The following is a 143,420-nucleotide window of genomic DNA, read 5'->3' as shown; positions in this document are numbered from 1 at the left end:
ATGGTGTCGTCCGACAGCCGATAACACGCACGGCGGGATGGGGGACAGCTGTTAGAACAGCGTCCCCCTTTTCACTTTGTTTCCGACGGCGGCCGCTGCGTATCACTGATAGCTGGGTCTGAGGGTGTTTTTACGGGGTCCTGTGTTCCCTTTCATATTGCTCATAATAGTACATCAAGCTTTACAACACCACCATCGTTTTTGTATACTACTACGTCCGTCATGATTTCCACTATCAATCTTGACGGAACTTGCAACCGGCCTACTTTCGAAATAAATACGAAATATTTTTCGGGGGACTGCCACTCTGAAAATTGGCCCTATGTTTGCGTGTCTGTACCCAAAAACAATCTGGCTGCAAAATTAAATTTCAACCCGTGCGCGTTGATGAATTCGCCGCCTCCGTATATATATATATATATATATATATATATAGGGTTCAAAGCTGGTCGACCACTCTGGACATGTCGTAGACACTCGAGTCACGACCCGGGGGTTAAAAAGAAGGTCCCCTTCACCCCGATTAGTTCGAATGGCGCTGGCTACCACCCCCAAGCACAGGAAACAAATCTACCTAACATAAATACCCCAGAAAGTGAATGGGAAAATCGCCCCGCCGGTAGCGTAGTGGTTATCGCACCAGACCGGTATTCTGGAGGTCGTGGGTTCGGATCCCACCTGGCGGGCATTTTTTCTTCACTTTCTTTCTTTCTTTCCAAATTCTTAATCTGTTTCAATGATCTACCACATCCTCCCCTTTGCTTTCCGAGGTTTTCTCGACTGCCAACCCTTATTTCTATATATATATATATATATATATATATATATATATATATATATATATATATATATCAAGGACTGGCCGCTGTTCCTACGGTCTGGCCGCGTTCGTTGGGAAACCTCCGTGATCGGCATGGCGTTGGCTTCCCTCCAGGTACCCGTTGCCGCCGTTGCGGCGGCGACGTGCTTGCCGGGAAAAGGGCAGAGGGCGCGCCGAAGCTTTAGCTACACCACGCTCGTTTTGTCGGCGCCGCTCTCTCGTCCGTCCGTCCATCCTTCTCCCCTTCCACGACAAGACAAGAAAATTGCGCTCATTCATCTCTTATCAAAGGCTGGCCAAGTAAAGCTGACCCCCTTTTTATCGCAGAGTCGCAACGATCCAATGGGAAAATCGTAAGGGACTATATTCGCCACCCAAGTCCTTCCTAAATTAGAGGGGTAACGGGTAGCGGAAGGCCTCTCCCGAAAAAAGACAATTACGTGTCACTCGCTCTTCACGTTAATAATTCCCGAATCGAAGAATTTTTTTTAACACGAAAGTGTTTTATTCCGGGATTCACGAAGATTTCACTTACGTCATATCTGTCACGGAAGTGACGCCAGTACAACGAAGCAAGCGGCCTGTAAAGGGTGCACCCCTGCACACAGCGTCTGCTTGCGGGTAAGCAACCTTTAGTAAAGCACTGCACGGGCCCGGGCCGGGTCGGGCCGGGTAAGGGATTGTTTGATTGGGCCCGGTCCGGGCTCGGGCCCTTCAGCTTCAGACCCGGGCCGGGCTCGGGCCTTAGTCAGGCCCGCACCAGGCCCGGGTCTCATACCTGTGGGAAATGGCACGTGTATGCTAATGCTTGGCTTTATTGGTTTGTATCTTTGCTCGAACACAAAACTTCAAGACACGATGATGATGATGATGATGATTGCTATTGGTTTCCCCTATGAAGCGGGGTGATGACTTGTCATCTTACCAAAAAGGACTAATATAACCATGTTTTACACTCTTGGTTTAATACTAGCGCTGCTTAGGGCAGGCACTAAAGCTTATTAGGCACTAAATACTTTTTTTTTTCCTGTTACAGGTGGTAACTGTCCTAGGCAATATTCCCCTCTCTGCTTTTTGTCCACCAGCATTCTAATCTTCTTTTCGTCCCCTCGACAGCCTTGAAGTTAACTTCCTCTCTGATACCCTTAAATCCTAGGGCTTCTGGAAGCCCAATATTCCCTTCATGTAGATTTGGATGGATACCCTCACATTCTAACAATATGTGCCGCATAGTTTCTGTTTCTTTACCGCAGACCACGCATACCCCATCATTTTGTGAATACTTCCCCACAAAACTCTTAGTTCGCAGGCAACCTGCTCTAGCCTCAAAAAGCAAAGCACTGCCCTGGGAACGAATTCTAAGACTGAGAAGACAGACTGAGAGAGGAGGCGCCGCGCCACCACCGCGCCCGTCTCCGTCGGTGAGCCAGGGTGCCGCAACGGCGTCGAACGGCGAACGCGTGATATCCATGGAGGAAGAAAAATTTTAGGAGGGAGCATAAAGTCCGGCGACCACTTTGGCAAGCCAGTCTCCTCTGATGCCGCATTCTCCTCTCATCGGGCTCCTCCCGCGCAATGCATCATGGAAGATGCACCTCTTTCAGGCCCGCGGTAGGATTTATAGAGGCTCCGGCTGGCTGCCGGTCTCAACTACTCAGCCTGGCGTAATCCCACCAGGAGCAGTTACAGTGCGTTTTTTTCCCTCTCTCGTTGCATTGTGGAATAAACGAAGTTTGCAGGAGATTTCTGCTGTTGTTACTCAGCTATCCCAGCTTTTCAGAAATTAATGTGAACTCAACTATAAATGTCCACCGTTTTTCTACTTTATGTGGGTGTTGTATGTTGTAGTCATTCTTTTAAATACAATAAGGACATTGCGTGGTTAGCACTGCGTGCATGAGACACCAACCTATACCTCCGCTTATAATATTGCCCTGCAAGTATTTCGCAAAAGTGTTACGGGCGTAATTAACCGAAGGTATACATAGTACCACTGAACATCGTGACGTTGTTTCAAGTTCTCACAGCACTCTCCAAAAAATATCTTGTGTGCTGCTGGTATCTTCACAATAAATGGGGATTGGACAGTGCCTCGTTTATGATCAAGGCATAATTGGCTCAAACGGGCCGGGCCGGGCCGTGCCCAAACCTTTCGGTCCCGGGCTGAGTATGGGCCGTATTTGAAAACACCGGGCCGGGCTCGGGCGGGCCTGAGCACGGCGCTTTCGGGCCGGGCCGGGCCCGGGCCGGAAAAAATCGACCCGTGCAGTGCTCTAACCTTCAGTACTAAAGAGTACGTTATACTTAGGGTTGGTCGTTTTCGGGTATTATATTTTAACACGAAAGTGTTTTATACCGGAATACACCAAGATTTCGCTGACGTCATATCCGTTACAGAAATGACGCCAGCACACCTTTGCCGAAGCTACCCGCCAGCAGAACGTCGCTCGCCAAGCACACCCACACGACAGCCACCCACCCGCAAATCATGCTCAGATGCAGATTTCGCTGTACATTTCACTTTCGTGTTTTACCGATTCCTAGGGCAGAGGAATCAACCACAGTTATTTTTCGTGTCTCCGTCGACTACGGCCACCAAAGAGTCCTGTCGAGGCTACATTAACAACTTCACTCGAAATTAAATGACGTCTGTTCGGCCGTCTGTCCCTCGAAACAGTAAACCGTCGCTATAACGAAACCTCTCTTTATTCAAGTGTTTCGTGGTCCCGACTGCAGTCCATATGAAAGCAAATCGTACCCGCTTTTAATGAAATATCACTTATAACGAAGGAGGTCTCTGTCTTGAGGAAGTCGTTATAAGGCGGGCTGGCTCTCTGCGCCTTTCGGATATATTTTGCAGTGAAGCAGTCAGAGATGGGAGCCTTATAAAAGTTCTGTCTTTATCTTCTCTCCAACGGGATGTGTTTGTAATAGCTAGGGTTCCGCATTTTCCGGTTCAAACAAGGAAAGAAACGGTGAAAGTGTGCCGAATTTTTTTTCTTCAAATTCTATTTTAACCGGAAAAAGTTTCTTGGATCGCCGGGTGCACAGGACAGGTGGGTGCACAGGTGCACAGGTGGGTGCAGCGGTATACATTAGCACTGTGCCGTGCACAGCATGCGCACTTTGTGAGCTCTGCATACCGCGGAGGGCTGAGAAGCTAGCATCAGTACGATTTATTTTGCATGATTCTTGTAGTTTCTACCGTACTACTAACTCTACTGCTGATACCATGAACGAGTCCATTAGCTGCAGATACCAGAACTGGCCCATTCAGTCAATGGACTGTGACGTTGGCAACTACCAGCATTTCTTTATTTTCTGTTACCCTCCCTCCCCAACCCTTTCTTCCATAGTGACCTGGGGCCCGTCATTTCCATTAAAGGTTCTCTACCCTAGTCTGACGCTCGTCAAGATATCAGGTAAAGAAAGGTCCACAGAAGATTACGCACGCGAATCTCAAGATTTCGCAGCGGCCACTTGCAAGGATGAAGGGAAAGACAACCATGCAACGTTTACGTATGTTATGCATACATTGCGAACATACATAATTTGCATGCATATGTAAATGTTTATGAATGTGTCTGCAAGAGGACCATGCAACGTTTACGTATGCGTATTAAGGGATCATCACTTTATTAATTGTGACGCGTGCGGTTGCTATATGCACTATTTCACTCACTTGTCGTTTTGTGTGTTTGTTTCTTCATTCTTATTCCAAATTGACAGTATTCAAGCCATCATTGATTCCTGTCATTTTACAGCATTTTGTTTTAACATAAACGTTAAAACCAGAATATGTATTGGCGAAAAAACAAAGTGTTTTGTCTGCATGCATATTGACCGTTAAAAACGTGAAATTTCTGTTTGAGATAAAAACAGAGAAATAGAAAAAATAAAACAAAAAAAAAAGCTCTGATTTCTAGATATAGATACCCTAGTGTGGCTTGGTCGGTAGCTGCTCTTTTTGTCATGCATAGAACCGAGGTTCAGCCCTCACGTAATTCTTTTTCGATAATATAAATTGAGGGCCGGACGGACGGACCCGGATATTACCGCATGAGGCCACGAGCAAAATTAAAGAAACTACACCAGGCATACAGTATAGCGAAAGTCTCGTGACGTCTTTCAGCTCTACGGTGCGCCGCAACCCTTCGGCAGCTGGGTAATAAAAGTGCGAAACTGCCGGTCGTAAAACCAGCCTCCAAAGAGCAGCTGCGGCGGCGGTGGCATGAATACAAAAGCAGCATCCTATTGCGCAGGGCCAGATATTACTAGAAGCACCAAGAGAAGTGCGCCGGATAAAGGCAACGTATTCACTTATTCTCAAGCCCGGGCAAGAGCCCAAATTCGCAGAGAAAAAAGGCGGAATTTTTAAAAAGTAAAAACGCCCAGCGGGGTAAACCCCCGCGGAGCTCGGCTGAATGCGCGTAAGAGAGCAGCCGACGAAGACATGAGCGGCGCAGGGCGTAAATACTGCTCTGCCGGAGCGTGTGTATGTTTTCACAAGGTGGCGGCATTATTGTTATTATTGCTGTCGGCTGAAAGCTCTCTGCTGGCACCGTCAAGTTTGCGTTGCCCGGAAAGAGAGGTGTCGACGCCGTGTGTGGCTGCATGGGCCGCGTGTATAGCGCAGGGCTCAACTACCCCCCTGTCCCTGAATTTGCCTCGCGCACAAACTCCGCAAGCCAGCTGAAACATTTGTGTAGAAACCTCGTTAAGGAGAAACGTCACCGCGCACATGACGATTTCAAATATTAAAGCGGAGAGTTGGGCGAGTTGGTTAAGGACTAATGTACTCATACTTCTATAGCGAACTTTAACACTGGACGAAGAAGGGGAAGACAAAACACACGCATTTTCCTTGTTCGTTTCCTTCTTCCTTTCGTCTTTTCCTTCACCCGCCGCAGTGGCTCAGTGGCTAAGGCGTTGTGCTGCTGAGCACGAGGACGCGGTTTCGATTCCCGGCTGCGGCGGCCGCTTTTCTGATGGAGGCGAAAAACAAAAACGCCCGTGTGTACGAGATTTCGGCGCACGTTAAAGATCCCCAGGAGGTCAAAATTGATCCGGAGCCCTCCATTACGGCGCGCCTCATCGCCTGAGTAGCGTCGGCGCGTTAAACCCTACAATCAATCAATCAATCAATCAATCAATCAATCAATCAATCAATCAATCAATCAATCAATCAATCAATCAATCAATCAATCAATCAATCAATCAATCAATCAATAAATAAATAAATAAATAAATAAATAAATAAATCAATCAATCGTCTTTTCCTTCTTCGTCCAGTGTTAAAGTTCGCTAGTAGTATGAGTTCATTATTTCATTTTAATGTGGGAAAAGTTCTTGTCTGTCTGTCTGTCTGTCTGTCTGTCTGTCTGTCTGTCTGTCTGTCTGTCTGTCTGTCTGTCTGTCTGTCTGTCTGTCTGCCTGTCTGTCTGTCTGTTGGTCGGTCTGTCTGTCTGTTGGTCGGTCGGTCGGTTCTAGATATTCGCAGCTGTCATCATTTTCTGAGCCGTCGGGGAGCAGAAACGGATGTGGGTCCGGACAGAGTTCGCGGACTGCCCGGGCCAGATCTCGGGCTCTGTTCCTGTTGAATGCAGTCATCTGACCGCTGATGATGAAAATGATGACCGCGTTCACTTGCCCGACGGTCGCGATAGGTCCGCCCATTGCTTGGAGAGAGATTCTTTGGCCGCGGTTAGGAGCAGGAGACTCGGTATCGTGCTAGCACTGTGCCGTGCATGCAAGATCATGCGCTTGTCATTTTGTCGCTTTGTGTGAAATTAGCCCCCATACGTGAAATTCGAGATCAAGCATTCCGCATGCGTTTTCTCTCTCTTGAAAGCGCTCAGGCAGCGGTTAGAAACACTAAAGGCAACAGGACCGATTTTAAAGGGGGGAAAACGCCGCGGAAACGCGCCGCTCTCCGCGCATGTCTTTGGCCCTTTAAATGGACCATGAATACCAAATACAAGTTTGTCTTATTCGAAAGATCGGGTATTTTATGGTGCCCGCAGTGCTTGTCCGGCAGCAAACGATGTTTTAGCCACGCTGTTGTATGGTGCCAAATTCAAACATCCACATTTCCCATCCCTGCCCTCCTATCACTCTACTACCCCGAGTTGCACTCTAACCGATGCCCTCTTTGCCATAAATACGCAGACCTATCACATGTGATTTGGTCCTGTGAAGAAAAACCCCTCCAAACTCTTAAAAAGCACCCCATTTTATTACAAATTACGAACGAGGAGCAGTGGGTGGTCGCGCTGCTCAGCACAGACCCTATGACCCAGGTCTCACTAGCCCATGTGGCCAAAGACGCCGCAGAGATCTACATGAATCCTGCCGCCGCCGGAAGGACACTAAAGTCGACCTGAAAACGGTCCCACCCGTGGCAACAATAAAGTTTAATCTGATCTGATCTGATAACTGAAAGCTAAAACTTCAAATCTCCCGCCAAATCGGGTGTTTCATGACGTCAGCGATGGCGTATACAGGGCAGGCATTTGTAACGAATGTTAAGCATGTGGACTAGGGCTGCAGCTTTGTTGCTTCGTTCGCTGTCCGCTCTCTAGATGGCGCCACAATACCACTCAGCGGCTCAGGGGACCTTAGCTCAGGCCCGCTGTCCGCAAACGCTTTGTTCTTGACCGGATTTGCACCTGGCTTATTTTTGTTACGGTTGATTATAATGGTTTCGTGAAACACTGGGTATTCTCGACAAACAGGGCAACGTAAGACACTGTCGCTTATGCCAGTTGGCCAGTGTCGTGTGAGGCAACACCAAAGCGTCTGACGGCTGTGCAGCTTAACAAGCGTAGTGCGCCCAGTACCAGCAGCAATGCGTATCGGTACTTCTATGCTTACGTGCAAGTTTGTAACTTGCATTGTTTACCCCCACACCCTTACTGCTATAAAAGCATATTAATTAAATTTAAGCGTAAATAGCTCGTTCTGCAAATTAATAAGCCCTGCCCAACGGCTTTTCCCGGCCTCAGCTAATCGGACAGCTGCTATGATACGTCATAAGATCTAATGAGAGAAATGAGGTAGTGACTCACATGTCCATTATTTTTTAATCATATATATATAGAGAGAAAATAACTTTAATGGAGACCAGCGATGTTAGCCGAGCCGTCGGGCTGGCTTGCTACGCTAAATGAGAGAAGAAAAACAAAAAAAAAGAAAAAGAAGACGTGAAGACGAAAAGATGTCATTTGATACGGCCAAAATTTTCAATCACAAAACTTTGTCCAGTTCTGTGCTCCGAAGAAACTCCAAAAGAGCTTTGATTGCACATGCAGCCTGACTGGGACCCGACCATGGACCCAAACAGCCCTCAGCTCAAGTCCTGCATCAAGCTGCCTGCACAAAGATAATATGAGTTATCTTATAGCTTATTTCAGTGAAGTTTGCGTTAAAAGTGGGGTCAGTGTTATTCTGAAGCGGCAATCCTTCGACTGAATCAAACTTGCACCTTGTTTTCAGGCCAAACACGTGTACGGAGAGCGATGCGTATCCTCACACGTTTTTGCTTCCTGGAAACCGGCCCGGCAGCGGTCAAGGACACCCATGAAGGCTACAGGACTGGTTGCGGAGAGGGAAAAAATCTTGGGCCATCTCCACTAACGTGAAACTTGGGCAAGGGTGACGCAGCAGTGTATAAGTGTATTCAAAGATTGTAATTCTCTCTTTCGCCACACGGCGTACGGTGATTCGGCGCCGGAGAAGCGCCGATAGGAGGAGCAATAGCGCACTTGCTGCAGTGGTGGCGTCCTGTCTTGCGTTGAACCGGATTTAAGCAATTAGAAGAGAGACAGATTGGCCGTAAGTTGTCTTCGTGTCACACGCCGCAGCAGGGAAAGAAGTGTGCTTTACAGGGAAAAAAACCTGTCGTTTGAAATCAATTTTGAGACGAAATTTAACCATTTTTTTGTTATTAGCCCAATTAAATCCTTATTATTTCTGCGTTATAAATTAGTTTAAATCGTGTTAGCTTATCTTGAATCGATTTTGTCCATTATACACTTGTTCTTTTTACCATTGGTTGACAACTTGTTTTACCATTACGACATGAGACGACGACGACACGAGACGCCGATAGTCCGAGCCCCTAAGGTGCTTCGCCCCTAAAATGCGGGCAGAAACGCGTCGCTCTCCGTAGATGTGTATGCCCTTTACTCGGGCTATCCCGGCGGCGGGCCAGCCATGGGTCAGTTCGGTACTATCGCTGTTATGAACACACCTGAAGAATTGGTATACGCTTATTTATTCCTCTTGTCAGCGGAATGGCTATAGTTAACTTCAGAAATAAGTAGACTCTCGTTAAACTGAACTTCAAGGTACCGAAAAAATTAATTCTGTTTAACAGGAGTTCCGTTTACTGAGACAGATGTGTGAAAGTGCAAATTTATGTGCGCACACACTCTTAATACCATTGCATGAAACTCCAAGCACTAGAAGGTGAACGCAGCTGATAGTTTTTCAGAAAGCAAGAAAACTACAAGAGGTTTAGGCACAGTTTTCACGAAGTTGATTTGGCAACAATGAGTCGCTGTGCACTACAAAATGCATCAATTATTTTTGTTTGAGTCCTTGCAACTGCATCTTCACGGAGGCTAGAGGCCTCAACTTCGCGAGTTCTTACGAGCCACCGAATTTATAAGACGGCAACGCGGTAATGAAGCGCGAATAGCACCACAATGGCATGGACGAGTCGGCAGGAGCTGAGCTCTGTAACCTCGGCGTCTTGAATCGAGACCGAACGACTTTGGAACAAGAGCTGCGATGTTGCATTCGTTGCGCTAACACGGCTGACTACAAACGAGACATGGCTTACGAGGACAACGACGCTTAAAAAAAAACATGATGGAAGAAAAAAAACAAAACAAAAACGAAACAGCCGGAACCGTAAAAGGATGATTCTTATGCCAATGGGTTTCACAAGATTTTCATTTCTGGTTGCGTTTATACGGTGACGCGGAAATTTTAGTTCCGATTACCGAGAGTTTTTTTACGTTGTATGAACACAAAGCCAACCAACTTACAGGCTACTGTTCCGTTTAAGCGGCAATTCCGTTTAAGCGATTTCCGTTAATTGCGATTCTACTAGTCCATTTTACAAGCTACGGGCAGCACATGTGGATGCTACACGGTGCTCAGCCAATTCCCCCATTGAGCACGTCTAACCCAGCGTGACATTCTGCTGAGTCCAGCTGCAGACGAGCGACAATAAGCTTCTCGGCTTCGGCCCTGCTGTGCGCACATTTCGAAGTGAACTGCAGAACGCAGCGAAGGGCCACCTCGGTCACGCGATCATGACAACCAGAGGGGGGCAGAGTATTAAGAGCGTGAGCAGATAACAGGGCCTCCAGTCGACTCGAGTGTAAGATTGCAGAAGCGGCTGAGAGGCCGAGGGTTGGCAGTGTACTCGCGAGTGTGCCGTTTGTTCCACTAAAAAAGTTTTCGCTGCGGAAACACTGCGTGTAAAAATCAACCAAGCTCACGTCGATCAACACGGTAGGCTCGCAGGCCCCTGTCTTCTGCCGTTTCACGATGAACAAGGCGGTGATAGATGAAAGCTTCGCTATTTAATAGCTCACCACGCTGTGGAAAAATCTGTCTTCCTCGCCAGGTGGTGACGGCACAACGCATCTGCCTCTGTGCATAATTTGGATGCAGTGAGCCCTCCAGTACTTGCCCTTATTGTGCACCATATTTTGGCAGAGGAAACTCACTGACAGAAAGCAGATGGCATGCGGTACGGAGTATCTTGGCAGAGGGTACATAGTATGCTCTTTTTCTATAGCGCTTCTTGTATGCAATCGTTGTAATTTATTTATTTATTTCACAGTAACCTGAAGTGCCCTATGGGGGAAAATATTACGTAGGGTGAAAAGTACATTGGTCAAACGCAGTACACCGTATTAATGTAAATAATACACGAAAACAAAATGGTGAAAGAAATGAAGCTCACACTAACGCGTAAGACTTGAAGGTAGCGAAGCTGTACGCAACAGTCACGACCATCACGAAGGTTTAAGTCAACGATTGCAGCCGATTTGCTTCTTCTTCGCTGCCGCAACGACCTTTGCTCCATCATTGCTGCTATAAGTGCAAGCTTCATTTTTTTGGAAGGGATAATCATTGGACATTACCTTAGAGGGGCGCATGCTATGACGTGTCTTTCTCGTTCCGAGCAAGTGTTGCCCCGATTACGGCGGACGCTGAAGTTTTTTTTTTTTTTTTTTTTTTTTTTTTTGTACTGGCGAATCTTGGCCAATCTTGGCCAATCTCCCTACGTGGGCATGCTTGGCTTGACAAACGTGCTCCAGGGACGCTGGGGGGTCAACGCGAGGCACGTACACACGAGCGCTCGGCATTTTCTTGTTTTTTTTTTTTAGCTGCTGAGCGATCACCGCAATCTTGGCCAACCTACCTGCGTTAGTATGCTCGCCAAGCCAAGAATACCCACTTACGCATATTGGCTAATAGGCCCCCAAATTTAAAACTCCCGCGTTCGCCATATCGTGGCAACACTTGCTCGGAACGAGAAAGGCACGTCATAGCGTATTAGAATCAAACGGCTTACTCACTCGGCCGCAACTGTGATGAGAGGAATCACGCCACCTTCTCGTGCCAGAACACGTGATGGCGTACACGTTACGCCTGCGGCGCCTAGTTTAAGTGTGCGCGTTCCGTTCGTTCGTTCGTGGAAGAAGACCACCTCCTCGCGTCGGCCACGGTTGCAGCTGATTTGCTTCTTCTTCCATGCTGCAACGACCTTTACTGCATCTTTGTTGCAATAACGGCGAAAAAAACGGCAGCGTACCTGCTCCTTTCGTTGCAAATGTCGACGAAAAACGATAGTCGTGTGGATCCGCTGCCAAGTAAATGCCTGCCTTATCTTTTCCGCTCACCTCTCATGCTGTTCCTATAACGTCTCGTTCCTTCCAAGATAAAACGCTAGAGGTTTACTCAAGTTAACTCAAATTTACCGCGTTCTACGGCTACAAGTCGCGGGCCTCGATGCCAGCGCTACCGTAGGGTGGAGACACGCGTGAACCGAGGCACCCGACTACAACATCTATAGAACCACGTTGCCCTACTCCACGAGCGTTTCAAGCACAACGTGGAACCTGTCTAGTAGAACCTTTCGTTGCTGTTGACGTCTGATTTCTTAAATGCCGCTAGAAGGTGGCGCGGGCAACAGCAGGCAGCGGTTTTCTGCCGTTGATGTAGTATTTCATTTTCTATCACGAAAACCAAGCATCCGTGGATTTTTTAATGAAGGAACACTGCCAATATCTCTTATGTATTGATTTGCTGCCTTATATTTGCGTAATTTTTTGTTCTTGTTCAACAATGTTGACAATAATGAACATTGATACCGGACTTAAATGTTTAGATTTGGCTAAGAGTATATAAAACTATTGTGCAGCTTCCGTTTCACTTCGGCCGGGTGGCTGAATCGAGTCACAGACAGACAGACAGACAGACAGACAGACAGACAAGCAAATCGGCTACTATTGTGGCCGACTTAAACTATCGTGAAGGTTGCGTACAGCTTCGCTGCCTTCAAGTCTTACGCATTAGTAGGATCTTCCAGAATTTTGCAACGAATTGAGAGCACCTTGCCCAGAATCGCATCTATTTCACTGATTCTGCCGCCGACCCAACTGTTGCCAACAATCAATGAATTAAATGAATAATTTGTTAGAAGAGTAATCTCCGAAGAAGATTTGGCAATAAATCTCAGAATTCTCAAATAATGGGGGGTGTAATTTTTTATATTGTAATTCTGCAATATTTATCTCATTACTGTATCAAACGCTCGGCCTAGGCATATAGCGAAACGTTCCCCACACTCACTATGCCGGGGTGTGATTCCCTCCAGTAATGGGTTTATTTCCTCCAAACATGCTCGGTACGCTGTCAAAACCCGAAGAAACCCGTCAAAATGACCTGTATTTAACGCTTTGGTTTTGAAATTCCCGACATGTGGAGGTTAAAAAAAAAAGCGTAACACGAAAAAATTAGTGCCCTTCCACTCTGTGAAGAAGGATGACCTGCAAAGCAAGCTGGATGGAGTGCACGAAACAAAACACGTTTGTTGTACTTGCGACGGAGCATACTTCCTAGCCAATTAGCTGAATGAACATCTGAAGGACCCCAGCATTGTTCTTGCAAACATGGAGCGGCCTGTGTCCCTCCCGCTTCATAAGCATCTTACTGTTTGTGTAACGCACAAACCTAATCCACTCTACCATTAAGGACTCCGGACAGGTCCCGTTGGGCCATTTAACTTCCTCGTTTAAACCAGCACAACGGACATCTATCAGTACGGGCATGAAACCTATATCTGCTCGCGCACGCCCCTCCTCGCTCCCACTATTCTCCAATACAAACCTGCGCACGCATAAACCGGCAACCGCTCATGCGCGCGTGCTTAGAATTGACAGATGTGGTCGAAAATATACCCTGAAAGCCCTCTGAAGAAGTGATATTGGCTCACGCCGGCGTTCCAAGTGGGCAAGTTGCTGTTCATGCGGGAGGGATTCGCCGCTACTCGACGAGCTGAACTTCAAGCGGTAACGGCGGCGCCAGCAGCTTTCCGTTGTTTTTGCGCCAGTTCGAGTTTGTGCTCGGGCCAACGCTTCATTCTTGCTCTTCTTCCTCCAAACGAACGGCATCCATCCGTCCAATTACGATTTAAAACCTGGGAGCCCTTGAGATCTATTCTCCTGAACAAACACGTGGCTTTCCGTTTCCTTTCCCCCTTGTAGGCATCTTACTGCCTGCGTAAGATGTCTGTGTAACACATCAACCAACACCCGAACCACTCTATTAAGGAGGACAGCTGACTAAGCGCATTGAGCATTGTAATTTCGACATCTATATCTCCCACGAGCACAACCGGCATTTCATCGGTAGCGGCATGATGCCTAGCTGCGCGTGCACGCCTCCCTTTTTCAACCCGCACAGCGTGCACTCATAGACCGGCAACCACCGGTGATGGCGCATACTTAGTCGTGAAATACACCAGCGAAAATGTCGTTCGGAAGGCCTCCCAAGCTAAAAATGAAATGTGGGCTCACATCGGAATTCCAAGTGGGCAACGTTCCCTTCAACCAGGAGGGATTCGCAGCTTTTTGGCGAAGTGGAATTTGAGCGGACACAGCGATAGCAGGTTTCGGTCGCTTTAGGAGGCAGCCTTTTGGCAGGCGTTGACTGGGCTTCGCTGGAGCGGCGTCTGTTTATGTCCGCGTAACCGAGTGAGCGAACGCAGCAGCGACTAAAGAAATAGTACAGAGAGGAGCGTCTAGCGAAGGGTGAGATGGAATACGACACGTGCGGCTACGGCGCCATGTCTTTCACTGCCTTTCTCTCGCACATGTCTTATGCGTCGCCACCAAGGAGCGCCCTGCCCCTGACACCTTCCGCAGACGCTATTCCATTATCCGCTAATCCAAACTACGTGACATTTGGGCGGGAGGTTCAAACAAGATTGACAACAACATGCTCGCTGCTCCCTTGGGCGGGGCTAATCCGAACCACGTGACATTTGCGCGGGAGTTTCAAACACTATTTGCAACATGCTCGCCGAAGGCAGCGGCGCAGAGTAGCAGCAGAGTAGCGCACGCAGCCGTGCGTTTGCTGATCACATGCAGCAGAAATACGCCGTGACCAAAAATACTGCAGCTCGCGCTGCGCACAAATTTCTTATTAGGGAGTGTTGTAATCGTCAGTGCATTTTTTACGCCCATCGGTGCTTCTGTTTATTTTTCGCAATCATCTGATAACCGCACTACCGCCGTTAGCTGCCGACTGCGCAACTTGCCAAAGGGGCATCGGTGGAGGCGAGGGGGAAAATAGTTGTGAAAAGGGGCCGGCGGTGGTGAGGAGGAGCCCCGGAGCCGCATCGAGTAAATTGATGACACCGGAATGAAAACGGGGGGGGGGGGGGGGGTAAGGGGGGCGGTTAGACATATACTGCTTTGCAGTAAAACAAGTGTACTCGCACTTACAATAAAAACACGTTAAAATAAACCATTGCATTGCCAAGTGGCAGATCACTGCAAAAACTGGAAGGACGAGGTCAACACTAGTCTAAGGAGCAGGGACAAAGATATGGCTGACTCGCAACACAATTTCATGATTTTTTAATCCACCTACAACAACACCGTGTGTAGTCTGAAACAAGGATAGATCCGTTATGAGCTACGAACATCATCTATGTTCGTGTGCTCATTGGTGCTCGTGCAGCAATGGCAACCAGGATATATCATACACTTCAAAGCATATCCACAAACATGCCCTCACTGCAGCGAACACCCAACACTGTACCACACCACATGGGCTTACCAAAACACACCAAAAGTCCCCATTATTCGCACCCCCACCCTCGATCAGTGGGAGACCGCGCTGTGCATTTCGGACCCTGAGCACCAGCGACAGTTGGTGGACCGGGCGCGCAGCACCGCAGCCGCCGCAGGGGCCCTGAACTGAGGGCTTCTCCCGCTTCCAAGCGCAAATCTCTTTCACTTGAATAAATGTTTCACCACCACCACCATACCGCAGATACGGCAGTGTGAAAGGTTTATACGAGCTACTCTTAGCACTGAAGCCTCAAAAAAAGGACGCGATAGCAAAAGAGATAGCTTCGTTAGCACATTAAACATGATAGCGGTATCAGCAATCTTTTGGCTTCTCACGAAAGTGGAGAAGGGTTAACCAGAGGAGTCGTTCTGCTCAATACTGGGTGCCGACAGCAGAAGAGGTCGCTGTATTTTTAAGCTCGCACGAACCGTTACAAGCTAGCGTAAGTGCCGCTTCGGAAAACGCTGCCTTCACGCGCTGACCGTTTCCCACAAAGAGCCCTTCCCACTAGAGAAACACGCGCCCTTCGCGCTCGGGCCTCTTTCCTCCGGAATGGCTATTCCGGTGGAGAATTTGTTTCCGCAAGCGGTTTCTACGAGATTGCAAACGTTTTTTTGAATAGTTCGAATAGAGACGTAGTTTAACGCACACAGAATGCAATGCGTGCCTTATGGCATCAGCTCGCACCTTAAGGGGCGCTTTCGATGCCATGGTGCATGGTGTTTGCGCGGAAGTAACGATACAACGAACACGCCGGGCTCAGGTGGATACGGAAGATGTGCTCAGTCGAAGGTTCGACGAAAGTTCGTCTCGTCAGGCACGACAATGGGGAAAGGATTTCACGGACACTGACCAATTCTGAAAATGTATTCGATGTTTTGGAACCGCGTACAGGTTCCTTGTTCACTGAGTCAGACAAGAAAACATCGACACTTGAGTAGCCAGCACGTGCCGTAACGAGCGGGGCGTACATGGCTGGCATTCCGTCCGGTTCATCGTGGCTGGCGTGGATTGAATGGTAAGTGATTCTAAAAGTCACCGAGATACAACGTAATTGCTTGCATCGAGTATTTTTTTTTCTTGTCATTATTATCCTTCTTTAAAGAACTCAATTGGGTGGATCAGAAAGCTAGAGCCACAGTATCATTTAAGGACTAGTATGCGCGTAAGGTTTGAACGCTTATCTCGACTTTTTAATGTGTTCTCAAGCAGAAAGGAGCTGACAAGTGTGATGCCGCGGAACATGAATTGTACGCCGCATGGGGACTGCGAATCGACGCTGCCGCTTTTAAAGCACGCGATGAACACAGAGCTTCAAACAACCTTCTTGAACGGCGGCAAACCCAGGAAGAAGTTCTCAGGTAACATGCATTGTTTCCTCCACAAGCTATCTACTAGCAGTCCACGAGGACGCATTAATAACTCCCATTTCATTAGCCTCCCGCTGAGGGCAACGCCTCCAATGTAAAGGGAGAAAAGAAACGGAAGTGTTGGGGGTATATGACTTGTTGTGGAACGTGTGCGGGCTGCAAGCAGCTCACCGATGGTGGTGATGACGATGATGGAGTAGAGGAGTGCGCCCGTGAAGGACCACTGCAGCTGCGCGTCCTCCTTTCCGTCGTAGCCTTCCTTGCGCACCGCCTGCACGAGCGTCACCTCGAAGCGCCGCAGCCTGGCCACGGCCTCTCCGGTCCAGTTGGCCTGGTCCAGCAGCGGCGCCTCGGCCGTCAGCTGCCACAGCGCGTCGGCCAGGCTGGAGCGCCAGCGCATCATCTCGAGCCGCTTGTTGCGCTCGTTGGCGGCCTCCAGGTACTCGAAGAGGAAGGCGCCCATGACGCAGTAGCCCACCACCAGGCTGCAGAGGCCGAAGTGAGACATGAGCGACGTGGTGCCCGCGCGGCAGTAGTAGCGGCACTTGGAGCACCGCGACGACGACCGCCGGGGCTCGCGCATCCTGCAGGCCGGACGCGCCGCCGCCGCCGCGCCGTGCTGCTCGGACGGCGACCACGACAGCCTGCGCTCGACGCTGACCAGCTGGCACGCCGATCACCTGCCGCCCGACCTCGCGAGCCGCTCATGGTGGAGACCGCGGACGCCGCACCATGCGATTCGCTCAGTGGCAGCACACTCGGACAGACGCCGGCCCGGAACGACGCTGAGGATGACGGTGTGGTCGACTGACCGGCCTCTCATAGTCATGCGGGAGAGACTGGCATGATCACACGCGCACGCACGCGTACACACACACACACATACACGCAGGCACCTCGAGAGCTCCTAGACCCTGACAGCCGCCGATGCACACTTGCTGTTTTTGTTCGGAGCCTGTCTTTGCTTTTCCGAACTGAAGATCTGAAGAGCCGCCCCGTCGTTGTTTTGATTGCGTGGGAATATGGCAGCCAGATGTGGTGAGGCAACCGAACACTTACGCTTTCGACGTCCGCTGGGGCGTTTCATCTGTTTTGCAATAGGCTCACTTCTTGAGCAAACTGGACTTCGTGGGCGTCGTCAAAAAGCTGCTGAAGACGGCTGTTCATGGCACGCTTTGAAGCCACGTGGGACACGGTGCCGACACCTTTCGCTAGCGAGCCCGAAAACCACAGCAATGACCGTTGGACCCTCCTGCTCTAGGTGCGGTCAATTACAACTATCGGCGGGGAAATACTGTAAAGGTTGCAATGCCTCCGTGTTGAGCAATGGTGCTACGAACAGCGTGCTTGCGCTTTCCACAGGCATCGGAAGAACACGATGAAGTTGGTCCTCCACAAGCACGGCTACATCCTGCTTGAAGCCACTGCACGTAAGGGCTTCTCCCGCTTGTGGCTTCCACGTGCCCGTAGCGTATTCGATCCGCGCTGGCACAGACTGCGTAGGTGAAAGAAATCGCTTTCGGTCGAGACCACTTCCGCGTTGCCGAAGCCGCCACCACGTGCAATCGCTCTTCTCAACCGACGCACGTGAGACCTAGCAGCGGTTGACCACGTCAATGTTGCAGGAGGGTGGGTCTCCAGAGGCCCGGAAGAGGAAGCAGAATCCCTTGCTCGGTAGAGTAGCACCGGTATCAGCGGGGGAGCGGGATCTGCACGGCCGGCGCGGCCACACTGCCCTCTAGCTCGGGGATGCAGCCTCTGGCGACGAGGCCCCTTCACCGGCGGCGCAGGCTTTCTCTTCCGCCGCCGCTGTTGTTGTGGGGCTCCGGCACAGCGTCTGCCCGCGGCGCTGCTTCGGAGAGAAAGAAAGCGGCGGCCTCCAAAAATAAGACCGTCGGAGCTGCCGTCTCCGCCACCCGTAGAAAACGGCAGCCGCGGGCAATGTTATAGCCGCTTGGAGAAGAGCGCCGGCGGCGGAGGACTCCTCCCGCCGGTCTAAGGGTTCGTCGTCTCTCGCGTGATGTCACACCACGGCGTTGCTGCACCCATCGCATCCGAGCCACCGACGAGCATCGGGAGGGCCAACTGCGCCTCTTTTTTTTCTTCTTCTTCTTTTTTGCTTCTTTCAATACCTGAAGGGAGCTCGCTACCCATTCGGAATGAGTGGAAAAAAGAAACTACTAGAAGAGGCCATAGAAGACAGAACGGCGTCAGACCTCGTAGACTGTCTGAGAACAGAAGGAGAGAGAGAGGAGTCTTCTTGCGTCACGGTCGGCTTGAACCGCTGCACCCACCCCCGCTTTCCTTGTACACGTCGGGTCACTGACGTGAGACCGCCCCCACGGTTGCACTTTCTCCCCCCTCCGTTTTCGACTCGGTTTAAACTCGGCCAGAGCCCCTTTCTTTCCTCTTTCGGCTGCTCCTTTTGACAGCCCGATGAACAAAGTAGTACCTCTGTCGAACTTGCGCTGTCTTGCGGAGAAGCGCTCCTTTCGCCCCCGTTCTTTCCCTCTCTCCACTTGGCATTTGGTGCGGCTGGAGAAACGGAAGGCATCATCAACGCGCGTCCCAAGCTTACGTCGACGTCGCATTCGTGGGTCGCCGCCACCACGTGTTCATTCTTGCGTCCTTCGTTGACGCGGATGAAATATTTTTACATAGTTTTGACCTGCGCGCTCGCTTGATTGATGAGCTCCGTGCGAACTGAAAATTCCGCAAAGCTGTGCGTCTGGCTCTTTGCTAATGCGGGAGGCGCTCTTCAGTATGAGCAATGATAAACGATACTTGATGACGATTAGAAAGCAGCCCCACAATCCTCTATAAAAGATTTCGGGACAACTATTTAAAAAAAAAAAGATTTATTTGTCATCTTGTTTGCCAGTGTTTCTGTCGAGATATTGCATAACAAGGGGTCCCGAAGAACAGTAACCTGCAAATGAGTCCGATTTGCTGTTACGCAAAGCAGCAGCAACGGTAAGGTCAGGCGGCGCAGAATCAAAGTTTATGAATGCCAGTGGTGGTCCGGATCAGGTCTGAAATAGAGCGAGCAACAAGAAATAACTCCCGGAATTTCGAAGCACTCTCGAAATTTCGAAGTAATAACTCGGAATATCGAAATTTCGAAAGCCTAGTGTAGTACACTTGGTTTCGATGAATCCTGGTTGTGAGTTTCATTTGTCAGTGACGTGAAGTAGAGAGGGCTCAATATACGCGACAGTTTAACCGACCATCGGAAGCGGCCAGGTCGTGTGCGGATGGAGGGCCGTTTATAAAGATGTGTAGGCGAGGAATATGAAAGTTAGGTTTGTAATGTAGGCGTCATAAGGCGATTATGTGCCCCTTTGCCAGTAAAAGGAGACCAGTGCATAAAATAGCGTTACTGGCGCTGACGTGTCCAACGTATATAAAGATAAAGCGGTTGCATGGCTGCATCTTGTGCTTATTATTTAGAACCAACTAATAAGCTATCGGAGACGGCTCCAAGTCACTTATGAATATTATACAAGCGCTTGGAGTAGAATTAGAAACACAGTGAGTGAGTGAGTGAGTGAGTGAGTGTGAGAGGATTGAGTGCGAGAGTGAGTGAGTGAGTGAGTGAGTGAGTGAGTGAGTGAGTGAGTGAGTGAGTGAGTGAGTGAGTGAGTGAGTGCGCGTGTGCGTGTCAGAGAGAGAGCGAGAGAGAGAGCGAACGAAAGAGAGCGAGCGAGCGAGCGAGCGAGAGAGGGAGAGAGAGAGAGAGAGAGAGAGAGAGAGAGGGAGAGAGAGAGAGAGAGAGAGAGAGAGAGAGAGAGAGAGAGAGAGAGAGAGAGAGAGAGAGAGAGAGAGAGAGAGAGAGAGAGAGAGAGAGAGAGAGAGAGAGAGAGAGAGAGAGAGAGAGAGATTGGTTCGGCTTTGCTTTATGCAGTTTAGTTTAGTTGGCGGCTTCATACTCAAGGATGAATTATTCACTGTGCGTGATCTAATGACAGCGTTAGCGTCCGTTAACCTGCCTCCTTCGCCAGGTGTAGATGGGGATACGTACACAGCCTTGCGACATCTCGGTAGTATACGCCCTCCGGAAACTCCTTACCTTCTACAAGTAGTGGCAGACAGGCCGCGTGGAAGCAAGCTGGGAGATTGCTCGCCTGTAGTAGCGTTCCTCAAACACAGAAAACCTCCAACGGACATCAACTCTCACCGCCATATTGCCCTACTAAGCTGCATAGGAAAGGTAATGGAGAAAGTTGTGCTGCAGCGACTCGTCTGGGATCTTGAGGACCGAGAAGTGTATCCCCCAGAGATCTCGGGGTTCGGAGAAGGCAGAAGTAGCATCGACACTGTCATTGCTTTTGTGAGGAGCATTCATCGGCAAAAGGCTGCAAAAAATATCATGGTAGCTCTCTTCCTTTACATCAAGGCGGCTTTTGATAGCATTACTCATGAAGCTATTCGAAGGGAAATTGCGTTTGTAGGGCTACGAGGGTGGATGCACACTTGGCTCTGTGACTATTTACAGAATCGGCACGTCTATATGATTCAAAAGTACCTCAGTACCGGCGAGTTGCTAATTTCGCCCGAAAAGTGTGCCGCAGTTGATTTTACCAAGCGGGATGTATCCCGCTACCCTCTGGTCGTAAATGACATAGAAATACCGTACGCACAACCATATATTTATTGGAGCGACTTTAGATCGATCTCTATGTTGGGCCCCCAAATTCGTCGCCTCAGAGGACGCCTGCACTCAATAATGCCCATTTTCTGGATATTGACAGGGAAAACACGGGGCTGCTCAGTGCCTTCACTATTGCGACTTTATGAGGAACTTTTTCTTGGTCTTCTGCGGTATGCTGCAGCCTCCCAGCTCTGACTGGTTTGCCCAAGACGAACTTCAGAGTACTAGATACTGCACAGGCTCAAATTCTGCACATCTGCCCGGGCCTTCCAAGGTGTACATCTACGAATGGCGCACTCTGCGAAGCAAGGTGCATGACAGCCAAGACACCCCAAGCTCAAGAGTGCCTCCGCACCAGCCTCCGTCACGTACCTTCCCTCTACCTTCTACGGTTTCATCTCCGTGGGTATAAAACACCAAGGCGCCAAGAATACACTTATACCCTGCATTATACCCTCCCCAGGTTTCACGTTAGTGGAGGTGGCCAAGGAGTTTTTTTCCTAGACCCATCTCTCGGTGCAGCTTGCAACGGCCGGCAGCGCAAACTCGTCGGAGGGAGTGCAAGCTTGTTTCGGTTCGCCACTCGAGGCACGAGTGCACGAGCATTACAGGGATAAGATCACGCCACAGATCCCGCCACAAACGCTGCCAGAGAGAGAGAGAGAGAGAGAGAAACCTTTATTCTGTTGTTCCCTACTTCTTCGTCAGCTGGCACGGTAGCCTTCTCCATGTGTGCACGGCTTGAAAGATTCGTCGTCATCGTCTTGGGCGCGGCGGAACCGTGGCGCGCCGGTTGCCGCGAGGCACGCTCTCGCGTGCGCTCGGGGTTTTCCATCTACGCCAGGCGGATTTATGCCGGCCTAAACAGCTCTGCTGTTAGAAATAGAAAATGTAATCCTCATTTGCACCTTGTAAGTTGTCACTAGTGGGACAATTTACGACAGGTCTCCCCAATCCGTTTCTTTGTGGATGCTTCACATGCGTACACAAAATCGCGAGGTGAAGCACGCTTGTCAGGGCTGCAGTTATATAACGCGATGGAAGGTTGCGTCCGGAAGAACCCCACCTTTTCGCTTGAACAGGACGAAAAACGTGAATAAAAATGTAAAAAAAACGGCGTGAAAATACCAACAGAATAATGTAAACTGAAACGGGCGCACTATCTGAATAACAGTTGAGTAAAATAGCTCCAGGACATAGCTCCAGGACGCCGGCAGCACCAAGAACTAAGTCTAAGAAATCGAAATAATTATTATCTAGAACTTAGAAAACATGGCAAGGAAAATAAGTGTAAATAAAATAAATAGTTATAAGAGGTGTAAGAAAGTGTGGGTTTGTGCGCCAGTTAATTGCAACCTCCCCCCCCCCCCCTAATTGCTGGGGGAAAGTGAGTGGATGAGGGAGTAAAACGCGTACTGGAGACGAAGAAAACGAAAAGAAAGAGAACGGAGGTTGGTCTCTTATCAGTCGAGAAAGCCACTAACTTCCGCTGGGGCTCAGGTCGGTGTGACCTGGTGTATTAGACCTGCAGACCTCGAGCTGGTCAGTTTACGCTGTCACTGACCCGGGTGGGACCGACTCGGGCGCTGGGTGGCAGGGGCGTTCCCACACGGGTTGTAATCTAGTGCAAGCAGCCTGGCAAGAAAGGTGGTTCAACGGAAGAGATGTGGGCGTATTGAGTGGGGATGTTGAAGTACGTGTGTGTTTGAAAATGGCGCCAAAGGCGGACATCGGGGGAGTTGAGAGACGGGTAAGGTGTGGGATCGTGTAGGCTGCTTCGGTAGTGGTAGAGAGCTTCATTGCAGCTAGAAGGAACGGGCTTGGCGAGGGGGAGTACACGACCGAGTCGTCCACCATCGACGGGAATTCCCGAAAAATGGAGTCATGGGCAGCGGCGCAAGCCGCCTCGTTTCCTGGGATGGAGGCTCGTCCCGGGGTCCATACGATGAGAAAAAAACTTCAGTTGAGCAGAGCGGGCAGCCCAACAGCGAGTTTGTCTTGCTTGCTACTCCAGGGGGGAAGCACGTGGGCGCATGCGCGAACACACGCGCGCTCGCATTCAAACAAAAGCAGGAATGCACATACCGCGCACAGTGGAGAAGTGGCGCAGCCATAAATGTTTTTCGGGGGATTATTATACGCAACCGGCACAAAAGAAAATAAATTAAGAAAGAAAGACTGCGCCCAAAGACAGTATGTTCATCATTTTTATGCCTTACTGAAGCCTGAGAGTCACTTGTTTCCTTCATTGTAATATGCACACGGTACTCGGAGGACTATATTCCTTAAAAAAAACATTTTTCTAATAAAAAAACGCCTCAGCGAAAAGGGCGTAAACGTCGAACACTCGTGAATAATCACCGAAATTCAAAAATAGGGGCAAAAGTTTGGAATTCAACACGGAAATGTCGTGCGCTTAAACAGAGCGCTATGAAAATATTATCGGGGCAATTCATACAACATATTCGCCATGTTATATATGCCAAACTTCGACTCGATATTGCAAGAAGCCATTATATTGAAGCATTACTGGAGTAGTCGTTTTAAAACACATGCGCTGCCTCCGCTCTAAAGAACCGTATCTTATACCTAGATGCGCCACAAGGTATACGAGTAAGGAACTCAAATTTATTGTGTACCTCATGCCTCCAATCAACTTCCTCCAAACTACCTCTCTTTTATAACTAATTATAAACTAAGGAAAGCATTCGGGCATGTTATTGTATAAGTGATTTCAGCATTATGGGCTTGTTTACCTCATTGTCTGTCCAGTAAAGAGCATTCTGTTTGTTTGCGAGTTGTCTACAAATTTCTTTTAAATTAGTTTTCTTTATTTAGCATGTTTGTCCGCGCTGACAGGCACTGCCGTTCAAGCCCTATGAGGCTTTGGTAGGCCTAACCTCTGTACAGTTACTCTTTCTGTAGAAAATAAAGTATTATTATTAGTATTACTGTGAGCTCCTTTACAAGCTGAGCATTACGTAAAACGGTTCGTTTACCTCCGAATCCCAATGCGCACAAAAATAAGAAAAAGAGCCTCTCTGCTCGAGTTCAGGCTACACGTTTAGCCGAAGTCACTGGTGGTCGACGGAAAGATGTGAAAGGAGTAGGTTTTAGCACAGGAACAATTTCGTCAACAAACCGACCCTCTTCTCATTTCTTTTCGTACGTCCCAATGTATAAACGCGTTGTGTAATTAACATGGGCTAAAATAAAAGTCCGAGAGGAGGGGGGTATTATGGCATCGTAACACCTCCCATGTCTACGCCACTGCCCGGGAGTATAAGTACGCTCAATATTAACGAATTTTAGACCAAGCGGCCGCCGCGAAATCACCTTCATGGACAGCCGATGAAGTGAGGGCGCACAGTACATGTTCGATGTCCGCACAAACTCTGCGAATCTGACAGAGGGGGGAAAGCACACGGCGCGTCTTGCACATGTTGTCGTTCGTGGAAGCGACGCCGTGAGGCGTATGCTGCTAATGGATGCCTCATCACAACTGCACAAATGTGATGGCGTTAGGCCCGTTCGCACGGGCCTTGAGAATCCTTTCAGCTTGTTGTCTGTTTGCATTGCCAGTCTCGAAAATTGCGGAACCAATGGAGTTGATCCTCCTTCACTGTTCAAGCCACTTACTATCCCGTCATTCCTCAATCTTAGAATTCCAAATAAATGAGAAGGCGTGGGGGCTGTCTAAAAATTTCCTGGGGCTTTTGAAAATCCTCCTTTTGCTACTTAGGTGTGACTAAAGAACCTAAATTACACCCGGAGCCAATCTTGGAGTTTACTGTGTACGTATAGCAGTGTACGTATAGCAGTGCAGAGTGTACGTGTAGCCGTTTAGAAAGACGCGGGGGCGCCTTCAGTTGGAGCTTCCCGAAAGCTCGCTGCAGAGGGGGTGCATTGGATGTGGCGTAGAGGACTGGTGTGTACGTCATTCTGTTTCACTAGAGAGTTACATCAGATCGTAGAAGAAGTAATCCCATACCGTCTAGTTGCCTAAAACCCAGGGAAGTGCGCCGCATATAGACAAAAAAATTCAGGGAACCATGCATTCGCCCGCAAGACTTGAATGGCGAAGCCGTTGTAGGTGACGGATTGAAAGGCAGAAAGTTGAGTTTTAGTATCGCTTTGGTGTCGTGGTTAACGTCGGCGGCACGGCATTTCAATTAACTTATGTTGAGCAAGGCCAGAGGGAGCTCGTCGTTTTTTTTTTTTTTTTTTTTTTTGGTCGACGTTTTTGTACGCCACTCTGCAAGAGCGTCCGTCTCTAGCGGATGCTTTGCACGCCCAGCCTCGACACTCAACAGCAGCTTCGACATTCAAATCGCGGCTCTTCTACGGTACAGAGGGCATGCACACGACGACCTGAGGACGAACGAATGAGGGGCGTACGCTATGACGTGTCTTTCTCGGTCTGTGTTGCCACGATACGGCGAACGCTGCAGTATTTTTGTGGCCAGTGTTAACCAATCTGCCTAAGTGGGTATGCTTGGCTTGACGAACGTGCACTCGAGGCACGCGACGAACGCTGGAGATTTTTTTTTTTTTTGACGAACGCTGGGGGGAGGGGGGGGGGCAATATTGACCAATCTCCTGAAGAGTGGTATGCGTAGCTTGACGAACGTGCGTTCGAAGCACGCGTACACGAGCGCTCGGCCCTTTTCTTTGTATTTGTAACTGCGGAAACCATGCACAAACGATTTTCTCAACAGCTTTGCCATTAAAAAAAAATTGCCGCATAGCCAAAGCTGCTATGCTTTGCTTTGCTTCGCTTGCCAGCTGCCAACATATCGAAACGGATGGAGGAAAAATAATCACGCCTTTCTTGTCTCCCAGTTCCCTTACGGCGGCTTTAGCAGCCTATTATTTCTTTAAGGGTCATTAAGGGTAACAGAGTGGATCCCCTAGAGTAGAGAAGGCAAGCGCTGCAGCGGGCGGCAGAAAGTTAGATGGGCAGATGAGATCGAGAAGTTTGCGGGGATAAATTGGTCACAGTTAGCACAGGACCGAGTTAATTGGAGAATAATGGAGAGGCATTTGTCCTGCAGTGGGGCGTAGACAGGCTGGTAATGATGATGATGATTTCTAAATAATTTTAATTTGTAGACTAGGTTTTATAAATTTACCTAATTATTCCGGCATCTGAAAAGCAACCATACGGCCATCGGTAGAATTCATGCATATTTATCGTTCTGGTTACATGGATAACATAACAAAACTAATATGAAAAATTCATAAGTTAAGTGTTTATTAGAATTTTATTATGATGTTATTATAATTTGGCCCGGTCTGTGCCGTAAACTTTGCCGCTGAGTGCGAGGAAGCGCGGCTGGGTCGTGCAACAAGGACGAGTAACAACGGGCGGTGGATGCGATGTTAGAAAGACTGAATTGTTGAATGTAGCAATTAATCGAATCAAAGACCACATTACATTTTATTGCGTTGGCTTACGATATGGTTCGACTGCCGTAGTGTTTTGAGTCTGAGGTGTTTGGTATTCGAGTGTGCATCTGGATTGTGGCTGTCGAGGTTATCTCCGAGAATTTCGTCCATTTGAAAAAGTTTGCTTCTGATTGATTCTGATTGATTGTAGGGTTTAACGCGCCGACGCAACGCAGGCGATGAGGCGCGCCGTAGTGGAGGGCTCCGGATTAATTTAGACCACCTGGGGATCTTTAACGTGCGCCGAAATCACTTCTGATTGATTCTGTTTTCCGTAGCGAACCACTGACGTGGAGTATAGCTCCCCTTAAGGGGCGTAGCCCGGGGAAGAGGGGGGGGGGGGGGGGGGGGGGTTCAGTGTCATAACACCCCTCGAAATTTTGCATGCAGAAAAATGACTACTAAATAACTAAATTACTAGCAAATGTTTGGGCATCCGGCGCAGTATCCCTTTCTTTTTATTTTTGTTATATTTTCCCAGTGGTATATCCCACAGCCCGAAATTCATTCCTGGCTACGCCAAGGGTCCCCCTAGGCCGTAGCAATTGCTTAGTCGAGAAATGCCTACAATTTATTGTTTGCTGATTACTTAGCTTTCAGCAGCTTTTATTCTGAGGGGGGCATTAAACAGAAAAAGGAAAGATTTTATTTGAACTTTGATGACTGTTTTTTGTAGTTATCACATTACTAAGGTTGCACAGCAGTTGTGGCAACCTCCTAACAGCGGTTATCAGTTGGAGGGAACGCAAAAACGGCGTCAACTTCTCTCCCGAGGTTTAGAAAGTCTGGCGGTACTAAACATTATCTTCCGGTCTTAGTGATCCTATAAACATTTGTGCAGATATCGATGCCAAATCTGTAGGCGTAGCAGGGTTGCAAAGCCCCAGAAATGGGCCGGTACAGTGCGTAGTTATTCCTAAATTTGTGAAAATTTCAGCTGCTTTAGTCACTGCCTAGTTAAATTTAGCTACGGCATGTTATATTTGCCGGAGGGGCCATGTAGTCCTCGATTGTTTCTTCTTTCTTGCAAGCTGCAACGTAATCCCATCTATTCGTACACTAAAATAAATAAATAAATAAATAAATAAATAAATAAATAAATAAATAAATAAATAAATAAATAAATAAATAAATAAATAAATAAATAAATAAATAAATAAATAAATAAATAAATAAATAAATAAATAAATAAAATTCAGGCGAAACATACTGTGAACGCTGTCAGAGTAATAATTCATATGGGGAACGGAGGACCCATGTAGCTGTGTTCTCTGAACGCACAAGAAACTACGCCTCTCACCCAGTGGCTGCCACAACAGGGAAATAACGGCCTTATCAACGAAAGAGTGAGGCATCGCCCCTTATGACCTGCAAGCTCTGACGGTCCACGGAAAGTACGAAAATTGTCCCCTGAAAACAAATGTTCCTGTTTCAATTGCCACGGGATATCCAATCACGCCTCCAAGCCCCCTGCCGTGCATGAACCGGTTGCTATAAAGGATGCACGCAGTCAGCAAAGTGTTTTTGACGTCGTGTGAACGGCAGGAACTATATGCTTATAATGATAATGCAAAGGCACAAAAAGAAAGTACACCGCCTGTGGGGTGCTAATTTGTAGCGTATGGGTTCTCATCCCATCGCGGAAATGCTTCTCATCCTATGCGCCCCGTAGTGTTTTATTTACGAAGCAGCTATAGAGTAGGATTCCTTGACTGAGGAGTCCCTCTACTGGCGAGCGGCCATAACACCTTCTGCTCTGCACAATAAAAGTTTTAAATCATCAAGCCATGCCTCATGCAGGTTCCCTCATATATTTTGTCAACACGCCTATTCATGCTTCTCTCTGTATGTCTATCTCTTACAGCATGGTATCGAACGAAAAGATTAATATTTTTACAGAAGCGGGTCAGTGATTGGGGTGATTTGAGACAGTTCATTCATTTGAATGTAGACAAAAACAAAGCAAATGAATGGTCAGGATTGTTCGTGAGGTTTGCCCGTGGAGGAAAGAAAGCTGCATGGGAATGTGTCACAAAATGGAAACATTTCCGAGTAATAACGTAGCTGCGGAGGTGCTACAAAGAAGCAATTGCTAGTTTAGCGTTTGTTATTTCTCTATTAGGGTACTTTTGCCGCTTGAGGTTAGAAATTGTAGGAATCACGTGTTGTGCCCCACGGACGTGGGTTCGATTCCCCGCCGCGCCGGCTCCTTTCCTGATGGAGGCGAAACGCCAAAACGCCCGTGTCTTCGAGATTTCGGCGCACGTTAAAGATCCCCAGGTGGTCAAAACTAAGCCGGATCCTTCCACTACGGCGCGTAAAACCCCACAATCAATCAATCAATCAATCAATCAATCAATCAATCAATCAATCAATCAATCAATCAATTTTTAGTGTGCGTTTTTATTACGTACTTTTCAATATCGCGCGCTTGAAACCTCGAAGGTACGTAGCGACAAGTGGTGTGGAGCGATGAAAGCAATAAGTGCCTTCTTCTCAAAATCCTGCTCTACTTTAATGATTTCGCATTATTTTACGATTTTAAATTAAATGATTATATAATTTTGCCAGTATGCTGCTAATAACAATGTCAAACTTTTGACAATCATGTTGCGACTTCGAAGCGTAATCGAATTCAAGCCAAGCCGTGCAGTTGACTCCATGGCGGCAAAAATGTCTCTCTTTGACCCGAGAATTTACTGTGCTTTCTGATGGGCATATGCGTTTCCAAAAGAGCATCCAGCTAGATTACAAGGATGAGTCAGGATCAGAGCGGTGCGGGCGATGTGGAATACGCGTTTGTTGCGAAACTTGACAACGCGAAGGACCTCTCCCAACTTCTCCGAGCAATCAGCATTAAAGAAGTGCGTCGTGCCGTGAGCTCTTACGTTGTGCTGCATGTTCCCCTCGCAACGTCCATCTTACTGTGCTCAGACTTTCTTCTTTAACATTCACGATCTCTCATTCTCATGAACAGGTGGCCACTGTGGAAATCAACGACATCGGCATCCGAGTGATCGCTCAAGAGGGAAAGTGCGTTCAGGCGATCGCCTTCGTCCAGCGTGAACTGTTCGAAAGCTACACGCTCAAAGAGCCGTCTCTTTCGTTCGACATAAGCCTTTCCATCTGGCTGGTGAGAGTGCTTAGCTACTTTGTCCCTCCTTGCGGTCTCTGGTCGCACAGGCGAAAATCGTTTCGCCGCGCAGTGTTCAAAAGTTGAGCTTGGCGCACATGGCATTGTGCCCTTGCGTAAGCTTTTCTTTTATTTTCTTTCTGACGTTCTTTGCATGTTATTTCAATGTTGGTACATTCCTGGCCCATTGTTCCGGGCCCTTGATTGTCCAGTCACTATTTTGTTTTTAGACCAGCTTAGCGTGCGAATTGTTTACAAACAATTGTTTTAGCCTTGTGCTGCCTCATTTAGCCCAGTGTCCTACAAGGTTCGCAAACTTGTGAGGTACAACTGTTAAATAATGTGGAAGTGTCATTCATTTTATGGGCCTTGATCATTTGCTTTGTTAAATTTAGATATTTGTTCTGTTCTTTCTTTTTTGTGCAGGAATGCCTTACAATGTTTGGCTCCACTGGGGGGCCCGTCTCAACGCGTCTTTGCTATGCAGGTCATGGGAACCCCTTGGTGATGTTGTGAGTTGGCCTTGTCAATCTAAAACTCATAATCTGTAGTTCTGAGCAAGTCACGAATAAAAATTTTGCACCGTGCTAGGGAAACTGTTAAAACTAAGGAGTATACACTATTATTCGGCCTACATATCTTAAGAGTAACAATGTTCCGAAGGTTGCAATTTTACATGCACAATTGCTGCAGTACTATTCAAGGAGCGTCCTCCCGCGAAAATTCTTGAAAAGTGTCAAGTATTAGGTGAGTTGTCGTTCATTAAAAAGGGCTACCAATAAGGCATGGCGTTTCTTCCCTTTGTGCCTCCAAAGCACTGTGGAAGTTATGAGCTTACCGGCCCGGAGCGAGACCACCTAGGGAATCTGGACAAGGCCTTTGTTGCTTTTAGATGCACACAACCTTTTCTAGCAGCCGACGCGCACGCTCCACCCAATACTGGCTGCGTGCCGGCCTTGTTAGCGTTGGCACGTCAGTTTTAGGATAGGGGAAACAAGCATTTGAAGGAATATGGAAGCCTCAAACACAACATGCTCGCTCATGACAATAATTGATTTCCATCAATGACTAGTGCATTTCTTGCATGCGGCACTGTTGCAATGAACAGGTTCCTCTGAGGCCAGGTCGCGCAGAAAAGGCTTAGCATTAGTGCAGGGTTTTGGTCACCGCTTTACGAAGCCATGCCGACGACGATCCCCAGTGCAATTTTTCACTGAACTATCATCTCCTTTCACGGATTTGTAAACTGATTTTCAGAAATGGTCCTGCTCTGGCAGGCAGGGATAAGCTTTAGCTCGTGTGGTGTATACCGATTCGTGCACGCTCCTTGCCCACTGAGCAGGGGGATGCTTGCCGCAGTCGCGCATCTAGTGGCATTTCCGCCTGCAGAGACGCTCTGTGTTTTTTAGCAGTGTTATTCGTATCTTGTAAACGACGCGCTGAATCTACGAACTCAGCTAAGCTTGTGTGAGGGATAGTGATGATCAATATTCGTCCCTACAAAGATACGCCGTGCCAGAGTGTTGCTCGCATAGACGGCTGCCCGAACCGTTGAAACCACTGGCGGCTTCCCCCAGAGCTGACAACGCTGATTGGCTGCAGCATTTGAGGGAACCTGCCAATAGTGGCGCCGTAGTCTTCAGCCCTGGGTGTGTCAGAGTCTACATCACATGTGTAGAGCTATGCTTATGTCCTTAAATGGCAATGAGAATTCACATGTAAACAAGGGAAGAAAGAACGATCTTGTTTGTTGGGCCCCGCTTTATGTATGGATGTAATATTTGGTATATGTTGTTGTGAACACATAATCTAGCAATTGAGCACTAATTCTGGTTATTTTAAACTGTTTGGATGGCCAGGTTACCACTGTGGCTGTAGGTTGATGGCCTTTTTCAGTAACGGCCGTAGTGACAATTCATAAGACATTTATGCATATATTATGAGCTATGTTTCCAGTTGTCTAACTTCTTTTGGGGCAGGGAGTTCTATTCCCGTAGGCGAGTGGAAAACTTCAAAACTTCGCTTCACGGCTGCAGCCAGCGCCCTGTCATTGGTGCGCGTCGTCCAGGCGATGTCCGCGGCCGCGTCAGGGCACCCACCATATGCGTGCCGCGTTTTTACGTACAGAAACCACTTATTACACTTATAATGAACTTCGGCTATAACGAACACATTTGGCATGACGGTGGAGTTCGTTATAAGTGGGCTTGACTGTAGTGATACTAAAACATCTCTTCCAGCTTGCAGTGAGATGTTTTGTCATTTTCATTGTGACTTTAAAGTATTTAAATGTTTCTTTTTTGTGCCATGTCACGCAAAAGAAAAGATAACGAACAGCTTGTTCCTGATTATAATGGTTCTATGCTTGCAGCCTGGAAGAAGCTGGTGTTGTGACTGACTGCAAGATACGAACCTTGGAGTCTGAAGGGGTCATGAACTTTGACTTGTCAAAAGATAGCGTGATAAATGTTGTCATATTGAAAAGTGAAAGCATCAAGGAAGTATGGTCAGAACTTGACACTTCTAGCGACAACCTAGAGGTGTTCATATCTCCAGATGACCCTTACTTCAGGCTGAGCACATTTGGAGGGGCAGGCACTGTGGAGGTGAGTCCTGGGAAAACACCTTTAAGTCTTCCATTTTGTTGCCTTCATTTTATGTTTGCTTCTTTTGTGTCATAAATGCTTGGAAAGCAAGTGGTAGGTTCCGTGCTTTTCATTTTACCACAAATGATTGTGAATCATTGCCCTCTTATGCCATTTTGTGTTTTTTTTTTTTTGACAGCGAAAACAGATTGACGTCAATTTCGTCAACAACATAGATGGGATTTCTTCTTGGCAAAAAACTTCATGCTAGAAAAAATTAAGAGCTTTTGCTTGTAGCAATTTATGTAACACTCATTTTTTCTATTATTCAGGTGTCATACTCAAAGGAGTCTGACCTAATGGACTCGTTTCAGTGCAAGAAGGAACAGAGGAACTCGTGAGTTCTCATTTTAGTTTCATCTGTTTATTGTAGTACGTTTCAGACTACGTTTCAGACTTAAGGCATCGAATGAGGAAACAGGCCCAAGCCATATGGACTCGTATGAACGAAATAACAAAGAACAATAAGAAAAAGCAGCAAATGATGGTTCATTTTTGTGCAGTTTGTGAGAATTACAGCCAGCCCTTATACACTCAAGGATCACCTATGTCAGAAACAACTGTAAGGATGGCAGTGCCGACGGGCTTCCTCCCTTTCCTTGGGCATTTTGTTCCTTCTCTCCATTGGCAAAAGGGATGGTCGCTACCGGTAGAGGTGTTGTGTTCCCTGAGCAACGTCAGGGGAACGCCTTTCTTCTTTCCTGACTGCCAAAATAGCGGAGGGGGTCAGTGTTCAAAGCCCCAAGGTAGTTAGCGCACTGTTTTAAGGGTAGGACCGGCTGAGGGAGACAAGCCAGCAACGGAATGCGCAAAATTCGTCAAGTTTGTCCAGAGCTGCGGCCGAGAGGGGTCACACCAAGACTTGCTCCTGTGGCGGTTTCTGGTTGCCTGAACCCTACGCATTTTTCTCCAACCGTGCGGCGGTTCGGACCGGTTTGACCCCCAGGCCCCTATCAGGGATAGTACCACGATACCCTTGTGCGCTGCAGCGCGCTTTAGTTGTAACCAAGTTAGCCTTTGGCTTGTTTGCGCTTCATTGTCTGCTGTAGGTACCTGTACATTCTCGTGAATAGACTTTTTTCATCATCTGCCTACCTCGTCCCGCCATCGGGCACGTCACACCCCTGTACGATGACACCACCTTACCCCGACAATGAACGGAACTTTACTACAACATAAACCTTAGCCTGTCAGCACTGTCGTAAGAGCCAGCAGCCTATGGAGCTTACGACAGAGTGCTTATTAGGCTAGTGCTGATGTCTAAATTTCAATATAAAGTTTTTTCAAATATGTTGTTAAAAAATTAACTTTTTTTTTTTACAAGGGAGGATGGTACATGTTGTTCCCTTGCAAAGTTGTGTGGCATCCAAAAGCAAGGCTGAGTGCCCAACTTGGTGTTATAATAAATGAAGTTTCCTAATGTGCACACAACATAATGTGAGCAACAGTGGTCATTTGAAATTTTGAGCCGCTTAAATTTGGTGTGATTTCGCTAAAATTGAAGGAATGGTTCCATATAATGCAGTTTCACAAGAGGTAGTGCGTCTGACGGTTTTCGGGAAATTAAGCAACTCTGTGATTGAAAAAAGATGCTGTCTCTATGTTAAGAAAATGGTAGCCAGCTGAGCTATTCCTAACTAATCAGAACCTTAAAATGTTGCTTGTTGCTTGTAGAAGACAGGGAGAAATAATGTATGATCCCGTAAAATGTAGCAATTGATTATGCTTGAGGCAGCGCTGCAGATATACTGTATAAACTCCTGCACGGGCCGCAGTTTTCTCTTTTTCAAAATTCCGGCGGTTATTTGGGTGGGTGATTCCCGTGCACAAAAAATTTTTCTCCTGTTTAAAAATGAGTCAGATTGTGGTTGCTTGCACGGCATATCACTGTTGGTGTCTTCAGAGCTGGAGGCCGACTGCTCCGTTGCACTTGCAAGGGCGGTGCACACACAACAGCGAACCAGTCAACATCACGTACGCTGTGACACTGCCTCAAAAGGGGGAGAGAGAACTCGTGGCGTGGCAGGGAAGGCATGATGCCTTTATCTAGGGAGTTTACACGCTACCTAATGGGATTGCCTGTGCCGGTTCAACGCGGCTGTGTATGCGGGCATTTTGAAAAGGACAACTACGTGGACAACTTTCAGGGGTGAAGCCCCTTTTGGGTTGGGGCTGTGGGACAGCGTCTCCTGTCGTCATTGCCGTGGTTCACCTCATGTTGTCACGGTACTAAAACACCGAGAAACTTGTTTATGCCTTGCACTAGAACATAACGCACGCTAAAAAAACACCGGGACATTCGTTTATGTCTCGCGTTAGAGAGCTTCGTGCTTCAAAGACAAGCGAATTTCACAGCAAAGCTGTATACCTGCACTGCATCTCCATTGGGAAAAATGCCAAGGTGTCAAGAATACACTTATACACTGCATGCTTCGCCCCTCACCAGGTTTCACATCAGTGGAGATGGCCAGGGATTTTTTTTTTTTTTTTTTTTTTCAAAATATTTACCCTGGAAAAAGGGGAATGCAGCCCATACACGGGTGCAGTCCTTACTTCAGATTACATGGTTATACAAAAATCATTTTTGACTCCAACGCTTTCTTATAGTTGAATTGCAGGGCCCGCAGCAGTTCAAAACCTGATAAAAAAGCTTCGCAGTCACTGCATGCTTAGACTGCACAGTCAACGAGACTTCTTTCTGAGAGGTCATAGCCACAAACCACGCTGAAAGAAGCCTGTAGTTTCCATCTGGCACCTAGATCGAATATTTTATGATAGGAGCCACAGCACTTTCTCAAAGTCCTTTCAGCTCAAAATTCTTCAGAAGAATCCCCCCCTCACCCCAGTAGACATACTCTGGACACCGGCCCACGCGGGACAGGAAGGGAACGAAACCGCACACTCTCAGGCTCGAGATCTTACCTTCCGAGCTGGAGTGGCGCCCGACCCATCCCACGGGGCAAGGTCATCCAGAGACAGTCTCCTTAACTATACCGATATTACGGAACATTACCGCCTCTGCCGCCGAAAGCTAGCACCCCCGCACCCGGAACTCACAACAGCCCAAGAGCAAGACTGGAGGCTCATACAAACAAACACATACCCACACCCAACCCGCCTGCACCTAATCCACCCAACACAAGTCCCATCCCCGACCTGCACCCTCTGCACAGCCCCAGCCACCCTACCCCACATTCTGTGGGCCTGCCCCCAAAACCCCTATCCCCGAATCACCACAGCTGAGCAGTGGAGAGAAGCACTGGCATCCCACGACAGGGAGGTACAGACCTCCCTGATCGCAAGGGCCGCCTCGGTCGTCGTTGGGCTGATAACAACGACCACCAACTTCTCACGCTAAAGACAAGCTCAGTTTAATAAAGTTTTGTCTCTCTCTCTCTTCAGCTTTGCAAATCGAAGTACCTGCTCAAGGTATCAGGGTCTGCGACAGTATTTGCAAACATGGATGCTGTGGAATCACTCGCCTCCTTATAACTTGCTTCTTTCTCTTTACATGTCACGAGCTGTGTTTAAATTGCCTATTGTGTTCGATGAGTTTCGGGGTGTCAAGATTACCATGTTGTCATAACATAATGTGTACTCACAATAGGTTCGTCTGGCTCCCATTCGTGCCAAATTAACCTCAAACACTTCCACATTTTCGCCTGACCTGTGAGCATTGTTGATTTCTTGCACATGCTCTGCATTTGCATTGTCACTGCACACTATCAGTGTTCACCGTTGCTACAGGTGTTGAAAACTGCACCTGTACAAGGAACCGAGCACAGTGGCAGCAGAAACTGTGAGCCATTGTAATTCGTAAATGCGACAAGTAATCAAGAGACAAATGGGGAGAGAAATCAGTACACGTACCCCTATGGGAGCTAAATTGAACTGGCGGTCTGAAGCCTAAGAGTCAAGAAAACAAATGCACTTACTTTATTGCATGCATGAATGAACTTTGTTTGTAAAGAATGGCTTAGGTCACGGGAAACGTTCCACATAATACCTGTTGTTTCAGGTTAACTATGATGATATTACCATATATGTACTAGTTCTCAGGCCAACCAATGATGGCAGCCTCCAGGTGCGCTTGATATTGCCACTGGCACTGGTTACCCCATGTCAAGCAGACACATTGCCACATGATTAGATGCTGTTGTGCCAGTGCTTCTGACATTGTCTCAGTCTCCAATTTGCTTCAACCCACTGCGTTTGCACAACTACACGCAAGATAGTTTGGTTCAGCTCCCAGTCTCAAAGGCTGCATTTCTGAAAGAAGAAGAGAAATGCAAAAGGGCCGATGTGTGAGAGGTTTTTCTGTGTGTACAGGAGACTGCAGGAGGTCTAAATTTATTCCTATCACTCTTCGCAACATTTTTCCATATAAGTTCATGCTTGACTTTGGTTCATTAAACCCAAATTTTTGTGCTCGACAGTTTAAGCAGTCATTCGTGTTTTCTAGTGTTGCCTGTCATATGACAGCATCCGTGGAGAATCATCTGCTGTCTGTGAATTGTAAGGAATTATAGTCATTAGCCGCAACACGAAACATGTCTTGGCAGGGAATTGGCTAAGCAGTTTGAAATAGTTCATTTATACCAAGAATGACCTACCACCAAAGTATGGCTATGCAATGGCATTGTCATCGGCGCGAGAGCAGTGGGCAGTAGACTCGATTGCTATTGTCTGCGAATCACCCATACCACGCGTGTTAAAGTATCGTGACATTCTGAAAGCATTTGTGGAATCACTCCTCTAGCTCTGAAAATCACTGCAGTCGCTGTCGTTAATTTCTTTCCGTAACCAGGTACCGACTTGTGCTGATCAAACAGTGCATCAAGGCCCTCAACCTGTCCAGCAAGGTGGCCATCCGAACGGACGAACTGGGACTGATCTGCTTCCAGTTTCTCTTACGGACCGACGACGGCACGGCCACTTTTGTAGAGTACTACGTGAGTGCGCCTTGTCTAGCCGTACTCTTGCATAACGTGTGACCCTTCGTGGCACATGACTTCTGCAATAATAACCAGCATGAAGGAAAGAAGAGCTTAGGAGAGCGCCCGCAGTCACCGGCGCATTAGGAGAAGTGTAGCAGAAGTCGCATGGTTTTTTCATGCTCATTGGGGGTCACGCTCATCAGGTGTCCTAGCAATGGCGCCGAAGGCTGGCCAACTGAGGCCCTAGGTCGCTGCGCAGCCCAGCCAGTAGCCAATGGTCGGCAGGAGGAGATGAAGCAGACAAGAGTAAAGCAAGCAATGGCGGACAAGGTAGTGTGTGCCTGCTAAACAACCACAAAGGGGCGACCTCCAAAAATGGCTTTTCTGGCTCCAGTAGAGGTGACGGTAGGGCCTCGCCTAAGCTTTTTTCCTCCATGACATCCACAGACATGTGGGCCCTTGCAATGTGGGCCTGTAGTGGGTAGTCTCCAAAGACACTTTTTGGGTGGTTCTATTGGTAACTCTACATTTTCACGTTTGCAAAATAAGTTGGCTATACAGTTGCAGTGCTTTAGGGCTTTCTCGTGTTTTGCTATGCTTGGTGCGTGTATTTTTTTCACCTGGTCGCCTCAAGAATCTCATAAATCGTCTTTGACAGCCATATTTGTTCCTTAATTTAATAGCTGATATGTAAATACAGTAAACTCAGTTGTTTATTTTAACGTCTTAAAGTTGTTTGTGGAGTTCTATAAAATATAGAAAAATGAAGAAATAAAGAAAGGAAACGAAACATCAGGTTTCGTAAAATGGGGTTTCAGCTCTACCCGAGTCCTTGCTCTACCGACTAGTATTGTTGTTACAATTTGGACAGCTTGCATGTAATTAGCAAAGCAGTATAGCCTAGTGACTTTTAGTTGTGTGGGCAAAAGCGGCCAAGTGCTTTACAGACTCTATGATAGTACTTGCCTGTACTCTTAGCTAGTTGGGGACATTACAAGCCATATTGTAAAAACAGTCTGAGCTGGAAGTTCGCATCCATGTTTTTGTCACTTTCTGAGCCACGTCAGCGCCTTTGTCAGTTTGATCATGAACGGTTGCTGCTAGCAGTGGCATATATGCAGACTGGTCACATTTTTCCATCAATGTATATCGACTTAATTTTGCTCAGTTTTCGGTGCTCTTGGAAACACTGCGACTACAGTTCAGTATGAGCAGTTATGATGAAGTTTGAGTACCTGCAGTGTAGGTGTGTATGTCAGGTATATCTCCTGTGCATACTCATCCTAAGTTGATTGTTGCTCTCCCAATTTCCTTTCCTGTTAACTTTCTATTTCGTTTTTTTGTTTTCGTAGTGCACTCCCAACCGAGATGAGTGACAAGACACGTATACGGATGCCACGAAGAATTTATTTTTCTGCGACAAATAAGATGTGTACATATGCCTTCAATTAATAAATAAATTATTTTTAGCCTGTGAGTTATCTATTTTGTTAAAAAATGCTATGTAAACTATCCTGGACTTACTGTATGCCATCCTGATACACAGTGCACACCTTTGCCACGATTTTCAGGACCCATAAACAATGCATGAGTATTAGAGCACTGCACAGGCCCGGGCCAGCCCAAAAGCCCGGGCCCGACCGGGCCCGCGGGCCGGGCCGGGCCGCCTGAAGTCGATTATTGGCGGGCCCGGGCCGGGCTCGGGCTTGAATTCATAGCCCCGGCCATTAATAGTTCCGACGTGAACTGTAGAAAAGAGCATAAAATTGAATATTCTGAGTTTACTTTTACGCGCTTCTTGATGTTAGTTGTACACATTGTTTTAAAAACATGTTTTGCTAGGTCTGATAGTCACTATACTGTAATTTTAATCACATTTCATGTACTGCATACACGTTTTATATTTGGGTGTATAACGTATCAAAGATACGGTTACAAGGAATGCCCTAGTGGGGAAGGAATTAAGACACCCTGAAGCTGTACACCTATGTCTATGTACGTGTGTTTTACGATGTCGAACCAATCTAAATGCGGCTGCCATGGCTGGAAATCAAACTCGCGTGCCAGAGAAGCGCCACCGCTTAACAACCACTGCAGGGAAAATATTTCAACGCACGCACATACTCGTGGATTCAAATGGGGAGCAAGAAATCTAAGCAATACCAGAGTCCGTCAATGCTTTTGAAAAGCATTGATGGACTCTGGCAATACCAACTTGTGACCGAGACAACCGCGTGAAATTGCCAAGAGTCTGGTCATCAAAGGTGATGGTGCCTCTCGTGAATACGAGCTATTATTACGCCAATGTGGCGTGAACTGCAGACGGTGTAAGCTAAACTACGTGCACTTTTAAACCCTTATTTTTTGCGTTTCAATTCAGTACGTGCTTGTACAGACTAGATGATCCGTCTGATTTCCCGCTACGAAAACACTGGTCCAAATATAATAAACAAATTTTCTTCAGCGTCTAAGACCGGGCCTGTTCACACACACGCAGGCCCTCCCTAGGCTCAAAAATAAATGACCGGGCCCGGGCCGGGCCCGGGCTCGGTGTCACGGGCCCGGGTCGGGCTCGGGCCTTAAAATCAGGCCCGTGCAGTGCTCTAATGAGGATATCAAAGGCTTGTTAAGGGGCTAGTTGATATGTTGAATTCAAATTTAGCGTACGTGTCGCATACTTAGACGAAGTACAGGGACTGCGGAAAAATGCAAACCATACTTTGGTCCCCGCACTGCGTACAGACCATCTAGGAATAGTACTAAAAAGTTTAGTAGTTTTCAGTAGGGCTGTGTGAATAACAAATATATGTTGCACAAATGCTCTGAATAGGTCAGGTTATTCTCGGAAGAATTGCGAATATTTACTGGTTCTGCATTGCCAGCTTTGCTTTGCGTCACTGCGCTTGTTTTTGTGTAGGTAATGATGACTGTGGTCACATGTATGACACCGTAGGAGCTCTTTAAGTCAACATATAATGTTGCATCTTAGAAAACCGTTGTGAGTATAAGCGTCGATCAGAGGTGGCATAGTGTGCTGCGACAGTCATTGGGACACTTTAAGAATTTTTCCTGAGCGAACCGCCGCTCTGTTCGCGCTCAAACTTCACACGAAGGTCGCATTTTGTGGTTTAGTTTGTTTGACTCTGGGAACAACGACGGTACTTACCTGTTTATCCTGAAAATAAATAAAAACGATTTTCACCTGTGGGAAAATGGCGGCGATTTGGACGTGCGAGCCCGAAAACCGGGTTTTCTGATCGTCTGTTAGCTCATTTCTAGGTGCATTTTCTGATCGTCTGCTGCACCATTTGGCTCCGTACGTGAATCCCAAACATGCGTTTTACTGTGCAGGTGGTTCCGTCGTTCCAACATCAACTTGCGCTGGCTCGCACGTCCAAACCAGCCGCCATTTTCCCATAGGTGAAAATCGTTTTTATTTATTTTGAGAATACACAGGTAAGTACCATCGTTGCTCCTGGTATCAAACAAAATAGACCACAAATTGCGACCTTCGTCGCAAGTTTGAGCGCGAACAGAGCGGCCGTTCGCTCAGGAAAAATTTTTAATGTGTTCCAATTATGGTCGCAACACCCCGTGCGCAAACCAGGAAATGAGCCAAGAAATCGCGGGTGGTGATAAGAACGCGCGTCGCGGCTGGCTTTCTTCCTTGTTTTTTAATTCGTTGCTGTATTGTTTTTTGTTGCTCATTTTGTCGTTTTCTCTGCAAATTCAACTAGAAGACGGCGGCGGCACTTCGCAAACATTCACCGTTGCGAAACCGAAACAAGGCAGAAAGGAGCATTCTCAATCTGTACCAGCCTTGGATGGGCCACGGGCAGACCAGTAATGCCAGTAAGTAACCAGTCCCGTACGACTCCGCAGGAAAATCGAACTCCGGATCGCGTCCCGTCCGATGACTGTCCGGGACTTGTAATCGGGGAGCATCCATGTCGGGGAGGACCGCTGCTGCCATCATCATCATTGTTGCGTCTACCGTCGCGGCCGACCAGTTTCGCCCTGTTCTGTGGTTTCGCCGGTTTGATTGATCGAACTGGGCCGTCTGCTGCCGGGGTGCCGGCAGTGTGCAACAAGTATACCTCGTTTCGTCGTTCAGGGCGTACGCAACTCGCTTTACTCGTTCGGCTATCGGTGTGTTTTCTCCGAAAGTGGCCGCCACTCATTCTCCGCCGATAATAACGGGACATGTCCGCAGTGCGATAAAGGCGTTATCGACGGTCGGAAGAGTCGGCGGCCGCCTGTGTTTTGCACACGCGCGCCGGTCTCATCGCAGCTGCCGCATCGTTGACCCGCAGCGACTCTCCGGGAAACGGCTCACCCAAGGGCGCCGGAGAAGCGATCTCTTCATTAGAGGCCCCGCGCTTGTTGCAGCCGCGTCGCCGCTCCCAAATGCCGACGTCAAAAGTGCAAAAGCACCCGCTCCACCGGCCCAGCCTCGACGAGGTCGCCAAAGGTGAGCCCCGCTTTCGATGGCATATCGATTGGTCTCCGTCCGCAATAATGACGGAAAGAGGTCCCGGCCCGCGCGTCTGCTGTCGCTGATAATTGGCGCCTGCTGAAGGTCATTTTAGGATTTCGCGTGGTGTGCCACGCAAGCTATGGGCTGCGAAACGCGCGGAATTAGTAGCAAAGTTAAGCTTCTGCAGTGCGGCGGGACCAGTGTAGTTTCTGAAATCAGCTGCCGTGGGTCAATTTTCCTCGCACGTCTTGCACGTGTAGTGAACGGCATGATCCGCCGCGATATTTCACGCGCCGAGCTTGCATTCCTCTCTCCAACCCTCTCCCCCGTAGTGTCCGCGTTTCTGTGAACCATCCAATAATGCGAATGAAATCTCGCCGAACGAGGTTTGTCAAGTCGGTGTGGACGGTATTGAATGACAGGCGTGCTGCTAACTTTTCAGTGCCATGACGTAAATGGCTTGCGAAACACGGCTATTTTTTGCCGCGCGGTTACTTTCTTCCCTTTCTTTCGCTTGTGCAGTGAGTTCACCTGTGGATGGAACGTTTTCGTTGTACCCGGTATATTGTTTGCTGGCGCAGGCGGATTGTTTACACAGTGGGGAGCAGTCCCGTGATCGATCTGTATACGTATCTGTTTTTCGCGTGCGTATATATATCTTCTGTGAGGGGATCCCAAGGCCGGTAAATGAAGTGTTTATAATGCAGAACAGCACTACGGAATGAATTCTTGCGTATTTGCAGTGTGATGGATGGCATCACTCAGTACTTCTAGATACACCTTGCACTGTAGTCACTGCTGAAAAGACACCAATTTATAGAAGGTACGGTTAATGTTCTCTTGCAGGGGGGGGGGGGGGGGGGTACACCCATGCATGAACAATGTATGTAGTACATTTTACAAGGAATGCCTTCCTACTTGGGTTGACCTCCTAAGCAGATGCCGCTAGTCAATAGTTTTTTTCGTCATTTTGGAACTCGCACAGCCAACTTGTCATATATGTGGCTCGGTGCTTCTCACCTTCACTTGTTGCCTAGATCCTCAGCACTGCAGTTTGCTGTGTGCAATTTAGAATCACTTTTGCTTCGCAACGAACAAATACCAGATAAGGTGAGCTTTCAGCTGCATACTCACCTGCAAGCTTAATGTTAACAAAATGAAATCGTGAAACATTCGAGAATTATGCACACACACATGTATATGTATATAATATATGTGCTTATGGCTGGAGTTGAAAATGTATGGTAGCATTAATTCAGTTGTTAGACTTGAGTGAAAAACTCCAGCTCTACAGTAATGTTTCTAGCTTGTGCACAATTCAATGTATGGACCTTGGTGCACTTTAAAATGCATTCAAAAGTCTTATTTTCCACTTGAGTGAAAAAAAAAGGGAACGGGGAAGCACAAAAAAAAGTGTTCTCTCTTTAGCGACATTCAGAAAAACAATGCTTAGAGCATGGAATGCCACTTGGCGGGGTTCACTTGACTGACAAGAATGCGACAGTGTTTCGGGAGAAAGTACATTTTTGTCCTCAAGAAGCCAAATGGTTTCTTTTTAGAAAGGCCCTTAACGAGGTTAGTCAAATTCTTATTTTCATACTATTGCAAAAGACATTTAGACAGAGGTGCTCTGGTTTTTCATGCTGTAGCATATCTACATGCCAAGAAGTGGCACTGTCGAAAAAGGATCTCAATTATTTTAAGAATCGTGCATAGTAATGTGACACGGGCAGAGGCATGTGTTTTTCAGTTGCGGTGATGTTAGGTATCTATGTCTTGTTTTGTATTATTCAGTTGATGTCTAGCATCTGTCCCATCTATATTCTTCTCCTGTGTTCTCACCTCTTTTTTTTGCACTAAATAAGCCTTATCCCAGTACCAACTTGCCCAACTGTCCACTCACATTAGTGTATCTGCTGCATAATACTTCATTACATGGGCATTCGTGTGTAATGCAGACACAGTTGTATCATCGCCCCCCCCCCCCCCCCCCCCACCTTGCTCTTTGTATTTTTTTGATGACTTATATCTTAACGACTGCGACCTTGTTATCTCATAACTGCCTGGGGTCTTGATTACTAGAACGCATGCTTTAAGTACTATTAAACCTCGTTATAATAAAGTTGAAGGGGAACCGTAATTACTTCGTTATAGCCATTACTTCGCTATAGCCAATGTCCATTTCTACCGAAAATTTACATGCAAGAGAGGATATACTCACCACCTAAACTCACAGCAGCCCACAAAAACAACAAAAACAAGCGAAAAAAACAGCAAAGAATTGTGCCATGCACTTGCAGCCATTTTAGTGTGCTGGAGTTGGCAGCCCTTAGCTAGCACGAGTTTTGAATTACCACATTGTAGATGCAACATAGCCCATCGTGCACTATCTAAGACAGTGACCTGACAGGTACCAGAATGGTCTGTAAATGCTTGTTGTGAAGAAAAAGGTTTGTTATGCCTATTGCGAGGAAATTTCAGCTTTGTTATAACAAGGTCTCGAATATATGGTGCGCATGGGAATTTCAAGGGGAATTTTGGTTGCTTCGTTATATCTATTAGTTCGTTATATTCCGTTTCACGATAACAAGGTTTTACTGTGTATGGAAACCAAGAGTGTGTTTTCTCAAATTGTTGTTCCATGTTGCGCAGTTCTGAATGATGGCCTGAAGAGCACGTTTGAACATGTGGAAGTCTCCGTGGTCGACTGCCCCAACCTGAAGGACAAGCGTTTCACCCTTGCTTCTGAAGGTAAGGAGGGATTAGTTCCTGGTGTGGGCAATCAGAAAGCATTGATTTGCAGGCTCAATAGCAAACAGACGTAAAACATTACAAAAACAGAGGAGCCTTTCAAAAGCAATGGTTGGACTTCGTTAAAAAAGAGCAAATCTAAAAATATGAGCAAATATTGCGATAGCCACAAGCCTATTTACTGGAAAGATGATATAAAGAACTCTGGGAGATGTGCTTGAGTTGCTTGACTATCATGAGCAATTGAATTCAACTCCGAGACGAGATAAAAGTCTGACCAGCAAAAGCAGCCGAGGGTTTCACGAGTGCACGTAAGGTGTTCCATTCTGAGAAGCCTCTCCAGGGTTGCAAGAAGCTTAGCGCAGCAATACAGGTGTGCCTGTTATCAGAGCCGTCAATTGTCTGCCGGTGCCATTGACGCGCACTAATGAGGATGCTGTTGGCATTGTGCCAAGGCAGCTGCCAGGCAATGAGTGGGGATGAATGCAGAGCTGGGGGGAAAATAAAGAGGGAACGACACGAAGGTGACAGTTGGCTAAACGGGCTTTCGCAAAAACACTGAGCAGGAGTCTAGACGCCTCCAGGGGGTCTGTCAAGTTTCGTGGCAATTGTACGTCTCGAGCGTGCATTCTCCTTCCCAGAGCTGGCTGGCTTCACAAACACACGTTGTGACGGGGACAAAATGTTAGCATTTGCGCTGACGAATGATGCTGTTTAGAGAACTTTTTTTTTTTTTTACCTGGAAACCACATTAGGGAGGGACGTGAATACTCTTCAAGCTGGTTGTAGTGAAACAATGGTTATGACAGACCCATGTACGATTAACTGTGGTACACTTGCAGTTCATTCAAGAGAACTTGCTTTCATTTGCAAAACCTCCAAATGTTTAGGCATGGTCACATGGTGCCTGCGGATGCAAGAAAGAAATATTATATTGGTAATGTTCATAAGTAAGAAATAAATGGGGCTGAAATTTTATATTGGAGAGTTCTAGTATAGGTGGTATTCATTGAAAAGTTTAGCTGTTATTTTCTGCGCTTGGCAACACTGGAAACGGCCATAGACGTGGCCAATGTGCCACGGACATGGTGTGGCTCGTGCCACTGCACCCGCACGCCGAAGAAAAAAAAAACACCAACGTGCATCGTTTGCTCGTTTCAACCCTGTCTCAATGGTAATGTCAACAGAGATGTCATTAATCGCACACAAATTGAACTCGAGGCATTACGTTGGGTTCGGTTGGGTACAGTTTGGAATGTCCAACACAAATCATGTGCTTAGCACGGACAAGTACCGCTATCCCGCAGAGCCCGACATAACCAGTAATGGTGCACTCACGTGGTTGCCTACATGCATGCCTCACCAGTGAATACAGTCAAACCCGATTATAATGAACCCCGATAGAGCGAATTACGCTATATATCGAACAAACGCAAATCTGTTACGAAAACTTATGCGAAGCATATTCATTATAACGAAGTTCACATCGGATACATCGAACTCGGCGTGCCTACAATTGCCACCGAAATGTGTTGTCTCGGAGTGGCGATTGAGGTGCTGATTGGCCATGATTGAGATGTTAAGCCTCGCATAGACTGACGTGACGCCCGACACCTTCCGTAACTGTTTCCGACGCACGTGATACACGAAGGAGCCCATGCAGCCAGCGAGTCTGGACCGAGACGGCATCATCGGTGACCTGCTGTGCCGAAAGGAGTGTCCTCAGAGGATTTTCTGAGTGTTGACGACGATGTTGCCGTCACTGTGAGCCCCTCCAGCGCACACACCATCGCCGATGTCATGGCAGCTGGTGCTGCTGAAAGCACTGAAGAGACTGAGGATACAATGTAAAGCCGTCTGATGCTTTATGAAGTGCTTTTGCCAGCCGACGTTCTCCGCCAATATTGTTTCGATATTGAAGGACACGTACTTAAACTGGTGCAAACGATGTCTCATGTAGAGAATGCGGTGCTAGTTGGTGCCGCCATAACGAAAGTGAAAACAAAAGTCACCCCTTTCGTGCGAAGTAGGCAGTTAAAGGGGCCCTGAAAGGCATTTTGAGCACACTAAATGAACTAGCGCAATCGCTAGATTGGGTCGCCAACGTCACCTGTGCCAAGTATTACTCTTTTACGCGCAGCGGAAAGCTCACACTTTTGTTGCAAAGTTTGTCGCTTTTTTCTCACCCTTTCCTTCGTGTTTTTGGACGCCGCCATCTTCACATGTCTACATCATCGATTCCCAGATGTTCGTCATGAGCTAGACATCCTGCTATTGGGCGGCTTTTTCACGCACTTCCGGCAAGGAGATGAGTTGTCTGCTCAGCGTCGGCTCGCCGGCTGATCTGCCAGCGGAGTGCCGGAGTGCTTTGACATTTTACGACAAACGAAACAAGTGTAAACAAACGCTTAACCGTTTGTATTGAATGCAACACGGCCATAACACAACGTGGATTTTATCTTACGTGAGTACGTACCATAAAGAAAGTCCCGTGGCACTTCTTTGGTGCAATCGCAGAGAACGCCCTGAGCCGAATGCCCGGGTTTGACGCGTACATTTTATTCAAGTTCAAAACAATCCAGAGATGCGTTTCGAACGAACGCAACGTCACAACATGCGTTGCAAGTCTGAACCGCGATTGACAGACGATGAGTTGCCTCCTCCTGCCCGTCGTAAATTCGGCACTCACCTCACACCCGGTTTGCGGGGACGTGCAGCAAGTCACAACTCTGGCGCGCAAGCGAGAAGGCTTTTAGCCAGGCACACTGCACATACCCCATGCGAGGTTGAGTGGTACGTCGTTCGAGAAAGATAATCCAAACCATGGGAAGCACTATCCACCCGCAGAAGTACAATGTCGCATTTCATCGCGAAACGAACGCGTCCACAACACACAGGAGGCGATGCACACACACACACACACACACAGCTTCGGTCGCTGCATTGGCCTAGCTGCAAGCTTCGTTCGGACAATCAGCGATGCTACGACGATACAGAGCTGCGTGAGGACGACGTGCTAACCACTTCACGTATTTAAGAACACAGGGGCAAAGAACTAGGTTCATCGGAAGCAAAAAATCTTTCCTCCATTATAGTGCCTGAAATATACTGGCTAGTGTGCCGAGGGCGGGCTCCAGGCGGGCGCCGGGAGCGATGTACGCGGCCGTCTGCCGCTTGGGGCGCTGCCGTGCGGGAGTGTGCGCGTTCATCCGGCCCGAGCAGATCGCGCGGTTACCTCCGAGCTGCGTAGCAGACGGCAGCGGCAGAACTTTCCATTCCCGCTTGCGACGAAAGCGAGCGAAAGTGACGGGAATTCTGTCGCGCAACCAAAATTTGTCCCGACCATTCGACAAAAACGATCGTCGCGCGACAAAGCGACGGAATTCCTGCCGCTCTCACTCGCTTTCGTCGCAAGTGCGAACGGGCCTTTATGAGCAATCTCCGCCCCACATAAAACGAGCTCTTGCTTGTCGCCTGAGCATACAGTTGATATCTGACTACGTTACACTGTGCTTGCCAGTGTATTTAAACGATGTCGCTAGGTTTGAAACGTACGCGCTCGGCGTGCAGCTTTGTAAACGCAAGCGGTTTCACATACGCACGCTATTTTGCTGCTAATAGAGTTTTAGTACAGCGTTTGTGGCCTTTGCATACGCTAAACACTAAATTTTTGCGTCCCGCTACGTGACACCGCGATGGGAGTTTTAGTAGAGCGTCTCATCAGTTTTGCGTAGCGACACACTAATGCATACGGCGCCATCTGTCAAATGTTTTCCGAAATGTCTCGCCGGCTGATCTGCTAGCGGAGTGCCGGAGTGTTTGGACATTTTACGACTATCCAAACAAGTGCAAACAAACGCTTTCCCGTCAGTGTTGAATGCAACACATGGGTGCAGCTTGTCAGAACACGGGTTCTCGCTGATCGAGTGCAGCGTTGGTTTGCTCTTCGCCTTCACGTTCATCGCCGCTGATAAAGCGATCCGATCCGGCGCGTTTTGTGCACGGGTTCTGTGTCGGTTGAAAATGTCTTTTTTCACATGCCGCCGGTAGTAGGAATTACAACCACCGCAAAATAACACCCGGCACCAGCGGGGCCACATCTGAGACCGCGCTTTTTGGATAAACAGTGCGCGGTGCACCAAAGGGAACGAGCGCACGATTCTCCCCACGCGGCTGCGAGTTCGCCGCCGATACCAACTGCAGCCCTGCAGCTACGTACACCGCGAAAGGGCAAGGCCAGGCCGCACACATGCGGCCAGGTCATTCTTTCGCTTTTCCAGCATGTGTCCATGGTGTCTACAGAGATGAAAAAGCCGAAAGAGCTGGCCCGTAGCAGACGGCAGTCTGTGGGAGCGCAATAGCGGAAGTACGTCACCGCTGAGGAGCGGAGCATCATGGGAGGGGAGGCCAACAGCGAAGAAACAGTTGAGAGGAGGAGGAAATACGGCGCGACGATGATGCGCGGTTTTCGATTTACGATTTCTCAGCTAATACTCATCGCTTTAACAAAATTCTTGCAGGAGGAGATTGCTAATACATTGCTTTATTTGGTTACATGTACATCCATGCATCGGCGGAAGGCATTTCAGGACCCCTTTAAGGGGAAAGTATCTTTATTGCATGCAATAAATAGATTGTTTTGTGTAAGGTAATAGTATACTTTATGTGTTCGTTTCGTTATGTGGGAATGGCAGGGGGGGGAAGGGGGGGTCCCGCATATTGCGAATTCGTAACAAAAAATTCGTTATAGTCTGGTTTGGCTATATCGGATTATTGGATATATCGAACTGATCGCGGCGCATATTAAAGTTCGCTATAACCAGTGTTGACTGTACAAGCTATAGTGTGTAACATTTTTTGTAGATGTTATGAGTGGTTTACAATAATGTATACACTTTAACATAAGACCTCTGAAATCAATGGTCTAACAACAATGCAAAATGGAGCATCGTAATGGGGGTGATAATTACTGCTAGTTCATTAGCTTGAACACGTCGGCATTAATCCAAATGCGGAGTACTGCAACCACCGAGAGCACACCGTATTAGACCCACCGACGAAAATTCTCCCTATTTGACTTTTGAGTCAAATAAGGTTATGGTGTCGACTCAAAATAGGGTTTTGAGTCAACACCAGAACTGTGTCAATGCCCCTGTTCTTTGATTTCTGTCATACATACAGTGTTCAAATTCAATTGTATTTCGGCATCATTCATTACTGAGGTGGCTTCAAAGGCAGTTATAGTGAAATGCGTCATGCCGTTCTTGCATATTGCAACAACACTGCTCCTGCTGTCTTTCCTCTTGTAGGAAATGCGTTGAAGCTCATTTATGTTAAAGGGCCAACCTGGCCATCTTTGGGAAGGGCAGGTGTGTTGCTTTGTTGAAGTACTGAGTTGCTTTCAACATCAATAGCAGCATGACACCTGGCCCCCTCAATACCACCAACATGCAGACAAGTCGTGCACTGTGATGGCATAACAGTTCGGTGAAACTCAACTTTCTTGTTTTCTGTTTTTCTCCCTTTCAACGCCTGTCCTCACGGTGTAATCATGTGCTACTCAACTCTCGAGTGCAAGGCCCTCGGCTTTCCAATGCAAAAAACTGTACGCAGATTTTAATGCTCGTGTACTGGCATAGATCTAACTATGGTTTTTTGCAGCACGAAAAAACGGGAACCGACATTTCGGTTAATCACCCAGAAACCTGAGGTTATAATAGCCAGAGAATGTGACACATAAAAAAAAATAAACAGTGTACCATCTTGTACAGTTATGTTTATCAAACATTAAAAACTGCATTTCAAGATAATCTTAATAGTGGGTATAAAGAAATATGCTGTATTGTCACAAGTTGTGAGACTTTGTTGCTGTCTTCATTCAATAACACGGTAAAAGGTTTTTTGTTAGTAGAACCATAGTTTATGAAATGTATTGCTATCTTGGCTTGAGGGCTATGAGATGCAATTTTTTTTAATTTGTTCGTATTGATGTGTGTGCATGTGTGCAAAAAAAAAAAAAGAAAGGTAGGAAGTGCTGATCTCCTTATGTATAAACAATGTTGACGTTCGTCTGGTGTAGTAGCATAGCAATAATTAGCTTTAAGATATCCTTTCTCAGTTGTAACCAAAGTACATAGTTTCAGCCCACAGAAACTATCTTCATGTTTGTCTCATAATTAGTTAAAAGAAAGCTCAGGATTTATGCTTGCAATTATGGTTCCAACTTACTTTATGTGGTTATTAAATTTGAAATGTGTGGTCATTGTTCTTTGGTTCTGGCTGCTTAGTACTGTCACTACTGTGAAGTGAATTGAATGGTTGGTATGCATGCAGACGTTTAGATCATATACAGCTCATGGGGTAATTGCAGGCCAGCAACACTGCAATCTCTATCTCTCTCTTCATGTGTATGTGTATATATATGTTAATCTCCCACTCTCTATCTCTTTCACCAGGGATATGTGGCAAGCCCCGGCTGGCAGACGTAGGTGGGGTCCCGTACCTAGTTCCCATTGTTCAGAAAGACAAGGTAAGGCCGATCGATGCACGATTATGACAGCACCAACCTTGTTCATTTGGACAGCTTTTGCAATAACAACCCTCAATGGTTACTTGAGCCTCCATCCTTACTAGACAACAATTTACAGGTTCTAGAACAACCGTTAGTGAACAAGAGCCTTTACCGAGCAGAAAGTTCACAAAACTATTGTACAAAAGTTTTTTTTTCTTATATATATATATATATATATATATATATATATATATATATATATATATATATATATATATATATATATATATATATATATATATATATATATATATATATATATATATATATAAACCTTACTGATATTCAAAAGCCACAGGGTGTTAACAAGCCTCTGCAGAAGCTGCAGGTGCACGAAAATGTACAAAAATGCTCAATGAAAAATATAAGCAAACAAGTGACTGGTAAAGTAGGTAGATGAGAATTGTTAGGTGCACCTGACTGCTTGGCTGCAAAGGAACAAAATAATTCAAGCCGTTGCCCCTTTGAGTTTGAACAAGACATAAACAATGTGGTACGGGTCTGACTCGTATAATCCTCCTCACGTGGCTGCTGTGTAGACGGCGCCGGCGTGAGAGGCAGGCAAGAGACAAAGGCAACAGACACCAACCTTCAAGGGGGTTTATTCCCAAAACCCTCCCCTAGCTGGCCCCGTCTTCTCGGTCATCAACGGGTCCTGCGTTGCTCGAGCGGACGGAGTCATTCGACTCCGCCGCTACCGGTGGACGATGGTCGGTCCAGGCTGGATGGGAAGACGCCGGGTCGCTCAGCAGCCGCACACCGTCTTGTCCTCGCTTGTCTCCGCAGCCGCCTCCCTGCCGAAGCAACTCCGAGTTCCCCGCTCCCACACGCGCCGGTGGCACCATCTCGCGGCGCGCAAGCGAATCCCTCCATTCTTGCCATCTTGTTGTGCAATCCCGCGCAAGCCGCGTACCGACTCGGGATCGCGGGCAGCCACAATTCCCAAAACAAACATGCATTTTCCGGTGAATGGTGCAGTCAATTTAGGCACGGAAATTTTTTACAAATCCTGAAGGTTTGGAAAGCCAAAAAATTTTATGCAAGGAAGATGATAACCTTGTATATGTTGCCTGCAGTTTCGCTTGTTTCTTCTATAAATATAAAAAGACTGCAGCTTGCAAAATGCATGCCAAATGTTTCGTTGAAATATTTCAAATGTAGTGTCCTTGATGTTTTACATATAACATAAAATTAAGGTCTAATCGACCAGATTTAGGGGAAATCCCCAAGGTGGAGTAAGTTTTGCGAAGGAAAGTTTGACATCCACCTCAATGCAGCCGTACGGCTACAAAGGAAAGCTATACAGTAGACTCGATAAACGGATCTTCAAGGAACCGAAAAAATTAGTTCCGTTTAACAGGAGTTCCGTTTACCGAGATCGATGTATGAAAGCGCAAATTTATGTGCGTACACACTATCAATACCATTTCATGGAACTCGAAGCATCAGAAGGTGAATGCAGCTGATAGTTTTTCAGAAAGCATGAAAACTAAAAACTAAAAGAGGTTTATAGGCACAGCACTCACAAAGTTAATTTGGCAACAATGAGTCCCTGAGCATCAAATGCATCAAATATGTTTGTTTGAGTCCTTGCAACGGCATCTTCACGGAGGCTAGAGGCCTCAACTTCGCCAGTGCTTACGAGCCACCGAATGTAGAAGACGGCAACGCGGTAATGAAGCGCGAATAGCACCACGATGGCACGAACGAGGCAATAGGAGCAGAGCCCCGTAATCTCGCCGTCTTAAATCGAGACCATACGACTGGAACAAGAACTGTGATGTTGCATTCGTTGCGCTATTATGGCTGACCACTAACGAGATGAGGCTTACGAAGAGGGAGGAAAAAAAAACAATCACGAAATAGCCGGAACCGTAAAAAGTTGATTCTCATGCCAATTGGTTTCACAAGAAGTTCCATTTCTGGTTCCGTTTAAATGGTGACGTGGAAACTTTAGTTCCAATTACCGAGAGTTTTTTTACGTTATCTGAATATGAAACCAACCAACTTACTGGCTACTATTCTGTTTAAGTGGCAATTCCGTTTAAGCGATTTCCGTGTATCGAGATACTACTGTACAGCTTTGTCAGCAACTTCGCAGTTGAAGAAAAAATTACACCATCTCCCCGAAGGGAACTATGTGGTGATGCAAAGCATCTCGAAGTTCCCAACCCCCCCCCCGTCGCGCGCGCGGCCGCTTTCGGGGTGTGGTTGCGTTGATTAGCGGCATCCGGATCCGCTTGGCAACGCTGGCGTTTCGAAGCAGCTTCTCGTTGGCGAACCGCATCCGGATCCGCTTGGCGACATTGGCGTGCTGAAGCGGCTTTGCTTTCTCGCAGTGTGGGATCCGCTGCTCGACGCTGGCGTTTCGAAGCGGCTTCACTTTCACCAGTTCGCTGACAGAATTGTTGGCGTCCATTCAGTTCATCGGACAAGCAGCAACTGAGGGAGCGGCGCGCGGAGAGGAGGAGAGGAGGAGAGGAGGAGCAGCGCGCACGCTATCGCACAGCTGGTGGGGAGAGGAGGAGCAGCGCTATCGCACAGCTGGCGTGGAGAGAGGGAGAGGAGGAGAGCGGCGTTATCGCACAGCTGGTGGGGAGAGGGAGAGAGGTGCGGACGGACGCCGACGGACGGACATAGCCCCAAGCAAGAGATGCTTTGCATCTAAAAATTCGTCCTGGTCCAGGAATCGAACTTGGGACCACCGCTTAACCGGAGCAGTCGCTCTACCAACTGAGCTAACCAGGAGGCCAGCCGTTTGTAGGGTCTGATTAAGGTCTGATCAATTTATTTTGTTGTGCAATTTGTTTATTCATTGCTTAAGTAGCTTCTAGTGCAAATAGAACAGAGTATTTCCAAAGTAACAGTCTTGCTTTGCTAATAGAAATCAAATTTGTCGTTCCAGATCTACAATTTGGGAACAGTAATGAAGCAGGCGGAGGTTCCTGACGGGCTCGCCATTGGGGCTGGGGCGGGCCCATTCCACACTGTGGGCGTCAACTGTGAGGTATGCCACTCATAGCTGCCATTTGAAATGTTTCTTGTGCACTTTATGAGGGCCTGTACTACGCTTCAATTACTTTGAGCAGCTCAATGTCAAAAACAGATTGACTGATTGATTGTAGCGTTTAATGCGCCGACGCAACGCAGGCGATGAGGCGCGCCGTAGTGGAGGGCTCCGGATTAATTTTGACCGCCTGGAGATCTTTAGCGTGCGCCGAAATCTCGTACACACGGGCAATTTTGCTTTTCGCCTCCATCAGTCAATGTCAAAAACAATCGTGCAGGGTCTTGAAACGATAAATTTTTCTGAAACATCTTTCTGAGCTAACCGTTCTGTTGTTGGCGTTAAAAATTTGTGTAGGTCACGGTTCTTGGTCTATTTTGTTGAACACCAAGAACAATGGCAGCACTTACGTGTTTGTTTAGTGATATTACCGCAACCTACGCCACCGTTACCAGCCAGCCGCAGTTGCTAGCTGCTGGACCAGGTGTGAGCACAACACGACGAGAGAGCTCAGCCCCTCCGCAATATCCAGCACCTCCGCCACAAAATAATCAAAGTGGTTTTTACCTACAAGGAATTTGATGGACAGGTTGGGAAAAGGACCACCTTAGAATGGTGGCTTCATCTAATGTATACAAAATGAAACTTGCTCTGCTGGTTTGCGGAAAGGTGGATTATTTGGTTATGGTCCATACCTCTTCTAGAGCAACTCTTTGTGGTAAACCTAACCAGGTGGTGAAAGGAACTTTCTGGTCTGCATTTGGTTGGGTCTGCCCTCCTACAAACAGCCACTACGCATTTCGTTTTGGATGCCCCAGGTAGCATTAAGCCAACAAGCGTAATGTTAGTTTTAATCTCTCTACTCCACTATTAGCCTATGTTAACAGTATTGGTGTCTGGCGGGCTAGACAAAATGAAGCTTCTGTCCTGCAGTGTTTAGTATCATGAATTTCAGAGAAATCCTTGAGAAGGTCCTGTGCAAATTCTCTCAGCACAAAGATGCATAATAATGATGTTTTTATAAATGGGTCTTGCTAGCGAGATAGCACTTCCAAGTTTTGTTGAGTGAGGCCTTTCTTGAGCAATGTACGTACCTTAAACAAAGTTTGTTGCTGCGACCATCCACCCCTCAACCAAGTTTTGGCATGTTAAGTTGGCTCAGTGCCTTTTTGCTGTTGTGTCTTCATTAAGTGTGGCTGTGTAGCAATGTTACTTTATTTTTCTCCCAGATGATGCACAACATGAAATGTGGTGACAAACCTGTCAACAACAGCCACTTTGCCAAGGTCTTAGAGGTACGCATCTTTGGTGTTTGTCTAAAGTACAGCGCAGCACCTGCAAAACAGGGCTCTTGCCCATATTTCTGTTTACTTCTTATCAAGAAAAGTTTGCTATCTTTCTTTTTTTTTTTCTTTTTTTTTTTTTTGTGGTACTGCATGTGCCACTGAACTTCCTCACTGGCATAATCTCCTCGCCTTCCTGCTGGAAGCAGTGCTGTGCATTTGTCTGAGACCTTTGTCCGCCAGTGGGCCTGAGTAGGATGGTGATGATGATTTTAAGTGTGGGCTGTATGACAGTGATTATCAAGAAGCTTGGATTGTTTACGAGTTAAGCTAGTGTATTTTAACTATTCTATGGTGCCCCAATTGTAACGCACAGATAAGTTTGTTTATGAGAATTCGAAAAAATAATTTCACACCAAGTTTACCGCACTAATATAAAGGACATAGCACCATGTACCTGACATGTTTGATGTATGCACTGCATCACTAAAGATCCCTCATGCTGCATAAAGTTGCTTATCCCGGTCCTGTGAGCATTAAAACTACAGCGACGAACATTGAAAGCCGATTTTGGTTTTGGGCCCGGTTGTAATGCGCGTGCAAATTTTAAGGCGGATTCTAGCAAAAAAAAAAAAAAAAAGGTGTTTGTTAGGATCATGCAAATGCGGCATGTGCTTAGGAAACTGAATGGCTCTATGAGCATGGAATCAGTATGTTCTAACCAGAAGCACACTGCTGATTGTTGGATATCCAGTCTTAAGCTCTGGCATGTTAGAACTTTTTTACGCATTTGCATAGTCTGCCGCAACTCCTTTGTCTGCAGGATGGCGGCTACGAGCAGGGCAAATTTACAGAAACCTGCTGCGAGTTTGGGCTTATGGCAAACCTTCTGATCTCTGAAGGCCAGCCAGGAAAGGTACGTGCTGGGACATTTATCTCACAAAAGGAAGGAACCATGCTGACATCGTGAGATTTTGTTGTGTTGAAAAGTCAGTCGTGGCAGATTAACAACTATATGTCAAGTTTAAGGCAAGCAGGGTTTAATTAAGCTAGGTGGAAGGTGGATCTGGGCTGGCTACTCCTCAAGGCATTTCCCGCACTTGCTGATTAATGTCACCAGGCAACGTCACAAACCACGCTGCGTGGATTGGCTAAAAAACAAATGCAAATTCGAAAGGTTGCACGAAGGACATGACACCTTCTCAGTGGGGCTCTTGGACAAGGCGATGCGGGAATGCTGCTTGCTCTAGTCTGGCTGTGTGCTGTCAGAACTGAAAGACATATCAAGAACTTAAGTTGTCTGGCCTCTATTTAGAACACTGAAAGTTCCGTTGAACTTTGGCTAAATATAAGCCTGAGTTTGCATACATACTCTAAAGCACACATGGAACCAGCAGCCACGCTGTTACGTGGGAAAGTTTGCTACTCGGTGGAGTAGGTTAACCAGTGATAGCCTGATCTCCACATTTTGTCAGGCTGCATTCATCTGCATGTAGTCAGTGTACTGATTGGCCATTTTTTGTCGGTTTTGTCAAGTACATTGTAGAGCACATTGTAAGCTTTAAATATGTACCTCCTTTAAGTGCAAATGCCTCTTTGCCGGAAACGTTGTTTCGGGACAAACAGAATTTGACTTTACGGCGAGTCCATACGTCTGCACGTCCACTCCTGTTTCAAAAGACAAAGGGAGAGAATATTTCAGTACGATTTGTTGTTACAGCTTATACATGCTGCTATCTCTGTGGATCGAGCTGTAAAAGATGTTTGCAGTACTACTGTTTGCTTGCTAGACGTCATGATGATGATGATGATTGATAGGGGTATCTCCTTTGTAGCAGGGTGATGACGCGTCATCTTACCAAAACAACCAAAACGAAATTAATATATCTATGTTTTAAACTCTTCATTTAATACTAGCGCTGCTATTAAAGAAGGCAGAAAAAACTTATTAGGCACAAAATACTTTATTCATTACTCATTAGTCAGCTTGGTGTTAGTCAGCTTGTCAGTAGTCATTAGTCAGATAGGTGTCATTAGTCAGTTTGGTGTGCCTCAATTTCATCTTCCCCGCAGAATATTTTCCCCAAGGTGTTGTAATTTACGTGTAAGCTACTCTCAGGTGATGGGTTTTGGCTTAGTACCCGCCGCGGTGGCTCAGTGGCTAAGGCGTTGCGCTGCTGAGCAAGAGGTCGCGGGTTCGATTCCCGGCCGCGGCGGCCGCTTTTCTGATGGAGGCGAAAAGCAAAAACGGCCGTGTGTACGAGATTTCGGCGCACGATAAAGATCCCCAGGTGGTCAAAATTAATCCGGAGCCCTCCACTACGGCGCGCCTCATCGCCTGCGTTGCGTCGGCGCGTTAAACCCTACAATCAATCGGTTTTGGCTTAGTAACACCTCATTGTGCAACAGAACACAGGTGACAGTGTGAAAGAAAGATTGACAGTCAAACTTAAAGGTCTTGTGCCACCAAATTTGTTGCTTGTGCATTCTTTGTTGCAAACGTTTTACATTTCTTTAGAAAGCATGATACATGCTCTCACATGCACATATTGTGAGTAAAAAATTTATTATCGCACGATTCATGTGAACAAGATTCGGTTTCGATTCTGGGCGTCGATTCAAGCAGTGACGTCACAGTGTTGCGAGGACGCTCTGCCACATGTGTCTACCATGCGGCGCTGCGGTACGCTGCGACTTTACTGTGGCGTTTGCTCCCGCACACACGTGCTTCACCACGGAAGTAAACACGCCGACTCGTCATGTCAAGCCGCGACAGCTCCGTCACGGACTCTGTCTGCATCCTCGGATGCAGACAAATGAAAACCATGGATGTGCAAACCATGGAAATGCAATTGGATATGCAAACCATGCCCCTTAAAAAAATCGCAAAAAAAAAAAAAAAAAGAAAGAAAGAAAGCTTCCCTCGCCGCGAATTGAACCTGCAACGTTGACCGAACGGGCGCGACGCGCGAAACCACTGCACCATCAATCAAATACTACTATGCCGCGAAATAGCCGGTGTAATAGCTGGAGACCCATCCTTCGAGTCGTACGTCGGTGTTTACTAGCTAGTTTACAGAATTCCTGGCTGGTAAACTGAAATTTCTTAAATAGCACTTGCGCATCAAGGTTCCGCGAAGCCCCCGCAATAGCTTGTCGCCATCAACTCTGCTCCTTCGCGAAAGCTCTCGCAAAAATAAGTGTGCCCGGCTGCCACTGCAATTTTGCACTGTAGGGATAATGCTTGCCGTACTTTGGTTTTACGTTTTACGTGAAAAACCCTGGCCGATATTGATCTCTTATTACCTAAATTACCCTACGTAACTCTTCTTCTGCACAAAACTGACCTTATATTTTCTACAGGCGAGCCGATCGCACACGCATATGCAGTTTGCAGCAACGTTGGTTTGCAGCTCCGGGGTAGCGGCGTTGCCGAAGAGCACGGCCGAAGCGTCGAATGCCAACTACGGATCGCATTAGCGCTAGTGATGCGTTGTATGAGCTTCATGGACTTTACTGAGTTTATTACACTCCAGAAACTAACAAAACAAAGCCGCATTCTTTGCGGCACGAATGTTGTCGGGGCGCAGTTTTCGCTTCTCAGTCGATTCCCGGCGACGCGTTGCGCGAGCAGTCAGGCGACCGGTTTTGTTGGCGTCTTCGGTCGGCAAGTCAGTCAAACTACGGCAACTTACCATCGGCCGACGTGTTTGTGTCGCCGTCGGCGTAGTGTGACAACGCGGTCTGGGAGATGGTTTGGCGACTCGTCGCCGTCGCCGTCGCGTTGTCGTCGCCGTCGTGTCGGCCTAGTGTGTCTGATACGACTACCGTAAAATTCCAAGCAAGCGCCCCCCCCTCAGCAAGGCGGAATTACTCGCAAAGTGAAGGGGGGCGCTATCCCGGAACGGCACCGAAATTCAAGATGGTGGCGGCAATTGTTTTTACGAAAAAAAACGCAGTGCGCGTGGTTTTAAACTTTCATTAGGAAGATGAACTTTATTACGGAAAAGTTGTTACTGTTAGTTACTTTGGAAACCATTGGAAAACTTAGCAGCAAAGAAAAAAAAGTTCGCAGCACTCTGCTGCCTCAGTCTTCGGGTGCCACGGCTTGATCTTACTACTCTTCGTCACTTTCGAAGCCATCGAAAGGCTTCTCAGAGTCTGTAGCAAAAAACAGTTCGGCGCACTCGTCTTCCAGTCCGCCCCGGTCTTCTGGCACCACCGCTCCGACATCTGCCAGCCCGCCGTGCAGGTCGCCGTCCTCGGAGCCATCGATTGCGTTTGCAATGCTGCACCCCTTGAATTAGCGCGCCACAAGGACCTGCTGCCGCGACGGCTTCTTAAAGTTGCCTTTTGACGTCATTTCGCCATCGCAGGAAGTTCGCGGAAGTGCGGAAGGCGCTTAATGCCTCCGCAGATTCCTCGGGCGTCCTCTGGCTCTCGTTCATGGCGCGGCGCATTGTAGCGCCGAACCGCTGCTTCCCAACCTGCTTAAGTAGTGGCTGGAAGCTACAAAGTTACCTAACTGCATGCTGTTTGCTATTTTCACAGCCTCTTCAGACAGCAGCCGGTTGCTAACGGAGCGTCCCGCGCTTCTTTCGTGCTCTAAGAACTCGAACAGCGCATCGTCCACGTACTCGCTGAACACTGGGGCGCCGTTGCGTAGCTTCCGTTGAAGTTTTGCTTTTACGAAGTTTTGCTGCAGGAGATTGTCGAAATTCTTCACCTATTCCCGTATGCGCTTTCGGTTCAGCTTGAACTGTCAAGAGGTCTGGTGCACGTTTTTCCCGTGCTCTCGGTGCCATCGGATCACCCCGATTTTCTTTGCAACTGTGTAGGAATGCATGACCTACCACCGCCAAAACAAAGAAACAAATGGCGTATAGCGTTCGGTTGAAGCAGATTGGATTGGATTCTTAGACTGGCTCCAGCAAGCCAGTGTTGCCTGCACGTGGTGCGTGACAATTGAGCGGAGGGAGAGGGGCGCTTTCCCGGAATGGCATGAAAATTTGAAATTAGCACTGAAGTGGTGGGAGGGCGCTTGCACGGGTGGGGGCGCTTGCCCGGAATTTTATGGTACTACTACCCTAGGTGATTCGGGTGAAAAAGGAAAGGAAGTGCACTGGGGATATGTCTGATACGACCAAGCGACCAAACAAACTGTGGTAACTGGAGTTCACGTTGACGTCGCTCGAGTCGCTAAGGTGGTGTGACGTCACAAACTTTGTTATGCTGGCAATTCACTGACGTCATGGTTAGTGGCACTGGCGATGGGTCCCGATTTCCAGAAGAGCTTTTAGGTACTTTTTAGAAGCGAATTAAAATATATATTAAGCGCTTGCTGTACCTGGCACTTTGTGTTGAGGGTCCTTGCATACAGAGAAAGCCTACAGCAGGCTTTTTACAGACTTAAAATTTGGTGGCACAACATCTTTAAGTGAACTAGTTGTATGTATATGTGAATGTATTTTGCAAGTCCGAGGTGTCTGAAAATACAAGTCTTAGGTGCTTTTTAAGGGGCGCCATTTAGACGGATGAGAGTAATACTGAAGGGTTTTGGATAGGCTTGTGCGAATATTCGGGGGCTTCGAATATTCGAACGAATATCGCAGTATTCGAATTCGCTTCGACTCGAATTTAGAAATTCCGATATTTCGAAGTATTCGGGGTGAACGAATATTAAAACTGCGTTCAGGTTTCGGTTTCATTAGGTCAGCCGCAGTGCCATCAGGCCTACATCTTGACTACAGGTCTCTTCGATTTGGCCTGCACTTTCTGCATGAGTTCAGAATGAGTTCAGCCAGTTCAACGCAGGCGCCACCACTGCAGAACCGGTCCTGCACTTTTTTCGTCTGCGTCTGCCCCTCCTCCCTGGGAGGTGCAGGAGAAGCCGTGAACTCATCCTGCACTCTCTGCACCGCCGGTAAATCGAAGAGAAAAGTGCAGGCGCTGCGCGTTGCACTAGAAAATCGAAGAGGCGAGTGCTGCACTACCTGAATGAGTGCAGCGAGTGCAGCAAAATCGAAGACACCTTACATGTAGAGCCAAGACAAGCTAAGCCATATTCAGTTTTTTCACACGATTCGCGCACGTCGGCGTTGCACGTGCGTTTTTTCGACGCCCGCATTGACGATTCCACGCCCGCGGCAGCATCTGCCTTGGCTAGAAATTGAGGTGCGCGCCTCATGGCGGCGGTTTCGAAGCGCTCAAGACAGCCGGCTGGCTCCGCTGGGCATGTTAGGCTTACCACCCCGGCAGATATTGAATGGGCTCTTTCACTAGTGGTGCGGATGATGTTTTATAGTACTGTTTTCGCCCACATTGAAAGCTCCTTTACTGCACAAGCAACTTCGTGCGTGCCTTGAGCGGCATTTTAGATAGCACTTAAAAGTTTTCGCTCGAGCTCCCGACACCACTTCGCACCGAAGCCGCCGCCTTGTTGCCGCCGCTGGCCGCGCGCCGCGCAGCGTGCGGGTGGTTTTGCGGCATGTCAGCGTGCCTGTGACGTGCGCGGTGCGTTTTCGTGAGCAGTAAACAACAGCCCAGCCGTTCCTGGAGAAAGAGCGACAAAGAGGGAAGAGAGAGCCCGCTTGCTCGCTCGGCGGTCGGGCGCCTCGCCAGCTCGGTCGCATCATCCGCCGGGCCGCGCAGCTTGGTTCATAAGAGCCGAAATTTTTCCCATTACAAACAATCCGATTTCGCAGGGACTTATCAGAAATTTGTATTATCCGGAAATTCGTGTCGCCCAAAAATGTATCATCAATATTCCACTGTATAGAACTTTTATGAAGGTCCCGCCAGGCCCAGAAGCTCAGTGTCTCAGTGACACCTGACAGCTATTCGAATTCACTTCGAAAGTATTCGACCCCAAGGACTATTCGCTTCAAATTTGCTTCGAACTAAAATATTACTATTCGCACAAGCTTAGTTTTGGACTAACAAACTTGTGCACAGTGTTGTGACAATTCAGTGTTGTGACAATTTGAGCGCAAGTTAAATTTAAAAGCTGTTTTTCTTCTCTTTCGTAGGTGATTCGTGTAAGTGCCAAGAAGCGCACTGGTACAGACAACTTTGTGACAGCAATGCGGAAAATACTGGCTGCTCATTACGGCACAAATCCAGTGGGCATCGGTGGCGCTTTTCTCGTGGCAAAAGGAAAAGCAAAGCTCCACATCATGGTAGCTGCATTTCCACATCATTCACATAACAGTCTACTTTGCATGCACGCTTGTGAGTTGGTTACATGAGTGACGTCTTGACCTACTTGTATAGCACTTAAATTCAGGACTCCTGAGTCTACAAAATGTGATATTTATACCTACGTAACTGTAGAACCATGCAGTCAGGCAGCCATAGATTGGCTGATCAAGTTTGAGTTCAAAGAAGGTGCCCGTGATGCAATGGACAGCTCATGGAGGGTAGTGGGTGCAGTTGATATAGACCAAAAGAAAATAGTAATGAACTATATTTAACATTGCCAGTAGCCACACTAGACTCCTTGAGCTGGCTTCAGTTCCTTTTTTTTTTTTTTTTTTTTTTTTTTTGCATCTGCACTTTAATTTGCACTGCATATTTTGGCAACCCCTGGTAGGTTTCTTGCACCGATTTTTCAGCATCACTTTTTTTCCTTTAAAGCTGGTTTCAGCTCTCATTGTAAAAGCAGTGAACACCAATTATATCTAGGAAGAACCTTTGCAGACTACTGAAACTAATGGCACCGCTTGCTTAGCATGGAGGAAACCATTCGCATATTTCAAACAGGAGATATGCACATAAGTGGACATTCCGGCATTTCTTTAATTAAAAATACGTTTGTTTTGTTCTTATGAAAACAAACAGATAAAATGGGTTGAAACAGGCATCAAAGAGAAGTGGGGTAAACGTACAACAAAAAAATATATATATTGACTTGAGTGGCACCAAGGGCAGCAAAAACAAAAGATAAAGAAGACGCTGGCTTATGCCTTTAGCTTGAGCCCTGCCAATACGTTTGGGTGTTTTAAACTCCCTAGATTCATTAAACTCTGCGCGTTCTGCATTTTATTTGAAGAATAAACAAAATAAAACACAAAGTGCGACTGCTTGTAAGAGCCACGTAGTTTCCTGCTTGGTGGCTGTTCCTCAATGGTAGTTGAGAAGCGCAAAAACGGCCTTGTGACGAGATTGCACCATGCGCTCGAGATCATCTTTTGGTATAAAATAACTTGAGGCCCTTCGCTGCTGCAAGTCTTATAAACAGGGTGTTGCTTCTGTGAATGAAAGCTCAACTGGAATGGCAAACTCAGCTGCATGGAATGAAAGATGTGTGCAGAATCTATGGCTGAAATGGAAAAAATAAAAGGGAAAAGCAGGCAACAGGCAAGCAGGCGCTCTTTGCTTTTAGCGCATCCCTGCCTATAGGCTTCAAATCATTCAGGGAATGTGTTCCCCTTCGTACAATCTGATGGGGTGTTTTCGTTTTTAAGAAAAGTCAGTACAGTTGGCTGAAGGGTTACGTCTAAGCTAGAACTGTGCCCCGTCTTCTCACCCACGACTTGAGCCATTGTGTTTGGTTTCCGGAAGACAGAGTATTTTGGTGATTCAAATGGAAGAGCTTGCACTTGGTAGGAGACCCAACAAAGTGAAGAATGTGACGGTCTTTCCGTGAACATTTTGAGAGCCGTTTGCTGCTCTCTCTTACTTTGCAGCCCAAGTTTTCCACAGCACCTCTGCTGACAAATGAAGCCATGGACAGCTGGCTGAAGTTCTTTGAAATGAGCGCCCCCTTGGTCTGCCTGAGCACATTTGTGTCTCACGACCCGGTGAGAATCCTGCTCTTCTCTTTGTTGCAGGGGAACTGCACTAAACTGCTTATGTGTCAGACATACCCTTGGGGACTCGTTGGAGGGCAAGAGGGCATCACTGCAGGGGAAAGGGTGCAGGTGTTGTTCTTTGTAATGTGCTATCGAAGTGGTTACCTCACACCCACTCTGTTAAAGGGACACCAACTGCACTGTGTCTTATGACCAGGTAACAAAAAACAGCGCAGGAGAAGGATATGTGTCATATATAATATGTACCACGAGCCACATTGTGCTGCTACTGACAGGCTGTAATAATAATAATTTTTGAGGTTTAGCACTAATACCTAATAATAATAATAATAATTTTGAGGTTTCACCTGGGCTATGAGGCGCACTGTAGTGGAGGGCTCCGAATCAGTTTTGACTGGCTGGGGATCTTTGACATGCGCAGAAATCTCGGCACACCGGCGTTATTGGTTTTTGCCTGTATCTCTGGGCTTGGCAGCACAATGCCTCAGCCATTGAGCCACTGCAGTGATAATGCCAGGCTGTGGTTTTGTGGCAGGCTTGCCACTCTCTGTGCGACGAGGGCTGCTTTCCTTGTCTGTTTTGGCAACTTAGTTTTTCCGCATGACACGAAATTTGCAAGATTTCAAAGCTGGTGCAAAATAAACTAGGAGGAGTATTGATTAATTGGGAAAGGAGGCACCAGTATCAACCTGCGCAGCCAACTTTGCATAAGAAATTTTTCTGGGCTATTGAAGCGGGTGTCGTAATTACATGGCATTGAGACATTTTGAGGCTGTATTTAAGGGACACTGAAGGGGATTTAGTTTTTATGTGGCTTCGTTGTGCAGTTTAACTTGGGTGATTAGTATCTGACCACTGAGCGGAAGTTCATCCATGATTGGGGGTAGAAGAGCACACACTTTGCGTCATCTGCGGTCACCTTTCCAACTACCATAGTGCCGGCACTAGTTTGCAATGGGTTGCAATGGGTTTTCGTACTATCTCAGCCTCTGAAATTGTGAGTTTCCCCCATTCCTTGGTTAGTGCTGACTTTCTTATTGTTCGGGCACAGATTTCGTAGGTTAAACATGCCAGCAGTCCTGCAAAGTTCAGCATTGCAGACTTGCCAGTGTGTTGTCATGCTGACGTCAGCAAGTTGTCGTGACATCAGCAAATCAGCAGTGGGGACAGTGCAAAGGAAGCAGCTCCTCCGAGCGTATTTTCTCGTAAAGAGAAAAAAGTGTGTAAATAGACCAAGATGTCTCAGACCCTGGCCTAATCATCGGAGTCTTTAATAAGCTAAGTAGGCAATGGTTACAGCTCACTTCAGTGTCCCTTCAAACTCCCGGCTTGTTCTCCTTGGCAGGAGGCAGTGCAAAGAAGTGTTCTTCTGTTTTGCTAGGCTTGCCGCACTAGTTGTCCCCGTGTTTTGTTATGCTGATTACATGTTTCTCATAACCATTTGATCACTTGTTTCCTTACAAATAATGGGCGCTCGCACACCGCAACACATTATCATGATCCTCTTCACATGAGGGAGGGGTAGGATGATGAGGCGGATTCAGTGTACCACTGTTTGTTACACAATGGCATGCCATCGTGCCCCATCATCAACAGTCGTGCCATCATCTTGTGGCGGGAGCAGGGCGTGGCAGCCGTGTTACACGCAGGCTTGCGGCCACAGTGAACCATGTAGTAAAACAGACTGCATTTCGCCACCTGGAGTGCTGAAGATTTTTATCTGGCTTATCGTTTGAAAATGTGTTAAACCATTGAAGGCCAAGCCCGTTTATACACCATTTTCCTTGCTAGAGGTGGGCGCCGCCTTTTGCTTTTTCTGACCAGACGCTAGCGCCGTCTAGGAAGTGACCGCCGAAACCTCCACGCTGGGCTGTTAAGTGCTCCGTTCTTTCCTTGCGTCTGCTCGGTACCCGTGCATTACCGAGTGAACCGTAGTGGTTTGACGTTAAGTAAGCAGCTGCAGTGCTTGTGTATGTGTGTTCTGTTTTGTTTTCACCATCTGCGGACGGATTTTAGGTCTTAATTTGCTGCCAGAGCGACAACTGCCGACCCCGGCTGTAGCGAGCAGCAGTAGCACTGGGGGTGGTGGTGCCAGTGGTGCTCCGCAGTTCCGCGATGCAAACCTACCGGTATGGCACCGACTGACATAGAAATCGATATCGGGGAGTAAATACGTATTTTCAATACCACCATGCCTGTTATGTTTACCGATTAGTCATGTTTACGGAAGCGCGGACGTCGAATGCGGAGCGCGCACAGCGTATGTGGGTCACGCTGATCCGCGCTCGTGATGGACTTTTGATGAGGCGATTGGTACGCTGTTGACATTGCAATGCAATATGATGTTTCTTAACTAGACTTATGACGGTTACTGATGAAACGAAATTACCTGGGCGGAAAAATAACACGACCGCACAAGCAGTCGAATTACTATTCGAACGTTGAGTAGAAGGATCGACATTTGGGCGAGTTAATATTGGTTGATCATGATCGTGATCATGATTGGCCTAACTCTGCGCAGAGCATGTGGCCTGTCGCTCTGAGCCCACCTTTGTGGAACCGCTGTTTGCACCACAAATGCTTTACGCAATCAGCAGTAACTGTTTTGTAATTGTAGTACTTTAGATTCCGTGACAACGCAAAAAGATTAGAAGCTTTTCCTTTGACCACGTTGTGAACAGGTTGAGCTATTTTCCAAATGAAGCATGTACGTATCTCACACTGTGTTTCCACATTGGGCTGCCTGCTTATCCTGCTATCCACCAGCAGTGTGCGATGGAGAAAGTTATCCTTACATATCGTTTGGCAGTGTAATGCGTTCGCCTGAAAAAAAGTAAACAATACGCCGTGATTTTAAAGGTTAGATTAGATGCCAATCTGCTGTAATGACCAAACAATATAAGGTATTTTAAATTGACTTCAAGGAACCAGAATTTATTGTAATGTTGTATTTTATTGACGCTCGTGAAAGATCCCTAGGTGGTCAAAATTAATCCGGATCCCTCCACTACGGCGTGCCTCATCACCTATGAAGCGTCAGTGCGTTAAACCCCATAATCAATGAATCAATCAACCAACCAATCAATCAGTGCTGTATTGTAAAGGATAAAGTTACTTCTAACATTTCAGGGGGTTCCGTTCCCTGTCGCAGCTTTGCGTGTGATAAATGGATTTTGCTCCGTCTGCTTGCCGTCCAAGTGCACCGAACAAACCATAGAGTTGGCCGTTGGTACAAAGTCGTTGCAGTATATCAACGGCGTCCACTGATATCTCAGCTCGGTGTCCGTTGGGAAGCGATGCAGCAAAAACACGCCGCAACCGCACTGCATTTTCTCCAGGCAGTGTCGGGCAGATGTGTGCTGTCGGCGACTTTTTCTCGCTTTCTCTGGTTGTTTAATAACCCACCACCGCGCAGTGCTGACCAAGCGACGTTTGCACCTTGACCGGCATCTCAGCATTGGCTAAAACAGTTGAAAGTTCCGCAAAAACTAAGCACACAGGGCGAAACACTCCTGAACTACGCAGCAGAGCACACCGCGCCGAGCGACGTTAGCAGCCCAGCACGCACAGGCAATTGATTGATTGATTGTAGGGTTTTAACGCACCGACGCAACACAGGCGATGAGGCGCGCCGTAGTGGAGGGCTTCGGATTAATTTTGACCACCTGGGGATCTTTAACGTGCGCCGAAATCTCGTACACACGGGCGTTTTTTGCTTTTCGCCTCCATCAGAAAAGCGGCCGCCGCGGCCGGGAATCGAACCCGCGACCTCGTGCTCACGCGCGGGCCACCGAGATAACTGGTTTGCGAGTATTTTCCTCTTTTCCCGGCTGCTTATGGAAAATGGTGTTTATGCAAGACTTCAGCAACGCACTGAATACCACTATGGTGCATCCGTCCAGCCAGTGTACACGGGGAGTCTCACAAAATAGTCTCTCATCAATGGGCAGATTCCTCCTAATTTATGAACTCTTTAGCTATAATGGGTGATAGAAAACCGTAACGACCCAAAAATATCCCTGCAATGCTGATTCAGTATTAAAAAAAAAGGTGACCTTGAGGTTTGTGGTCAACAAAGTGCTCCGTCATTTCCTTTGCTTCCAACGGCTTCCCAGACCCAAACGGGTTATCTGGTAAATGGTAAATACAGACAACAGAGTGGCAGTTGGTGACAGTTGTCCTTACATTCAGCAAACGCTATGCTTCTGTGGTAGGCTGACAGGAAAATCGTATGCACATATGGCAGACATCTTGTATCCATCATTTGTTTACTGCCAACAAAATGGACATATCCTTGCCCACTTCTACATCAACCACTCAGTTCTATAGGCACTATGTTAAAAAATATATATATAGACTTTTTTTAGGTGCAATAAATGTTTGTTTCTCTCTCTCACCCCTCTTTCACACATGGACGCACGTACACACACAGTGTACAGTGCACACTGTCTATCCCTTGTGCTGACTGGCCTTGGAGTACTCATAGTCTTGACGAAAACCATAAGAACTGCATTTTAGGCAGACAATTTGTATAAGCGTTTACGCAGTTCGTGACGCAGGGTTTGCATTCAATATCACAGAGTTACAATCGCTGCATGTCTACACATCTGTCTCTGCTGGCATCGTCTGTCAGTGCTCCAGTATGCCACGAGTGTTTGGCGTGGATTCCGGAAGAATTCGTGAAACGGCACCACTGTTTGGTAACACGGTTCTTATAGAGTTGGGCAGGTCAGCATGACAATGCTCCTTCTTGGAGAGCTGTGGGGCTGTGTGGGCTGTGTCGTGTAGCAGAATGAGAAGCACATTCAAGAAGGGACAGTGGTGGGAAGGAGCACGTGTACGTTTGTGTGTGAATACTTTGGATGTATTTCATCGCATATTATGCTGCGTTTTAAATTCCTGGAAAAGATGAATTAACCCTGAATTTCCTTTCTCTCCTCCTTTTCCAGGGCTGGGATTTGCGCATCGAGCACACGCACTGCTTCAGCGACCACAACCAGGGCGGACACTACCACTATGATACCACGCCGGACGAGGTGGAATACCTGGGCTATTTCAACGTTGCTGAGTGGATGTTCCGCATCGACGCACCTGTTTCGACACATCAGATCGGCAGGGACTGAGTGCTTCTTCCCTGCTCGGATACTGCAGCCCTCATTTTCACGAGAAGCTATGGAGGAAGCATAAAAATAAGTCTATGCTCTCTGGAAAGCGACAGGTGTAAACTATGCACTTGTAAACTACCGTAAAAACCCACGTATAATACGAACCCGAATATAATACGAGGTAATATTTTAGGGATGCAAAATTGGAAAAAAAAATTTATTGGTTCATATCCTCGCGGCGCGGTGTTAGTTTACCTGCGCGGTGTTCACGCTCGTATCACACAAGTGAGGATAAGTCCCCGCAGTTCAATCACTGTCATGCGTGGCCTGTCAATCACTGTTTACGTGGCCCCGACATACTCGTACTCCACTGCTGAGAACTTCCCAAAGCGTGATTCACAAGAGCGCATGCGTGTTGCCGAACCAAACGCTTATCCATAAACAAAGAAATGGGTGGCTAGCACTGGCTAGGGCTAGAATTGGATAGCCACGTAGCAATGAAGCCAAGCCGCAGCCCCGAGCAATACCGAAACCATAACATGAAGCGGAACGTTGGAATTTTTGTTGTAATTTTAGTTTGTATCCGCATATAGTACGAGGCTGATATCTAGGACGCTAATATTTAGAAAAAAACCTCGTATTATACGCGGGTATTTACGGTATAGTGTAAACTATAAACTAATAGCAATGGGCAGATTTTTTGTGCATTTCAAGGTCCCTAACTGCACTCTAGATTTCTTGCGTGCACTCTGCCCAAAGTTTTTCGCTAGACAACATTGAGCCATGACAAGCAAGTGCGGTACTCAACTGAGCTACGGTGACATTTCCGCATCTATAATCTCATACAGTGCCTTTCTTAGAGTATGTTTTGACGCATGAGACGGATTATGTGTTTCCAGAGCTGAACTACTGCCCAGGAGCCGAGTTCCCGTACAGAAAAATGCAGTCCTGTGCCTTTTTCACAATGATAATTAATGAAAACTAGGAAATTAATTTGTTTTTTGAAGTGCTTTTATCTTGGCTTTGAGCATTTCGTACAGACGCCTTTGTTTGTTTTGTGCCAACATAGTGCCCCGAGGTTGATGAAGTTTTGTAAGAGAACTCACTCTCTACCTCCCCTCACATACACAAATGATTTTACCCTTTTACTTGTTACATTTTGTCTTTCAAAATCAAAAAGCCACAGCAAGAACTGCAGTAAAGTTGCACTGCCACAAAGGAAAATGTGCCTGTCTGCTATTTTTGCTACTAAACGGAGCAATGCACGGTCATGTCATGTGGTTATGCCACTGGAAAGTTTCCATGCCTGCCTTCTAAGACAACAGTGAAATTTTTTCATGCGTAACTTGAAGGGACCAGTAGAATCTGTTCTGTTCATTCAAACAGACATAATTTCTTTTTAAAATGAAAGACACACCAATACCCGTTTTGTTCCTGCTGAATTCAACTGTACTAAGCCGTGCCGCCCGATGCACCTGCTGCCTTTCTGTAATGCTGCCCTGAGGATATTTTTTTGAAGTCGCTTAAGCAACGTGTAATGTGTCGCGTTGTTCACATACCTGAGAGTAAAAGACTGATGTACGTCGTTGTCAACATGCCTGTGGGCAAAGAAAAAATAAATATAACATAAAGACACTGTTTTGTTTTCTTTCAGGTAAGCATAATAAATTATGCCACCTAACTACTTGCATATCTGGATTGGGGGCAGTTCATAGCAGGGCTTATGAAATAAAGGCGACAACTTTTGAGTGCTTTTTGGCGTGCAGAAGATACTGTTTATTGCTGAAAGAAGAAATCGTGCAGGCTACTATTGGCAAACCAATTTCAGACATTTCCTTCATGCTCTCGCAAATTAGTATGGAAGAAAGAATGCATCATCTGAAATACCTAGCTGTGCTAGGCTAAAAAAAAGTTTGTAAGCCCAAGTATTGGAAAAGTAAGTGGAACAGTCAAGCCCAGTTATATGGGGAACTTCTTCATTACGTATCATCTATCGATTGGACACCAGAATTCATACACTTTTATTTTTTGCAAGGGGGCAAAAACCAGCTCAACCTCATCATCAGCTTATGTTCACTGCATGACTATAGACCAGAGTGAACTATCACTGTAGTAGGGCAAAGGCCTCGGTCATAGACTTATATTGCCATGCCCAAATCCATTCTTCCTGCATTTCTTATGTGATTCCTGCATTGATCCCTCCAATGAACACATGAGAAATGAACACTTTTCTAATCGTTTTTGTTTCACTTCGTGCACTTTCTGGGCTGTGAATAACAATTCTTTGGTTTCATTTTAAACGGTCTGCACAGGCTTGAAACACGCACACAGAAGCATATTGGAGCTATCCTGCGGCTGTTAGCTTTATGCATGATAATTTTATTTGGGCCAACTAGTATCATGTTGTTTGGGGACCTCAACAAGGGCTTCAGAGTGTAGTGAAGGTATATATTCTGGCAAGTTATGATAAACTGAATCGTAAGTGGCAGTTCTGTGAATGTTTGTGGTTCTAGGAAGAAAAGGGCATGTGGGACAATGCAAAGCATGATAAATTAGCCTAGCTTCTCGCGTGACGCAAGCCCATGCGCAGGCCTGGCCGACACCAAGCGCTCCTCGTGTCGGGTGGTGTGTGGCGATTTGAAAACACAGGTCACAGTCCGTGGACATTTAGAAGTGTCCGCGCATGACATATATCTCGAGGTGAATCAGAATCGCGGATAACATAACCAGAGGTGTCTGAAACCAACACGGCTCATCACATCAAGGCCCGCATCTCTTGCGCTCGAGCTGGAGTAGCAGTGAGTAAAGCATAAGTCACATTTACCCATTCACCATCTTGCTTAGCCTCTGAATGCCTTTGAAAATAGAAAGACGATGGGAGAAGATCGCAGTTTTTGGCCAGACACATGATTGCGCTGTGACAGGGCAGCTACTAAACGCAGCGGCAACGCCACCCGGAGGTGTCGATGCTAACCGGCGGGGCTCGGCGCGGCACTCCACATATTCTAGTTCACTGTACTTGCATCGACCGGCGTATGGTATTCCCGCCACTGGAATTCCTCCAGAACAAAAGCGTAAGTGTTTTTAAGCTGAGCTGGTCTCAGCTGAACAATCGTTGTAATCCCCTGCAGGCTAATAATTTGTGTCCGCACTTCAGACCACGTGTCATGTTACATCGTCTACCACGTTGATTCTCGGCGTCTGGTACCGACAAAACGTGCACTGCAGGCACGGAAGGCTTGAAAGGAGCTACCACGAAGCATAGTGCTTTTGTACTTGTGAAATATTTTGATATAATAACGGGTTGAGTGGTTGTGCAGAGCAGATGTCTCACTGCGGAGCTCAGAACTAATGGACAGGATGAACGCAAGCTCAAAGAGTCACGTTCCAGAGGAAGCTGCTGCTGACACCTGTCATTGAACGTGTTTTCAGTGATAAAAAAAACATTTTTTTTTTCTTTTTCTGGTGTGTTGTCTGTTTTTGAGCCAGTCGGTCGTGTTTCTGTGACACTTCCGTTGGCATATAAAGGAAATTTGGACTTGGTTAAGTGTCCTGCAAGCAATGAGTTTCGTGGGTTGCGCAATAAGCTCAGTAACTTGGGAGGCCTGGCATGCTTAAGACTTAGAAAACTCCCAGGGAAACTTAAATATGTGCGACTTTCCACTGCAGGCACCGTAACAATAGCATGCAACTCGGCCTTCTGAGGGCAATGCAGTGTGTGCTTAGGAGGGGAAACAGCAGTGCCAATGGGGGTATACAAGCCACTGCCGCACGTGCAATGCGATCCGGCTTGAACGGGGATGGTAATGAGGGGAAAGGAGGAAGAGGAGTACGCATCTTTGTTGTCATTGAAATTTGAATAAATCATTCAGAAAGTGGATCGAGTCATCAAAAAAGGACCATGTATGCCTCGCTAGCCGCAACAGCTTGCTCGACCAGTTGAAGCTCGGCAGACAGGCATGGACTGGACAGGGTGTGTCTCCTGAGCTCAGGTGAGTTGAAGGAACTCAGTGTGGGGGAGGGTGACTGAACTAGTGTCTCCTGGCGATGGCAAGTGAGTGGAATGAGCTACGTGTAGGGCGCTGTCCAGGGGGCTGGTGGTGATGAGTGCAGCGCTGTGTTCAGCAGAAAGACCAACGAAGGTTCAGATAGGATGTTGCCTTCATATTCTTCAGAAATTTTTGTCAACCTCCGTAATTTTTATGCTTTAGAAAGCCAGCCGACCAACAGTTTCGTCAGACGTGCACTAGTTGTGCAAGTGTTGGAAATTTAACTTTCATTTTGGTCGATAAAAACTGCACAAAACTGTTACTTTGACTGGTCTGTTCATTCAAAACGACAGAAAAAAACCTGTATAAATGCCTTAAGTATCAGCACGAAATATTGCACATTTATTCATAAATGCAAATGTGTTAATAAGAAAAGACAGCTGAGACCCTTTGAAGGAGACAGCCACCCACCCTCTTGTCCTCGGTAGCTATCTGTGGCCTGGCCACCAGGTCTCGCCATAGGTCGGCAAAACAGAAAGAACTCACTCAAACTCAATCACATTTTTTTTTATTTACGCTGTACTCAATCAAACTCAGACTCAAAAAGTTCGTCTGTTCACAAAATCACTCGTACTCACTCATCAAATACTCATTTGTAATCGTACTCACTTGTACTCAAACTCATTTGTCCTCACGAGTATTCGTACTCAATCTGTACTCATGAGTACCCACTCTGTACTCATGAGTACTCAATGAGTACTACTGCTCATGAGTACTACTCATTCTGCACTCGCGAGTACTACTCATTCTGCACTCATGAGTACTACTCATTCTGCACTCATGAGTACTACTCATTCGGCACTCATGAGTACTCAATCAGTACTCATGAGTACTCAATTTGTATTACTCACGAATAATCAACTTATCTGCACTGTTAGCTAGGTCGTAGCTCGAATGAAAGACTAAGTAGAAAAAATAAATTGTTTAATTGATTAGAAAAACACAGATTACATATAAATCAGGACAGAGGAAGAAAACGTCTGACGCGGGGCGGAGCCAGCGGCTGACGTGTCTGTCTGCGTGGTCGCTTGCTTCTAAGCTGCTTGGTTTTTCGCTTTCCTGGTTGAGGTGATCGGCCAACCTTCAGGCGGATTAGCGGTTGTTTCCCGCCATTCTTTTGGTCTTTTCTTTTCTTCCAGGTTGCTGGTTTCCGCGCCTGGATGTCTTTTGAGTCTCCTGGCCGGGGGAGTTCCCCCTGGGCGGCCTCGATTCGTCCGCAGGACATGCAATTGGAAGCCCTAAAAGTGGGGTGGGCAGCATCCCCGTGGCCTTGGTGCCAGTAAGTGGCGGATTCATCCGGCTGAAAAACCCGCGGGCTGTACAGGCGGCACTTCGAGCGGCTACTGAGAAGTTCGAGCACATTACGGAGGTCCGCCCGTTTGGCAAAGGTGGCGTCTTGTGCCGATCGTCAGACGAGACCTGTGTCGCTGACCTCTTGAAATGTACAATGTTTACCTCTGTTCAGGTGAGTGCATTTATCCCCCCTCACCTTGCTTGCGTGAAGGGCATCGTTCGAGGTGTTGATGTTCAGATGACACCTCAGGAGGTACTAGAGCAGTTTTCGGTAGCGGGAGTCACCTCAGTTTACCGTTGCAGCCGTGTTGTAGAGAAAAACAGGGTGCCAACAGAATCTGTCATTGCTACATTTGTTGGGACGCAATGTCCATCGGAGATTAAAGTATGGCCTCTCATTTACCGTGTGGAACCTCTCTCTCCCCGGCCTCTTCAGTGCCACAACTGTTGGCGTTTTGGCCACACATCCAAGGCATGCAAATCGTCTCCCCGGTGTCGCGCATGCGGTGAGAGCCATTCTGTCGAGCTATGTACTGCCCAAGATGCCAAATGTTGTTTGTGTGGAGCGGCACACCCAGCTGACTATTCTAATTGCCCTGCGAGAGCTCAAGAAGTCCAAGTTGTCGAGGTCATGGGTAAGCGTCGCTGCTCGCGCGGGGATGCTGTTACAATTGTCAAAGAAAGGACACATGGTTATGCTGGAGTTACGGCCAAACACTCTCCATCACTCGCTGATGCAGCCGTAGTGAATACCATTGTTGCAGCGGTTGAACAAGCCGTTGCCAAGCTCCAACAGTCTTCCCTCGCTGACCCAGCTTTTGCTTCCGTTGTAGCAGCGGCTGTTGAGAAGGGTGTCTCTTCAGTAATCACCCAGTTAACTTCCACCATAATCGAGTGCGTGTCTCGCACAGTGGTGACTCAGCTGGCGCCACATTTGCAGCCCGCTCCCCTTTTGTGTACCTCCTCTCCCCAAGTGATCCAGCAAGTTTCCACCGTCCCTGAAGGTCCGCTGCTCTCAGCAGCTAATCTTGCCTCGGATTCTGTTAAAGTATCGTCTACTCTCGCTACTTCGGTGCGTGGTTCGGAACATCCTACTTACGCTGAGGCTGGTACTTCGTCTGTTCGTGGTCCTACGGCCGACAACGAGTATATTCCTCCCCTTTCGCCCTCTTCAGACTCGGACATGGAGCTTCAGGCTTGGCCTATGGAGACTGTTCTTCAGTCTAGTAAACGTTCCGGATCACCTAGTACCGAAACCCTGGAAGTGCAGCCAAAAGCAAAATCCAAGAAAGGTAAATCTGTTTCAAAGCCCAAGAATCAGATATTACAAGCTGCAGTTGCTGCAGCCGGTCTCTCTGAATCATAGGGGTTCTAAAAGTCGTTCAGTGGAATTGTCGCTCCGTTTCGGCAGGCTTTGCGGATTCACTTTGTTTGTGCTCCCAATTTTCCCCAGACGTAATTTTGCTACAGGAAACCTGGCTTAGTAGCAACCAAAAATTTGGACTTTATAATTACCGCACTTTTCGACTAGACAGGCCAACCCGAGGTGGCGGTCTGTTAAGTTTGATATCTACAAAGTTTGCCCACACCGCGAAGGTGTCCTTCCAACTTCAACGCCCAGACTGTGAAATTTTAGTGCTGGAATTAAAGCTACCTGGTTGCCTCCCCTTCTCATTGGCCAACGTGTACTTTCCTAGTGGCGTCGTTGATTCCGAACCACTTGATTTGGCTATTGCTTCGGCTGTACCTCCCATTATCTTTGCAGGAGACTTTAATTCCCACCACGTTACTTGGGGCTTCCGGACGGATTCTTGCGGTAATCGCTTGTTGGATTGGATTACAGATAACAACTTAACATGCATAAATTCGGATTCTCCAACCTACCATAAGGGACAAACGCAATCTGTTTTGGATTTAACTATATCTTCTCGAGGTGTTTCAGTGCCTTCTTGGTCGACTGTTGATGGCGGGTCGAGTAGTGACCACATCCCAATAGTTTTTGACATTGGGTGTCCCATCCGTTCCGTTAACCGCCAGAGCCGTTCTTTTGTTAACTATAAAAGGTTTCAAACCTCTCTGAAGGAGTCCCTGTCCTCTCTGGTCACACAAAATGAAGCTGAATGTGCGACAGGCCTTTGTTCCGCCCTTTCCTCTTCAGCTCAGTCGTCATTATTTGAAGTGATGTCGAAGAAGTCAGTATTGCCGAGTCCCTGGTGGGACGAAGAATGTTCGCGCTGCTTTAGACGTAGAAAGGCGGCCTGGAAGAAACTTTGCCATAACCTATCCCCGCTTAACTGGTGCAACTACAAATATTTTTCAGCGGTATTCAAACGCGCTGTTTCTAATGCTAAACAGACTTATGACACAGATCGATCTCTGTGTCTCTCCAAGCCTAACAATAAGCGTGCGCTTTTTCGCTTTCTTCGATCGCGGAAAGCAGTACCCTCTCCAGATAATACAGACTCCGTGGTGCTATCGTCAGGTGAACTCTCAGAGTCCCTAGAGTCGATAGCTGATGGGCTTCAAGCTCGTTTTTCATCCTTCTTAGCGATGTCATTTACTCCGCCAGACGTGGTAGACGACTTCATAGAGGTAACGCTATCAGAGCTCGCTGACGTCATGACTAAATTGACTGCTGCAGCTCCTGGCCCAGATGGCATTACAACTGAAATGCTGAAGTTATTATTTGACGAGGCTCCCAATCATTTACTTAACATGATCAATTATTCTATTCGACATGCATGGATCCCTGATGTCTGGCGTCTCGCCAAAATACTTCCGGTACTTAAGAATGCTGGTCAGGGCCTCTCGATTGAAAACGTCAGGCCTATTGCGTTGACATCTAATGTGGTTAAATTAATCGAGCGGATTTTGCAGCAGCGCATAATGCAATTGGTGTCCAGTTCTAGAATCTTTAGCCCAAGACAAATTGGTTTCCGCCCTGGGTGTTCGATTTGGAGTGCGCATATGGACCTTGAAAGCCGGATTAAACTTGCCCGTCGCACTAACCAGTTTTCGGCCCTAGTAACCCTAGATGTAGCAAAAGCTTTTGATAGCGTCGAATACCCTGTGTTGTTGTCCCGGTTACAAGTCTTAAACTTCCCAAGGTATATCATAGCTTGGATTTGTGAATTTCTGAGAGACAGGCAGTTCAGTTGTGTAAAATTTAATGTTACCTCCTCACAGCGGCCACAGTCTAGGGGCGTACCGCAAGGGGCGGTCCTTTCCCCTGTTCTTTTTAACATCCTTGTAAGCGCTATTCCGGTGGTTTCTGGTGTTTCTACATATGTATATGCCGACGATATTGCGTTTTTTGCATCAGCACCTGACATTCAATCTCTTCACAAATTATTGCAGTCTTATCTGAATATTATTGCCTCGTGGTTGGACAGTATTTGTCTCTCTATCAATGTGAACAAATGTTCCTTATTAGTTTTTCCAATCTCAGGTCCTGTTAACATTACTCTCAGTTACCGACAGTGCATAATTCCTCAGGTTCCTTCTTTAAAGTACCTCGGGATTATTTACACCAGTGAACTTGACTGGACCCCACATATAGCCCTCATTGAGGCCAAAGGTGCACGTGCTGTTGGGATGTTGAGAAGTCTCAGTCATAGGAAGAAGGGCATGCGCAGAGAGACCCTTCTTATGATATATAGAATGTACGTTCGCCCCATTTTAGAGTTTGGGTGCGTGTTATTCTCTGGGTGCGCCGCGTATAAGCTTCATCGTCTGGTTATTCTGGAGCGCCAGGCTCTTCGCTGCTGTTTAGGGTTGCCTAAGAATGCAGCAAATGCAGTAGTTTACTTGGAAGCGCGCGTTCCTCCTCTGCTTAATAGGTTCCGGATTCTGACGGTTGAAACTTTTCTGAGAGCTTATAGCTCTGAGGTGAACAGGGAGCAGTTTATTTTTATTGCAGAACCAAGTGCGTTTATGGTGCACCAATGGCCCAGGTCCTTATGTCCACAAAGCACTTTGATACAGAGCTTCCTTTCTCCATTGGGTGTAGCAATAAATCAGATTATTCCATATACTGACAGGAGTTCACCTCTTTCTATCAATTTCCGGAACATTTTCCCCAAAAATGCTAAACTTTTACCAGCCCGGCTACTCAATCGCCTTCTCGAAGATTATTTGGCCTCTATGCAGCCAGGTGCTATAATTTATACAGATGCCTCTCAACGAGAAGAAAAATCCGGTATCGGAATATTTTCCCTTTCCCTTAACTGGACCTTTTCGGTTCGTCTGCGTGATTTTATCCCCATATTCTTTGCGGAATTCCTGGCAATTGTCCTGGCGCTACGAAAGCTGGATGTGTCCATTACATCTCCAATGATAATTTCCGATTCTTTTTCTGTATGCCTAGCCCTTTCTTCCCCTAAAGACACTCCCCTTCTGCGGACGTTTCGGTCACTCCTGCCACCTCACTTCACTGAAATTCACCTTCTTTGGGTTCCTGGTCATGCAGGGATCACATACAACGAGACTGCCGACTCTCTAGCAAGGGTAGCACTTTCTGGGCCTGTAGTAGACGTCGTAGAGCCGACACCTTTAATAACAGCAGCTAGGTACCGTAGGATGCTGAAACTCCAAGTACAGCAAGAATCGGTTTTATTATCATTAAGGGATTTCAATCATCTTAAATTTTCATGGAAACCTGAATGGTGCCCTTCACGCAACTTAGAGGTGATTATTACAGCCTTACGTTGTTGAGTACCCAAGTTAAACAGGTATTTGCACAGGTCTCGTCTGGCGCCAACAGCTCTGTGCAGCTATTGCAACGAAGACGAGTCTGTCGATCACTTCCTTTTGACATGCCGACGTTTTTCCCGAGTCAGACGTCAGTCCCTGGAGGTGCCGCTTAACAGTTTGGGGATATCCCTAACAGTGCCGGCTATTCTATCGTTCGGGGCATCCGAAACGGGGTTCTGCCGCCGGGATGTATGCTCTGCCCTCCTGCGCTACATTGAAAATTCAAAACGATTCTCTTTATGATTGCGATTGGTCACCCTCGCTTTGATTTTTCAGGGTTTTTTTTTTTTTATTTTTTCCTTTTCCCTCAAAAATTTTTCAAACCGGTCTAAATTATCTTTCCTAAAAGTCGCGTGATTAGAAAATAATTCCATTCATTTTAACCATCCTCTGTTGATTGGCCGATCCCCTGATTGGGTATGTGCCATAGCTAAAGGCGCAACAACAACAACAACAACAACAACAACAGCACTGTCGTTGGGCGACTTACTGTCGGAAGGCAAGTAAGTACACTGTACATGTGAGAAAGTGAAACGGAACGTAAGCACTAACGTTGCGCCTGGCGTCTCGTCTTGTTCTCAGGCCGGGTCGGGCTCAGGGGAGCTCGGGGCTTGTCGGTGCGGCCGTGGCCGTAAAGCCCGTTTTCTTTTGAGTCCGACAGAGCACAACATGGTCCGGCTGGGCCTGTCGTGCTCTGTCGGGGGGGCCCTGTCGGGCCAAGTTGGACGCCGAGGTCGAATTCGCTCGGCGAGCGAATTGTCCGGCTGGAGCCGTCCGGCTGGGCCGTCCGGCTGGAGTTGGCTCCGCCCATCGGCCTTCGGCAACATGGCGGCGGCGAGCTGCGGGGACGGTGTACGTCGCACAACTTGATTGTGATATCAAAAACGACAACGACTTGCAGAAGTTACGACAGACCACCCCGGTCCTGAGTCGGTACTGCGATACGCGTTTATCGTTCGTCTACTTCAAATGGTCGCGCTTTGTGTGGAGCCGAGGCAGAAAAGGCACCAGTACCAGCGTCTGCAGAGTGGTGCGCCGTGTTTTCGTTCTCTATCAAGTGTGTAGAGGTACGCTCGTCGCGCTCATCGCTAGCGCGAGACGATTGATAAGTCCAAATTCATCGTGGCCCCGCTCTCGCGCGCTCCAAGCTGTCAAGGTCTGTCTCCGCGCTTGGATCATCGATAACGTTCAAAATATGGTCACTGTGAGTGAAAGCAACGCGCAGTGGTGGTCAGCGCTTGTGTACAGTGCAAGTTTTTCATATCAAGTGTGTACGCCGTGCTGTTATCTGTTTGATGTGTCGAAGTTCGGCTCTCGCGATCAGCCGTGTGTGGTGCGTCGCAGTTCTCCCGGAGTTGAATGTGTGTCTGTGAAGCTGCGGCGCCGCTAGCTCCGATACTGCAAGAAACACATCGCAACCGAGGGGTGCACCTTTTACATAACTTTCCCGTTGTATATCTGCGCAGTTGGTAGCGATGTGTGGCGGTGTTTGTGCGTTTTGAAATGTGAGGGTGTTCCCAGTGCTTTAGTGCCGCTGGTGGACTGCAGCGTTCCCAAACCAGCGTCGTGAGTGCTCCGCTAGTTCGCCTATTCTAGTGGCCGCGTGATGTGGTGGCAAGTGTGCTTTGTGCAGCAACTGCAGTGTGTGTCCAGGCTGTGCTTTTTTTTTCGCGTTCAGCACTGCCTGGTTACGTGATGTGTGCTTCATGCGAGATGCTGCTTCCGTTTGGGACTAGTTTTCGTGGTCATTTCACTTGCAGCTGTTGCTTGTTTACGTATGCCGCATATATGCGCTAGGTAAAGCTTCCATGCACCACTATCCGAAAAAGTGCCTTTACTAATGAAGCACATGGTTATTGTAATGTAATCATGCAGTCATGACATATTCCTGTGAATAGTGTTTACACACCGGGTTCACAAAATGGTTTCTATCATAAACCTTTTCAAATGCCCATTTACGCTTTTCTTATAGTTGTTTGCTTTAAGCCACACCAAAGTTGGCTGTGTTGTGGTCTTCCCTGAACTCTTTATTAAAATGCCAGCACTGTCAATCATCAGTGAACATTCTGAAAGCGGAGTTGGGGGTAATTCGTGTTCCGTGGGCGGCACACGTGACTTCTTTTGAGAATCCCTTTTTGCTCCCAACATATCCAGTATCGTTCACCTTGATTAACCTCGTCGGATATGAGGGGTCCCAATTTGCTGCTTTGTTGTTTGGTTCTGGCGATGAACTGAAAAACCCGAGCTGTGACTCTGATTAGCTTTAAGATTTTGCCGTAGTGTTCCAGATCGATCACGCCCGACTCAGTAGGTGGCGATGTTGCCGCTGGCAATGATCTTGTTTTCTTCCTTTCCCCTAGTTCGATTTCATCGTATATCGCTTTCGGAACCACTCATTCCCAATATGCATGCGGGACAAATCCACGGTGCTTTGCTCCGCTACTGTGCGTTTTTGGCCAGCTGCATGGCTGGGATGTCGCGAGCTAGATTTTCTCTTCCCGGATAATGTCTACATACGCACTTGTTCGCGAGGCGTTGAATTTTAGTGACTCAGTTGCGTGTGAACTGCTTCCAGCGGCCAACATCTTCATGAATCCAATAGAGTGCTGTTGTTGAATCTGTCCGTAGGTAGATGTTTGATGGCTGTTGCTTGAGGGCTTCCAAAATATAGCCACACAATCGACCAGCGAGCAGGCATGCCATCAGTTCCAGTCTCGCCAGTGTAATTTCCTTGCCTGGTGCAACCCTTTGTTTGCTTACCAGAGTTGTCGATCTTGTACCGTTTTCCCCTCCAGGGTGAGGTAGGCAACTGCCTCATATGGCATTGGACGGGTATCAGCAGAAATGTGAAAGCAGTCCGTCCTCCCTCCATTTGTTTGCGACCTGTAGTACCGGGGTACTTGAACCTCAGGGAGATAGGGAGTCCGTCTAGCTACCTTCCAGGCCGCCGTGCTGTTGGTAGGTAGCGTGTTGAAGTCGATGTTTTTACGCCACACTTCGTGGAACAGGACCTTGGCATGGACAATGAAAAAAGAAAGCCCCCCCCTCCCCCTCCCTTCCCAGTGGTTCATGTTGAACCTCAGCGCAAATGACAAGACGCAGTACGATAGCAACAGGACACACGAAGCGCTGCTTTGTCATGTCGTTTACGCTAGGGTTCAACATGCTTACCAACACTTCCAAGTTTTCACGTTACGCCCTAGTGGGTCACATATCCACGCCGTTGTTTGTAGCATGGGCCAATTTGTGAATGGTTCTATGCCATGAATACAATCCATACATAGAGAGAATGTTAAGTGGTCGGCACACCATCTTCTCTCCTCGATTTTCCACAACGAACGTTTCCCCGAAAAACTTTTGTGCTCCCAACCGCCGAACTTTGCACAAGCCCCGCGGAACGGTGTCTCCCGAATTTTTTTTGCAAATATTATTTTCGCACAGCAGCGTAGTTTGTATAGCATGCCTGTGCCGTCTCTTTTGTCCCAATTCTTTATTGTCGTAGTGCGTGTTTCTTTTTTCTTGTAATCCTATGTAGCATAGTATCGTCCTGCATGTATATACTATTATTACCATTATTGTTATTATCATAGTGTCGCGTTCATTGCAATTGTATATTTCAATAGCTTCCTTTTGTGTATGCCTGTGGAACCGATTATGTATCTCAGTGTCGCGTGTAGTTTCCTGTGTGTATCATTCGTGCTGGAGGGGGGTAGTGTTGGTAGTGTAGTTTGTAAATATTTTGTATGGGCTGGGGACTGAGACTGCTCTGTGCATGCATTCTTTTCTACTCTTTGCCGTCTTTTGCATGCCTGGGCGATGGCCGGTCAACTCTTCTCAGACCGGCGAGGGCATTTAAGGAGAGGGGAGTGTGGGGATCCTGACGCCCAGGCCATTGCGCGATCACTGGGTTTGTGCCATCACGCGGCGCTTTTCCCCTCTCTCCTCCGAAATTCCGGCTCGTCTTGGCGCCTCTGTGTAGAGCCGAGCCGTCTCTCGAACTCTTGCGTGAGGTGAAGCCTGCAGAGACCGTTGCGGCGATAAAACACTGTCACGCAGCGGGCGCTCCGCCCTGGTAGCGGAGCTAACCTCACCTCATTGGTCCGTTTGAACGAGGCCCGAGCCCGACTCTCGCGTGGACGCGAACGCGCGCCCTGCGCGGGGGTCCGTTCGGGGAGACGCTTCGAGGACGCCGAAGGCATTGGCCGAAGGTATGTGACGCTTTCTTTACCAGCCGGCTGCGCCGGCGAAAGCCCACCAGCCCTTCCGGCTGCGGCCAGTGCTCAAGGCTGCTCCTGTTGTCCCTACGCTTGCATATAGTAAGGCCGTACCTACCACTCGACGAACACGCCGTGCGGTACGCGCCTGTGAGCGAATGGGCCCCGTCTCCCTCGTTGCTGCGAGCCGATCTGGCCAGCATGGCGATGCGCGCGCGCACAACGTGCGCGCAACCCGGAATTTGCCCTGACAGAAGAGCCCACTGGCTCTGCGCCGACGAAACGTGCGCACTTGCGCGAGGCGCCCCATCGCCCCTTTCACCTAACGGGAAGTACGTACCTGTACTGTAAATTGTGTAATTGGGACTGTAAAATATGTGATTAGAACGTCAGTGTAAAATAAACGTCTTCCCTCCGTACCCTGGGCATATTCTTTTGTCGCCCCTTTCTCCACCTGCCCAACAGAGGCGGTGTTAAGTTGGCGCGACGGCGTTTCAGTATCGTGAGCGTGCTCAACTAGCCCGAACCCACGGTGGTTCCTCGCAGTGTGCATGAATGCCTGCCTTGTGCAAAGCTAGCGTTATGCATATTGTGAGGTAGAGAGACCACAAACTGGCGCCCAACGTGGGGCCATTGGCTCATTAGCCTTTGGCCACTAATTAAGCTGAGTACGCAACCGGAATCAGTCTTAATGTTTATCCGCAAGCGGTAGCTGCTACGGGGACGAGGCGACTGCCCCTCCGTACGCGAGTGTGCGTGCACCCCTCGTTCACGCAGCCCCACGGGGCAGTGCGACGGTTCAACCACGCCCCACTGGAGCGGCGGTATACGTATTCCGGGAGAAAGGCCACAGCCGCCACTCGGAGTAGTGCACGCGAAATATATGCTTGTTGCCGTCCCCTGAGAGTAGAGCACGAACGTGGTAGTTGACGCGCTATCTCGTGCTTCGTAATATATCGAGATTCATTGTCCAAGTGTGACTTTAGCCGGCGGCGCAAAAGCGTGTGCCAGTAAAGGAGGCAAAATTGACAGCCGTTCAGTGGAGGAAGAGGGCCCAGAGTTGAGAAGGAGCGCGCGGACACCCCGCAGAGAGGGGCAGGCGCTTTTTCGCGAACTCCATGCCGCCGGAAAGCGGACGGGCCTCGGCTGTAAAATCAGGAGGGGGAAGCGATGCCCGTTGCAAGGCGGTTGTATTGAGCCGAAAAGAGCTAGTAGCCGGCCAGCAGAATGACCCGTTTTTGTCGACGGATGTGCAACGGTCTCTGGGAGACATTTTTTTTTTTAGTTTGATTTTTTTTTAGACGCCGAGACGTAGCTTGTCCTGCTGCGGGCGTGCGCCGAGATGCTACTTGTCTTGTAGCAGGCGCGGGAGGGGGGGGGGGGGGGGGGCTGAAGTCAGCGTGTGTCGCCGACGCCCCGGGGGACTCATTTCTGCTGGACGGTGAAGGACTCGTGCTTAACTACGTGGCCACCGATGATGAGGCAATTGAACCATTCAATGTGGTAACCCCCCAAGTCTGAGTTGCGCACTGCTGCGCTAAGCTCATGACGAACCATTCGCCGGGCATTTAGGCGGCTCCAAAGTTTTGGTAAACTGAGTCGCTCCGTGACCTGGCCCGGGACGAGGCAAGACATTTTCGCTGTTGCCGGTCCTGCCATGTCTGTCAAACGGCGAGGGCGCACGGTGGGAAGCCGCCTGGAATTGTGAAGCCATTTGACAGTATGCGTCCTTGGCAGGTAGTCGCTTGCGACTTGAAGGGACCTTTGCCCAGAAGCAAGCAGAGCTTTACTTATATGGTGTCACGGGCTGACTATTTGGCGCTAGAGCACAGTGGCTCTGCGCGGTAATGACACGGCACCCACGTTAATCCAGGCTTCTCTCGGCCGGCTCATCAATATAACGTCACGAAGAGGTCGCCTCAGTGATCATAGCACACTAAACGGCAGGCGCTTTCGCCCCGTGCTGACTTCGCTTCTCTCAGTCTCAGTCAGCGCGGCCGCCCCGGCCGCCCCAGCCCAATCTGTGTGGTCAGTTGTCTCTCCCCTCCAGCAAAGCTGTAAGCGCATGTTTTCTCTTTTTACTCGGTTTGTAAGAGTGTGCATGTTACGTGGCACTGTCTGTATTAGTGTGTCCCCATTTGGGCGTTGATGACTGCACATAATGTATCTTGTCCTAATTTGTTTTGTTATTGTTTCGAGCACTGGTTTAATGCACAGGGTTAGGAAGTGTTCCGCTTAGTATTTTGAGCGTTGTACCGCGTGATGTAGCATGAACCCATTTTGTTGGCTTAGTTTCTGGGTTCGGTACGGTTCGTGTGTTAGCCTCGTTGAAGGCGTTAGGGTTGTTTTCTTTTTTATGTATGTGTGTGTGTTGTCGGTGCACGATGTAGTGTTTTCTTTTTCCAGTGCTTTAACGTTATTTATTTGGTACAGGAACCCCTTAGTCTGCGCATGCGGGACGAAGTGCTTTGTACGTTCTTTTCTTTTTTGCCCCTTTTAGCAGTGAGCAGGGCTAGTTTTCTTCTCTTCTGTTTTTTTTACTCAGGCGCAGTCTTGACGAAAGAGCGAATGCCGAAAAGCGGCGGCTGGGTCGGTCGCGGGAGTGCCCTTCGAGGACTGTCTTTGGCTTTCGCGCGCAGCCAGGGTCGAGAGTTATAGTCTTGTTTTGAAGGTGTCGGATTTCGGCCGTCCGCGGCCCCGGTGTTCGGGGCGAGCAGCGCGTACTGGAGGCCGTTTGCGTGAACTGTGTGCGGTTGGGAGAGCAGGCCAGACTTTGGGGGACCATATACTCAATGCCAACGGGAGGTTGTGTTTTCCTGGAAAACGCGGGCCGGGCGTATGCTACGAGTGGGTCGCACCGCGTTGTGGCGAAGGAACTTGGCCCCGGTGGCACGAACACTGTGACACGCATGTTGTGCGGGTATTCGTGAGTGCGTGTGGTGTGTGCTTCTGCCGGCTTCAGCGAACCCAATGGTGCATTCCGCGAGTGGCTTCGGCTTCGTCCGGTGCGGGCCGCCATCACGTGGTGTCTCGTCGGTGTGGTGGAGGGTCCGCAGGTGCCCGTTTCTGGAACTTGACCGAGCCCGGAACAGTTACGCTGACTATGGGGGTTCAACGGCATGTAAGGCTGGCGAATGCAGCCGGGCTGCCCGGCACCGACGAGAACGGGACGGGCGGCCAGTTGCGAGCTGCGGAAGAGGTGCCCTCTCCAGATGTGGACAATGTGGTGCCATATCGGAACCGCACCATGCGTCATCGGCACCACGGCTGTCGTCCGGCAGCTGCCTCGCTCGCGCTGGGCGGCAGCCACCACCCGCGCCGCTCGTCGCTCTTTGGCGGGGCACCCATCGAGTGCCACGGGAGGTATACACCTGAGCGGCGCCATCGCGGTCATCATACCTGTCGGCTGGCTGCTCCAGCCGCATGTCCTCCTGGCTGGTACCCCCCCTCGTGGAGCTGCTATCTCGCGCAGCGGTGAGGTCGTTCCGGCACTGGTGCCCACCATCTTCTCTCCTCGATTTTCCACAACGAACGTTTCCCCGAAAAACTTTTGTGCTCCCAACCGCCGAACTTTGCACAAGCCCCGCGGAACGGTGTCTCCCGAATTTTTTTTGCAAATATTATTTTCGCACAGCAGCGTAGTTTGTATAGCATGCCTGTGCCGTCTCTTTTGTCCCAATTCTTTATTGTCGTAGTGCGTGTTTCTTTTTTCTTGTAATCCTATGTAGCATAGTATCGTCCTGCATGTATATACTATTATTACCATTATTGTTATTATCATAGTGTCGCGTTCATTGCAATTGTATATTTCAATAGCTTCCTTTTGTGTATGCCTGTGGAACCGATTATGTATCTCAGTGTCGCGTGTAGTTTCCTGTGTGTATCATTCGTGCTGGAGGGGGGTAGTGTTGGTAGTGTAGTTTGTAAATATTTTGTATGGGCTGGGGACTGAGACTGCTCTGTGCATGCATTCTTTTCTACTCTTTGCCGTCTTTTGCATGCCTGGGCGATGGCCGGTCAACTCTTCTCAGACCGGCGAGGGCATTTAAGGAGAGGGGAGTGTGGGGATCCTGACGCCCAGGCCATTGCGCGATCACTGGGTTTGTGCCATCACGCGGCGCTTTTCCCCTCTCTCCTCCGAAATTCCGGCTCGTCTTGGCGCCTCTGTGTAGAGCCGAGCCGTCTCTCGAACTCTTGCGTGAGGTGAAGCCTGCAGAGACCGTTGCGGCGATAAAACACTAGAGAGTTTTAGCATAGCGGCTCCCGTACGCTACGCAAAGGTTAGCGGGTAGCGGGAGCGGACTGCGCATGCGCGCGCGGGGAGTGCGAGGAGGTTGCCCCTCAGCGGAGGGAAAGAGCGGGCATGGCGAAGGCAGGCCGCGCGGAACTAATCCACCCCACCGTGACGAATTTGCTCTCCCCAGTCGCGCCCCGCTACCCGCCGCCGTAGCGTTAGCGGACGGAGCACGCTATGCTAAAACTCTCTACTGTCACGCAGCGGGCGCACCGCCCTGGTAGCGGAGCTAACCTCACCTCATTGGTCCGTTTGAACGAGGCCCGAGCCCGACTCTCGCGTGGACGCGAACGCGCGCCCTGCGCGGGGGTCCGTTCGGGGAGACGCTTCGAGGACGCCGAAGGCATTGGCCGAAGGTATGTGACGCTTTCTTTACCAGCCGGCTGCGCCGGCGAAAGCCCACCAGCCCTTCCGGCTGCGGCCAGTGCTCAAGGCTGCTCCTGTTGTCCCTACGCTTGCATATAGTAAGGCCGTACCTACCACTCGACGAACACGCCGTGCGGTACGCGCCTGTGAGCGAATGGGCCCCGTCTCCCTCGTTGCTGCGAGCCGATCTGGCCAGCATGGCGATGCGCGCGCGCACAACGTGCGCGCAACCCGGAATTTGCCTTGACAGAAGAGCCCACTGGCTCTGCGCCGACGAAACGTGCGCACTTGCGCGAGGCGCCCCATCGCCCCTTTCACCTAACGGGAAGTACGTCCTGTACTGTAAATTGTGTAATTGGGACTGTAAAATATGTGACTAGAATGTTAGTATAAAATAAACGTCTTCCCTCCGTACCCTGGGCATATTCCTTTGTCGCCCCTTTCTCCACCTGCCCAACAGAGGCGGTGTTAAGTTGGCGCGACGGCGTTTCAGTATCGTGAGCGTGCTCAAATAGCTCGAACCCGCGGTGGTTCCTCGCGGTGTGCATGAATGCCTGCCTTGTGCAAAGCTAGCGTTATGCATATTGTGAGGTAGAGAGACCACAACCCCTACAACTGCCCTTCTTGCTCCGTCCCAAACACTACCTACCACCTCGTCTGGGAATGCCCCTACGCGCCAAACCCCTTCCCTTCCCCATCCCCTGAGCAGTGGGAGCGCGAGCTGGCCAGCTCACGGTGCGAGGACCAAGAACGCCTCATCACTCGCGCCCAAGCAGCTGCGCTAGCTCGCGGCTATCTGGACTGAGAAAGCCACCCACTTTTATGCTCATTAAATGTTTTCCAATCCAATCCAAAATCGGCTCGACAACTTCATCGCTCTCCTCTGCGCCGCGTCGATGGCGGACTGAGCAGGGCAACGTCGCAACATCTATGCATCTGTATTGTTAACCTGTGGCTTTTGTATCTATGTTGTACAACGCGCCCCTTACGTAACACCCCCTGTGGGGTCTTTAAGGAAATAAAGTTAAGTGAATCGAACAGTGGTGACTGAGCTAGAATGGCCCAGTCCCAACAGTGTGTGTGTGTGTGTTCGGGGGGGTGGGGGGGTGGAGAGGGTATCGGTCGCAGACGAGGGCCGCAGTGCACCCAGTTGCTGCCGGTACTTGGCAGCCGTTACAGCAGCGTAGAACTGCTCTGCCGTGCCTTGTGTACTCGAGAACAAAGTTTGTAGACGCGTTTTTCAGAGGCGTGATAGCTTGCACTGACGTCACTGTATTGCCATGTTGGTGGGTTGGTTGCACAGTGGAAATCTGCAGCTCTTATCTCGAGCAACGCGGATGAAGCTGACAGCGATCGATCAAAAAGTGCGGTGACGTCGTTATGTGCAATCCACATGTTTACGAGACGTTCCAAGATAGGAGCTTAAGCGACAATCCCGGGGTCTTGCGTTGGCGTTCATCAATTCAAAACAATTCCTTCACGAGGCCACTCACAGTGCGAGCTTAAACTCCGCGGTATAGTTGCTAGCGCCCCGCCTGTAAACAGTAGTGAAGGTAGGGGAATAATAACCACCGAAATTCATCATCATCGTCAGCGCCCTCATTACACGGTGACATAAACGAGAAGCGGCGAATCGGGTTTCCACTCGAAAGTAAAGCCATTCGAAAGCAAAACGCTCCTCCAGCGGCAAGATGACAGAGCTGTTCGACAAAATATGCGAGGCTAAACAAGACGCCGCACGCGTTGAACTGGATATTATGATGTCCGATTCACAACTCACAAACGTGCTTAGGTGTAGTCGGATATTTTATTTCCATTGCTGGGGCAAATTCCACCGCCGCGCCTGCACGCCGTAGTGCACGGTGGGGCTATATGCTCACTTGTAAATGGCACTACACGAGACCATATTACTAGCGAACCTGAGCAAAATGTTTCAAAACGAACCTAATAAAACCGTATGGGCGCACGTACATCAGCCAAACTGTCGCTTGAATACGCACAGCTAACGTTACAAACCACGCAGCCGGTTTGACGCGAGTTACGTAAATTAACTGCGACTGTTGAAATGAGCGGTTCGGCTCACGAAACGACTACACAGCGTGACATGCGTCTACGGAAACTTCTGAAGACCGAAAAAGAGAGACTTCAGTACGCCTAGTTCGTGCGTTGTTAGCAGCCTCCACCGCCTCTCCCCTAAAACAATTGGAAGGGAGCAAGCGCAATGAAGCCGCCACGCGTTCAGAAGTCGCGTCAACAAAAATAACTGCGGCAGTCAACAAGTCCCATCAGAGTAGAGCAACTGCGGCCGCGTTTCCCGCCGGGCCCTCACCCCCTCCTTTTTCCCTCTTCACCGTGACCCCTTTGCGAGCGACCGCCGAAAAACGCTTACAGCGCCAAACAGGGACCGGGAAAGGAGGGAGGTGCAGTTTTCGTTGTCTAATTTTACCATCCTTGACAGTTAAGCTGCACAGTGGCACCGCTAAATATTTGCGACTCGTACACGCGCGTCCAGACACGAGCTCGTGATAAAACTTGTTTGCAATACTGTACTCAGAGTGCATATACTCATGAAAACACAGTACTCATGAGTACACAGTATTCACGAGTATTGTACTCATGAGTGCTGTGTACTCATGAGTACTGTATACTCATGAGTACTGTGTACTCATGAGTACTGTGTACTCATGAGTACTCAAACTCATGAGTACTCATACTCATGAATACTATACTCATGAGTACTCACACTCATGAGTAGTGTACTCATGAGTACTGTACTCACGAGTAGTGGACTTACCCCTGTACTCACTCGTCATCGTACTCACTGTTTTTTTCTGGGTGTGCGATCACTCATCATCGTACTCACTCGTGAGTTTGAGTACAAATGAGTACAAATGAGTGTACTCACGAGTGAGTACGCCGACCTATGGGTCTCGCTGGTGATCGAGAAAGTTAAGAACTGGGCAGGCCGGCCGCCAACTGCCCAGAACTCGGCTGACTCGGCGCTCTTCCAGTGAAAAAGGTTCGCTAAGAAATGCTTGAAGCGACCCCTGTTTCGGGTGATCGATTTTTCTGATAAGAAGGTGCGATGTGCAACCTGGAGGCACTAAATAAGCCACGCTTAACTATCCATATGTTTTCCTTCCGAGCATTGAGAGAGAGTGTCAACTGTCTCCCTACCTCAGTTTCAGAAACTCTTGAAATGACCCCCCTTTTGGGCGGAAGATTTTCTGATAAGATCTGCATCCTATCAGTATGTTTACCTTCCGAGCGTTGAGAGAGCGCGAACTGTCCCTATCCCTCGGCGCTTTTTGTGTGTTTTTTAACCAGCAGCAGTGATTCCCCAGCAGCCACTTTCCAGTAATTTTTCTATTGCGTCACAGAATCAATATGTTTGTGTGCTTGGAGGGTGCGGACAGTAAGATACTGCCAAGAAACATCGTGGTATCGTTTAATCGTATCACTTTAAAGGGACACTGAAGTGATATGTAAACATTGCGGGATTACTAGCGCAAATTGTAGCCCGGAGTCCCCAGGCCATGTTTCGACCACTCTGGGCGCGTTTACGCGATTTTATTTAGTAGAAAAATTAATTCGAAAATGCTGTCCTCCTCTCTTTACGCTCGCCCATTTTCTGTGGCGTTTTCGTTTGACGTCAGGAGGTGCCGAGCTCGCAATTGGCTGCGCTACTGCACGGCTCCCCGGCCTTCAGACAGAGTCAGTCGGCCCAGCGTTTCGTCCGCCGGCCGCCGACGGGTCGTCGCAATTCGTTCGCTCAGTTGAAACGAAGCCAGGACACGTTTGTGAATGGAAGAGAATGTGCCTTTCTTTACTTGGTTAGTTTGTACACTGTATCTAGCTCCAAGTCAAGGTCGCTTCACACAAGCGCTGCACAAGCGCACATGCGACGCTTCGCTGACTGGTACGCCAGTAGGAAAATATAAGGCCTCTTGAAGGCGGGAGAAGAGTCAGCGAAGTCAATATAGGTACTAAGGAAATAAAATCAACTGATATTTTTACCGTACAGCGTAAAACTAGGGTGCGGGAAGCACTTTTTTGCGCTGGGCGAACAACCACAGCGGTCAGCAGCACGACTACGCATCTGCGAACGCTTTTCCGTCTACGAAATGCAATTGCTAGACGTGAGCTATTGTAGAAACTCGGGGTACGCTTACTGCACGAGCGCAATACAACAAATAGTCACCTAAGCTGCTTGAAATGCCAAAACTAAATAAAAGTGTAAACGTCCCAAGTAGCACAGAACATTAGAATAACGTTATCTGGAAGTTGCGAAAGTTTAAATAACGTTAAATGTTACGAGGCAATGTTCATGTAACGTTTAAAAAAAACATTCAATGTTTATGTTATGTTAGAAACGTTATTTTTACGTTGAAAACAAACATGTATGTTAACGTTTTGTTCCCAACATTTATTTAACGTTTAGGAAACAACTTAAAACCAATGTTAGAAATACTAATGTTATTACAATGTTCATACTCAACATTAAAGTAATGTAAATATACAAACATTATAATAACGTTCAGGACATGTTCAGGAAACAACTTATCACCAATGTTAGAAATGGTAACGTTATTAAAATGCTCAGGACTCAACATTAAAGTAATGTACAAATTGAAACATTATAATAACGTTCAGGGCATGTTCACGGCAGAACATTAATGGGATGTAAAAATGTAAACATTATTATAATGTTAAGAAGTACCCGCAAAGCAACGTTATAGGTAACATCTTCATTGCAACATTATTACAATGTTCAAGGCATAACGTTGAAGTAATTTTAGAAATTTAACGTTATTAAAATGCTCGAGGTAATACTGCCAGGTAACATAATAAATCTGAACATAAGCATAACATTAATGTTACAACGGCAGGGTGATGTTATGCTTGAAGCATTAGCGAAATGTTCAAACTAATTGCACAATACAACTGGCTTTTACCAAAGTGTTCAGGGGTACAGGGGGTCAAAACAAGTCCTCCCCCCGAAATTTCTCGTGAGGGGAGTGGGGAGGGGGGTCATCCAGGACGGGTGATTCGCGCGAACGTGAATTGCACGCGCCAGATAACGCTTCCAGGCTCCAGCACGTACCGGTCGGTTCTTCTGGCTCCCTCTTCACCATTTTGACATATTAAAGGTGGGGGGGGGGGGGGGGGGGGAGGATATTTCGGGTTATTTCCTTATTTCACATATATAGAACTTTGCATCTCGTGCCGTCGGCGTGTCGCCACCGATTCTGCTATCTTTGGCGTGTCTTCCGCCGCCAACTTCCAGCTCGTTTGAGCAGTTCTGGCGGCTCAAAGCCCCCCCCCCTTCCCCCATCCGATATAAAATCCTGGCTACGCCAATGCTTTTAAAAATCGCAGCCACATTATTTCACTGCTTGACTGCATTTTGACGCCGCCGGAGATGTGCTGAGACAAATGTTGTAAGTGTGTATGCGTGCGTGTTTATTTTGTGTTATGAGCCCAGCCCAGCCCAGGACATGGGCAAGCCAACGTGTTGAGGAGGATAAATTACAGCGCCAATCGTGTCATCAGTTGTGGTTTTGGCCGCTGCGAGTCCGCGCGAAACATTTCTCAGGCAAGGCGGCTTTCCCCTCAGTTGCCTTTTGTTCCCTCAGAGGAATAGCTCCGTCAACAACCGGTCCCATTTATGACCAGTCCTATTGTTGCCCACCGCCGCTCCCCTCGTTTTGCAAGGCGTGTATCATGCGGGTGCGCGCGGCGGGTGGGGGCTTGCTCCCCCTCTCAAGACCTGCAGGGGAAGTGCGTCAAAAGCCTGTTCTTGTGTCTTGTATTCCGGCGTGAGGCTGCCTGATATTTTCTTTTCTGTCATCTGCACCGAGCGCAAGAAAGAGCGACAGCACAGAGCAGCAGAAGGTGTTTTGCGACATCGAGAAATACACTTGTTGCCGGGAAACAACGATTTGCAAGTCAAATGCAGGTTACTTCAAATATACACGAAAGCACGCTTTTAACTATTTTCAGTAAGCATCATATGAAGTTAAATTTATTTTAGGAATTGACTAGGAATGATTAGGAATGAATGACTAGGAATGAATAGGAATAGAAAAAAATGAATAGGAATTGACAGTGTTATGTGTAATTTTTACATTCCTGTCACGTTTGCACCGCAAATTCTGCGCCATTGAAGCAGAAAACAAAAATGCGAGAGCTGCTTCTTATCAATGCGGCGATCGAATTAACACCCATTGGATGATTTGGTAGATCTGTAACGAACTCACACCTACAGTGAAAGCCAGAGTTGCCCTGCGCATGCAACGCGAGACTGCGACACCGCAGTTTCGCGTTATTTTGTTTCGCATTAGCCATACAAAGTACAACAGCATTGTTATGGTGCATCAGCCACAGAGGAGGAGGAGGATAAACTTTATTGGGAGCATCGTAATGTGGTGTGGGGCCCTCATTCCAGGACTCCATTGGAGATCCCTGCCGCTACGGCCCTTTCCACCAGCCTAAGCTGGGAATCGAGACCGGAGCTGGACAGCTCCTTCTCCCACTGCTCACGGGAAGGGTGCGCGATTCTTGGAATTTCGGGGTTTGCCGAACACTCGGAAGAAGACACGAACGCCAGTGCCTAGCCTGCTCGCACGTGTGCTAAATTGTAGCCAAAACAACACGCTGGGCGCGCTCAGATCGACTCTGAGGTGTACATGTATTGAAAAGGAAGAAGCCGAAGCTCTGGCGTTCTTGGTCTGCGCGGGGCCTTCTGTTCTGTAAATACGCCTTGTTGGTTGATGGATTGTAGGGTTTAACGCGCCGATGCAACGCAGGCGATGAGGCGCGCCGTAGTGAAGGGCTCCGGATTAATTTTGACCACCTGGGGATCTGTAACGGGCGCCTAAATCTCGTACGCACGGGCGTTTTTGCTTTTCGCCTCCATCGGAAAAGCGGCCGCAGCGGCCGGGAATCGAACCAGCGTCCTCGTGCCCAGCAGCACAACGCCTTAGCCACTGAGCCACCAAGGCGGGTGTAAATACGCCTTGTAAATACATCTTCGTTTCACGTCTTCCTCTCTGTAACATTTTGGTGGCGGTTGCTAACCATATATCCATGCTCCTGGTTATAAGTTTAGTCGGGAAATCGACTTCATGATGTCGATGGGCGGTGGACCCTAGGTGAAATCAAGCACCGGGACCCTTGCGAAGTATCTAACCAAGCTGTACAGCCTTCCTTTGTAGCCGCATAACTGTATTTCTAGAGTGGATTTCAACTTTTAATATCTACGTATATAAACTGCACTCCGCTGTCGCTCCAATTCCTCCCCATAGCGCTGCGCTGGCGGCATGATTGCTGCCTAAATATTTTGATGTCTGCTGCTGCGGTGTTGTTAATTTACTGCAAAAGCTATAATGTTTGACAACTGTATTACCTTTGATGAAACTTCATAAAAATATTTAGGCGACGAAATTGAAACTTTGAAAACTTCCCTTTGCGGCAGACGTAATCAATTCGTCAATTTTGATGCAAGCCTAGGTTTATCCGCCGTGTAAAAGCACGCACCACGTGGAAATATAGAGTTACGCGTACAGTTAAACCTGTATGTAAAGAAGTTGATAAAAATTCAAAATTTTCGTTACATGCAGGTTTTCATTATATGCAAGTTTCGATTTAAGGCACCCGTAAATGAAGCCGAAACTAAATCAGAATACTTGACATCAGGGACAGTGAACTCTCCCTTCAAGAATTTATTTCAGAGTGAAAAAAATGCTCTATTTGCGGCTTCTGCTTTTCCACGAAGTTTTTCAGTACACGGCAGTCCAAAGAATCAAGGTCACTTATACCCCTGTATTCGCAAGCGTAACGTAACTATCAATTTTGCCTTTTGACACTCTTCGCTGCTTTAACCAGTTTCAAGGAGCAAACGTGTGCTGAAAGGGCGCCTTTTCGCGAACTTGATGCTATTTAATTGTGCACTCAAACTTTTTGAGAAGGTGCTAGCTGGGATGCTGTACCGAACGACAACGTTGATCCTTTTTGCCTGCGGAGACGGCACCTGAAATTGCGAGCTTGTCTTGAAAAGACAAATCTTTTTGTTTTCTAGTAGCAGAACTCATCACCAACGAACCTACACCTCAGAAATCAGTGGAGACGCGCGAATATACTCACCGACAGTTGGGCCTAGCACCTAAGCGACACCACACTCACATTGGAAACACACGGTAGTTTGCAGCGCGGGCAATGTTCGCTAAATTAGTGCATATCTCCAGCCAATTTTTCAGAAAAAGTGCAAAAAACGATGGCTCATCAGCGTAGCGAATTCGTTACATGAAGGTGTAACTGTTGCCATGCCTTCGTTATATACAGGTCAGGTCGAAAACGCATCGTTTTCAATGAGGCTGGCAATGGGGATTTGAAAAACTTTGTTAAATCCAGGAATTCGTCACATGGAAGTTAGTTACATCCTGGTTCAAATGTAATTGAAATGACCTCTTTTTTCCCATTTTGTGCCTTGCAGACATTGTGCTAACTCAAAGCCCGAATTCTTCTCACAGGCAAGGGCAAGACGATTAGGAAGTATTCGAGGCCTTATAATCAGCCGAAGCGCAATGTTTAGCCTCCAATTACGCGAACTTCGTTTAAAACCTTGAGTTGCGTTTGTTGTTGAAAAGCTGCGTACCCATATTTTTCCCATCATCGTGTGCGGCGTAAGGACACGAAGCCCTCGAAAAATGGGGAGGGTGAGGGAAGAGGGCGGGGGGGGGGGGGGGGGGAAGGGGGGTGGAGCCTTTCAGCGCCCACTTTGTTGGCGCCTATGCCATCGAGCTAATTTGAAACGAATCATCCGATCTCAGTGTCTCCCTGTTACTGTTATGACGGGGTCTGGGACATTTCGGTGAAGCACGTTTCGGCGCACGGGCTTTCCGATGCACGGACTTCTCGGTTCAAAGGCATTTCGATGCGAAAACATTTTGAAGAACAGATATGGTTACTCGTAGTGTGCTCCTAACGTGTCACGATGGAAGAAGACAACGACGGTAGAAAACGACGACGAAGCGTTTGAGTACGCAAGCAGTGCACGTGCAGTTTTCTGGAAACAGCGGTAATAAGACAACGCCAGCGGTGCGCTAGCTGTCTCGAGCAGGTGAGAGAGAGAGAGAGAGAAGGAACTTTATTTGAGCCCAAACTGGTAGAAGGAAGGGGGTGACAGGGAGGAAGTCACCTAGCCTTCCCCGTTAGATGGCGGCCATGAGCCCGTGGGCCCTAGCGGCATCTTCCGCCAGCTGGACTAGTAGTTGTTGTACGTCGGGGTGAGAGCTGAGCAAGGCGGCCTCCCATTGCTCCTGAGTCCTGATGTTTAATGCTCTATTAGGGGAACGAGGTTTCTGTGGGCATGCCCATATGATGTGTTGTAGGGTGGCTTTGTCTGAACACCACTTGCATCTGTCGGAATACGTGTCTGGGTAATATCGGTTGTGGAGAACAGGGTTGGGGAAGGTGTTCGACTGTATTCGTCTCCACGCAACCGACTGCCATCTGTTGAGGGAAGAGTGTGGTGCAGGGTACTTGAGGCGACTCAACCTGTAGTGGTGCGTGATCTCCCTGTACGTGGCCAGCCTGTCTCTGCTCCCCGTGAACGTAGGCCCGATGTCTCCGTCGAGGTCAGCCTGGTTGCCGAAATCTCGGGCTGCCTCGTGAGCCAGTTCATTCCCCGGCAGGGACGAGTGCGCTGGTGTCCATACAAGGCGAACATGCCTGCATCTGTCGCCAATAAACGTAGAAAGAATTTTGGCCGCTGGCCGGGATATTCGTCCCGCCAGGAAGTTTCTTATTGCTGTCTTGGAATCAGACACAATAATTTTGGCTTCCGTGCTAGCTATTGCGAGCGCAATAGCCGCTTCTTCCGCCACCTCAGGGTGCGTCGTCATGATTGTGCCCGAGGTCACTGAGTTTCCTTGCTGGTCTACTACGGCTACGGCCGCAGCCGGTCGGTCGTGATAATCCGCAGCGTCCACATAGAGGACATGTGGGTTCCCGCACAGCTGCCGGTGAAGTGCAGTAGCTCTGGCGGTTCTTCTGTCTTGATGATGATCCGGGTGCATATTTCGTGGTATGGGAGAACAATGGATGTATGATCGAGTGCTGTCATCCAGAGAGCATTTGATACCGTGTTGAGAAGCGAAGGGGATGCGCAGGGACTTTAGAATTGCGCGGCCAGTCTCGCTGCACGAGAGCCTGTGCAGCTATGCCATCCTTTGTGCTTCTACTAGCTCTTCCAGGGTATTGTGCACACCCATTGCTTGGAAGCGCTCCGTGGATGCCATGACGGGTATTCCTACAGCTTGCTTGTAGGCTTTCCGGATGATGCACTGGAGCTTCTCTATTTCTGCTCTTTTGAAGTCCAGAAAAGGAGCCACGTATATGATGCGACTTATAATAAAAGCATGAACCAGGCGGAGTAAATTTGCCTCCTTGAGGCCGTGGTGTTTGTTAGCTATGCGGGCTATAAGTCGGCTGATTTGCTCCGCACTAGATTTCAACGTCGATACAGTAGCTGTGTTGGCTCCATTTGCTTGAACACGAAGGCTGAGTACGCGAATGCACTCGACGCGTGGAATCAGGCTGCCATGTATATACACTTGAATGTTCGGGACGTCTTTCTTTCTTCTTCCCTGTTTGGGAGGTTGGTAGGAAAGGATCTCCGATTTTTGAGGTGAGCAAGCAAGACCTCTCGGGGTAATGTAGGCGTGGACTGCATCGGCAGCTTGCTGCAGCCTTTCCTCCAGGTCCCCATCACTGCCTCCAGTCGCCCAGATTGTAATATCATCTGCGTAGAGGCTATGTTGGATTCCCGGGATAGCCTCTAGGAGTGGAGGCAGCTTGATCATGGCGACGTTGAAGATGAAGGGCGACAGTACGGATCCATGTGGTGTGCCCTGACTCCCCATTTGAATGAGCTCCGATTCAAGTCCTCCCAGGGTGAGACGTGCCGTGCGATGAGACAGAAAATCCTTGATGTATGCATAGGCACGGCGCCCGACTCCAAGCTCGGCCAGATTGTATAGAATGGCATCGTGTCTGACGTTGTCAAATGCCTTGGTGAGGTCCAGTCCAAGTATAACTCTAGTGTCAAGGTCCGAACCTTGAATGTCCAAGATCTGGTGTTTTAGTTGCAGCATAACGTCTTGCGTGGAAAGCTTGGGCCTGAAACCCACCATCGTGTGAGGAAACAAGTGGTTTGTCTCCATGTGCTTGTACAACCTATTCAGCACCACGTGCTCCAGAAGCTTGCCCAGGCAAGACGTAAGAGAAATAGGCCGTAAGTTCTCCAACTTGAGTTCCTTGCCCGGTTTCGGTATCATGGAGATCTTAGCTGTTTTCCAGGCGGGCGGGATTTGCCCTCGTTCCCAACACTGGTTCATGTACCGTGTGAGGGCGGCTATGGAAGGATCGTCCAAGTTAGTCAGCAGTTTATTCGTGACTCCATCCGGGCCAGGCGCCGATTTGGTCCGGAGATTCGTTAGTGCAGCTCGAATTTCAGCCTCCGTTAAAGGCCTGTCGAGTTCGGAGTTTTCAGGACCAGTGTATTCTGGCAACGGCTCTGGGTCTCCCTCTTTAATGTAGAGGTCCTTAATAGTTTTCAAAAGTTGCTGCTCATCACCGCCATATGTATGTAGGAGAGCTAGCAGGTTATTACGCTGTACCGTTTTACCTCCGTTTGGGTCCAGGAGGCTTCTTAACGTATTCCACGTGCTGATTTTCCCCATTTGGCAATCCATGCGGTCGCATACAGTATGCCATTGCTGATTCGTGAGATAGTTAGCGTGTGCTTCAATTTCCCGATTCAGTCTTGCTATCTCCTGCGAAGGGGGCGATTCAGTTTCTGCTTGTGGAGCCGCGCCTGGATGCTGGCTTTAGCCTCCCACATGTGTAGAAGTCTGGAGTCAGCCTGCCATAAGTCTGCCTCTTCGGGTATAATGTGTGTGGCCAGGTCAACATGGCTTTGTAGCTCCGAAATCCACTCATCCAAGTCTTCGATCGCTGCCCCATCTGGTTCTACGTTTGCTTCTCGTAATTTCCGGAATGTGTCCCACTTGGTAATCATATGTCGTCTTCCCATTGATTTAGCTGGTCCGGTCTGGATAATTGTTTCGACTATGTAATGATCACTTCCGAGGTTTCTACGCGTGTTGTTCCAGATGGCCTCCTTGATATTTTTTGTGAAAGTGAGGTCCGGGGTGGTGTCCCTTGTGACGCTGTTACCCACCCTTGTGGGGTATGTAGGGTCAGTGAGCAGGGTCAATCTTAATGACTGCGCATCTTCCCATAATATTCTTCCTTTCTTGACCTCTCTGGGGTATCCCCACGCCGGGTGTGGGGAATTAAAGTCACCAAGGACAACCACAGGTTGACGTCTGGCTAGGTCCATAGTTTTTCTGAGAAGCTTGGAGAAGGAGTGCGTCTTACTAGGGCTGCTATACACATTTAAAACAAAGAGACTACCTCCGCCTTGTTTCCGCCCAGAAATAATTTCAGTTAACACATTTTCTGGTTCCTCGATGTCCGTTGAATGCTGGATGACTGGGATGTTTCTTCGAATGAGGGTTGTAACTCCCATACGTTTTTTCCTGTGTGCCAGCGAGGGGGAGGAACTGAATGGGCTAAAGCCCGTAAGCTTCGCCTGGCCATTAGTTTCTTGAAGGGCTATAACATCAGGATTGTTAGGTGTGAGCATATTGATGTATTGTTGCAAATTTCCTCGTTTGTTTTTGAAACCTCGGCAGTTCCATTGCCAAATTCGATATGTTTTATTGCGGTTCTGCTCCATGACGGTCGCCAGTAGACTCAGATTTCTTGGGTCCTTCCGCTACAACATTAAGAGGACGCATGTACATTTTTGTTGCCCTTTGTGGGCCGGCGTTGGATGTAGTCTGTTGCATACGTGTGATGGTGTCTTCTATGGCGACAAATTTGGCGCTCCAGGCTTCTTGCTGCTTAGTGAAGGTGTCGGCTAAGGCCGTAACCATGCTGCCAATTTTGTTGATTTGGCCTACAAGATTATTTTCCAGATTCAAGAGGTCTTGCTGTTGGGCGGTGCCCTGAGGAATATCCGCGGCTTTCCTTTTAATCGGAGGAGAGGTGTTTTCGGAGGCGCACACGATGTTGGCAGTTGGTGGAGAGGGGGTGAGGGAAGTTACGTTAGCTGCAGTTGTCTGGTTACGCTTCAGCATAGCAATTTCAGCTTTGAGCTGCCTGTTTTCCTTTAGAACCAATTCGAGGGTTTGTCGAATGCGAGTGATTTCCTCGCCTGCAAGGGGTGGGGTATCATTTTTCTTCGTACTTGTTACTTTGTGTGCGGTGTTACCCTGAGAGGCCGCCGTTGCCCAACTCACCTTAGCGTCGAGGCTGCCTTCCATCTTGTTCTTCTGAGATGCCGAGCGTGAGGCGCTGCGTTGTTGTCGCCCCCTTCTTCTGGACTGGGAGCGTGAGCGTCGTCCAGCTCCCTCCGTGTTGTGCGGGGTTGCCAACGGCGGGAAGGCTTCTGAGTGCTCTGTCTCTTTTTGTCCTCTGGTTTCTTCGACTCCACTGCCGCGTCGTTGATGCTGGAGGCCTTGTTGCTGTCGGAGCCATTCGCGCTGCCTCAACACGTAAGGTGTCTTGTAGCGCTGTTTGCACTTTTTGTCCCCTGTAGGATGTCCTTTCCCACACAAGGCACACTTCACCACACACTCGTGTTCCTCCATGGGATTTGCAAGACCACATGCGCCGCAGAAGGACTTGTCTGGGTACGGGCAGACGTCCATGCGATGTCCGACTTTGCCGCACGCTGCGCACACTTCCTGTTTCTTTTTGTGCAGGAAACACCGGTATTCTGCTCCGCGGTAATAGACAAAGTAGGGCACTTTTGTACCCGCAAATGCTATAATCACTGAGTTCGTCTTCCCCATTCTTCTGGCGTGCAACGCTGTGGGGTTCCTCGAGTAGATTAGGCTTCTCGCTATGTCTTCTGCCGAGTCGTAGCTTGGTACGTTATGGATGACTCCTTTCACTGAATCCTCGGGTGACGTGGTATAAGCCACAGCAGCGTACTGTGCTTCTCCTATTTTCAACTCGGAGATCTTTGCATATTTTTCCGCTCGAGCGAGCGCCGGCGTACTCACGATTAGGATGTTTTGTTCAGGATTGGAGCGTAGGATGTCTTCAGAGGCTTGGGCCAATGTGAAGCCCGCAGACTGCAGAATGCTGTCGCGCAGCTGAGCGTCGCTCACCTGTGTGACATTCAGGCCCTCTCGAGGACGAATGACGACTTTGATGTCGTCCTTGGGTAGGCGAGGGTACTTGGGGCGGTGCTGCGGAGGTTGTTTCCTCATGCGTTCACGTGACTGGTGTGATGATGAGCCTGGCTCCCGGACCGAGACATCTGCCAGGCGCTTGGCGTCCTGCTTGAGTTGCGCCAGGGCGCGACCGAACTTTCGCCGATGGCTGGGGAGCCATCCGCTGTCGTCTTCGTATTCCTGTGCCGAGATAGTCTCGCCTTCAACCGTGGTAATCATTCGCACTGCTGTTCCCGCAGCGTATGCGGTGCTCCCCTGGGCAGGCGCTGGGCTTTTCGCCTCGCCCGAGAGCACACTCCCGCTGGGTGACGTCATCACCGCGAGATGATGCCTCGCCGCAGCCACCACTAGGCTTACCGCCGTGGGCAGCGCGGCCGGGGCTGCGTTCGGCGATTAAACGGCAGCAGATGGATGGATCTTCATGCGGGTGGTCCCCTCAGGTGGATCTCGACCTTAGGAAGCTTGACCGATGATCAGGAACAGGTGAAACAAAGGATTGTCGGCGCTAGCGCAGGAAAATCACAGAGCTCATGCGAAGGATGACAGCTCCGTTCGGCCCCCTAGCACGTGCCCTCGAGCAGGTCATGTAAAATACATTTGTTGGTACTAGCCACCTACTTCGGACTGGTTCTTGTATGCCTTATTTGCTTTGAACGTATTGTTGTATTTTGATTTTGGTAAATCATATGTCGTGAATGACTATTTACTGCACTTACTGAATTTTTTTATTATATTAATGCCGCGTTTCAAAAGTTTATCTTACGATTTGTGTCCATTGTTAGGTTTTTCTTTAACACACTTCCAGCAACACCTATTATAAAGCAGATTTATTTTACTCGTTGCGGCTTATTTCCTATTAAGTTGTGGTTCTTTGGGCAGGGGAGAGATTGCTCTAGATTCACTCAGAAAACATTTTAGAAAACATTAGAAAGAGCAGTTTCTAGCAGTAATATCCCGTAATTTGCGTAATATTCCGTGATTTACTGTGAAATGATCTCCTATTATTTCTAGTCGTGAGACTATGTAATTTTCGGAGCCGTTTAACGGCATGGTGATTGGCTGACAACCCCAGACATTTTCGCCAATGTCACTTGGGTCACCCATCCAGTGAAATACTTGGGTATTCCACTGGAGTTTTACAGAGACAGCGAGCCCTACTGGCGTGCGCAAGCTCAGGAGCTGCGTGAGAAAGCGAATAAATGGAGAGTCAATGGTTTGTCTATGTTTGCTAGGGCAACTGTGTGCAACATTTTTCTGGCTAGCAAATTATGGTATGTTATGCAAGCGCTGCATTGTTCTCGGGTGAATATACAACGACTTCACCGCGTGTTCGCTGTATTTGTGTGGGCTTCTACTTGGGAGAGGACCAGTCGAATGAATTTGTTTCGACGAACCCGCGATGGTGGCTTAGGGCTGACGCACCTTTTTGTAAGACAGCTTGTGAATCGATTTCTGTTTTTGCGGGACGTTCAAGACCCTTTTCTGCGCACAGTACTTCAGGTGCGGCTAATGCGGGCTTTGCCCGAATCCGTAGTTTCTACGAGTAGTATGACAGGGGGCATCTACGTATACTTTAAAGAGATTGTTGTGTCATCCCGGTTTTTGTTTGCTCGATTTTCGATGCACTATTTGGCTAATGTCACGCGGAAAAAATTATATAAGGATGTATGCGATGTGGTCATACCTGTACCAATGTATAGAGTTTTATACTGTGCAGGCCCAGGACAAGATGTTCTGAAAAGGGTTAAGGGAATGGAAGTATCACCAGGAGCGAAGTCTTTCTTCTTTAAACTACACACGGGTACGCTATCAGTTGCAACATGGATGGAGGGTAAGGGGATTTCTATGCCATGGGGAACTGACTGCTCTATTTGCAAACAACCGGAAACGGTGGAGCATGTCTTTCTCCATTGTTGGGCAGCAGTGTTTCTATGGGATGTCCTCCAAAGGACACTGCGAAAGGACTTTCCACTGAACCCACATGGAATACGGTTTTTATGTATCGAGAGAGAGGATGGGGTGCCGTACGATCTCGTCATGTTGTTGGGCCTGCACAGTATTTGGCGGTCGCGCATGACATGGCTCAACTGTGATGTAGACGCGCGGCCGACGCGACAATATTTCCGCGAAACTGTTTCTAAGTTCATTGAAATTCAGAGAGCGAAGTTTTCGGTTCCTGAGTGGTTGCCAAGGGTGGAACCCCTCGCCATGCTTAGGGAATTTTAAATGACAACGCCAGTCCATCATGGCATGGCGGCCTTTTTGTAGATTGTGTGTTTTCTGTAGTACCTTTATGTTGTGTTGCACTGTCGAAGACCGGCAATAAAGAAAGAAAAAAAAGGTCTCGTGGCCTAGTCGTCTGTGGCGCTAGGTGTGTTGTCGCAAGTATTTCGCAAATCACGAGTTCGAGTCCCCACGGGTACGTGCTTTTTTTTTTTTTTTGTACGTTAACTTTTTCGTTTTCTGCCGATGTTTTCTACATTGAGTTCACCTTTTTTTTTGGGCCGCAACGTTCATGGCTCCACGAACTAGTTCACAGAACGCGCGCAGGCTGGCACTGGCGCGCTAGCGAGTTCTCGTTGGCGTGCTGTTGCCATAAGCACCGACTGCTTGCGGGCAGTGGGCACAGGCCAGAATGAACAGACCCTTGGCCTGGTGCGAACACGCTTTTTACGGTACAGGCATGAGTGAGGCAAGCTCCAAATATGGGGGAAAAGCGCATGACATTTGGGCGTCTGCGTACGCGGAGGGCGTCCTTGCACTGCGTAGGCCTCGGCTAGTGAATGCTACGATTCCAAGCCGTCCTGGGAGGCTTATCTTTATGCATTTTCACAGCTAACAACATGGCAGAAGCGCGGTACGATGATTACTGAGTTATTGAGAATTCCCATCCAACAACGCCACCAGTTGTGTTTTACAGAACCGAAACCGAAACCGAAACTTGTTTGGTTGCTCACCTTGGGCATCGTCCAATCACGGTGCCCGCTCCTCCTAACGTCACAGCTTTAGTTGGTGCGGCCGCCGCAAACCGCGCATGGTAGTTTTTCTAGAGTGCCTAGAATATTCTCGTTTTTCTTCTTTCGCGCTTTGTAAAATAATTACCGATTTGTCAACCGGATAAACGATGAAAAGTGTGCTAATTTGAGCCAGTCTACGCAGTCCAAGCAAAAACGGGAGCTTGACAAATTCACTTCAGTGTCCCTTTAATGCTAACGTGCAGTTGAAACATAGTTAAAGAGAGTGAAATGCTGGGCTTGTTGGTTCATACTGTTGCAAAAAAGAAACCAGCGGCAAGCACACGCAGGACAAGAGAAGGAGGGACACAAACACAACGCTGGGACACAAACCCAGCGTTGTGTTTGTGTCCCTCCTTCTCTTGTCCTGCGTGTGCTTGCCGCTGGTTTCTTTTTTGCAACAGTTGAAACATGTACTGAAGTATTTTTATTCCAGACGGTCACTCTAGCGCAAAATTGGTGTTTTTCAATATTTCTTGAGCTTTTAGGGTTCGAATGCGTCTTTTGTGGCTAGTACGGAGCTTAGTTTAAAGGCGAGTTATTTTAATTAAATTGAAAAAAAGCTCGTATCTTCATGCATGGCCCGGGCCCTTTCAGGTGAGCTGTGCTCCTATAAAATGCATGTTACGTTAGGTGGCATTGTCGCTAAACTTTAATTTAATATTTTCTGTGCCCTGTTTTTTTAAAAGATAGCAACATGAGCTGGGTTCTTAATTTCTACGCGTGCATGCAAACTGTTCTCAAGCCAGGGCAGCGAGCTCAGAAGCCATGAAAGGAGACAATGAAGTATCGAGAAAACACTTTATTTCCAGAATAGCGAAAGAAAGTATGAGACTCAAAGTTCTGGTGCAACAAGACCCGTCGGTTGCATCCAAGCCGTAAATCTGCGATACTTTTCGGTCGGGTGCTTACTTGAAACAGAATGAAATTTTGCAAGATTCTGGCGCTTAGTACACTTTGCAAAAAGCCTGAAATACAAAAAGACCACATTAGAACCTAGAAAATCAACAATCACCGATGCTTACAAAAGTGCGGGGAAAGGTCACCAAACAGTGCTAATTGCAAAATCAAAGGTCATGGTACACGTATGGAAGCTCAGAAACTAGGTCTTTACAATTTTATCGCTTCACATGGGCGTCAGCAATGTTAGCTAACATTGATTGATTGATTGTGGGGTTTAATGCGCCGATGCAACGCAGTTACCCAGAGATGTTGCAAAAAAAACTTTACTGTGTACGGACTAGGGTAGTATGTCAATTGCCTAAAACCGACAGAAAATGCAGGAAGATATTGCAGGCACGTTATACATGGATTGATTGATAGATTGATTGTGGGGTTTAAAGCGCCGACGCAACGCAGTTACCCACTGTAGAGATGTTGCAAAAGAAAATTACTGTGTACGGACTAGGGTAGTATATCTGTAATTGCCTAAAAGCGACAGAAAATGCAGGAAGATATTGCAGGCACGTTATGCCCCTTCAGCAGGCCAATGTTGCTTTCCTTCCCCTTCAGTTTGATTTTGGCAGTGCTTCTAGCTGTGGTAAGCACCAAAAAAAGAGAAACAAGCCTTCTTTAATTCCTTTTACTGTTTTTCTGTCTCCCCTCCTTCACAAAGCAAACCTATAATAGGCCTCCAAGGTTGATTACAGTCGTTGCTGCTGCCGAAGACAAGCTAGATACCACATGCGAGTGCCGTTGGAGTGGTCTTTCACGGTCCGCTCCGCTCCAACAGCAAGCGGAAGCGCCATTGCGCATGCGTGGCGCGCTTGGCTGGCTTGGCCGCGAACGGCATTGGCTCCGGTTGCGCTGAGCGGGCCGCCGATACCGGAGCGGAGCGTCGAAAACGGTCAGCTAAAAGCCTTAGAGCGTGGGGCCAAACAAAAAGAAAACACCTCAAAACACAGGAAAGAATTGTGACAGGGTTTTTTTTTTTTTTTTTTTGCTTCTCATCAGGTAGCAAATAAGAAACGCATTCACGCAGAGTGAAGCTATGCCGAACAACATTGCTCACGCTATACAAACTGCCTTTAATACGTGAACTGCTCTCGATGTGAACTTTTGCTATTTCCGGTAGTGAGACCTCGTTAAACCGCACCTGACGTGGACGCGAAGAATTTACGTACTATCCGGCACTACGGTTTATCCGAATGCATTAGGTTAAAGGGAAACTGAGTCAAGCATTCGGCCTAACTGCGTATAAAAAGAAACTACGGCTTATGTGGGTAGGGTTTAAAGAGATTCCACTGTACTTTGTATTGCCCATCAGCGTATTTCAGTGCACACTGCAATTATGCACTGCGGCAGTTGTGGAGTGCAAATAAAGTACACCCCTGTGAACATGGGCGCCAGTAGGGGGAGGTGCAAAAGGGGCACTTGCCTACCTCCCCTACTTGCCTACGCTGAACTCTCCTTTACATGTTATACTCGGCAGTCTTGTTTACCTTTTCTTTTACGCCATCCAGGGCCAAATCCTGGACACGTTGCCTATGATGACAACACTTTCACTTAGCACAGGACAAATTACCCGCGCAAACACTTCGCATCAATGACTGTCCCTATCCGCTTTCCTGGCAATTCATTTTTGAATCTGTTCGCACTCCTCGTGAGAATAACTTGATATTGTTTGCACTTTTTTTTTTTCATCAATTTCAATGAGCGCCACTATGATTTGCTACAATACCGTTCGAAGCATAGCATACAAGATATCGACACAGTACTTGAGGTCGCTCGAGCCGACAGAGCCAGCGAGCCACATCGACTGTGCACAAACGACAAAGGCAGTGCTCCGGTTTCGAACAGGGTTTAATGATGTCGATACAGGCACAGCCACGGACAGCTCGACTCGAACGGCATTCTGGAGGGCTCGATGACACCATCCTGCTCGGCGGTGGCCGGGACGCATAGCCAGGAGGCGGTCTGCAACAAAAGGCAAACCACGTTAGAAATGTCAAGTTTTGGGAGGTCATCACTGCTTACCGAATGCGGGGTCCAGGATTACGCCGACAGGAACGGGAAGGGACGCTGAAAGGCAAAGCAACACAGACGAACAGCGACAGAACAGCTTTTATTACCCGGAAACACCTCTGTACAAAACACGCGTCGTCGAGCTAGATAGGACAGATGGAGACGTGTACCTGCCTAGCCAGAAGAGTAGTGCGTGTTTGCGTGAAGGATAAAGTTCAGTTAGACACGACACAAAGGTCAGGGAAAGGGGAAAACGGAGGCGGTGCCGGACGCGAACCTGAAATGGAACCGAGGACACCAATTCCAGCACTCGCCTTTGCCGCGACCCCAATTTGGAGCCGTGGACCGCAGAGCTGCGTTCCGTGCTTCAGTGGTGCTCGCTGGAGGTGGCGACTATTCCGAACGCCGCGTGAACCGAGGACGTGCGAGCGGAGGCGTTATCAAAGTGCATACCTCGGCTACCGCGGCGTTCGGAAAGGAAGACTGACTCTCACCAAAGCTTAATGGGACTTCCGAGCTAAAGAGTCGCACGCTCGAGGCAGCGACGAAGGGCTCCCAACCCCGCCACTGCGCCGCTGTCCCGAAAACTACAGCCTAACGAGCACCGCAAAGCTTTGGTGATAGCCGGTGTCCCTGCGTCGCGACGGCCCACAAAACGTCCGGCTCCGAGGCGAATGTGCGCTCGGTTTGGAAGATTCAAATACGCGAAAGTTTGACGTCGCGAAAGAATATGATACGAAAGCCGGTTTTGTGGGCACGCCACTCGTCGCCCCGGGCCTTCGGCCACGGAACTCACCACTTGGAAGAGTCATTGGTGAAGACTGAAGCAGCAGTCCGTGAAGAAAGTTCGCGGGTATATGCTTGTCCGAGCGGGCCGGTTGCGAGCGGTGAATGACACAGGCACAAAGAAAAACGACTGTAGAAAAAGAAAACAACAGTTTATAGACTTAAAACAACTCTTAGCGTGATCCAAACTTCCTTAATAGACAGTACCGCGTGGAAAAAAACTCACCCATCGATCAACGCCGGCAGCGCGCCGTCAGCTACCCCGCCAGCTACTCCGCGTCCGATACGCAACAGGCGAGCAAGATGGCGTGCCCTTTGTTCTAAGACGCGCCACGGCCGGACTGGAGGAGCGGCGAGCGCGCACTCACATCGCTATCGTCTTCCAGAACATTCTGCCAGTTGTAAAACAAAACGAGCGAGAAAGACAACTTCCGTTTGCACATCACGTCGCAGCCGCGCGGGCACCGGAACATGCATGACAAGGCATTTTATGCTGCGTCACGGAGCAAGATAACCTTCTTGCTCGGTGGTTTTGCCTGCCTATCGCGCCATGCCATTGCGTAGGGGCTAGCGGGCTTTGCCTGGCGCTATTGCACGGTTTGTATACGTGTGCAGTAGTGTCACATTTTGAAAGTACATAGCGCCACCCTTCAGGCTTCAGAAAGATTAGTGCGAAATTAAAAACAGTCCTGCAATTTATTTATAAATTTCTTGTGGTTACTCCACTGTATAAAACGCTGGCTTTCATTTGAGCTGCGCAGAAATCGGTTGTCTGTGCTTTTAAACACAGTACGGGTACTCCTTTTTTCTTCTACCTTGTAGGCATGGATAGGTTGGTGGTGTCGTAATTTGGAGGTAGAGGTCCCAAGCGCACAGACGAACACGTGGAGGTGCGTGCACAAGCCTTGAAATAAATGAAATTCACTCTTGCACTTGAAATGAATTGAGCTGAATTTATTTAAGTGTACCATGGGTGGCGTTACGTCCGGGTACTTCTTGAATCTGAAAGGAGTACTGACACTAAATTTCTCGCTTTCAGTTTTTATGCTGTAAAGAATACCTATTGGTCTAGCAATTACAAAAATCGAACCAAAAGAGCTCAGCCACCAGCGGAGAATTAATTATAACTCATTTATTCCAATCAGTTTCAAATTCGGTCGTCGCGCGCCAAATGGCAAGACGCACAATGTGACGTCATGTTCGAGTGCAAGACGGACAATGTGACGTCACGGTTTCCGTGACGTTAGGGACGTTTGCTGCATCGTCTGCTCCGATTGCACGTGGTCCACACTCCCCTGCGCAGATATGTTTAAATCGTCAGACTCGGATGAGTAGCTGCCACCCGCCAGACAGTCAGAACAACTTTACTTGGCCACAGATGAGCCGATTAGGCCGGCGACGTCTTCGCCGTCGTCCATTTTTTAATATCGCTGCGGCTCGAACCGGCGCAGACCGTGAAAACAACAGCTTGTCGCCACTCTTCCGATCAATTTTATCGCCGAAAAGAAGTTCCACATGGGAGAAAGTAGACGTTAGTCTGCTGAAAAATTGTGCTAGGGATTGTTATCAGCGCTGAATTTAAATGCGAAGATCAGATATTTGCCGTGATGGTAAGCCTACGCTCACCGGCAGCGTAGGTTCGGCGGGCCGACCCGGCACCACGCTGCCCGGCACTGCCGGCACCGTGGTGCGGCGAGTGGCCTAAAGATGGCACCACCTGCGCTATAGACTCAAAACACGCCACTACAGTGAACTAGAATCACCGATCGCTCAACGGCAATTATCGCCAAGATAAAGTTCCACATGCGAAAAAGGGGATGATGATAGTGTGGTGAAAAGTTGTGTAAAATATGGTCATTCACAGTTGTACAGATAGCGGCGATAAAATATTCGCCACGACGCTAAGCCTAAAGTTCCCAACACCCAAGCTGACCCGAGCAGCGCAAGCGTTACGGGGTTGGTGGAAACGCCCCTCTTGTGAAACTCGCCGCGGGCAAGCGCGTTGCGTTTGGGTTCCCCTAACTTCTTGGGTGCCCCCAACGGCGGCTTCTCCTATTCTAAAACTGCCTAATCGCTTCCACTCCGCTTTTACTGCAGCTCCCCCGTCAACTTCTGGCTCTGCAGATAGAAGCCGAGAAGTGCAACGAGCAAATTCTGCTCGCTGGCTTGGGCGACAGTTCTTGCGGCCGCCGCCGCGCACGAACTCAGTCCATGTTTCGCGCTTCACGTCGTCACGTGGAAAATAATGCATCCTGGCGTCGTCGTCGATTTACTCGGACAGACTTCTGTACAAACTACTGAAGCCAATTATATCATTTTTAGGCGTCAAACTTTGGTGTCAGTATACTACAACCTGAAGTTTTAGGTGCTGCCATTAGCGGACTCATTAAAAAATTATTTTTCTTCATTTAGTTCGCAGTTGTGTACCAATACGACAAGTTCCCTTTAGGCCAGCAAAAGCTGTCGGGCCATCCGAAAAGTGAGCCGTGCGTTTGCCAGGAAGTGAGCGTTCGCGAGCTTCCACGACGACCAATTCGATTCTCATAGCAAACACGTACATATGTATCCAAAACTAGATCATGTCCAAAAGCGACCAGGCCATAGCTGACCCCTACCTCCGAGAGCCGTTCGTTCAAGCCTCCGTGGTACGTAGGGGAATAAAAATGAGGAAATGGTCAGCTGACGGTAGTAGCCGAAGCAGAACATCAGAATTAAAAGAGAGATGATGCATTAGTAAAACTAAAGGCTTTTTTTTCTCGTTATTATGACCACTTATATTCGCCACATTATGAGCCATGCATCACGTGTCCGAGAAGACTAGAGGGTCGCGAAAACAATCGAAATTTTAGCCCAGCCCTGGCCGATGCCCCATCGTGGGTACGGGCCAAGCTTTCATCACTGTCATCACCGCACGCTAAACGGCTCCAAGACAGCCTGGTTTTTGCACGCAGCTAGCTTCTTGGCCAATCCCCCAGGTGGCTATGTGTCGCGATAAGAAGATAGCAACCGTCTATTGTCAAATCGGCATTTATTTCTCAGAATTGCTAAAGGCCAACTGCACTCAAACTTTACCTCGGCCAAAGTTACTTTAGTCGAGTACGTACCACCAAATTGTATTACAGTACGTACCACCAAACCAACTGGGACATGACTAGCAGCCCCGTGAAGTGCGTGGTTAATTAATTAGAAGCGTTTAAAGTAGCTCCGTGATCACCGTAATCACCGAGATCATCCAGCGCGCGCGTTTTGCGCGCCCCGGCAAAATTTTGTAAGCGTGCTGGTTCCCCCTGGCTCCGCCAGGCGACAGTGTGCACTTATGCATCGAATGCGCATTCAGCCCGTTGGGCCACTGTTTATGCGGCATTTCGCGGCATATCAACGTTGCAGTTTTTCTGGTCCAGGCACGTGGGTATTTATTTGCCGCATTTCTGCTCAGCCCCTTCCGAAGATGCTGACACAGAACACCTGTAATGGATGTGTCCTTCTATGAAACAGGCAAGAATGTGACACCTTCGAAGCACAAGCCTCTGCCCTTCCAAATCGACCCTACCCCCTCCCCCCCCTCCCAATTTTCATTGGAGCATAAAGGGGTCCAACCACCGCTCCCATGCGCTCTTCCGTGAAGTGGAAGCCAAAATAGAACTGTAACATACGGTTTATGCCAAGAGGCATGCAATCTCATTTAGAAATGCCTATCGTTGTTAGCTGATTCTAGAACAAACTTTTGGGTTGTGTAATGTAGTAATGTTCATGTAGTAATGTAATGTTCATGCCACCAGGTAACGTACAGTACTAAGGTGGCCAATTTCCAGTATCATCATCAGTAACCGCAGCCCGGTTATAAATATCGTGTAAGAAGAATAACGGCTCTCTTGTTCCGTGGGTATGAGTAGCGCTTGCATCTCTCTGCCACGTATGGTGACTCGGTGGGCGGCGGATCTGCTTTCCGGAGAATGATGACTACAATCTTACAAGGCTGCAGAAATACTTTCTGCTACATTGACGACATTGTTGTGTTTGGGTGCACAAAGGAAGAGCAAGACGCCTGCCTTCGGCAGGTTTTGAAGTGCATTGCCCATGCTGGGCTAAAACTGAATGACAAGTGCATTTTTGGAGTGAAGGTGCTTGACATTTTGGGTCACAGAGTGACAGAAGAGGGGGTTCGCCCACTTGTGAGCAATGTAGAGGCCATCCAGACAGTTCCAGCTCCCACAAATGTAGCAACATTGCGCTCTTTCCTTGGCATGGTTGGGTATTATGCAGAATTCATACCGCACTATGCTGAACTCGTTGAGCCTCTACGACAGCTCCTACGGAAGGGAGTAGGTTTCACTTGGACGCCGGAAAGGCAAGCCTGTTTTGACCAGCTGAAGCTCCTCTTGGCAAGTAACTGCTTACAGCTTTTTGACCCTGCTCTGGAAATAGTGGTTACAACAGATGCTTCTGGCATTGGCATAGGAGCTGTACTCCAGCAACAGAAGGGTGATGACTTGCATACCATCGCTTTTGCATCAAGGCGCCTAACACCGGCTGAAGCCAAGTACTCTGTAGGCGAACTGGAAGCACTAGCCTGCATGTGGGCATGTGAGCACTGGAAAAGGTACCTTTAAAGCAGGCACTTCACGTTACGTACAGACCATCAGGCACTGGTGACGCTGCTCGGTGCAAATGGAGCGGGCCGTCAACCTTTCAGGATTGCCAGATGGCATGCCAGACTGCTGGCATACAACTACACAATAGAATACAAGAAGGGCACTGAAAACACTGTCGCAGATGCACTTTCCCGGTTACCGCAGGAGAAGTATGGAGCCCGTCCGGAGCCGGAAGATGCTGTTTGCTTTGTTTCTTCATGTTTAACTCACGAAGGATTCGTAACCGCAACTGCGCAGGATTCTGTACTTTGCCAAGTGATGCAGTGGACAACGTCCAGGTGGCCATCAGCCATAACGCTGCCTCCAGAAGCAATGCCTTTCTACAGGGTTCGGGACGAACTGTCAGTGATGAATGACCTGCTGCTCTGAGGGGAACAATTCGTGGTACCTTCTTCGTTGTTGAGCAGACTTCTGGATATCGCCCATGAATCACACCCAGGCATCACGCGTACAAAGAAACGGCTCCGAGAAAAATACTGGTGGCCTGGCATGAACAAGCACGTCGAACGATCAAGTCTTGTGCCGTTTGTCAGTCTGTTGACAAATCAGCAAAGCCAGTTGTGCCGCTAATGCAGCCGGTACCATTTCCTTCAGCACCGCGGGAGAAGATAGGCATCGGCATCGTTGGTCCTTTCGCAAGGGCTCCTCGGGTCTGTCGTTTTGCCATTACTTCAGTAGACTACTTCAGCAAGTGTCCAGAAGTAGGGTTCACCTCCAATGTCACTTCAGCGACGACCATGTCCTTTTTGCGGAGTATATTTAGCCGTGAAGGCTATCCGAAGGAGATAGTGAGTGACCATGGGCCACAATTTACATCCGTCGAGTTTGAAGAATTCTTGCGCAATAGAGGTATCCACCACACATTCTCGGCAGTCTATCATCCACAGTCAAATGGACAAGTGGAACGGTTTAATCGTGTGTTAAAAGGACTACGTTCAGGTGTGTCTGGAGGAACACCGCCCACTAAAGGAGGCTGTCACAGGGTACCTTGGGATCTACCGCTGCACACCGCATGCAACTACGGGTCAGAAACGTGCTGTTCTCCTACACAGCCGTCACCCAAGGACCAGACTCGATCTCGCTGCAGGACCGACTGGAAGTGTTCCTGAGGTCGAAGGCGTGGAGCTTCAAGCCGTCAAGCAAAGGGTAACTCGGAAACAGCTTGCAAGCAAGCACTATACGGATCGACGTCGTGCAGCCAAACATTCGTCATTGAGCGCACGACAAGCAGTTCGGATTAAGCTACCGGGACATGTGCCAAAGGGTTCCCCATCGTATTCATCTCCTTTCAGCGTGGTTCGGCGCCAACATGAGGACACGTACTAGCTGAGCGACGGTCGCGTTTGGAATCGTGAGCGGCTGATTCCATACACTGCAGCCTGGAATCCTGCGACAGAGGCAACCAGCGTTTCCCCTGGGACTCCCGGCTCCACCGCAGCACAGCCCCCGAGTGCCCAGCTGTTCCAGCCACTTACTACCCCGGCCAGCACCGACAGAACGGCCGTTCCAACTTCAACTGCAAGTACTGGTGTGCCGAGTGTTGATGTCACGGACATGAGTGTACCAAGGAACGTGTCAGGAGGGACTGAGACAAGTGCTGAAAGTGAGGCTCCACGCCGATCCACCAGAGACCAACGCAAGCCTGCATGGCTGGCTGAATATGACTTATGAGACAATGCAGTGACTGTGCGTCCCCCTTTTTGGGAGGAGGGGAGGTTGTGTTGTGTAATGTAATTCTGTTCATGCCACCAGGTGGCGTACAGTACTAAGGTGGCCAATTTCCAGTATCATCATCAGTAACCGTAGCCCGGTTATAAATATTGTGTAAGAAGAATAAAGGCTCTCTTTTTCCGTGGGTACGAGGTAGCGTCTGCATCTCTCTGCCACGTATGGTGACTCGGTGGGCGGCGGATACAACACGAACGTACACAACCGCTAAGTACCCCACGAACGGCACCAAATGTGCAGCCCTCCATTTCCACAGAAATGAAATTGGCGGAGTTAATATAATTGATCGCTACAAAGTGCAGATAAAGAATAACTAGTCGAACGTAATTTTAAAAAAAATACGGAAAGTAGAAAAATAATAAATAAAGAAGCGATTTTAATAAAATCAGAAATATAAATCTTACGCAGCTCCTCCAGAAAACGAATGCAAAAATAAAGGAGCAGCGAAAATAATGACAAAAAGCGTGAATGCGAAAAATCGCCTGAACAGAAGAATCCCATAACGGCCGTTCCACGTTTCGCCTGGTATGAGGCGGGAAATGTAGCACCTACTTTGACTGCGCACTCTGAGGCCTGCAGTCGTGAAGCAGGCCTGCAGTCGTGAAGCAGCTGCAGGCAGCTCTGGATGTGGTGCAGGCCAAGCTGGCCAACGTCGGCCTGCAGCTGTCGGCCAGAAAAACGGAGGCAATGCTGGTGCACCTGGACGCCCAGACCCGTCGCAGGTCTAGGTACCTGCAAATCGACGGCGAAGAGCTCGGCTGGAAGACCAGTGTGTGGTACCTGGGGTATGGTAGCCACCATACCTGGGGCTCACACTGGACCACCACGTAAATTTCCGCCAGGCCGCCAGGAAGCTCCGCGCCAGGGCACAGAAGGCCACCACGGCTGTGCGGTAGATATCTGCCCGGGACCGCGGCTGCTCACAGCGAAAGGCCCTGCGTCTGTACAATGTTTTGGCCGTGGGGTTGCTCATGTACGCCCTGCCAATGGTCACCTTGTGCAAGCCGAGCTGGCGTCAGCTGGAGGCCGTCCACCGCTAGGCCGTCCGCGCCTACCTGGGCCTGCCTCGAGACTCTCGGTGTGAGAAGACTGGCTAAGGCAGGGGCGTGGACACTTGAGATGGTGGCAGAGCAGTGGGCCCTGGGACACATCGACCGGCTGTGGCGCGCCGAAGGGGGAGGCCCCCTACTGCAGCGGCTGTGGTCCCACCAGCACTCGCACTGTTGCGAATGCGAATCAGCACGCCACTGTGCTTCAAGCTTCGTGCAGCGCTTTTCTGCTATGAGGTGAAGCCTCAGAATACACCCACTCAGTATACATCAGCCGTAAATTAGCGATCTTTTCCCCCTAGCCTCATGAACAAAACTAGACAGCGGTATTTGACACCGAAACTTTGACCCCGAAAAAAAAGTCATTAGAACGATTACTCTGGTTCAAATACCCACCCGAAGCCAAATATCCTTAATTTTATTTTCGCCTCATTTGTTTACCTTAATATATAGGAGCTTGTTGGAGTAATGTGGCGTCATAACGAGCGTTCATTCGCCACCATTTTTTAAAGGGGATATAGTCTTTCTTGGGCTACTCAAACTCGAAAATTTTGGCCTGCTTCGATTCAACTGCCCGGTCAAAAGTTGAAAGAATTCTCAAACGAGACGTTTTATAGGGAAAACATTTCCAAACTACTGAAAATGGCGGCAATGTTCATACATGTCAACACTTTGGAGCAAAAAGAAAAAGACATATTTGAGGGAAAACATCAATCCATAAGCGATATTTACAGTGTTTTTTTAATTAAAAATACATGGTTGCTTGATTTTCACGATAGGAAATAAAAAAATATACGCCTTTAAAAAAACAATTTGACGCAGAAATACAAAGAGCGCAACGCTAGCTACACTCGCCCTCCTAATGGCATTCCAAGAAGCCCCGAAGTAACGAAAGGTTCGACTGGATGGAACGTGATCAGCGGAACCCGATTTATTGAACCGACTTGAGCAAACCTCGACCGTGCTTATTATGGGAGGAGTGACGTGGGTGGGAAAAAGCGTGACAGTATGGTGGTAAAGATAAAAGGGAGAGTTATGCGGCAGAGGCAGCAGAAAACTATCACCTTCGGCAACATTTGCAGCAATCGGAGCAGAAACGCAGCCATTTTATACGCCGCGGACGCCGGATTTTCGACCTACATAGTCAACTAGAACAGGGTGTTCTGCAAGGATCAAAGCTGGGACCGTTGTCATTTTTAATATATGTGAACGATATTCCAAACATACCATGTATACCCCAGATAGCCATGTATGCAGATGACACGAACATATTTTTCTCCAGTAGCAATATAAGCGAACTGTAGTACGAATTAGATATTTTGAAACGGTGTCAAACTACTTGCACGAAAATAACTTACAGCTAAACGCATCGAAGGCTACCTATACCATTTTGAGGCGAATAAATAACAAGATAGATCAAAGCATTCATATTGAATATCGGGGCAATATTATCAGCGAAGTCAGAGAACAGAAGTTCGTAGGGATTATGGTTTCATGAAGAATTAGCTTGCATGGCATCCTCATTTTGAGGCAATGAAATTTCAAAAAATATTGGCGTTATTTACAGATTAAGCGGTTTAATACCGCTTTGGCTCAAAAAAAAGCTTTATAACACTCTTGTCTAATCTAGGCTTTGCTACGAAATATTAGCGCGGGGGGACAACAAATAAAGCAAATTACAAACGGCTGCTCATCTTACAAAAAACGATGTTTGCCAATTTTCGCAAACGCTATGCCGACTTGAGAACTGGTCCGCTATTTCTTCAGTGCAGTATGCTTAAAGGGGCACTGACACAAAATTTTGAAGGCGAGATAACTTCGTAGATAGATTGGTGGGAACACATATACATCATCTGCAAAATATCAGCGGCGAATACAGCCTAGAACATATTTAAAATCAATTTTAAAGTGTGCGAAACGCAACCGAGCAGCCAGCAGAGGACCACGCGCAATCGACATCCCGAGGATATTGTGTAAATAAACAACATCCAAACACGTCACGAGTTTGTGTTTGCCCCTTCCGCACTGCCGGCGTTTTTCGCCGGCTCGCACGGCTCGCCGCTCCAATCGGAGGGCCGGTGGGCGGAGCTTCTGCTCTCGAGAACGAACGACCCGATCGTTGGCTGCGGAGGCGCCGTGATTTCGTTAGCTCATCGGGCAGCTGGCCGCGACCAAAGTTCTACAGCGATTCCAGGCACTCTGTTTCTATTACTGTTTATTACCAATGGATGCGAAAACGCGGCAGAGGCACGAAAAGCCCACTGAGCTAGCCGCACGGTCGCTGTGCAGGCGGCGGCCACGGCCGCGAAGTGGCCCAGGCCGGCGCAGGTAGCTCGAGTGATAGCGAGTTACCGCTGCACGAAATTGTCTCCAAGTCCCGACCATGGTGGCTTACATGAGAAAGGAGTTAATGATGCGATGGCGGGTTGCATTAAAAATTGTCATCTGCACCGCTTACGAGAGCGGCACTCGAATATCCGCCGCAGTGCTAAGCCGAACACATCTGTAGGCGGACCTGTAGGCAGACCGGCCGGCTGCTCCCAGCGCGCGTCTTGCCACCCACCGTCTTGAGCGTCGCGCGTCGTTCTTTAGCCGCGGTAGCATTTGCACTCGCAGCGCCTGCGTCACATCCACGGTCGCTTTTTAATTAAGCGCCTCACGAGATCAGTACGTGGGGGCATTCGCAGAAACTGCCGTCGATGTGGATTCGACAGTGCTACGGCGGCTCTGCTCTGTGATATCCCTCCGATGGTCACGTGGTCAGCTTTGTTCCCACAAAATCCACAAAATCCATCGTTTCGCGGCACTCGCTGAAACCGAAACTGCGACTGGCCGCATTGAAAATGCCTCTAATAAAACAACCGTCGCACGCTGAAGCAAATGAGGTTTCTACAGGTTATAAGTAGGTCACTAGCTACTTATCGCAACAAAAAAAAAAACAAGATGCAAAATTTTTGTGTCAGTGCCCCTTTAAGGATGACCAAATTTATTATATGAAGCTTCTGCAAGTTATACACAAAGAAAACCTTCATGGCAAATGTAACGACACTAGCAGTGTATACTCTTTCGGATATCCCGAAATACATACACCGAAATTATGAACAAACTACCGCGGGCAGTTTTTTTCTGTTTCAACACACATACTAAACAAAGTTGGAGACCAGATTGCTTTTAGACACAGTAGAAACAGATTTAGAGCACAGGTGGAAGGATACATCTTAGAAATTTATGTACATGTAAATTTCTGCACATAATGTCTCTTTCTTTGATCTCCTCGGCCTCAATGTTTGCCCAACTCGGGACCAACAGACGCACACGTTAGCAGATTCGCAACACCGGCCATACGACCTGACCAAGGAGCCACATACCAGGGAGATCGTAACAGAGCCACGTTAGCCTCGGGTAACATGGCTAACGTGGCAGGCAAAAGAACATTTCTCGATGTGAGGTTGCGAAGGGGCCCGGAGGCAAAGAAATCAGGCCCTGAAGCGGAAAAAGCAGCTGCTGACAAGGAGAAGCTATCGGAAGTGCTGAAAAGCCGCTAGCGGTAAAGCATCGGTGGGTCACCCCGAACTGGTGGGTGCAGAAAAGCCACATGGATCCGGCGGGAATTTTTTTCTGTATCTCTTATATTGTCTTGGCGGAAGGGGAGATATATTTTTATAATCTTCTGCCGCATGCGTTGTAAGCTGCCAACCAGAACTATAATTTATTGTGTTCGCCAGTGAAAGCCGTCATTCCTTTGATTAGTTTTCGTTTAACAAATGTGTTGAATGGTGGCTTGGTTTCGTGGCCAAGCACATGAGAACTTTACAAAAGACGGCGTATTACGCAAAGTCAAATACTATCGATTTTCTTCTTGAGTTTTTTTATATTGTTCGACTACAAACTCTAGCTTGTAGTATTTCTCTGTGAAATACCTGTTTTTCAATAACCGAAGTTTTCAACTTCGTAGTGTTTTGAACTTCGTCTAGAATGCCTATGTGCAGAGCTATTTTGTAGCATTTCGTTCCTATCGATCAATACAGAATGTTCGTATTTTCGGGACGAAATTGGTGTTAGGTAAAATAAATTATATGAGTTATGTACCCACATGCTGCAGCTCCGTTTCTGCATCTGACACTCCGCTAGCGTTAGTTCCACGGTCGCACCGGCGCAGTGACGCCATGTCTCGTTTTAGAGCCAGACATCTACGCCGCTAGCACGTTTAGGCCTTCGCCGGCTTTATGTTCCCCCTTCACCCTCTCCTCTCGAGACCCACTCGCTTCCAAGCTAATTTGCATGCTTCGCTCCAACAAAGTTTTCCCTGGACTCCGACTCGCAAACACCTCAATGAGCTGGGAATATTTCTGGGCATTTTGCACTAGAGGAACTTTAATCAACCTCTGATGGAATCGCGCGTACCGGTTGCTTTATTTTATAACGAATACGTCGGTTCGTTGCGAAAAAGATGCCGTAATAACAATGAACCATGTAGATATCGCACCGTGGGTGAAACGGTGTTTCAGCGAAGCTGTTATCTGTGTTTGCGATGATTATTGATGCTTTTGATTCTGTGTATTGACGTCGTTCAAGTGCAATGCAACACTAGTGATTTTTCGGCGCAGTCCAGTACCGCGATTGTTCACTACCGCATTGTTTAAAGATTTCTCCACTTCGGTATAACGACCCCTGTACGGGCTCGCCTTCAAAGCTATCCTTTACGACGTATACCGAATCTGTTCCTTTTTATGTTAACGAGTGGAATTGATGATAATATTGACTCTGTGTCAACTAAAGATTGCCTGTCATCCATCTTCCGTCACAAGCAATGCGTTGAGGCTACGCTACTTGGACGCCTGCTTCCATCACAACAAGGCAATTTCAATGCCACTGCCTAAATTAAAGAGAGCAACCGGAGGTCTATGTAGAGGGCGACTACTATGCCCTCAGAATTCTTAATCACAATAACTTATCAAATTTCACGTTTCCAAATTTTTGTTTGTTATTTTTCATTTTTTGTGGGTACGGTCTCCCCTGAACCGAAATCCAGCTTACGCCACTGCGTGCAGTTGCCATGACCTGCACAAAATTAAGAATGCATGTGCCTTGGCGCGCTTCTACACTTATCGGTTCTCTAAAAGTACATTATGAAAGCACACCACAGCGTTCTCGTAGCGGAATACAGTCCTAAAAATCATCTGCAGTGCAATAATCTATTTCAGGTGACATCGATTTCCAGTATATCGAGAGGCACCCTCCGTAAACCTTTAGACAGGGTTCGTGGTAGTGTCCACAAAGTCCTGCTGCGGGACTTTGACACACCATAGAAACTATATCCCGCCATTGTATGATATATGACAGCCATGTTTTAGGCAGAGTTCGCAGTAGTGTTCCCAAAGTCCTGCTGCGGTACTTTGACACTCTATAGAGGCTCTATAGCACTCCATTCTATGACATAACAGCCATGTTCTGACATTACCACACGCTGTCTTTTTCTCAAAGGAATTCTGCAGCTGTCAAGCAGAATCAAATTGTCTATAGTGTGAAGACCCATGGGCTTCCTAAACAGTAATAAAACCTACACATCCAATGTATGGACCCGACAGATTCCTAACGTGATGAAACTGTTCTGTGGAGACGCGCACTGACATACGGAGAATTGACTTTTTCGCGCACATATGCCTAGGGTTCGCGCATCCCGACGTTGACTTCGTCAAGCTTGCACTTGTCCTTTGGGTTCATAAAGGAGCCCTCGGTGCAGCCAAAGGCCGTTGCAAATTCGGGAGTGTGTCGAAGGGGGCCGTTGACACGGGCCCAGCCCGAACTGGTGTCACCCATCTGCTCTTGCTTCGCGAAACGCGGGTTGACGTTCTCGCAGAAGCTCATGCCGTAGTAAATGAAAAACAGCTGCTCTGGCACAAACTGGCGGGCGTCCCTGAAGCGGAAGTTGGAGAGCTCCTTGAGCATGTACTCTTCGAAGGACTGGTAAGCGAGCCTGACTGCAAGGACATCCAGCATATCGGCGGTCGACGTGCGCTCGATAAGAAGCAGCGTGCTCGCAGAGGAGTAGTGGCTTGAAGAGGCGCTCATCAGCGCATAATCCTTCTGGAGGCAGCCGCGAAGGTTCTCGAACACGGAGGCCGGGTCAGACCAACTGGTGTTCAGGTAGAATCCGTACGACAGGAAGTAGATATACTTGAACAGGCTCCAGTAGACCCGGGTGCCGACGCGGGGGATGTGGAACTTACGCAGCTTGGGATCCACCGGCATGCCGAAGTCGAACACGGGCAGCGGAATCTCAAGGCGGCGGAACGGAGCGCCGAGGTGCGGCCACGTTCTGAGGATGCCCTCGCTCCAGCCGGTTCTCAAATCGTCCTCTCCCGTCTCGAGGCTTCCCCGCTTCCGCTTCAAGGCGCGCTCAAGCCAGAAGTAGAAGAACGAAGGCAGGGAGCTGCTCGAGTCCTCCTTGTAGAGGCCGCCAAGGTATTTGCTCCTGTAGGTCTCGTCGAAGAACCGCTGTGGTATGAGGGGCTCCCAGGAGATGCGCGCCAGCTGTCGAGACACGTAGTCAGCGAATTCCCTCGAAAACAAGCGGGAGAAGTCATAGCGGAGGTAGCCAGCGAGTGTCGAGTTGAGGTGACGCAGGGCGAGATCGTGGATCACCTCCCAGCCCAGCTTGGCCACGGACCGGTCGTAAGCCAAAACCATGATGAGTGGCGCTTCGAAGCGGTCCAGAAGCCTGACGCAGTAGAATTCGGCAAGTATCGGCTGCGCGGCCCGGGGGTTGCGGCTGTACGCGATAGAGGCGAGTTGGTGTCGCACGGTGGCGTTGGCGACCAGTGGGGACAGCGCCATGCAGATTCGGAACGCCAGGTAATTGAGAATGTCCGGCTTGCGCATCGTCTGGTGGACATTGCTTGCGAAGCTCAGTAGGTACTCGTAGTTTGGCAGCTTGACGAATCTGTTCACTGCGGATATACGGCTTCCAAAGGCCTCTTCCAATAAAAGCCCCCAGTGAACCACGTGAGACTCCGGCATCTGGTCGAGAAGCACGGTCGCGCACTGGCTGAGCAGGTCGTAACAACCCGGAGCTTTTTGAGGCGCCATGCGTCTTGCTATCTCCATCTCGACCAAGGCGATGTTTGTCGACAGAGGCCGTCCGAGATACGACATGAGCGCCTCGTGGGCCTTTGTCAGGAAAGCGAAGTCGGCGATAGAGGAGCCCTCGGCGAAGCCAGACACCAGCTCCGGCTCTCCGATGGACATGAACGTGCGCTTGTCATCCGGGTCTTCGACGACTGAGAGATGAAAGAGGCCGTCGAGTCCCAACAGGCGGTAGAGCGTACCGAGCTTGGAAGAGACGTCCACAGCTAGAATCCTGTCAGACGGGGAGTAGGGCCAGTGCTGTAGGCCGACCATGTAGAAGAAGGTCGTGACGACTTCCCTAAAGAGAGACGCAGGGGGCTCCGTGCACGCGTCGAATAGGACCTTGGCCGCCGGGAGTTCGCCGTTGCTGTGGCCCAGGATGCCGACCAGAAACCGGGAGTAGCTGTCCAGAATGTCGTCGTCTACGGACCTCCTGTCCTGGTCTTCAGCGGGACGATGCTTGTTGGCCCACACGGAGCAGACGTACTCGTAGAAATCGTCGCACGGGTCCACGGACGCATTGACGGAGCTGACGATGCGCATCGCTTCGTGGTTGCACTCCAGCGATCCGCACAGGTCACTCTCGAGCACGATCTGGTCAAGGAAGGAGAAGCACACGGAGGCGAATTTAAAGGATCAGCTCCCAATACTCTAAAATAAGTGCTTGAGAATGATTATGAGGTTTAACGTGTCGACGCTATACAGGCGATGAGGCGCGCCGTAGTGGAGGGCTCCGGATTAATTTTGACCGCCTAGAGATCTTAACGTGCCCCGAAATTTCGAACACACGGGCATTTTCGCTTTTCGTCTCCATCAGAAAAGCGGCCGCCGCGGCCAAGGTTCGAACCAGCATGCTTGGGCTCAGCAGCACATAGCCACTGATCCACCGAGGCGGGTTACTTATACAGAGGATTGTTTTGTTAGTTATCGTGCGCCGTAGCTCATCGGTGTTTTTTTTTTTTTTTCTGGCGGGGGAGGTAATAAACACCTTAGTATACAAATTTCCGCCTGTTAAAGAATGCAAGGGGGTACACATCAACACGAACGTGTCGTATACCCCGCGCTCACTGTCCAGGCGTACCTTCAAATAGTTACGAATCAACATTTCCATTTCAGTCATGCACTGAATTACGGGCCCGGCGACCGTTTACTCTTTCCTCACCATTCCACTGCCTTTACACCAGCAGGTGTTCCGGTGTCCGCCCCTATATAGGCGATACAATTTACGCCTGCTGGTGGTCCTTCCTCTCTTCTTCCTAATAAATAAATACATCATACGTTTATCTTCCTCGTTCAAGGCACCATTCTCACAGTCTCTCTTTCTCACATTTTGCCTTAGAGAGAGAGAGAGAGAGAGAGAGAGAGAGAGAGAGAGAGAGAGAGAGAGAGAGATAGATAGAGAGAGAGAGAGAGAGAGAGAGAGAGAGAGAGAGAGAGAGAGAGAGAGAGAGAGAGAGAGAGAGAGAGAGAGAGAGAAACTTTAATGAAGACCAGCGAGGTTAGCCGAGCCGTTGCGCTGGCTTGCTACGCTAGCTGTGATCAGCTGTCAATTATCGCACGACACCTGGCAACGTGTATCTGTAAAAAAAAAGTCTCCATGTTGGTCTTAACGGCGTTGTGATATTTATTACGTCTGGCTCACGACGATAGTGCTTAAACGCAGAGCTCGTTAATATAGATCTCGGTCGGTTAGACTCACCCTTAATGAAAAAAAAAAATGCATAGCAGCACCGCATGATTGTTTTTTGTTTCGTTTTTTGTGGCAACTCAGGTTCTTTCGGGTGAAGCAGAGAAATGAACGTTAAAGTATAAGCCAGACCGTTATCTACGTTCCCTGTCATCTGCCAGCGAAAAGAGCGCGAATGTTGAACTCGTACTGACCGTGGTGCCGATGCCAGGCCGGGAGGCGGCTTTCTCGTCACCCGGTCCAACCAACTCGTCGGTGAAGTTGAGACGGAGGCGGGCGCTCTTGCGTTCCGGGACGAAGATGTAGCCGACGACGCCCATGGCCAGCACGGCCAGCAGCACGACTAGCACGCTGTACGTGGCGTAGTTGCAGACCCAGACGTAGCGCGCGACGCGTAGGGCGACGAGCGGGCCGCGGTCGTTACAGGGCGGGTTCGGCCGATCTCCATGGTCCTGCATGATGCACGGAACGGTGGCGCATGCTTCTTCTTCCTGACGACGATGATGATGATAATTATGATGCCCTCGAGGGGATTAGCTAGTACCCACAAGGGGGATTGGCCAGGGCTAAATCCTTGACTGTGCTCCGGTTGGATAAACTTAATTTTCAGAAACAAGGGGGGGGGGGGGGGGGCTGATATGGTCCACTGTGACAAAAAAAGTAAACCTAGTTCCACCTAGTGTGAAATCTGGTGAAACAGCGGAGTTGTCTTTACGAGGATCAGGTTTAGCTTCGGATTTTTTCTTGTGTGGAATATTAGAGTTGTCGTAGCGGCTAAGCGCTGAACATAATTTGTTTCCGCATAGTTCTGGCAAAATAACACTCACAGCCGCTTTCTGTAACCATACTCCCTCCGTAAATGTACTAGTAGTGACAGCAGACACTACCAAAAGCTTGTTTATGGGGAAGTCGGTATATTCTAGAATTAAATATCAGCTTGCGCTGTATACTTGGATGATGGACAGGTACAGGGGGGATTAAAAGAAATACGAACGACGGAGCACACAGCCTCCGCCGCATGCTGCACCGTCTGGCTGCACTGCCAGTAAACTGCGCGCATGCGTAGTTCTTTCAGAGCGTTTGGGAGTGTGGCCTACTGTTACGGGAAATGCTTGATAAAGAAGCGACGCCAGCCATTTATTATAAAGCGTCTTGTTATGCTCTGTCACCACTGAGCATCCTGTTATCTACTCATTTAGGAGCCAAGCGCGCAGCAGGCTGATTGCAGCTAGCATGATGCTCTTCAACGATCAGTGGCGACGCAGCGTGAAAAGCCGCCTCAAAATTAACGACCGGCGTCGCCTCTCGATCAAGCATTTCCCAATAATGTAGGCCACACTCTCAAACCCTCTCGAAGGAGTGCGCATGCGCGCAGTTTACTGTTTTTGCAACCAGACGGCGCAGCATGTGTCGGAGGCTGTGCGCTCCGTTGTTCGCATTTCTTTTAATCACCCCTGTACAACCACCGTTTTGTTTGTCCATCGTATGGTTTGTCTTTTGCCACTGTCTCTGTCCCTCGTCCACGTATTCAGCCCACGCTAATATTCTAGAAAGTAGACAGTAACTATGTGAAGTTTACAACTTCACTGTGAACTAACTAATTATGACAAGTAAATGGTCACTAACTAATTATGACAAGTTAATGGTCAAAACTCGGCGTAATGATAAAGGTAAAGTCGTCTTGCGAAAGGATGGACATTTGGGAAAGTTGGTACTGGTTGAGCGGCAGCGTAGTTTACTACGCTGCCATTCAAGGTGCTTAGAGTCGCCTTATCGGCTGACTGTAATATAAATTATTTCGGTATACTATGGAAAACACAAGAGTTGAGGCCGTTTTCTGTAACCATCCACCCTCCGTAAATGGCCATGCTTCACTGCGCAACGTTGATGTGGGAAAGCCAGCTTACGAAGACGGAGCAAGTTACACCGACCTTTTAAAGTGCAGAGCACTTTATAGGCGCTCGCCTTGTCGTCCTAGCTCGCTCGATATATGTAGCCTGTCACGGTCCCTTCGCCGCGGCGTAACCCAGAGGCTTCGAAAGCCAAGCGGCTATGCCAGGAAATACGCAGCGTGAGCTAAGGTTCAGCTGGTTATTCTAAGCTTTCGTGGTTGTCTAGGATTAGCTGATTATCATGCTTACTGCTGCTTATCATCCAACCAAAATCCAATCCAATCCAAAACCAATCCAATGCAAGCCAAGCCAATTCAATCCAATCCAATTCAATCCAGAACTCCCGCTGGCGCAGTTTCAAGCAGGGGGCGCGTGAGCACTGCGCTGGCGGGAAATTTGAATTTTACAGTAAGCAGATAACGGCGGTACAGCCCATTATATCGATTCACTGCTCTGCACTTCCGACAGCTTTCACATTGAATGGCACGGCTTTTTTGAAGTCGGCCTCACCTCTAGGGCGAATGCATTGCTGCATAGACATTTTAATCGGGGCAATGTATGCCGTCTTTTATCAAAGTATGAAGGCCCTGGGACTCTTCTTTTTACTCTTATGATTTGCTATACTGGGAACCGCTTTTTGTGGAGTCTCAGAAAAACGTGCTCCGGAGGGAGCATGACACGATCCCCAGCAAAGACGGTCGCAAAAACCAGCGCTCGAACAGCTGCGCTGCATGTTAAAACCCGAATTACCAAATATTATCTTGTTTCTGTTCTATCTTTTCTCATTTTCTCTTGTTAGCATGGATTTTATGACAAATTTTTGTACTAATAGTTCATCTTGTGTCAGGATCTGAAGCTCGTGTTACGAGGAGAAAACAGGCTGTATGCTGCCGCTGCTGATTTCGGCCGATCTTCCTGCGCGCGAAAAATTCACGGTGCTTTTGATGGGGACGACGACGACGACGACGACGACGGCGACGATGGCGCCTTCTTTGAAGTAGGATCGGCCACGGTACTCATGTTTTAAAATGTGTATTATTCCTCTTGCCCGTCAAAGGAACAACCCGTATAGTTTTGGTCAAAGGTCAGGCCACAGCGAAAGTTCCCCGGCCATAAATAATTCCAAGCAGAAGATGAACTATCCAAATTGTATGGAATGTTTCTAAAGTAAAATTGTCGAAATGTTCTGATTGCACTCGAGGGAGCGTTAAGCTTCTGCTTTATCTGTTTGTGGCTCGGGAACCTTAGGCATGGCCTGGAGACATTCGCACAATTTGTGCACTCCATTTAAACAGCTGTGATCAGCGTGAGCTACTGATTACGTCCTTGATAATAGGTATAAAAGATGTAAACGATAGGCGTGGTTTGGTTGATTTAAACTATTTCAGCCAAGTACGTATGTGTTCGGGCTATTTGCGGTAATTTCTCAGCTATTCAAAAAGCTCACATTCACCCGTAGGTGGTCAGGTGATTACAGCTAGCGCTGTAAAAAAAGGCGCGGTGGTGAATTGTATTCTTGGTAGCATCGACGATATATTTCCGAAGGGCAAAAAAAAAAAAAAAAAACGGCAGTGCACTATATAATGCGCACCTTCAACGGAAATAATTAACAGACCTTTACTCCGCGCCTCATACGGTACACATCGCTATTCCTTTTGTAGCAGCTACACTGGCCGAGGTTGAGCAGTTTCGCGTGGCTCCCGGAGAGCCGCGGTGTGCATGCGCGAGGAGCTGTGCCGTCTCACGACGCACAGCTGGCGCGCCGGAGCCGCCGCCGCCGCCGGCGCGATTGGATTGGTTTGGATTGGATTGGAAATCGTATTCGCTGCAGTAATCATGCTATTCAGCTAATCCTAGACAACCACGAAACCTAAGGATAACCAGCTGAACCTTAGCTCACGCTACGTATATCCTGGCATAGCCGAGCTAAGCCACTGGTAATTTTTGTTTTCTTCGTTGTAAGAAATGCCCTTCTGTGGAATTTCCAAATCAGTTTCTCATTTACATTTCCATGCCAGAAGAGAATAGAAAGCAAAGTTCTAGCAATTTTTGCTTGTTTTACGACACCAAAGGAAGAACTCCTTGTACTCTCAGCTGCCGGAAGACGGAAGGCCACATTTCAACTGCAGAGGCAGTATGCCTGTCTAGAAGATGTCTGGCCCCGCTCCGTTAACACCTAAATATACGCGAACAGGGACTTGTGTGGTAGACAAGCCGGAACAAACTCATCTGTCAACCGGCCTCCGCGTTTCCGGAAGCGAGCGTAGAGGGAGAGAGAGCAGAGCTTGGAAACACACGCTGCACCACGGTGTATAAATATGGCGTCCTCTGGGAGGCGTTGTCTTTTCTGCGACATTGGCTTTTTCACGCGTTCGTACCAATGCGTCCTTGTTCTTGTACCGCTCACCGTATCACTGGGGAATAAATTGAGTGATCAAATGTCGGTTCCTTTCTTCCATTTTCGCGGAATCGACGATGGATGCGCGCATTTAACCACATTACGAGTCAAGTTGAATCAATTCAGGAATCAATTACTCAGGTGCTCGTACCACATAACATTTTCTTGTGCGCTTCGGTCATCCGGCACCCTTGTACCTTGAGCGCCGCTGAAACCGTGCAGCGTGCTCAAGTGTACAAAATACCGGCTGTTTGTGTACGGAGGACAGGAAATGACCTTGAAGAGGGGCGTCTCTCTCTCTCTCTCTCTCTCTCTCTCTCTCTCTCTCTCTCTCTCTCTCTCTCTCTCTCTCTCTCTCTCTCTCTCTCTCTCTCTCTCTCTCTCTCTCTCTCTCTCTCGCACCAGACCGGTATTCTGGAGATCGTGGGTTCGGATCCCACCCGGCGGGCATTTTTCACCACTTTCTTTCTGACTGACTCAAAAATTCTTCATCTGTTTCTATGACCCACCATACCTCCCCTTTGCTTTCCAAGGTTTTCTTGACTGCCAACCCTTATTTTCTGTCTCTTTTCACCGAGCCCCTCATTTCCCCCTCATTTCCCATTTTCTGATTCGCTATATATACATATATATATATATATATATATATATATATATATATATATATATATATATATATATATATATATATATATATATATATATATATATATATATATATATATATATATATATATATATAGGAAATGAGGGGCTCGTTGAAAATAAGACAGAATTAAGAATTGGCAGTCAAGAAGACCTCGGAAAGCAAAGCGGAGGATGTAGTAGCTCAAGATAAAGAATTTGGAAAATAAGAAAGTGGAGAAAAAATGCCCGCCAGGTGGGATCCGAACCCACGACCTCCAGAATACCGGTTTGGTGTGATAACCACTACGCTACCGGCGGGGCTACTTTAGCCTCCACTTTCTGAGGTATTTATGTTCAGGTGTTTTTGTTTCCTGCGCTTGGGAATGGTAGCCAGCACCACTCGAACTACTCGGGGTGAAGGGGACCTTCTTTTTAACCCCCGGGCCGTGACTCGAGCGTCTACGACATGTCGAGAGTGGTTGACCAGCGTTGGACCCTCTTAAGCTCCCTATGGCACCAAATCCCCCTAGTGGCCCGTTTCGAAAGCAGGTGCGGGAGTCTCCGTCCCGCTCTCCACTGTCGCCGCTGCTTTTGCGGCATGTTCACGACTTAAATTTAGCGTTTGCGAGCCGAACGATCAGCTGTTCGTTGAAGTCGAAAAACAAAACGACAGTGAACGCGAGATTTGTGTGTGTGATTACTAAAACGTTCATTGCTTGATTCCGCTCCGCATTTGTACATAGCGTCCCCCTCCCCTACCCCCACCTATGTCTCGCGAAATAGCGTGCATTTCGCGTATAGTTCGTCTGGCGAGCCCTACCTGGCATAAGTTTCGACGAACGTCTTTAGCATGTCAGAATCTGCACTGTATTTTTTTTTTTTTTTTCATTTCCGTTAGGCTTTTTTTTTTTTCGCCGCCAGGGGGCCGACACAGACGGTCACGTTTTGTATGGGCTCCCGCAGTGAACCTCCAAATCGGCGGACTACCCTCACTGGCAAGTGAACGACTTTACCATCGTGTTTCTAACGTTATACAGCACGCTTCGGTGCCTCAAGTGCCATCGGGGGGCCTCTCTCTGCTGAATTACCCGACTTTCAACTTCCACGGCGGCGACGCTCTGCTAAGCCTACCGCGCCAAAGGTGTTCTATACTGCTGCCTCCGGCCATGCCGGCGGGCACAGAGCTCCCACTCCCAGCGCCCCACACCCAGCGCCAAGAGGCCATGGAATTCGATCAACTGAGTGGCCGTACTATCCCACCGGAAAACCCCTGGACCGATGTCATTTACTCGCGCCTCAAGAAAGCACCTTCGAAGCCACCGGGCAACGACACGTCAGCTTTACCGCCGCAACGCGGTGAGCCAAGAGTTTCACCTACAACGGGCGCCAACACCCGCCGTGCACCACAACCGCGGTTGCCGAAAGACAACTACACCGTGGTCTATCGACCCCGCTCTGGCCTTAACGTCGCGGCCTGGGCTCCTCGCACTGTTCTCCAAAGCTTCGCAACTGCAAGTGCGATTCCCCTGCAAGAATTCTACAACACCATCGTTTTTCAAATCCAGACGTCCCAAAATTTAGTCGTGGCAAGCACACCCAACGCCAGTCATGCCATCACTCTGAGCAAGATAACATGTGTGCAGATCGGCGAAGTACAATACGAAATCATGCCGTACATGAAGCCACCTCCCGACACTTGCCGGGGAGTCATCCACGGCTTGGACCCGGATACAACAAATGAAGCCCTCGGCGACCTCCTACAAGCAAACAGGCCTCAACTCATACATGCTCGCCTCATGGGGCGTACCACCTCGGCACTCCTGACCTTCCAGGGCCCTCACGTGCCCTTCTACGTGAAAGTCGGCAGCCTCCTGTACCGCTGCCGCCCATTCCGCCGGAGTGTACAAGTTTGTCAACTGTGCGGCGACATCGGCCACAGACAAGATGTCTGCCCGCATCCCGACCGCCCGACTTGCCCCGCTTGTGGACTGAGCGATCCTCCTGCAGACCATCCGTGCAGTCCCCAGTGCAAACTGTGTAACCTCCCCCATGCAACCGCAAGCAAAGACTGCCCTAAGAGACTCATACCTGCACCCCCAGTCTCCAAGCCTCGCCCCACCCACTATAGACAAACCACCCCTCCAGCATCGGACATCGACCCCCGACAGGTGAGCTGGTCAGCTGTTGTCTCGCGCTCCCCCACTGCTCAATCCTTCCCTCCTCTCCCCACGCGACCTGCACCAGCCTCTCAAACCACACTTCCCCCGGCCCCGCCCGCAATAGAACAACTTCTAGCCGAAATAAAAGAGCAAAACGCCGCCATGCTCCAGCGTATTGAAGCGCTCGAAAACGCTAACCGCCTCTCTCAACAAGCCCCGAAAACGCTACCGCCCCCAGATACTGCCTCCCTACCCCCACCCCCACCCTTCCTTTCTGACGTACCAGCCGACGCCCTCATTGACGAAAAGATTCGTACGCAAATCATGCCGCTTGTCGAAAAACAGATCACCGATGCCTTGGCTGCTCTCAACAAAACCATTACCGACACTGCGCAGACTCTCCTTCGGCTCACTGACTCCCTCACCCAGCGCATGACCGCCTTAGAACAGGCTAGCCCATCCAACCTTTCCCAGGCTATTCTGCAGCGCCTTGACGCCCTCGAAGGTGACAGGACTCCTCAATCGAAGAAGCCGAAGATATCTCAGCATCCCGATGCCCAGATAGCCGCCGCCACCCCACTCCCGCCCGATGATGACTGACCCCTCCGAGATTACCATCTATCAATGGAATTGCCGGTCATATAACAGCAAAAAAGCCCAGCTCGATCATTACATATGTCAATCTCCCCCCAGACGTTATTGCCCTCCAGGAAACCGATACGCCAACCCCAACGCTTCGTGGTTTCGAATGTTTCACCCAGGATCCCTCTCATCGCACAGCAGTGTTCGTCTCTAAAAAGTTCACGGCGCAGCAGCATGATATTCCTTCATCCATTAACCACACTTTCGTCGAGATTCTCCCAACTCACCCGGGTCAACACAGCCTCTTTATCCTCAACGTGTACAGTCCCCCGCAACACCCGCTTAAGGATATCGACCCCCTCCTCCTGATGGCTACACAAAAAGCCGGCTCTAACCCTCTTCTTCTGCTTGGGGATTTCAACGCCCCTCACCACTCATGGGGTTATAACCAAGCCACAAGGAAAGGCACTGCCCTCCTTCACGCAACGCAGCACCACGCACTCACGCTGTGCAACGACTTAGCCCTCCCGACCCGCATAGGGAACAGTGTTTCACGCGACACCAACCCAGACCTGGCTTTCGCTCGAAATGCCCCTCACCTAGAGTGGCAGAGACTACCGGATACTTTGGGGAGTGACCATCACATTCTGGCGCTCACTATTCGCTGCCTTCCCCTCAAGCGTAAAATCGGTCACGCTACGCTCACCGATTGGTCCTCGTTCCGCAAGGATCCCACCTCCCTGCCAGATGACATCACGGACCTCGAAGAATGGACATCGCAGCTTCTGTCCCTGGTTCAGAAGCACACAAAAGTTATCCCCCTCACTACAGCCAATCCCTCTGTGGACGCCCATCTCGCACATTTATGGGCAGCCCGACGAGGCTTAGTAAACCGCTGGAAGACGCGCAGGCACAATCGCTCGCTAAAGCGCCGCATCGCTCAAGTCACCCAGCGTGCCTCGGAATACGCTCGAACCCTTCAAACCCAAAATTGGCGCTCATTCTGCGACGAGCTTCAGGGTACGCTTAGCACAAAACGTGCGTGGCGTATTCTGAGACATCTGCTGGGCTCAAAACACTCCAAGACTGCCACGTATCACCACATTCAACATGTGATTCATAACTACCCCCATCCCCCTGCCCACCTTCTAGACACCCTACGCACGAAGTTTTTTGGTCCCCCGCAAACCCCGCCACCTCCTCCATCTGACGACTACATGGGTTCACCGAACCCTGCGCTTGATGCCCCCTTCTCGATTCAAGAATTGAAGCAGGCCCTCACCCGCATCACGCGCAATACCACCCCTGGAAAAGATCGAGTAACCAACAAGACCTTGCGAAATCTCGATGAAGACTCCCTCAACTCCCTCCTTGCCCTCTTCAACAAGCACTGGGCAGCCGGCACCCTTCCTCCTCAGTGGCGCCATGCCGACATCACCCTCATCCCGAAACCACACAAACCAATCTCCGTTGACAACCTTCGCCCTATTTCCCTGACATCATGCCTGGGTAAACTCTTCGAGCACCTCGTTCACTCCCGACTTACGGCATTCCTGGAGGACAATGACCTCTATCCTCATACCATGTTTGGATTTCGAGCACACCTGTCTACCCAAGATGTGCTTTTACAACTTAAAGAGCAAATTATCGAAAACTTAAGCAAAACGCACCCCAGTTCTATACTTGCATTAGATGTACAAGGAGCATTTGACAATGTCACGCATGCCGCAATACTCCAAGGACTGCAAACAACCAATTGCGGGGAGGCCACATACAACTTCGTCCGGGCCTTTCTCAAGAACCGCACCGCAACGCTTCGTATTGCCCCCCTCCAGTCTGACCCTTTCCCTACTCCGCCGAAAGGAACACCACAGGGTTCTGTAATCTCTCCGCTCCTTTTTAACATAGCCCTTCTTCAACTCCCAGCCCAGCTTTCTGCCATCCCCAACCTTCAGCACGCTTTCTATGCGGATGACCTCACGTTCTGGACTAACGCAGGATCCCCAGGAGATCAACAAGACATTCTCGAGCAAGCCGTTGATTGCACACTCGGGTACCTGCAGCAGCGTGGTCTGACATGTGCACCACATAAATCCGCACTCCTCGTTCTTCGAGCCCGCACCCGAGGCCGTCCCCCAAACCCCACTCCGGACCCGTCAGTCACGATCGATTCTACGCCCGTTCCCCAAGTGCCCTCACTCCGTATACTTGGTGTGACGTTCCACGCAGATGGCTCTGGGGCGGCGATTCTCCCACAACTTCATGTCACAGTCACCCAGCTCACACATCTCATCAGAAGAATCTGCACCCAGCGCCATGGCCTAAAAGAACCAGACACCTGCCGTCTTGTTCAAGCCCTACTGATCAGCCGCATTACTTATGGTACTCCCTACGTCAACCTCAAACCAAAGGAACATGCCAAATTAGACGCCCTTATTAGGAAATCATACAAAATCGCCCTCGGCCTCCCTGCCTTCACGCCTACTGTCCGCCTTCTGCAATTAGGTATCCACAATTCCCTTTCTGAGCTCCTCGAAGCACAGCGGGTCCAGCAACTCACTCGCCTTGCCCTCACCCCTACGGGTCGCACGGTACTGCATAAACTAGGCTACCCCACTCCTCTTCCTTTAGACACCCCCCAGCGTATCCCTCCGTCACTCCGCGCTCACATCTTCGTGTCTCCCATCCCCAAACACATGCACCCTTCCTTCAATCAAGGTAGAAGACAGGCCCGCGTCACCCGCCTCCGGGCCGAATACCACAACAAACCGGACACCCGATACACGGACGTCGCTCCGTATACATCCCGCCCTGCTCACGCACTGGTTGTCGTCGACTCCAAATCTGTCAATGTTACCTCCCTCAGCATTCTCCACGCAAGCACCACGACGGCTGAAGAGACAGCCATCGCTCTAGCAGCGACCACGGCTTCCTCTAACTACGTGGCAATCCTCACAGATTCGCAACAGGCTTGCCGCAACTACTGTACAGGCCGCATCTCTCCCTCAGCGCTGAAGATACTATCATCAATCAAGGATCCACCCCACATCCAGATTGTATGGACACCAGGTCATTCTTCCCTCGAGGGAAACGAGGCGGCACACGCCGCTGCCCGCGCTCTTACATTCCGGGCGTTTTCGTCGACGGAAGAGGACCTTTCCGAACCCTCCATCTATCCCCCGGTCCCTCCCCGATACACTGAAATCCTATATCATTATCGCCAACTGCGGCTTCAATACCCTCCTCCTCACCCATCCCTCAGCACACAGGCGGCTCGCATTTGGCGTCGACTGCAGACCAACACATTCTACAACACCACGATACTCCACCACATATCTCCCTCCACTTACCCCTACAACTGCCCTTCTTGCTCCGTCCCAAACACTACCTACCACCTAGTCTGGGAATGCCCCTACGCGCCAAACCCCCTCCCTTCCCCATCCCCTGAGCAGTGGGAGCGCGAGCTGGCCAGCTCACGGTGCGAGGACCAAGAACGCCTCATCACTCGCGCCCAAGCAGCTGCGCTAGCTCGCGGCTATCTGGACTGAGAAAGCCACCCACTTTTATGCTCATTAAATGTTTTCCAATCCAATCCAAATTTCCGTTAGAGCTATTATGTTTCTTCCGCACTTGCCCAGCATGTAGTTTTGCGTGGTTTCATATTAGATTGCCTTGGTTCTTGCTATGAGGCGTGTGTAAGCACATATTTAACGACGTACGGGCTTGGAATATACTTAACATTTTTGCATGGTTTATATTCTTATAAAGTTTGCAAAAGGTATTGTCCAGGATTGGCTAATCAAATCCCCGAAACATATTTTTCTTCGACGTATATATTCGAAACAAAGCCGCATTCGTTGTCCACGCTGCAAAATGAAGCCAACCTCACACTGTGCCTGTATTAGGTCTAAACGAGGCGACAGTAGAATTTATTTGTGCCTGACGTATTTGGAGGTTGCAAGGGTGATATGCTGCTACCGTCGCCGATGCCCGGAAGAGCGGCGACGATGCGCGCAGAACCGCGTCCCCGGGTAGGGCTTGCAGGCGATCGCGTGCTCTACGAAGACGCAGATGCTTTTTAAGTGACCTAAACGTACTCTTTGCTTATAGGTACAGTGAACTAGAATGTCTTGATCCAGTGGCGCGAACGGGAGCGCTCTGCAGCGTTCGGCTGAAGCAAAGCGCGTCGACGGCCGCCAGGTGCGCCACTGCGCCTTCTCCGAAAACGATACCGCGGTTGAACGGGCCGTTCCTTGGGGCTCTCGCCAGCTATTGCCGCTGCCGTTTTATAGTGTGGTACAGTAATTAACCTTTATGGAAGAAAGATGCTCACTTTTGTTGTCCCTGTACTTTTCTAGGAACGTTTTGTTGCTTATCAGACCCGTTTGACCCATCGGGCAACGGCTACAAACGAATCGTCTGCTAGTGGTGCAGACGATACGAGCGGATGTGCGATGCGTTGGCGGCGCGCGGTCGGACAGACTCTCCGTCTGTTTATGGTCGAGGCCGGCCTTTCATTTTCTGCGTGTTTTACGTTTCCGTGATGTGCCCCTACAAAAGCAAGAGGTATGCAATATTCAGGAATATAGTTATTGCGAGTGCTGTCGAATAGAGGTTGATGTCAAAACGAACGACGGACACCTATTGCTTTGCTCCGGGTTGTCACAGTGGTTACCCAGGTGCTCCAAGGCGTCTTTGTTCGCCGCTCCCCTGGACGATGAACTGTGCAAAAAGTGGGAACAAAATTTGGGAAGACTGGACAAACTCTGGACAAGCCGTCGGTGAGCGCCACTTTGAGTCCGAGTGCTTATTGCGTGATTACATCCACGTAATAAACGGCTGTGAAGTGCGACTTGCACGTGGGAAGCTGTCACTGGCTCCAGGTGCTGTGCCTACCATCCTGCCTGACTGTGCGTCGAATTCTGTACGGAGCATGCACGCGGAAGCCGCAAAGGAAAAGGCGGGCAACAACAAGAGTTTAAGTTTCGGCAGCCAGCAAGAAGCCACGACAAAGCTGAAGAGCCGAAAAAGATGAGGTGTGCCAGCCACACCACGAGGCTTCTCTCTCTCCACGGGGCTCATCAAATGAAGTCGCAAGTTCTGTGGAATGGGATGCTTTCACAATGAGCCATCTTCAAGAAGTCAAGCTTCCTTCAAAGCTCTGGTGCCGGCTAAATTGTGCCGACGATCGAAACGTTCTTTTCGCTACGACATCGATACGAAGAGAAAAAAAAGCTAGACATTTTTCACGAGAAATCTGTGCTCTTCTATCCACATGACGACAAAGTGTCGTCGCAAACATTTTTTTCGCGGTGTGTTATGCGGAAGCGGTGAAATATATTCCCTAGCTGTTGCGAACAGTGTGCTGCAAGAAGCTGACAGCAGTTCGGCCTGCAAAGGGGCCATGACGGCTAGGAGGTTTAGTGATGTATTACACGTACGTGCTAACACCGAAGCTGCGATCTCAAACGACACATTTGGACACGCTGCCTTCAGCACTAAGTGCGTGGGGAAAGTTTCCTAGCTCTGAAGGTAATTTGTTCATTGCAAACTTTGCTGCTGAGAAAATCAGCCGGGTGCTACTGGACGCGTGAATACCGGGTATAATTTGCTTTTGTAGAGTGAAATTCACAAGTAGGTTCATGCCGGGACTTTATTACAGTAAATATAAAAAAGTAAATTCATTCGTAAAAAATTAAACATAGCAGTTGTCTGCCGGTAGCACATGGAACGCGTACGCTCGCATCGATCGTCTGCGCATAGCAGACGACACCAAACAACTCGATTTATAGCCGTTTCCCTACCGCTCAAACGGGCAGATTTGCAACAAAACGTTCCTAGCAAGGTACGGGGATGCCAGACGCGAGTAGCCTTTTCATTTATTTTTTTTTGTAGAGGTTAATTACCACCCAACATCGGAACAACGACAGCCATAACCATTGCCGATCGCCTGAAGTACAGAGACTGCCGCGGCGGCGCCTTTCGAAGAGGGCACAGCAGCGCCACCTGGTGTTTTCTACACAGAAGCGCACGCCCCTTCCTCGCCGCTCGCGCCACTAGATCATTCTAGTTCACTATACTTATAGGTGTCACCGAACAAGCTTTTTTGAGGGCGCGGAAAGGCGAAAAGAAGCGAAACAGAACCAAAACATTGCACGACTCCCTATCAGCCACGTAGCGCAAATCCCGTCAACGCCGCAGAGAAGCGGCGGCAGGCGGCGCAGCGATCGCGAAGCTCGAGGCTTATAATCAGGGTGTCGAACCGGACTTTTTTCGGGTTCGGTTCGGGTTCGGGTTCAAGTCTTTCGGGTTCGGTTCGGGTTCAGTTCCAGAGCACCATTCCGTTCCGGTTCAAACCGGTTCGAACCGGTTCAAACGGGTTCAAACGGGTTCGAATAAAAACAGCAGGCGTGTTTTTTTCTGTTAATTTTTTGTGCTCGTTTTTCGTTTCCTTATCAAGGCGGCATAAAACCAAGTCATAATGAAGGTTTCTTTGTGCAAATAGTTTGCCTTGGCCAAACAAAGCGACCCTGCGACACTTTTTTCAACTTTTTTCTAAATGCTTGCAGAAAGTAGTCAACCTACACATCCTGTACTTAGATTAGGGGTCGCAAAGTGCCTCATCCAAAAATTACTGCTCTCTCCTCATCAGATAACTTAAAAATTTGCTTAAAATATTTTTCTCTCCTTCTCGGTCTTTGCGTTCTTCGACCGCTGAATGACATCATTACAGCGGTGTAGCGGCTATTTGCCGGCTTTCCTTAAGTTGCAGAATAGAACGCATTTCATAGCCACTTTAAAAAGTAAGCCACAAAAGCGAAGCAGAAACGGAAGCTGCATCCGCAGCAACTAGAAAATCACGCACTGTTGCTCTGTGCTGGCAATTGCTATGGTTCTCGCAGTGCTTCCAGATGCGCAGAAAGGTGAAAGCGTTTATCGAAAGTGTTTGTTTATTTATTTATTTATTTATTTATTTATTTATTTATTTATTTATTTATTTATTTATTTATTTATTTATTTATTTATTGTAGGGATGAACGCGCCGACGCAACGCAGACGATGAGGCGGGCCGTAGTGGAGGGCTCCGGATTAATTTTGGCCACCCGGTTATCTTTAACGTCCGCCGAAATCTCGTACACACGGACGTTTTCGCTTTCCGCGTCCACCAGAAAAGCGGCCGCCGCGGCTGGTAATCTAACCCGCGTCTGTGTGCTCAGCAGCTCAACGCCTTAGCCACTGAGCCACCGCGGCAAGTTTATCTAAAGTCTTCAATAGCTCCTTTAACTGTACAAGCTACTGCACTGAAACGTTTTCTATGGTAGTTTGACGAGTATGTGGCGCCCCCGCCTCCTCCCCAATTTTCGTTGGCCGCTAAGTTCGGTAGCCCTGCCAGGCTCGGTGTGAAAGAAACATTGTGCACGGCTGGCGAATAAACACCGACGAGCAGAGCTGCTCGCGGTCAGTCGCCGTCACCACCAGCACGCTGCGGGTCGTCCCTCGGGTGGAGGGTACTACGACCCTCCCACGTTCCCGAATGCGGGCCAAATCGTTACAGATAGGTGAACGATTGCAACAACAACAATAAACAAAAGGTTCGTGAAAGCATTGCTCTTTATGGCCGCAAGTTTACCTTTGTTAATTTAAGTTCGTTCATTTTCATGATTTAATTTTATTTTATACTTGGCTTATACCACGGCAATTTTATACACCACAGTTGTTTTCTTGAGGAAACAAGAAATATGGCAGACGATTACGGTAGTCGCTAATGCGAAATATGAGCGCAGCGCGAACTGTATTCTTCTCGGCGACAGCGCATAGCTGCTGTGTCTTAGGAAGTGATCGCGTCCACAACAAATGCACGACGGCATGCGGTATACTCTGTCGTTATCTCGTAAGGCGTTGCTGCCGTGGAGCATGTCTCGCGCGGTCTGGAAATTTCGCCCTCCCCTCCCACTTTCGCCATACTTTCGTCCTCCCCTTTCCTGCTCGCTCTATCTTCGGTGGGGTCTTCGTTCTCGCGGTTTCAACGAGACCGACGCTGAGAAACTACGCAAAACCAGAGGAGCGGGCCCTTTAAGAGCTGCGCTCTAACGCATGGCTCTTCATAGCCACCGCTGTGCCGCCCTGTGATCCACTCCCTTCGCCGACCGGTGACTGGCCGCACATCGTCTCCAAATAATGCCACAGTCTTCTCGAAGGCGAACATGTACACTCCTGGCCGGCGGGCAGCGCTCCGGTGCCTCCAGCGCCTCCCCCATCAGTGCATCCTAACCAGAATCTTCTGGCAATGAGCAGCCTCTTGCCTCGACCTATTAAGCAGACGACCCGCCCGTCCACAATCGTTTTTGGTACCCTGGAGTGTCGCCGTGGTGGGGCACTTTGCGTCTCCCCTCCCCTCCACCCCCCCCCCCCCCCCCGGCAGCTCGTGACGGGCCGCCCCTCGTCCGCAAATCATGCATCCTCACCAGAATTTTCTGCCTGGCAGGCAGGCAGGCAGGCGGGCAAGTAGTTTACTGGCAAACGGGTGGTCTCTTTGGCGGGCAGGAGATGGTACGCACCCGCCATCTTTTTTTAGACCGATCAAATGTTACGCACGCACGCACGCACCCCTATTTTCGCACAATGAGGCAAAAAAATATGTGTTGTAAATAAATCGGTTGGTCTGCTACGCTTTTCATCTACCCCAAGTTTCAACGGCGCTTTAGCTTTAACACGAAAGGATTAGCAGTGCTAGAAGTAGAAAACAGTGCGGCGTCGGCGTTAATTTCAGACTGCCAAGCATGGCAGCTGGCATTTAGAGCAATTTATTTCTGCTTATCTTTTATCTGCTAACAGAGCTGTTGGAAAGAAAGAATAGCTATAAAGGATAATTGGACGGCGTGTATAGGACGGCATTGGGTAGGGAACCACCGGAGATATGAACTTTCTAATAGCCCTTCAGTGACCGGAGACAGCGATTGGGCTCTAGGAGAGATAATAACCAAGTGAAGTCACAAGCAGCAGTAATGATCACTTGTAGAGAGAGAGAGAGAAAATGAAGTTTAATTAAATTGAGGCAAAGGTTCAGAGAGGCGTCCTCATTCGAGGGGGCCGAATCGACAGCTGTTTCCATCAAGAGCAACTGATCTTGAAGGCCGGAGCTGGTCATATCTGTCTCCCAAATCTCTATGAAAACGTGGAGGTTGGGTGGATCTACGGTACACTTGTCGCAGCCGCCTACTATGTGTATGAGGTTCCCAGGCTCTCCACACAAGCGACAAAATTGAGAGAGCTGTGTCCCGTCAAAGAGGTGGAGTCTAGTGGTGTGTGGCAAGGAGTATGCCCGCAGGGCGCGGAGTAATCTTTCCTGGTTAATCGGTAGCGATTTGTGCTGGGAAGAATACGTTCTACGGAAGAGGCTATAGTTCTGAGTAACTTCCTGGTCTGTGACAGTAGGATGCATGCACTCGGGCCCGGCTTCATCAGCTGGCTAAGCGGGTCAAATCTCGAGCCCCGAGGTTGGTGATCTTGTTTGCCGGATATGCCAGTATGAGCTGGTGCCCATACAATCGTGACTCTCGTTGGTGGTCTCCGATTGATCATTGGAAGTATTGTAACATGCAATCGATCTTTGGCAAAGTTGGGCCACGCCTACTAAGACTCTGTTACAAGAGTTTTGGCACCGCTTCCTTAGCTCGAAGGGGGCTGTGTTCGGGGGTTGAGATGGTACACCTGTGGGAGGCTGCAGAACGGTAGCACAAAGAAAGAGAAGGTATTGAAGAATGCTATCGGACGTCTCTTGCATCAAACCAGTTGATCGTTCCTCCTTTTTTTTTCTTTCAGTTTAGTTTCTTTCCAACTGTCGCACCTCATATATATACACGTTTTGAAAACCCTTTGATGAATATAAAATACGCATTAGGCAATTAGTTATTAACTTTAGTACGATATGGTAATTTTAATATAGAAACAACATAAGAGCGCAATACGGGCATAAAGAAAGAATTTTTATAGCGTTCAGGTGGTCGTCACATAACTTTGCGGCTACTTTGTGCTTGACAAAATTTCGTGATTGGTCGAGAAGGAGAATGCTGCAAAA

The 143,420-nt window shown here is 48.6% G+C and overlaps 5 protein-coding genes across 5 annotated transcripts in view; 2 read left to right on the top strand and 3 right to left on the bottom strand.

Moving 5' to 3' along the window:
- Positions 1 to 18,609, bottom strand: part of LOC144144434 (potassium channel subfamily K member 18-like) — a gene marked incomplete in the record, with an annotated part of 37,025 nt that extends 18,416 nt beyond the window's left edge. Inside the window, 1 exon segment of the mRNA XM_077675875.1 lies at positions 16,747 to 18,609. Within this exon segment, the coding sequence (XP_077532001.1) occupies positions 16,747 to 17,158 (412 nt within the window).
- A 10,697-nt stretch (positions 18,610 to 29,306) lies between these two features.
- On the top strand, positions 29,307 to 38,858 carry Rad1 (Radiation insensitive 1). The gene is made up of 7 exons (XM_077675874.1): positions 29,307 to 29,538; positions 29,652 to 29,807; positions 30,234 to 30,319; positions 32,179 to 32,413; positions 32,725 to 32,789; positions 37,260 to 37,404; positions 38,742 to 38,858. The coding sequence occupies exons 1-7, from the start codon at positions 29,431 to 29,433 to the stop codon at positions 38,763 to 38,765; spliced, it is 819 nt and encodes a 272-aa protein (XP_077532000.1). The 5' UTR covers positions 29,307 to 29,430; the 3' UTR covers positions 38,766 to 38,858.
- A 2,387-nt stretch (positions 38,859 to 41,245) lies between these two features.
- LOC144144432 (ester hydrolase C11orf54-like) lies at positions 41,246 to 71,031 on the top strand. The gene is made up of 9 exons (XM_077675872.1): positions 41,246 to 41,860; positions 44,519 to 44,617; positions 51,073 to 51,146; positions 54,094 to 54,195; positions 55,425 to 55,490; positions 56,302 to 56,394; positions 62,507 to 62,656; positions 64,166 to 64,279; positions 69,241 to 71,031. The coding sequence occupies exons 1-9, from the start codon at positions 41,797 to 41,799 to the stop codon at positions 69,412 to 69,414; spliced, it is 936 nt and encodes a 311-aa protein (XP_077531998.1). The 5' UTR covers positions 41,246 to 41,796; the 3' UTR covers positions 69,415 to 71,031.
- A 37,330-nt stretch (positions 71,032 to 108,361) lies between these two features.
- Positions 108,362 to 110,030, bottom strand: LOC144144981 (uncharacterized). The gene is made up of 4 exons (XM_077676481.1): positions 109,667 to 110,030; positions 109,451 to 109,570; positions 108,667 to 108,711; positions 108,362 to 108,606 (listed from the first exon to the last, which is right to left on the bottom strand). The coding sequence occupies exons 1-4, from the start codon at positions 109,668 to 109,670 to the stop codon at positions 108,362 to 108,364; spliced, it is 414 nt and encodes a 137-aa protein (XP_077532607.1). The 5' UTR covers positions 109,671 to 110,030.
- Positions 110,031 to 121,769: 11,739 nt separating this feature from the next.
- On the bottom strand, positions 121,770 to 126,142 carry LOC144144977 (membrane metallo-endopeptidase-like 1). Its single transcript, XM_077676480.1, has 2 exons — positions 125,879 to 126,142; positions 121,770 to 124,591 (listed from the first exon to the last, which is right to left on the bottom strand). Exons 1-2 carry the CDS (start codon positions 126,140 to 126,142, stop codon positions 122,534 to 122,536), a joined length of 2,322 nt encoding a protein of 773 aa, XP_077532606.1. The 3' UTR covers positions 121,770 to 122,533.
- Between the last annotated feature and the right edge of the window lie 17,278 nt (positions 126,143 to 143,420).

This window comes from Haemaphysalis longicornis, unplaced genomic scaffold (genome assembly GCF_048455015.1).
Source record: "Haemaphysalis longicornis isolate Haplotype H1 unplaced genomic scaffold, Haemaphysalis longicornis Haplotype H1 scaffold_7, whole genome shotgun sequence".
NCBI lineage: Eukaryota > Metazoa > Arthropoda > Arachnida > Ixodida > Ixodidae > Haemaphysalis > Haemaphysalis longicornis.
This window is presented reverse-complemented; position numbering and strand designations above follow the sequence as displayed.

Excerpts from the sequence above, each read along its gene's own strand:
- Rad1 (XM_077675874.1), top strand. The coding sequence starts at position 29,431 with ATGAGTCAGGATCAGAGCGGTGCGGGCGATGTGGAATACGCGTTTGTT. Across the intron at positions 29,808-30,233 it reads TAAGCCTTTCCATCTGGCTG|GAATGCCTTACAATGTTTGG; the intron begins GTGAGAGTGCTT and ends TTTTTTGTGCAG. Across the intron at positions 37,405-38,741 it reads CCACTTTTGTAGAGTACTAC|TGCACTCCCAACCGAGATGA; the intron begins GTGAGTGCGCCT and ends TTGTTTTCGTAG.
- LOC144144432 (XM_077675872.1), top strand. The coding sequence starts at position 41,797 with ATGCCGACGTCAAAAGTGCAAAAGCACCCGCTCCACCGGCCCAGCCTC. Across the intron at positions 41,861-44,518 it reads CCTCGACGAGGTCGCCAAAG|TTCTGAATGATGGCCTGAAG; the intron begins GTGAGCCCCGCT and ends CATGTTGCGCAG. Across the intron at positions 55,491-56,301 it reads ACTTTGCCAAGGTCTTAGAG|GATGGCGGCTACGAGCAGGG; the intron begins GTACGCATCTTT and ends CTTTGTCTGCAG.
- LOC144144981 (XM_077676481.1), bottom strand. Across the intron at positions 108,712-109,450 it reads ACCAATGACTCTTCCAAGTG|CGTCCCTTCCCGTTCCTGTC; the intron begins GTGAGTTCCGTG and ends TTTGCCTTTCAG. Across the intron at positions 108,607-108,666 it reads AATCCTGGACCCCGCATTCG|ACCGCCTCCTGGCTATGCGT; the intron begins GTAAGCAGTGAT and ends CTTTTGTTGCAG.
- LOC144144977 (XM_077676480.1), bottom strand. The coding sequence starts at position 126,142 with ATGCAGGACCATGGAGATCGGCCGAACCCGCCCTGTAACGACCGCGGC. Across the intron at positions 124,592-125,878 it reads GGCCTGGCATCGGCACCACG|ATCGTGCTCGAGAGTGACCT; the intron begins GTCAGTACGAGT and ends TTCCTTGACCAG.